This window comes from Opisthocomus hoazin, chromosome 5, assembly GCF_030867145.1.
Source record: "Opisthocomus hoazin isolate bOpiHoa1 chromosome 5, bOpiHoa1.hap1, whole genome shotgun sequence".
Taxonomy (NCBI): Eukaryota; Metazoa; Chordata; class Aves; order Opisthocomiformes; family Opisthocomidae; genus Opisthocomus; species Opisthocomus hoazin.
This window is the reverse complement of record NC_134418.1, coordinates 48,899,911-49,044,089: the sequence shown is the minus strand read 5'-3', so window position 1 is coordinate 49,044,089 and position 144,179 is coordinate 48,899,911. Positions and strand designations below refer to the sequence as shown.

The window sequence follows — 144,179 nt, the reverse complement described above, 5'->3', positions numbered from 1 at the left end:
TACCCTAAAGACTAACCCTAACCCTAAACCGAACCCTAACCCTAACTCTAACCCTAACCCTAACCCTAACCCTAACCCAAACACTAACCCTAACCCTAACCCTAACCCTAAACCTAGCCCCTAACCCTAACCCTAACCCTAACCCTAAACCTAACCAATACCCCTAACCCTAACTCAAAACCTAACCCTAACCCTAACCCCTAACCCTAACCCTAATGATCCCAACCCTTACCCTAATCCTAACCCTAACCCCTAACCCTAACACCTACACCTAACACTAACCCTAACACTAACACTAAACCTAACCCGAACCCTAACCCTAACCCCTAACCCTAACCGTAATGACGCTAAACCTAAATCTAACCCTAACCCTAACCTTAACCCTAACCCTAACCCTAACCCTAATGACCCTAACCCTAAACCTAAGCCTAACCCTAACCCTAATGACCGTAATTGTAGCCCCTAACCCTAACTCTAAAGGCGCTAACCCTGAATCTAACCCTAATGACCCTAACCCTAACGCTAACCCTAAACCTATCCAATCCTAACCTTAAACTTGACCCTAACCGTAACCCTAACCCTAACCCTAAACCTATTCACACCTAACCCTTACGCCTAACCCTAATCCTAACCCAAACACCTAAGCCTAACCCTAACCCTAACCCTAACCCTAAGACCTAACCCTGACCCTAATCCATACAGCAAACCAACCCTAAGCCTAATGACCCTAACCTCAACCCTAACCCTAACCCTAACCCTAACCCTAACTGTAAACCCTAAGCCTAACCCTAAGGTTAACCCTAACCCTAACCCCTAACCCTGACCCTAACCCTAACCCTAACCCTAACTCTAACCCCTAACCCTAACCCTGACTCTAACCCTAACACTAAACCCTAAGCCTAAGCCTAAGCCTAACACTAACCTAACCCTAACACCTAACCTCTAAATATAAACCTAACCCTAATCCTAACCCTAATGACCCTAACCCTAACCTTAACCCTAACCCTTATGACCCTATCCCTAACCCTAACCCTAACACTAATGACCCTAGCCCTAATACTAACCCTAACCCTAACCCTAACCCCTAACCCAATCCTAAGGCTGACCATAACCCTAACCCTAACCCTAACCCTAACCCTAACCCTAACCCTAACCCTAACCCTAACCCTAACCTACCCTAAAGACTAACCCTAACCCTAAACCGAACCCTAACCCTAACTCTAACCCTAACCCTAACCCTAATCCTAACCCTAACCCTAACCCTAACCCTAAACCTAACCAATACCCCTAACCCTAACTCAAAACCTAACCCTAACACTAACCCTAACCCCTAACCCTAACCCTAATGATCCTAACCCTAACCCTAATCCTAACCCTAACCCCTAACCCTAACACCTACACCTAACACTAAGCCTAACACTAACACTAAACCTAACCCGAACCCTAACCCCTAACCCCTAACCCTAACCGTAATGACCCTAACCCTAAACCTAACCCTAAACCTAACCTTAAACCTACCCCTAACCCTAACCCTAATGACCCTAACCCTAAACCTAAGCCTAACCCTAACCCCTAACCCTAATTGTAGTCCCTAACCCTAACCCTAAAGGCGCTAACCCTGAATCTAACCCTAATGACCCTAACCCTAACGCTAACCCTAAACCTATCCAATCCTAACCTTAACCCTGACCCTAACCATAACCCTAACCAGAACCCTAACATTAACCCTAATGTCCATAACCAAACCCTACCCTAACCACTAACCCCTATCACAAACCCTAACCCTAACCCTAATCCTAAGGCTAACCATAACTATAACCCTAACCCTAACCCTAACCTACCCTAAAGACTAACCCTAACCCTAAACACTAACCCTAACCCTAACCCTAAACCTAACCTAAGCCTAATCGTACCCCTACCCTAACCCTAACCCTAACCTTAAACCTAACCCCTAGCCCTAACCAACCCTAAGCCTAATGACCCTCAACCTAACCTTATCCCTAACCCCTAATCCTTACCCTAATGACCCTAACACTAATCCTAAGGACACTAAAACAGACCCTAACCCCTAACCCTAACCCCAACAAATCCTAACCCTAATGACCCTAACCCTAAGCCTAACCCTAACCCTAATTCTAACCCTTACCTTAACCCCTAACTATAACCCTAAATCCTAACCCTAACCCTAATCCTTACCCCAAACCAATCCTAAGCCTAATGACCCTAACCCTAACCATAAACCTAACCCCTAATCCCAAACCCTAATGACCCTAACCCTAACCCAACACTAACCCGAACCCGAACCCTAACCCTAAACTAACCCCAACCCTAACCCTAACCCTAAACCTAAACCTAACCCTAACCCTAACCCCTAACACTAACCCTAAACCAAACCCCTAACCCTAACCAACCCTAAGCCTTATGATCCTAACCCTAACCTTATCCCTAACCCCTAACCCTTACCCTAATGACTTTAACCCTAACGCTAAGTACCCTAAAACAGACCCTATCCCCTAACACTAACCCCAGCCAACCCTAACCCTAATGACCCTAACATTAAAACAAACCCTAATGACCCTAACCCTAACCCTAACCCTAACTAACCCGAACTCTAATGACCCTAACCCTAACCCTAAACCCTAACCCTAACCCTAACTCTAACCCTAACCCTAACACTAAACCCTAAGCCTAAGCCTAAACCTAACCCTAACCCCTAACCTCTAAATATAAACCTAACCCTAATCCTAACCCTAATGACCCTAACCCTAACCCTAACCCTAACCCTAACCCTAACCCCTAACCCTAACCGTAATGACCCTAACCCTAACCCCTAACACTAACCCTAAACCAAACCCCTAACCCTAACCAACCCTAAGCCTTATGATGCTAACCCTAACCTTATCCCTAACCCCTAACCCTTACCCTAATGACTTTAACCCTAACGCTAAGTACCCTAAAACAGACCCTATCCCCTAACACTAACCCCAGCCAACCCTAACCCTAATGACACTAACACTAAAACAAACCCTAATGACCCTAACCCTAACCCTAACCCTAACTAACCCGAACTCTAATGACCCTAACCCTAACCCTAAACCTAAACCCTAACCCTAACCCTAAACCTATTCAAACCTAACCCTTACGCCTAACCCTAATCCTAACCCAAACACCTAAGCCTAACCCTAACCCTAACCTAAACCTAAATGTAACACTAACCCTATCCCTAACCGTAACCCTAACCCTAACCCTAACCCTAACCCCTAACCCTAACCCTAACCCTAACCCTAAACCTAAGACCTAACCCTAACCCTAACCCTAACCCTAACCCTAATCCATACCGCAAACCAACCCTAAGCCTAATGACCCTAACCTCAACCTCAACCCTAACCCTAACCCTAACCCTAACACTAAACCCTAAGCCTAAGCCTAACCCTAACCCTAACCCTAACCCTAACCCTAACCCTAACCCTAACCCCTAAACCTAACCCTAATGATCCTAACCCTAACCCTAACACTAAACCTAACCCGAACCCTAACCCCTAACCCTAACCGTAATGACCCTAACCCTAAACCTAAGCCTAACCCTAACCCCTAACTCTAATTGTAGTCCCTAACGCTAACCCTAAAGGCGCTAACCCTGAATATAACCCTAATGACCCTAACCCTAACGCTAACCCTAAACCTATCCAATCCTAACCTTAACCTTGACCATAACCGTAACCCTAACCAGAACCCTAACATTAACCCTAATGTCCATAACCAAACCCTACCCTAACCACTAACCCCTATCACAAACCCTAACCCTAACCCTAACCCATAACACTACCCCTAACCCTAACCCTTACCCTAAACCTAATGACACTAAACCTGACCCTAACCCTAACCCTAACCCTAACCCTAACCCTTACGACCCTATCCCTAACCCTAACCCTAACACTAAAGACCCTAGACCTAATACTAACCCTAACCCTAACCCCTAACCCCAATCCTAAGGCTAACCATAACCCTAAACCTAACCCTAACCCTAACCCTAACCCCAACCCTAACCCTAACCCTAACCCTAACCTACCCTAAAGACTAACCCTAACCCTAAACCGAACCCTAACCCTAACTCTAACCCTAACCCTAACCCTAACCCTAACCCAAACACTAACCCTAACCCTAACCCTAACCCTAAACCTAGCCCCTAACCCTAACCCTAACCCTAACCCTAAACCTAACCAATACCCCTAACCCTAACTCAAAACCTAACCCTAACCCTAACCCCTAACCCTAACCCTAATGATCCCAACCCTTACCCTAATCCTAACCCTAACCCCTAACCCTAACACCTACACCTAACACTAACCCTAACACTAACACTAAACCTAACCCGAACCCTAACCCTAACCCCTAACCCTAACCGTAATGACGCTAAACCTAAATCTAACCCTAACCCTAACCTTAACCCTAACCCTAACCCTAACCCTAATGACCCTAACCCTAAACCTAAGCCTAACCCTAACCCTAATGACCGTAATTGTAGCCCCTAACCCTAACTCTAAAGGCGCTAACCCTGAATCTAACCCTAATGACCCTAACCCTAACGCTAACCCTAAACCTATCCAATCCTAACCTTAAACTTGACCCTAACCGTAACCCTAACCCTAACCCTAAACCTATTCACACCTAACCCTTACGCCTAACCCTAATCCTAACCCAAACACCTAAGCCTAACCCTAACCCTAACCCTAACCCTAAGACCTAACCCTGACCCTAATCCATACAGCAAACCAACCCTAAGCCTAATGACCCTAACCTCAACCCTAACCCTAACCCTAACCCTAACCCTAACTGTAAACCCTAAGCCTAACCCTAAGGTTAACCCTAACCCTAACCCCTAACCCTGACCCTAACCCTAACCCTAACCCTAACTCTAACCCCTAACCCTAACCCTGACTCTAACCCTAACACTAAACCCTAAGCCTAAGCCTAAGCCTAACACTAACCTAACCCTAACACCTAACCTCTAAATATAAACCTAACCCTAATCCTAACCCTAATGACCCTAACCCTAACCTTAACCCTAACCCTTATGACCCTATCCCTAACCCTAACCCTAACACTAATGACCCTAGCCCTAATACTAACCCTAACCCTAACCCTAACCCCTAACCCAATCCTAAGGCTGACCATAACCCTAACCCTAACCCTAACCCTAACCCTAACCCTAACCCTAACCCTAACCTACCCTAAAGACTAACCCTAACCCTAAACCGAACCCTAACCCTAACTCTAACCCTAACCCTAACCCTAACCCTAAACACTAACCCTAACCCTAACCCTAAACCTAACCAATACCCCTAACCCTAACTCAAAACCTAACCCTAACACTAACCCCTAACCCTAACCCTAATGATCCTAACCCTAACCCTAATCCTAACCCTAACCCCTAACCCTAAGACCTACACCTAACACTAACCCTAACACTAACACTAAACCTAACCCGAACCCTAACCCCTAACCACTAACCCTAACCGTAATGACCCTAACCCTAAACCTAACCCTAAACCTAACCTTAAACCTACCCCTAACCCTAACCCTAATGACCCTAACCCTAAACCTAAGCCTAACCCTAACCCCTAACCCTAATTGTAGTCCCTAACCCTAACCCTAAAGGCGCTAACCCTGAATCTAACCCTAATGACCCTAACCCTAACGCTAACCCTAAACCTATCCAATCCTAACCTTAACCCTGACCCTAACCATAACCCTAACCAGAACCCTAACATTAACCCTAATGTCCATAACCAAACCCTACCCTAACCACTAACCCCTATCACAAACCCTAACCCTAACCCTAATCCTAAGGCTAACCATAACTATAACCCTAACCCTAACCCTAACCTACCCTAAAGACTAACCCTAACCCTAAACACTAACCCTAACCCTAACCCTAAACCTAACCTAAGCCTAATCGTACCCCTACCCTAACCCTAACCCTAACCTTAACCTTAAACCTAACCCCTAGCCCTAACCAACCCTAAGCCTAATGACCCTCAACCTAACCTTATCCCTAACCCCTAATCCTTACCCTAATGACCCTAACACTAATCCTAAGGACACTAAAACAGACCCTAACCCCTAACCCTAACCCCAACAAATCCTAACCCTAATGACCCTAACCCTAAGACTAACCCTAACCCTAATTCTAACCCTTACCTTAACCCCTAACTATAACCCTAAATCCTAACCCTAACCCTAATCCTTACCCCAAACCAATCCTAAGCCTAATGACCCTAACCCTAACCATAAACCTAACCCCTAATCCCAAACCCTAATGACCCTAACCCTAACCCAACACTAACCCGAACCCGAACCCTAACCCTAAACTAACCCCAACCCTAACCCTAACCCTAAACCTAAACCTAACCCTAACCCTAACCCCTAACACTAACCCTAAACCAAACCCCTAACCCTAACCAACCCTAAGCCTTATGATCCTAACCCTAACCTTATCCCTAACCCCTAACCCTTACCCTAATGACTTTAACCCTAACGCTAAGTACCCTAAAACAGACCCTATCCCCTAACACTAACCCCAGCCAACCCTAACCCTAATGACCCTAACATTAAAACAAACCCTAATGACCCTAACCCTAACCCTAACCCTAACTAACCCGAACTCTAATGACCCTAACCCTAACCCTAAACCCTAACCCTAACCCTAACTCTAACCCTAACCCTAACACTAAACCCTAAGCCTAAGCCTAAGCCTAACCCTAACCCCTAACCTCTAAATATAAACCTAACCCTAATCCTAACCCTAATGACCCTAACCCTAACCCTAACCCTAACCCTAACCCTAACCGTAATGACCCTAACCCTAACCCCTAACACTAACCCTAAACCAAACCCCTAACCCTAACCAACCCTGAGCCTTATGATGCTAACCCTAACCTTATCCCTAATCCCTAACCCTTACCCTAATGACTTTAACCCTAACGCTAAGTACCCTAAAACAGACCCTATCCCCTAACACTAACCCCAGCCAACCCTAACCCTAATGACCCTAACACTAAAACAAACCCTAATGACCCTAACCCTAACCCTAACCCTAACTAACCCGAACTCTAATGACCCTAACCCTAACCCTAAACCTAAACCCTAACCCTAACCCTAAACCTATTCAAACCTAACCCTTACGCCTAACCCTAATCCTAACCCAAACACCTAAGCCTAACCCTAACCCTAACCTAAACCTAAATGTAACACTAACCCTATCCCTAACCGTAACCCTAACCCTAACCCTAACCCTAACCCTAACCCCTAACCCTAACCCTAACCCTAACCCTAAACCTAAGACCTAACCCTAACCCTAATCCATACCGCAAACCAACCCTAAGCCTAATGACCCTAACCTCAACCTCAACCCTAACCCTAACCCTAACCCTAACACTAAACCCTAAGCCTAAGCCTAAGCCTAAGCCTAACCCTAACCCTAACCCTAACCCTAACCCTAACCCCTAAACCTAACCCTAATGATCCTAACCCTAACCCTAACACTAAACCTAACCCGAACCCTAACCCCTAACCCTAACCGTAATGACCCTAACCCTAAACCTAAGCCTAACCCTAACCCCTAACTCTAATTGTAGTCCCTAACGCTAACCCTAAAGGCGCTAACCCTGAATATAACCCTAATGACCCTAACCCTAACGCTAACCCTAAACCTATCCAATCCTAACCTTAACCTTGACCATAACCGTAACCCTAACCAGAACCCTAACATTAACCCTAATGTCCATAACCAAACCCTACCCTAACCACTAACCCCTATCACAAACCCTAACCCTAACCCTAACCCATAACACTACCCCTAACCCTAACCCTTACCCTAAACCTAATGACACTAAACCTGACCCTAACCCTAACCCTAACCCTAACCCTAACCCTTACGACCCTATCCCTAACCCTAACCCTAACACTAAAGACCCTAGACCTAATACTAACCCTAACCCTAACCCTAACCCCTAACCCCAATCCTAAGGCTAACCATAACCCTAAACCTAACCCTAACCCTAACCCCAACCCTAACCCTAACCCTAACCCTAACCTACCCTAAAGACTAACCCTAACCCTAAACCGAACCCTAACCCTAACTCTAACCCTAACCCTAACCCTAACCCTAACCCAAACACTAACCCTAACCCTAACCCTAACCCTAAACCTAGCCCCTAACCCTAACCCTAAACCTAACCCTAAACCTAACCAATACCCCTAACCCTAACTCAAAACCTAACCCTAACACTAACCCCTAACCCTAACCCTAATGATCCCAACCCTTACCCTAATCCTAACCCTAACCCCTAACCCTAACACCTACACCTAACACTAACCCTAACACTAACACTAAACCTACCCCGAACCCTAACCCTAACCCCTAACCCTAACCGTAATGACGCTAAACCTAAATCTAACCCTAACCCTAACCTTAACCCTAACCCTAACCCTAACCCTAATGACCCTAACCCTAAACCTAAGCCTAACCCTAACCCTAATGACCGTAATTGTAGTCCCTAACCCTAACTCTAAAGGCGCTAACCCTGAATCTAACCCTAATGACCCTAACCATAACGCTAACCCTAAACCTATCCAATCCTAACCTTAACCCTGACCCTAACCGTAACCCTAACCCTAACCCTAAACCTATTCAAACCTAACCCTTACGCCTAACCCTAATCCTAACCCAAACACCTAAGCCTAACCCTAACCCTAACCCTAACCCTAAGACCTAACCCTGACCCTAATCCATACAGCAAACCAACCCTAAGCCTAATGACCCTAACCTCAACCCTAACCCTAACCCTAACCCTAACCCTAACTGTAAACCCTAAGCCTAACCCTAAGGTTAACCCTAACCCTAACCCCTAACCCTGACCCTAACCCTAACCCTAACCCTAACTCTAACCCCTAACCCTAACCCTGACTCTAACCCTAACACTAAACCCTAAGCCTAAGCCTAAGCCTAACACTAACCTAACCCTAACACCTAACCTCTAAATATAAACCTAACCCTAATCCTAACCCTAATGACCCTAACCCTAACCTTAACCCTAACCCTTATGACCCTATCCCTAACCCTAACCCTAACACTAATGACCCTAGCCCTAATACTAACCCTAACCCTAACCCTAACCCCTAACCCAATCCTAAGGCTGACCATAACCCTAACCCTAACCCTGACCCTAACCCTAACCCTAACCCTAAACCTAACCTACCCTAAAGACTAACCCTAACCCTAAACCGAACCCTAACCCTAACTCTAACCCTAACCCTAACCCTAACCCTAAACACTAACCCTAACCCTAACCCTAAACCTAACCAATACCCCCAACCCTAACTCAAAACCTAACCCTAACACTAACCCCTAACCCTAACCCTAATGATTCTAACCCTAACCCTAATCCTAACCCTAACCCCTAACCCTAAGACCTACACCTAACACTAACCCTAACACTAACACTAAACCTAACCCGAACCCTAAACCTAACCCCTAACCCTAACCGTAATGACCCTAACCCTAAACCTAACCCTAAACCTAACCTTAAACCTACCCCTAACCCTAACCCTAATGACCCTAACCCTAAACCTAAGCCTAACCCTAACCCCTAACCCTAATTGTAGTCCCTAACCCTAACCCTAAAGGCGCTAACCCTGAATCTAACCCTAATGACCCTAACCCTAACGCTAACCCTAAACCTATCCAATCCTAACCTTAACCCTGACCCTAACCATAACCCTAACCAGAACCCTAACATTAACCCTAATGTCCATAACCAAACCCTACCCTAACCACTAACCCCTATCACAAACCCTAACCCTAACCCTAACCCTAATCCTAAGGCTAACCATAACTATAACCCTAACCCTAACCCTAACCTACCCTAAAGACTAACCCTAACCCTAAACACTAACCCTAACCCTAACCCTAAACCTAACCTAAGCCTAATCGTACCCCTACCCTAACCCTAACCCTAACCTTAAACCTAACCCCTAGCCCTAACCAACCCTAAGCCTAATGACCCTCAACCTAACCTTATCCCTAACCCCTAATCCTTACCCTAATGACCCTAACACTAATCCTAAAGACACTAAAACAGACCCTAACCCCTAACCCTAACCCCAACAAATCCTAACCCTAATGACCCTAACCCTAAGCCTAACCCTAACCCTAATTCTAACCCTTACCTTAACCCCTAAATATAACCCTAAATCCTAACCCTAACCCTAATCCTTACCCCAAACCAATCCTAAGCCTAATGACCCTAACCCTAACCATAAACCTAACCCCTAATCCCAAACCCTAATGACCCTAACCCTAACCCAACACTAACCCTAACCCGAACCCTAACCCTAAACTAACCCCAACCCTAACCCTAACCCTAAACCTAAACCTAACCCTAACCCTAACCCCTAACACTAACCCTAAACCAAACCCCTAACCCTAACCAACCCTAAGCCTTATGATCCTAACCCTAACCTTATCCCTAACCCCTAACCCTTACCCTAATGACTTTAACCCTAACGCTAAGTACCCTAAAACAGACCCTATCCCCTAAAACTAACCCCAGCCAACCCTAACCCTAATGACCCTAACATGAAAACAAACCCTAATGACCCTAACCCTAACCCTAACCCTAACTAACCCGAACTCTAATGACCCTAACCCTAACCCTAACCCCTAACCCTAACCCTAACTCTAACCCTAACCCTAAAACTAAACCCTAAGCCTAAGCCTAAGCCTAACCCTAACCCCTAACCTCTAAATATAAACCTAACCCTAATCCTAACCCTAATGACCCTAACCCTAACCCTAACCCTAACCCTAACCCTAACACTAACCCTAACCCGAACCCTAACCCTAACCCTAACGCTAACCCCTAACCCTAACCGTAATGACCCTAACCCTAACCCCTAACACTAACCCTAAACCAAACCCCTAACCCTAACCAACCCTAAGCCTTATGATCCTAACCCTAAACTTATCCCTAACCCCTAACCCTTACCCTAATGACTTTAACCCTAACGCTAAGTACCCTAAAACAGACCCTATCCCCTAACACTAACCCCAGCCAACCCTAACCCTAATGACACTAACACTAAAACAAACCCTAATGACCCTAACCCTAACCCTAACTAACCCGAACTCTAATGACCCTAACCCTAACCCTAAACCTAAACCCTAACCCTAACCCTAAACCTATTCAAACCTAACCCTTACGCCTAACCCTAATCCTAACCCAAACACCTAAGCCTAACCCTAACCCTAACCTAAACCTAAACGTAACACTAACCCTATCCCTAACCCTAACCCTAACCCTAACCCTAACCCTAACCCTAACCCTAACCCCTAACCCTAACCCTAACCCTAACCCTAACCCTAAGACCTAACCCTAACCCTAATCCATACCGCAAACCAACCCTAAGCCTAATGACCCTAACCTCAACCTCAAACCTAACCCTAACCCTAACCCTAACACTAAACCCTAAGCCTAAGCCTAACCCTAACCCTAACCCTAACCCCTAAACCTAACCCTAATGATCCTAACCGTAACCCTAACCCTAAACCCTAACCCTAACCCCTACACCTAACACTAACCCTAACCCTAACACTAAACCTAACCCGAACCCTAACCCCTAACCCTAACCGTAATGACCCTAACCCTAAAACTAACCCTAACCCTAACCTTAACCCTAACCCTAACCCTAATGACCCTAACCCTAAACCTAAGCCTAACCCTAACCCCTAACTCTAATTGTAGTCCCTAACGCTAACCCTAAAGGCGCTAACCCTGAATATAACCCTAATGACCCTAACCCTAACGCTAACCCTAAACCTATCCAATCCCAACCTTAACCTTGACCATAACCGTAACCCTAACCAGAACCCTAACATTAACCCTAATGTCCATAACCAAACCCTACCCTAACAACTAACCCCTATCACAAACCCTAACCCTAACCCTAACCCATAACACTACCCCTAACCCTAACCCTTACCCTAAACCTAATGACACTAAACCTGACCCTAACCCTAACCCTAATCCTAACCCTAACCCTTACGACCGTATCCCTAACCCTAACCCTAACACTAAAGACCCTAGACCTAATACTAACCCTAACCCTAACCCTAACCCCTAACCCCAATCCTAAGGCTAACCATAACCCTAAACCTAACCCTAACCCTAACCCTAACCCTAACCCTAACCCTAACCCTAACCCTAACCCTAACCCTAACCTACCCTAAAGACTAACCCTAACCCTAAACCGAACCCTAACCCTAACTCTAACCCTAACCCTAACCCTAACCCTAACCCAAACACTAACCCTAACCCTAACCCTAACCCTAAACCTAGCCCCTAACCCTAACCCTAAACCTAACCCTAAACCTAACCAATACCCCTAACCCTAACTCAAAACCTAACCCTAACACTAACCCCTAACCCTAACCCTAATGATCCCAACCCTTACCCTAATCCTAACCCTAACCCCTAACCCTAACACCTACACCTAACACTAACCCTAACACTAACACTAAACCTACCCCGAACCCTAACCCTAACCCCTAACCCTAACCGTAATGACGCTAAACCTAAATCTAACCCTAACCCTAACCTTAACCCTAACCCTAACCCTAACCCTAATGACCCTAACCCTAAACCTAAGCCTAACCCTAACCCTAATGACCGTAATTGTAGTCCCTAACCCTAACTCTAAAGGCGCTAACCCTGAATCTAACCCTAATGACCCTAACCCTAACGCTAACCCTAAACCTATCCAATCCTAACCTTAACCCTGACCCTAACCGTAACCCTAACCAGAACCCTAAACCTATTCAAACCTAACCCTTACGCCTAACCCTAATCCTAACCCAAACACCTAAGCCTTACCCTAACCCTAACCCTAACCCTAAACCTAAGACCTAACCCTGACCCTAATCCATACAGCAAAGCAACCCTAAGCCTAATGACCCTAACCTCAACCCTAACCCTAACCCTAACTCTAACCCTAACTGTAAACCCTAAGCCTAACCCTAAGGTTAACCCTAACCCTAACCCCTAACCCTGACCCTAACCCTAACCCTAACCCTAACTCTAACCCCTAACCCTAACCCTGACTCTTACCCTAACACTAAACCCTAAGCCTAAGCCTAAGCCTAACACTAACCTAACCCTAACACCTAACCTCTAAATATAAACCTAACCCTAATCCTAACCCTAATGACCCTAACCCTAACCTTAACCCTAACCCTTATGACCCTATCCCTAACCCTAACCCTAACACTAATGACCCTAGCCCTAATACTAACCCTAACCCTAACCCTAACCCCTAACCCAATCCTAAGGCTGACCCTAACCCTAACCCTAACCCTAACCCTAACCCTAACCCTAACCTACCCTAAAGACTAACCCTAACCCTAAACCGAACCCTAACCCTAACTCTAACCCTAACCCTAACCCTAACCCTAAACACTAACCCTAACCCTAACCCTAAACCTAACCAATACCCCTAACCCTAACTCAAAACCTAACCCTAACCCTAACCCCTAACCCTAACCCTAATGATCCTAACCCTTACCCTAATCCTAACCCTAACCCCTAACCCTAACACCTACACCTAACACTAACCCTAACACTAACACTAAACCTAACCCAAACCCTAACCCTAACCCCTAACCCTAACCGTAATGACCCTAACCCTAAACCTAACCCTAAACCTAACCTTAAACCTACCCCTAACCCTAACCCTAATGACCCTAACCCTAAACCTAAGCCTAACCCTAACCCCTAACTCTAATTGTAGTCGATAACCCTAAAGGCGCTAACCCTGAATCTAACCCTAATGACCCTAACCCTAACGCTAACCCTAAACCTATCCAATCCTAACCTTAACCCTGACCCTAACCATAACCCTAACCAGAACCCTAACATTAACCCTAATGTCCATAACCAAACCCTACCCTAACCACTAACCCCTATCACAAACCCTAACCCTAACCCTAACCCTAATCCTAAGGCTAACCATAACTATAACCCTAACCCTAACCCTAACCCTAACCTACCCTAAAGACTAACCCTAACCCTAAACACTAACCCTAACCCTAACCCTAAACCTAACCTAAGCCTAATCGTACCCCTACCCTAACCCTAACCCTAAACCTAACCTAAGCCTAATCGTACCCCTACCCTAACCCCAACCCTAACCTTAAACCTAACCCCTAGCCCTAACCAACCCTAAGCCTAATGACCCTCAACCTAACCTTATCCCTAACCCCTAATCCTTACCCTAATGACCCTAACACTAATCCTAAGGACACTAAAACAGACCCTAACCCCTAACCCTAACCCCAACAAATCCTAACCCTAATGACCCTAACCCTAAGCCTAACCCTAACCCTAATTCTAACCCTTACCTTAACCCCTAAATATAACCCTAAATCCTAACCCTAACCCTAATCCTTACCCCAAACCAATCCTAAGCCTAATGACCCTAAGCCTAACCATAAACCTAACCCCTAATCCCAAACCCTAATGACCCTAACCCTAACCCAACACTAACCCTAACCCGAACCCTAACCCTAAACTAACCCCAACCCTAACCCTAACCCTAAACCTAAACCTAACCCTAACCCTAACCCCTAACACTAACCCTAAACCAAACCCCTAACCCTAACCAACCCTAAGCCTTATGATCCTAACCCTAACCTTATCCCTAACCCCTAACCCTTACCCTAATGACTTTAACCCTAACGCTAAGTACCCTAAAACAGACCCTATCCCCTAAAACTAACCCCAGCCAACCCTAACCCTAATGACCCTAACATGAAAACAAACCCTAATGACCCTAACCCTAACCCTAACCCTAACTAACCCGAACTCTAATGACCCTAACCCTAACCCTAACCCCTAACCCTAACCCTAACTCTAACCCTAACCCTAAAACTAAACCCTAAGCCTAAGCCTAAGCCTAACCCTAACCCCTAACCTCTAAATATAAACCTAACCCTAATCCTAACCCTAATGACCCTAACCCTAACCCTAACCCTAACCCTAACCCTAACACTAACCCTAACCCGAACCCTAACCCTAACCCTAACGCTAACCCCTAACCCTAACCGTAATGACCCTAACCCTAACCCCTAACACTAACCCTAAACCAAACCCCTAACCCTAACCAACCCTAAGCCTTATGATCCTAACCCTAAACTTATCCCTAACCCCTAACCCTTACCCTAATGACTTTAACCCTAAAGCTAAGTACCCTAAAACAGACCCTATCCCCTAACACTAACCCCAGCCAACCCTAACCCTAATGACACTAACACTAAAACAAACCCTAATGACCCTAACCCTAACCCTAACTAACCCGAACTCTAATGACCCTAACCCTAACCCTAAACCTAAACCCTAACCCTAACCCTAAACCTATTCAAACCTAACCCTTACGCCTAACCCTAATCCTAACCCAAACACCTAAGCCTAACCCTAACCCTAACCTAAACCTAAACGTAACACTAACCCTATCCCTAACCCTAACCCTAACCCTAACCCTAACCCTAACCCTAACCCTAACCCCTAACCCTAACCCTAACCCTAACCCTAACCCTAAGACCTAACCCTAACCCTAATCCATACCGCAAACCAACCCTAAGCCTAATGACCCTAACCTCAACCTCAAACCTAACCCTAACCCTAACCCTAACACTAAACCCTAAGCCTAAGCCTAACCCTAACCCTAACCCTAACCCCTAAACCTAACCCTAATGATCCTAACCGTAACCCTAACCCTAAACCCTAACCCTAACCCCTACACCTAACACTAACCCTAACCCTAACACTAAACCTAACCCGAACCCTAACACCTAACCCTAACCGTAATGACCCTAACCCTAAAACTAACCCTAACCCTAACCTTAACCCTAACCCTAACCCTAATGACCCTAACCCTAAACCTAAGCCTAACCCTAACCCCTAACTCTAATTGTAGTCCCTAACGCTAACCCTAAAGGCGCTAACCCTGAATATAACCCTAATGACCCTAACCCTAACGCTAACCCTAAACCTATCCAATCCCAACCTTAACCTTGACCATAACCGTAACCCTAACCAGAACCCTAACATTAACCCTAATGTCCATAACCAAACCCTACCCTAACAACTAACCCCTATCACAAACCCTAACCCTAACCCTAACCCATAACACTACCCCTAACCCTAACCCTTACCCTAAACCTAATGACACTAAACCTGACCCTAACCCTAACCCTAATCCTAACCCTAACCCTTACGACCGTATCCCTAACCCTAACCCTAACACTAAAGACCCTAGACCTAATACTAACCCTAACCCTAACCCTAACCCCTAACCCCAATCCTAAGGCTAACCATAACCCTAAACCTAACCCTAACCCTAACCCTAACCCTAACCCTAACCCTAACCCTAACCCTAACCCTAACCCTAACCTACCCTAAAGACTAACCCTAACCCTAAACCGAACCCTAACCCTAACTCTAACCCTAACCCTAACCCTAACCCTAACCCAAACACTAACCCTAACCCTAACCCTAACCCTAAACCTAGCCCCTAACCCTAACCCTAAACCTAACCCTAAACCTAACCAATACCCCTAACCCTAACTCAAAACCTAACCCTAACACTAACCCCTAACCCTAACCCTAATGATCCCAACCCTTACCCTAATCCTAACCCTAACCCCTAACCCTAACACCTACACCTAACACTAACCCTAACACTAACACTAAACCTACCCCGAACCCTAACCCTAACCCCTAACCCTAACCGTAATGACGCTAAACCTAAATCTAACCCTAACCCTAACCTTAACCCTAACCCTAACCCTAACCCTAATGACCCTAACCCTAAACCTAAGCCTAACCCTAACCCTAATGACCGTAATTGTAGTCCCTAACCCTAACTCTAAAGGCGCTAACCCTGAATCTAACCCTAATGACCCTAACCCTAACGCTAACCCTAAACCTATCCAATCCTAACCTTAACCCTGACCCTAACCGTAACCCTAACCAGAACCCTAAACCTATTCAAACCTAACCCTTACGCCTAACCCTAATCCTAACCCAAACACCTAAGCCTTACCCTAACCCTAACCCTAACCCTAAACCTAAGACCTAACCCTGACCCTAATCCATACAGCAAAGCAACCCTAAGCCTAATGACCCTAACCTCAACCCTAACCCTAACCCTAACTCTAACCCTAACTGTAAACCCTAAGCCTAACCCTAAGGTTAACCCTAACCCTAACCCCTAACCCTGACCCTAACCCTAACCCTAACCCTAACTCTAACCCCTAACCCTAACCCTGACTCTTACCCTAACACTAAACCCTAAGCCTAAGCCTAAGCCTAACACTAACCTAACCCTAACACCTAACCTCTAAATATAAACCTAACCCTAATCCTAACCCTAATGACCCTAACCCTAACCTTAACCCTAACCCTTATGACCCTATCCCTAACCCTAACCCTAACACTAATGACCCTAGCCCTAATACTAACCCTAACCCTAACCCTAACCCCTAACCCAATCCTAAGGCTGACCCTAACCCTAACCCTAACCCTAACCCTAACCCTAACCCTAACCTACCCTAAAGACTAACCCTAACCCTAAACCGAACCCTAACCCTAACTCTAACCCTAACCCTAACCCTAACCCTAAACACTAACCCTAACCCTAACCCTAAACCTAACCAATACCCCTAACCCTAACTCAAAACCTAACCCTAACCCTAACCCCTAACCCTAACCCTAATGATCCTAACCCTTACCCTAATCCTAACCCTAACCCCTAACCCTAACACCTACACCTAACACTAACCCTAACACTAACACTAAACCTAACCCAAACCCTAACCCTAACCCCTAACCCTAACCGTAATGACCCTAACCCTAAACCTAACCCTAAACCTAACCTTAAACCTACCCCTAACCCTAACCCTAATGACCCTAACCCTAAACCTAAGCCTAACCCTAACCCCTAACTCTAATTGTAGTCGATAACCCTAAAGGCGCTAACCCTGAATCTAACCCTAATGACCCTAACCCTAACGCTAACCCTAAACCTATCCAATCCTAACCTTAACCCTGACCCTAACCATAACCCTAACCAGAACCCTAACATTAACCCTAATGTCCATAACCAAACCCTACCCTAACCACTAACCCCTATCACAAACCCTAACCCTAACCCTAATCCTAAGGCTAACCATAACTATAACCCTAACCCTAACCCTAACCTACCCTAAAGACTAACCCTAACCCTAAACACTAACCCTAACCCTAACCCTAAACCTAACCTAAGCCTAATCGTACCCCTACCCTAACCCTAACCCTAACCTTAACCTTAAACCTAACCCCTAGCCCTAACCAACCCTAAGCCTAATGACCCTCAACCTAACCTTATCCCTAACCCCTAATCCTTACCCTAATGACCCTAACACTAATCCTAAGGACACTAAAACAGACCCTAACCCCTAACCCTAACCCCAACAAATCCTAACCCTAATGACCCTAACCCTAAGCCTAACCCTAACCCTAATTCTAACCCTTACCTTAACCCCTAACTATAACCCTAAATCCTAACCCTAACCCTAATCCTTACCCCAAACCAATCCTAAGCCTAATGACCCTAACCCTAACCATAAACCTAACCCCTAATCCCAAACCCTAATGACCCTAACCCTAACCCAACACTAACCCGAACCCGAACCCTAACCCTAAACTAACCCCAACCCTAACCCTAACCCTAAACCTAAACCTAACCCTAACCCTAACCCCTAACACTAACCCTAAACCAAACCCCTAACCCTAACCAACCCTAAGCCTTATGATCCTAACCCTAACCTTATCCCTAACCCCTAACCCTTACCCTAATGACTTTAACCCTAACGCTAAGTACCCTAAAACAGACCCTATCCCCTAACACTAACCCCAGCCAACCCTAACCCTAATGACCCTAACATTAAAACAAACCCTAATGACCCTAACCCTAACCCTAACCCTAACTAACCCGAACTCTAATGACCCTAACCCTAACCCTAAACCCTAACCCTAACCCTAACTCTAACCCTAACCCTAACACTAAACCCTAAGCCTAAGCCTAAGCCTAACCCTAACCCCTAACCTCTAAATATAAACCTAACCCTAATCCTAACCCTAATGACCCTAACCCTAACCCTAACCCTAACCCTAACCCTAACCCCTAACCCTAACCGTAATGACCCTAACCCTAACCCCTAACACTAACCCTAAACCAAACCCCTAACCCTAACCAACCCTAAGCCTTATGATGCTAACCCTAACCTTATCCCTAATCCCTAACCCTTACCCTAATGACTTTAACCCTAACGCTAAGTACCCTAAAACAGACCCTATCCCCTAACACTAACCCCAGCCAACCCTAACCCTAATGACCCTAACACTAAAACAAACCCTAATGACCCTAACCCTAACCCTAACCCTAACTAACCCGAACTCTAATGACCCTAACCCTAACCCTAAACCTAAACCCTAACCCTAACCCTAAACCTATTCAAACCTAACCCTTACGCCTAACCCTAATCCTAACCCAAACACCTAAGCCTAACCCTAACCCTAACCTAAACCTAAATGTAACACTAACCCTATCCCTAACCGTAACCCTAACCCTAACCCTAACCCTAACCCTAACCCCTAACCCTAACCCTAACCCTAACCCTAAACCTAAGACCTAACCCTAACCCTAATCCATACCGCAAACCAACCCTAAGCCTAATGACCCTAACCTCAACCTCAACCCTAACCCTAACCCTAACCCTAACACTAAACCCTAAGCCTAAGCCTAAGCCTAACCCTAACCCTAACCCTAACCCTAACCCTAACCCTAACCCCTAAACCTAACCCTAATGATCCTAACCCTAACCCTAACACTAAACCTAACCCGAACCCTAACCCCTAACCCTAACCGTAATGACCCTAACCCTAAACCTAAGCCTAACCCTAACCCCTAACTCTAATTGTAGTCCCTAACGCTAACCCTAAAGGCGCTAACCCTGAATATAACCCTAATGACCCTAACCCTAACGCTAACCCTAAACCTATCCAATCCTAACCTTAACCTTGACCATAACCGTAACCCTAACCAGAACCCTAACATTAACCCTAATGTCCATAACCAAACCCTACCCTAACCACTAACCCCTATCACAAACCCTAACCCTAACCCTAACCCATAACACTACCCCTAACCCTAACCCTTACCCTAAACCTAATGACACTAAACCTGACCCTAACCCTAACCCTAACCCTAACCCTAACCCTTACGACCCTATCCCTAACCCTAACCCTAACACTAAAGACCCTAGACCTAATACTAACCCTAACCCTAACCCTAACCCCTAACCCCAATCCTAAGGCTAACCATAACCCTAAACCTAACCCTAACCCTAACCCCAACCCTAACCCTAACCCTAACCCTAACCTACCCTAAAGACTAACCCTAACCCTAAACCGAACCCTAACCCTAACTCTAACCCTAACCCTAACCCTAACCCTAACCCAAACACTAACCCTAACCCTAACCCTAACCCTAAACCTAGCCCCTAACCCTAACCCTAAACCTAACCCTAAACCTAACCAATACCCCTAACCCTAACTCAAAACCTAACCCTAACACTAACCCCTAACCCTAACCCTAATGATCCCAACCCTTACCCTAATCCTAACCCTAACCCCTAACCCTAACACCTACACCTAACACTAACCCTAACACTAACACTAAACCTACCCCGAACCCTAACCCTAACCCCTAACCCTAACCGTAATGACGCTAAACCTAAATCTAACCCTAACCCTAACCTTAACCCTAACCCTAACCCTAACCCTAATGACCCTAACCCTAAACCTAAGCCTAACCCTAACCCTAATGACCGTAATTGTAGTCCCTAACCCTAACTCTAAAGGCGCTAACCCTGAATCTAACCCTAATGACCCTAACCCTAACGCTAACCCTAAACCTATCCAATCCTAACCTTAACCCTGACCCTAACCGTAACCCTAACCAGAACCCTAAACCTATTCAAACCTAACCCTTACGCCTAACCCTAATCCTAACCCAAACACCTAAGCCTAACCCTAACCCTAACCCTAACCCTAAGACCTAACCCTGACCCTAATCCATACAGCAAACCAACCCTAAGCCTAATGACCCTAACCTCAACCCTAACCCTAACCCTAACCCTAACCCTAACTGTAAACCCTAAGCCTAACCCTAAGGTTAACCCTAACCCTAACCCCTAACCCTGACCCTAACCCTAACCCTAACCCTAACTCTAACCCCTAACCCTAACCCTGACTCTAACCCTAACACTAAACCCTAAGCCTAAGCCTAAGCCTAACACTAACCTAACCCTAACACCTAACCTCTAAATATAAACCTAACCCTAATCCTAACCCTAATGACCCTAACCCTAACCTTAACCCTAACCCTTATGACCCTATCCCTAACCCTAACCCTAACACTAATGACCCTAGCCCTAATACTAACCCTAACCCTAACCCTAACCCCTAACCCAATCCTAAGGCTGACCATAACCCTAACCCTAACCCTGACCCTAACCCTAACCCTAACCCTAAACCTAACCTACCCTAAAGACTAACCCTAACCCTAAACCGAACCCTAACCCTAACTCTAACCCTAACCCTAACCCTAACCCTAAACACTAACCCTAACCCTAACCCTAAACCTAACCAATACCCCCAACCCTAACTCAAAACCTAACCCTAACACTAACCCCTAACCCTAACCCTAATGATTCTAACCCTAACCCTAATCCTAACCCTAACCCCTAACCCTAAGACCTACACCTAACACTAACCCTAACACTAACACTAAACCTAACCCGAACCCTAAACCTAACCCCTAACCCTAACCGTAATGACCCTAACCCTAAACCTAACCCTAAACCTAACCTTAAACCTACCCCTAACCCTAACCCTAATGACCCTAACCCTAAACCTAAGCCTAACCCTAACCCCTAACCCTAATTGTAGTCCCTAACCCTAACCCTAAAGGCGCTAACCCTGAATCTAACCCTAATGACCCTAACCCTAACGCTAACCCTAAACCTATCCAATCCTAACCTTAACCCTGACCCTAACCATAACCCTAACCAGAACCCTAACATTAACCCTAATGTCCATAACCAAACCCTACCCTAACCACTAACCCCTATCACAAACCCTAACCCTAACCCTAACCCTAATCCTAAGGCTAACCATAACTATAACCCTAACCCTAACCCTAACCTACCCTAAAGACTAACCCTAACCCTAAACACTAACCCTAACCCTAACCCTAAACCTAACCTAAGCCTAATCGTACCCCTACCCTAACCCTAACCCTAACCTTAAACCTAACCCCTAGCCCTAACCAACCCTAAGCCTAATGACCCTCAACCTAACCTTATCCCTAACCCCTAATCCTTACCCTAATGACCCTAACACTAATCCTAAAGACACTAAAACAGACCCTAACCCCTAACCCTAACCCCAACAAATCCTAACCCTAATGACCCTAACCCTAAGCCTAACCCTAACCCTAATTCTAACCCTTACCTTAACCCCTAAATATAACCCTAAATCCTAACCCTAACCCTAATCCTTACCCCAAACCAATCCTAAGCCTAATGACCCTAACCCTAACCATAAACCTAACCCCTAATCCCAAACCCTAATGACCCTAACCCTAACCCAACACTAACCCTAACCCGAACCCTAACCCTAAACTAACCCCAACCCTAACCCTAACCCTAAACCTAAACCTAACCCTAACCCTAACCCCTAACACTAACCCTAAACCAAACCCCTAACCCTAACCAACCCTAAGCCTTATGATCCTAACCCTAACCTTATCCCTAACCCCTAACCCTTACCCTAATGACTTTAACCCTAACGCTAAGTACCCTAAAACAGACCCTATCCCCTAAAACTAACCCCAGCCAACCCTAACCCTAATGACCCTAACATGAAAACAAACCCTAATGACCCTAACCCTAACCCTAACCCTAACTAACCCGAACTCTAATGACCCTAACCCTAACCCTAACCCCTAACCCTAACCCTAACTCTAACCCTAACCCTAACACTAAACCCTAAGCCTAAGCCTAAGCCTAACCCTAACCCCTAACCTCTAAATATAAACCTAACCCTAATCCTAACCCTAATGACCCTAACCCTAACCCTAACCCTAACCCTAACCCTAACACTAACCCTAACCCGAACCCTAACCCTAACACTAACGCTAACCCCTAACCCTAACCGTAATGACCCTAACCCTAACCCCTAACACTAACCCTAAACCAAACCCCTAACCCTAACCAACCCTAAGCCTTATGATCCTAACCCTAAACTTATCCCTAACCCCTAACCCTTACCCTAATGACTTTAACCCTAACGCTAAGTACCCTAAAACAGACCCTATCCCCTAACACTAACCCCAGCCAACCCTAACCCTAATGACACTAACACTAAAACAAACCCTAATGACCCTAACCCTAACCCTAACTAACCCGAACTCTAATGACCCTAACCCTAACCCTAAACCTAAACCCTAACCCTAACCCTAAACCTATTCAAACCTAACCCTTACGCCTAACCCTAATCCTAACCCAAACACCTAAGCCTAACCCTAACCCTAACCTAAACCTAAACGTAACACTAACCCTATCCCTAACCCTAACCCTAACCCTAACCCTAACCCTAACCCTAACCCTAACCCCTAACCCTAACCCTAACCCTAACCCTAACCCTAAGACCTAACCCTAACCCTAATCCATACCGCAAACCAACCCTAAGCCTAATGACCCTAACCTCAACCTCAAACCTAACCCTAACCCTAACCCTAACACTAAACCCTAAGCCTAAGCCTAACCCTAACCCTAACCCTAACCCCTAAACCTAACCCTAATGATCCTAACCGTAACCCTAACCCTAAACCCTAACCCTAACCCCTACACCTAACACTAACCCTAACCCTAACACTAAACCTAACCCGAACCCTAACCCCTAACCCTAACCGTAATGACCCTAACCCTAAAACTAACCCTAACCCTAACCTTAACCCTAACCCTAACCCTAATGACCCTAACCCTAAACCTAAGCCTAACCCTAACCCCTAACTCTAATTGTAGTCCCTAACGCTAACCCTAAAGGCGCTAACCCTGAATATAACCCTAATGACCCTAACCCTAACGCTAACCCTAAACCTATCCAATCCCAACCTTAACCTTGACCATAACCGTAACCCTAACCAGAACCCTAACATTAACCCTAATGTCCATAACCAAACCCTACCCTAACCACTAACCCCTATCACAAACCCTAACCCTAACCCTAACCCATAACACTACCCCTAACCCTAACCCTTACCCTAAACCTAATGACACTAAACCTGACCCTAACCCTAACCCTAATCCTAACCCTAACCCTTACGACCGTATCCCTAACCCTAACCCTAACACTAAAGACCCTAGACCTAATACTAACCCTAACCCTAACCCTAACCCCTAACCCCAATCCTAAGGCTAACCATAACCCTAAACCTAACCCTAACCCTAACCCTAACCCTAACCCTAACCCTAACCCTAACCCTAACCCTAACCTACCCTAAAGACTAACCCTAACCCTAAACCGAACCCTAACCCTAACTCTAACCCTAACCCTAACCCTAACCCTAACCCAAACACTAACCCTAACCCTAACCCTAACCCTAAACCTAGCCCCTAACCCTAACCCTAAACCTAACCCTAAACCTAACCAATACCCCTAACCCTAACTCAAAACCTAACCCTAACACTAACCCCTAACCCTAACCCTAATGATCCCAACCCTTACCCTAATCCTAACCCTAACCCCTAACCCTAACACCTACACCTAACACTAACCCTAACACTAACACTAAACCTACCCCGAACCCTAACCCTAACCCCTAACCCTAACCGTAATGACGCTAAACCTAAATCTAACCCTAACCCTAACCTTAACCCTAACCCTAACCCTAACCCTAATGACCCTAACCCTAAACCTAAGCCTAACCCTAACCCTAATGACCGTAATTGTAGTCCCTAACCCTAACTCTAAAGGCGCTAACCCTGAATCTAACCCTAATGACCCTAACCCTAACGCTAACCCTAAACCTATCCAATCCTAACCTTAACCCTGACCCTAACCGTAACCCTAACCAGAACCCTAAACCTATTCAAACCTAACCCTTACGCCTAACCCTAATCCTAACCCAAACACCTAAGCCTTACCCTAACCCTAACCCTAACCCTAAACCTAAGACCTAACCCTGACCCTAATCCATACAGCAAAGCAACCCTAAGCCTAATGACCCTAACCTCAACCCTAACCCTAACCCTAACTCTAACCCTAACTGTAAACCCTAAGCCTAACCCTAAGGTTAACCCTAACCCTAACCCCTAACCCTGACCCTAACCCTAACCCTAACCCTAACTCTAACCCCTAACCCTAACCCTGACTCTTACCCTAACACTAAACCCTAAGCCTAAGCCTAAGCCTAACACTAACCTAACCCTAACACCTAACCTCTAAATATAAACCTAACCCTAATCCTAACCCTAATGACCCTAACCCTAACCTTAACCCTAACCCTTATGACCCTATCCCTAACCCTAACCCTAACACTAATGACCCTAGCCCTAATACTAACCCTAACCCTAACCCTAACCCCTAACCCAATCCTAAGGCTGACCCTAACCCTAACCCTAACCCTAACCCTAACCCTAACCCTAACCCTAACCTACCCTAAAGACTAACCCTAACCCTAAACCGAACCCTAACCCTAACTCTAACCCTAACCCTAACCCTAACCCTAAACACTAACCCTAACCCTAACCCTAAACCTAACCAATACCCCTAACCCTAACTCAAAACCTAACCCTAACCCTAACCCCTAACCCTAACCCTAATGATCCTAACCCTTACCCTAATCCTAACCCTAACCCCTAACCCTAACACCTACACCTAACACTAACCCTAACACTAACACTAAACCTAACCCAAACCCTAACCCTAACCCCTAACCCTAACCGTAATGACCCTAACCCTAAACCTAACCCTAAACCTAACCTTAAACCTACCCCTAACCCTAACCCTAATGACCCTAACCCTAAACCTAAGCCTAACCCTAACCCCTAACTCTAATTGTAGTCGATAACCCTAAAGGCGCTAACCCTGAATCTAACCCTAATGACCCTAACCCTAACGCTAACCCTAAACCTATCCAATCCTAACCTTAACCCTGACCCTAACCATAACCCTAACCAGAACCCTAACATTAACCCTAATGTCCATAACCAAACCCTACCCTAACCACTAACCCCTATCACAAACCCTAACCCTAACCCTAACCCTAATCCTAAGGCTAACCATAACTATAACCCTAACCCTAACCCTAACCCTAACCTACCCTAAAGACTAACCCTAACCCTAAACACTAACCCTAACCCTAACCCTAAACCTAACCTAAGCCTAATCGTACCCCTACCCTAACCCTAACCCTAAACCTAACCTAAGCCTAATCGTACCCCTACCCTAACCCCAACCCTAACCTTAAACCTAACCCCTAGCCCTAACCAACCCTAAGCCTAATGACCCTCAACCTAACCTTATCCCTAACCCCTAATCCTTACCCTAATGACCCTAACACTAATCCTAAGGACACTAAAACAGACCCTAACCCCTAACCCTAACCCCAACAAATCCTAACCCTAATGACCCTAACCCTAAGACTAACCCTAACCCTAATTCTAACCCTTACCTTAACCCCTAAATATAACCCTAAATCCTAACCCTAACCCTAATCCTTACCCCAAACCAATCCTAAGCCTAATGACCCTAACCCTAACCATAAACCTAACCCCTAATCCCAAACCCTAATGACCCTAACCCTAACCCAACACTAACCCGAACCCGAACCCTAACCCTAAACTAACCCCAACCCTAACCCTAACCCTAAACCTAAACCTAACCCTAACCCTAACCCCTAACACTAACCCTAAACCAAACCCCTAACCCTAACCAACCCTAAGCCTTATGATCCTAACCCTAACCTTATCCCTAACCCCTAACCCTTACCCTAATGACTTTAACCCTAACGCTAAGTACCCTAAAACAGACCCTATCCCCTAACACTAACCCCAGCCAACCCTAACCCTAATGACCCTAACATTAAAACAAACCCTAATGACCCTAACCCTAACCCTAACCCTAACTAACCCGAACTCTAATGACCCTAACCCTAACCCTAACCCCTAACCCTAACCCTAACTCTAACCCTAACCCTAACACTAAACCCTAAGCCTAAGCCTAAGCCTAACCCTAACCCCTAACCTCTAAATATAAACCTAACCCTAATCCTAACCCTAATGACCCTAACCCTAACCCTAACCCTAACCCTAACCCTAACCCCTAACCCTAACCGTAATGACCCTAACCCTAACCCCTAACACTAACCCTAAACCAAACCCCTAACCCTAACCAACCCTAAGCCTTATGATGCTAACCCTAACCTTATCCCTAACCCCTAACCCTTACCCTAATGACTTTAACCCTAACGCTAAGTACCCTAAAACAGACCCTATCCCCTAACACTAACCCCAGCCAACCCTAACCCTAATGACCCTAACACTAAAACAAATCCTAATGACCCCAACCCTAACCCTAACCCTAACTAACCCGAACTCTAATGACCCTAACCCTAACCCTAAACCTAAACCCTAACCCTAACCCTAAACCTATTCAAACCTAACCCTTACGCCTAACCCTAATCCTAACCCAAACACCTAAGCCTAACCCTAACCCTAACCTAAACCTAAACGTAACACTAACCCTATCCCTAACCCTAACCCTAACCCTAACCCTAACCCTAACCCTAACCCTAACCCCAACCCCTAACCCTAACCCTAACCCTAAACCTATTGAAACCTAACCCTTACGCCTAACCCTAATCCTAACCCAAACACCTAAGCCTAACCCTAACCCTAACCTAAACCTAAACGTAAAACTAATCCTATCCCTAACCCTAACCCTAACCCTAACCCTAACCCTAACCCTAACCCCAAACCCTAACCCTAACCCTAACCCTAACCCTAAACCTAAGACCTAACCCTAACCCTAATCCATACCGCAAACCAACCCTAAGCCTAATGACCCTAACCTCAACCTCAACCCTAACCCTAACCCTAACCCTAACACTAAACCCTAAGCCTAAGCCTAAGCCTAACCCTAACGCTAACCCTAACCCTAACCGTAACCCTAACCCCTAAACCTAACCCTAATGATCCTAACCGTAACCCTAACCCTAACCCTAACCCCTAACCCTAACCCCTACACCTAACACTAACCCTAACACTAACAGTAAACCTAACCCGAACCCTAACCCCTAACCCTAACCGTAATGACCCTAACCCTAAACCTAACCCTAACCCTAACCTTAACCCTAACCCTAACCCTAATGACCCTAACCCTAAACCTAAGCCTAACCCTAACGCCTAACTCTAATTGTAGTCCCTAACGCTAACCCTAAAGGCGCTAACCCTGAATATAACCCTAATGACCCTAACCCTAACGCTAACCCTAAACCTATCCAATCCTAACCTTAACCTTGACCATAACCGTAACCCTAACCAGAACCCTAACATTAACCCTAATGTCCATAACCAAACCCTACCCTAACCACTAACCCCTATCACAAACCCTAACCCTAACCCTAACCCATAACACTACCCCTAACCCTAACCCTTACCCTAAACCTAATGACACTAAACCTGACCCTAACCCTAACCCTAACCCTAACCCTAACCCTAACCCTTACGACCCTATCCCTAACCCTAACCCTAACACTAAAGACCCTAGACCTAATACTAACCCTAACCCTAAACCTAACCCCTAACCCCAATCCTAAGGCTAACCATAACCCTAAACCTAACCCTAACCCTAACCCTAACCCTAACCCTAACCCTAACCTACCCTAAAGACTAACCCTAACCCTAAACCGAACCCTAACCCTAACTCTAACCCGAAACCCTAACCCTAACACTAAACACTAACCCTAACCCTAACCCTAACCCTAACCCTAAACCTAGCCCCTAACCCTAACCCTAACCCTAACCCTAAACCTAACCAATACCCCTAACCCTAACTCAAAACCTAACCCTAACCCTAACCCTAACCCTAACCCTAATGATCCCAACCCTTACCCTAATCCTAACCCTAACCCCTAACCCTAACACCTACACCTAACACTAACCCTAACACTAACACTAAACCTACCCCGAACCCTAACCCTAACCCCTAACCCTAACCGTAATGACGCTAAACCTAAATCTAACCCTAACCCTAACCTTAACCCTAACCCTAACCCTAACCCTAATGACCCTAACCCTAAACCTAAGCCTAACCCTAACCCTAATGACCGTAATTGTAGTCCCTAACCCTAACTCTAAAGGCGCTAACCCTGAATCTAACCCTAATGACCCTAACCCTAACGCTAACCCTAAACCTGTCCAATCCTAACCTTAACCCTGACCCTAACCGTAACCCTAACCCTAACCCTAAACCTATTCAAACCTAACCCTTACGCCTAACCCTAATCCTAACCCAAACACCTAAGCCTAACCCTAACCCTAACCCTAACCCTAAACCTAAGACCTAACCCTGACCCTAATCCATACAGCAAACCAACCCTAAGCCTAATGACCCTAACCTCAACCCTAACCCTAACCCTAACCCTAACCCTAACAGTAAACCCTAAGCCTAACCCTAATGTTAACCCTAACCCTAACCCCTAACCCTGACCCTAACCCTAACCCTAACCCTAACTCTAACCCCTAACCCTAACCCTAACTCTAACCCTAACACTAAACCCTAAGCCTAAGCCTAAGCCTAACACTAACCTAACCCTAACACCTAACCTCTAAATATAAACCTAACCCTAATCCTAACCCTAATGACCCTAACCCTAACCTTAACCCTAACCCTTATGACCCTATCAATAACCCTAACCCTAACACTAATGACCCTAGCCCTAATACTAACCCTAACCCTAACCCTAACCCCTAACCCAATCCTAAGGCTGACCCTAACCCTAACCCTAACCCTAACCCTAACCCTAACCTACCCTAAAGACTAACCCTAACCCTAAACCGAACCCTAACCCTAACTCTAACCCTAACCCTAACCCTAACCCTAACCCTAAACACTAACCCTAACCCTAACCCTAACCCTAAACCTAACCAATACCCCTAACCCTAACTCAAAACCTAACCCTAACACTAACCCCTAACCCTAACCCTAATGATCCTAACCCTAACCCTAATCCTAACCCTAACCCCTAACACCTACACCTAACACTAACCCTAACACTAACACTAAACCTAACCCGAACCCTAACCCTAACCCCTAACCCTAACCGTAATGACCCTAACCCTAAAACTAACCCTAAACCTAACCTTAAACCTACCCCTAACCCTAACCCTATATGACCCTAACCCTAAACCTAAGCCTAACCCTAACCCTAACCCCTAACCCTAATTGTAGTCCCTAACCCTAACCCTAAAGGCGCTAACCCTGAATCTAACCCTAATGACCCTAACCCTAACGCTAACCCTAAACCTATCCAATCCTAACCTTAACCCTGACCCTAACCGTAACCCTAACCAGAACCCTAACATTAACCCTAATGTCCATAACCAAACCCTACCCTAACCACTAACCCCTATCACAAACCCTAACCATAACCCTAACCCTAATCCTAAGGCTAACCATAACTATAACCCTAACCCTAACCCTAACCTACCCTAAAGACTAACCCTAACCCTAAACACTAACCCTAACCCTAACCCTAAACCTAACCTAAGCCTAATCGTACCCCTACCCTAACCCTAACCCTAAACCTAACCTAAGCCTAATCGTACCCCTACCCTAACCCTAACCCTAACCTTAAACCTAACCCCTAGCCCTAACCAACCCTAAGCCTAATGACCCTCAACCTAACCTTATCCCTAACCCCTAATCCTTACCCTAATGACCCTAACACTAATCCTAAGGACACTAAAACAGACCCTAACCCCTAACCCTAACCCCAACAAATCCTAACCCTAATGACCCTAACCCTAAGCCTAACCCTAACCCTAATTCTAACCCTTACCTTAACCCCTAAATATAACCCTAAATCCTAACCCTAAACCTAATCCTTACCCCAAACCAATCCTAAGCCTAATGACCCTAACCCTAACCATAAACCTAACCCCTAATCCCAAACCCTAATGACCCTAACCCTAACCCAACACTAACCCTAACCCGAACCCTAACCCTAAACTAACCCCAACCCTAACCCTAACCCTAAACCTAAACCTAACCCTAACCCTAACCCTAAACCAAACCCCTAACCCTAACCAACCCTAAGCCTTATGATCCTAACCCTAACCTTATCCCTAACCCCTAACCCTTACCCTAATGACTTTAACCCTAACGCTAAGTACCCTAAAACAGACCCTATCCCCTAACACTAACCCCAGCCAACCCTAACCCTAATGACCCTAACATTAAAACAAACCCTAATGACCCTAACCCTAACCCTAACCCTAACTAACCCGAACTCTAATGACCCTAACCCTAACCCTAACCCCTAACCCTAACCCTAACTCTAACCCTAACCCTAACACTAAACCCTAAGTCTAACCCTAACCCTAAACCTAATCCTAACCCTAACTCTAACCCCGAACCCTAACCCTAACTCTAACCCTAACCCTAACACTAACCCCTAACCCTAATTGTAGTCCCTAACCCTAACCCTAAAGGCGCTAACCCTGAATCTAACCCTAATGACCCTAACCCTAACGCTAACCCTAAACCTATCCAATCCTAACCTTAACCCTGACCCTAACCATAACCCTAACCAGAACCCTAACATTAACCCTAATGTCCATAACCAAACCCTACCCTAACCACTAACCCCTATCACAAACCCTAACCCTAACCCTAACCCTAATCCTAAGGCTAACCATAACTATAACCCTAACCCTAACCCTAACCCTAACCTACCCTAAATACTAACCCTAACCCTAAACACTAACCCTAACCCTAACCCTAACCCTAAACCTAAACCTAACCCCTAACACTAACCCTAAACCAAACCCCTAACCCTAACCAACCCTAAGCCTTATGATCCTAACCCTAACCTTATCCCTAACCCCTAACCCTTACCCTAATGACTTTAACCCTAACGCTAAGTACCCTAAAACAGACCCTATCCCCTAACACTAACCCCAGCCAACCCTAACCCTAATGACCCTAACACTAAAACAAACCCTAATGACCCTAACCCTAACCCTAACCCTAACTAACCCGAACTCTAATGACCCTAACCCTAACCCTAACCCCTAACCCTAACCCTAACTCTAACCCTAACCCTAACACTAAACCCTAAGCCTAAGCCTAAGCCTAACCCTAACCCCTAACCTCTAAATATAAACCTAACCCTAATCCTAACCCTAATGACCCTAACCCTAACCCTAACCCTAACCCTAACCCTAACCCCTAACCCTAACCGTAATGACCCTAACCCTAACCCCTAACACTAACCCTAAACCAAACCCCTAACCCTAACCAACCCTAAGCCTTATGATGCTAACCCTAACCTTATCCCTAACCCCTAACCCTTACCCTAATGACTTTAACCCTAACGCTAAGTACCCTAAAACAGACCCTATCCCCTAACACTAACCCCAGCCAACCCTAACCCTAATGACCCTAACACTAAAACAAACCCTAATGACCCTAACCCTAACCCTAACCCTAACTAACCCGAACTCTAATGACCCTAACCCTAACCCTAAACCTAAACCCTAACCCTAACCCTAACCCTAAACCTAAACCCTAACCCTAACCCTAAACCTATTCAAACCTAACCCTTACGCCTAACCCTAATCCTAACCCAAACACCTAAGCCTAACCCTAACCCTAACCTAAACCTAAACGTAACACTAACCCTATCCCTAACCCTAACCCTAACCCTAACCCTAACCCTAAACACTAACCCTAACCCTAACCCTAAACCTAGCCCCTAACCCTAACCCTAACCCTAGCCCTAACCCTAAACCTAACCAATACCCCTAACCCTAACTCAAAACCTAACCCTAACCCTAACCCTAACCCCTAACCCTAACCCTAACCATAATGATCCTAACCCTAACCCTAATCCTAACTCTAACCCTAACCCCTACACCTAACACTAACCCTAACACTAACACTAAACCTGACCCGAACCCTAACCCTAACCCCTAACCCTAACCGTAATGACCCTAACCCTAAACCTAAGCCTAACCCTAACCCCTGACCCTAATTGTAGTCCCTAACCCTAAAGGCGCTAACCCTGAATCTAACCCTAATGACCCTAACCCTAACGCTAACCCTAAACCTATCCAATCCTAACCTTAACCCTGACCCTAACCGTAACCCTAACCAGAACCCTAACATTAACCCTAATGTCCATAACCAAACCCTACCCTAACCATTAACCCCTACCACAAACCCTAACCCTAACCCTAACCCATAACACTACCCCTAACCCTAACCCTTACCCTAAACCTAACAACACTAAGCCTGACCCTAACCCTAACCCTAAGCCTAACCCTAACCCTAACCCTAACCCTAAATTTAAACCTAACCCTAACCCCTAACCCTAGCCCTGACCCTGACCCTAACCACTAACCCTAAGCCGAACTAACCCTAACCCTAATGACCCTAACCCTAACCCTAACACTGTCCCTTACCCTAACCCTAACACTAATGACCCTAACCCTAACCCCTAACCCTAACCCTAACCGTGACCCTAACTACTAACCCTAGGCCGAACTCTAACCCTAACCCTAATGACCCTAACCCTAACCCCTAACCCGAACCCTAACCCTGAACCTAACCACTACCCCTAACCCCACCCCTAACCCTAACACTAACCCTAACCTCTAAATCTAACCCCTAACCATAACCCTAATCCTAATGACCCTAACCCCAAACTCTAATGACCCTAACCATAAACCTAACCCCTAACCCCTAACCCTAGGCCTAAACCTAATCCTAACCCTAACCCTAACCCTAACTAACACTAACCCTAACCCTAGCACTAACCCCTAACCCTAAACATAATCCTAACACTCACATTAGCCCTGTAATCGATGGCCTTGCTGGACTTGTCGAATGCAAGACAAAAGACAAACGGACTGAGGCATCAAGAGCCGAAGAGCTAACAAAGGAAGTAAATAACTGCTGCTTATCTTATCAGACAAAAGTAAGGGGGGATAGCCCATCACTGTAAACTCAGTGATCTGTGGGGCGCCGCTGAGGCTGCGCAGCCAGAGATTGCTTCAGAGATTGCTTTGGACAAAGCACAGATGGCCCCCGAATACACATACCAAGATGCCCGCTCCGAAGGCGTGTCACACTGCTGAGTCCCGCTTCTGACGACACGACATTCCATGCCAAGAGCCAATCGATACACAATAATTGACTTAGTCCCACCTCGCAAAAAGATTTCCAAACATATAAAAATTGGCACTTGAAAACTCTCTTTGGGAGGAGGAGCCAAGCGAGAACTTCACCTGATGGACGGGTCGACGGGCCTGAACCTCTCTTCCCCCCCCAAGAAGGGACGCCTTTTTGGTAAGAGTTGCGCCTCTGACTTTGTCAGACGTATCCCCGGGAACACATTGTTAACTAAAGCGCTAAACTGTTACTTTGAGCTCAACTTTTGTAGACAGTGAATTTATCAACGGCAATTCCGAATCTGTGATAACTGTCGCTTGAACAAATTACCTATTGTTTCAACTTTGCGAAACTGTTTCAGTGAAAGTCCTTGGAAGGGCTCTGGCAGGCTAGTTGAATATCCGACTCCCCTTACCCCCCCCCTTTAACGCGACAAGCCCCTAACCCTAACTCTAACCCTAGCCCTAACCCATAAACCTAATGGCCGTCCCTAACCCTAACCCTAATGACCCCAACACTAACACAAACCCTAATGACCCTAACCCTAACACTAACCCTAAACCTAACCAGCCGTAAGCTAAACCTGATCCTCACACTAATCATTACGCCTAACACTAAACCTAAGCTGAAAACATAACCATAAGTCTAACCTTAACCCTAATGACCCTAACCCAAAACCAAACCCTAACCCCAAACCCCTAAACCTAACCCTAACCCTAACCCGTAACCCTAACCCCTAACCCTAACCCTAAACTTTAACCCTAACCAACCCTAACCCTAATGAACCTAACGCTGACCCCAACCTTAACACTAACCCCTAACCCTAACCCTAATGACCCTAACCCTAACCGTAATCGTAACTCTAACCCGAACCCCTAACCCTAACCCTAACCCTGATTACCCTAAACCTAACCGTAAACCTAACCCCTAACCCTAACCCTAACCCCTAACACTAACCCGAAACCTAACCCCAGCCCTAACCCGAACCCTAACCCTAACCCTGATTACCCTAAACCTAACCCCTAACCCTAACCCTAACCCCTAAAACTAACCCGAAACCTAACCCCAGCCCTAACCCGAACCCTAACCCTAACCCTGATTACCCTAAACCTAACCCCTAACCCTAACCCTAACCCCTAACACTAACCCGAACCCTAACCCCAGCCCTAACCCCTAACCCTAACCCTAACCCTAACGACCCTAAATCTAACCCTAAACCTAACCGCTAACCTTAACCCTAACCCCTAACACTAACCCTATCCCGAACCCTAGTGACCCTAACCCTAACCCTAACTCTAACTCTAACCCCTAACACTAACCCTAACTCTAATGACCCTAACCCTAACCCCAACCCCTAATCCTAACCCTAACACTAACCCTAACCCCTAACCTTAACCCCACCCCTAACCCTAAGACTAACCCTAACCCCTAAAGCTAACCCCTAACCCTAACCCTAACCCTAACCGTAATGACCCTAACCCTAACCTTAAACCTAACCCCTAACCCTAAACCTAATCCTAACCCTAACCCTAACCAACACTAACCCTAACCCTAACCCTTACCCGTAACCCTAAACCTAACCCTAACCCTAACCCTAACCCTAACCCTAACCCTAACCCTAATGGCCCTAAGCCTAACCTTAACCCTAACCCTAACCCTAACGCTAACCCTAACCCCTAACCCTAACCCTAACCCTAATGATCCTAACCCTAACCCTAACCCTAACCCCTAACACTAACCCTAAACCAAACCCCTAACCCTAACCAACCCTAAGCCTTATGATCCTAACCCTAACCTTATCCCTAACCCCTAACCCTTACCCTAATGACTTTAACCCTAACGCTAAGTACCCTAAAACAGACTCTATCCCCTAACACTAACCCCAGCCAACCCTAACCCTAATGACCCTAACACTAAAACAAACCCTAATGACCCTAACCCTAACCCTAACCCTAACTAACCCGAACTCTAATGACCCTAACCCTAACCCTAAACCTAAACCCTAACCCTAACCCTAAACCTATTCAAACCTAACCCTTACGCCTAACCCTAATCCTAACCCAAACACCTAAGCCTAACCCTAACCCTAACCTAAACCTAAACGTAACACTAACCCTATCCCTAACCCTAACCCTAACCCTAACCCTAACCCTAACCCTAACCCCTAACCCTAACCCTAACCCTAACCCTAACCCTAAATCTAAGACCTAACCCTAACCCTAATCCATACCGCAAACCAACCCTAAGCCTAATGACCCTAACCTCAACCTCAACCCTAACCCTAACCCTAACCCTAACACTAAACCCTAAGCCTAAGCCTAACCCTAACCCTAACCCTAACCCTAACCCTAACCCCTAACCCTAACCCCTACACCTAACACTAACCCTAACACTAACACTAAACCTAACCCGAACCCTAACCCCTAACCCTAACCGTAATGACCCTAACCCTAAACATAACCCTAACCCTAACCTTAACCCTAACCCTAACCCTAATGACCCTAACCCTAAACCTAAGCCTAACTCTAACCCCTAGCTCTAATTGTAGTCCCTAACTCTAACCCTAAAGGCGCTAACCCTGAATATAACCCTAATGACCCTAACCCTAACGCTAACCCTAAACCTATCCAATCCTAACCTTAACCTTGACCATAACCGTAACCCTAACCAGAACCCTAACATTAACCCTAATGTCCATAACCAAACCCTACCCTAACCACTAACCCCTATCACAAACCCTAACCCTAACCCTAACCCATAACACTACCCCTAACCCTAACCCTTACCCTAAACCTAATGACACTAAACCTGACCCTAACCCTAACCCTAACCCTAACCCTAACCCTTACGACCCTATCCCTAACCCTAACCCTAACACTAAAGACCCTAGACCTAATAATAACCCTAACCCTAAACCTAACCCCTAACCCCAATCCTAAGGCTAACCATAACCCTAAACCTAACCCTAACCCTAACCCTAACCCTAACCCTAACCCTAACCCTAACCCTAAAACTAACCTACCCTAAAGACTAACCCTAACCCTAAACCGAACCCTAACCCTAACTCTAACCCTAACCCTAACCCTAACCATAAACACTAACCCTAACCCTAACCCTAACCCTAAACCTAGCCCCTAACCCTAACGCTAACCCTAACCCTAAACCTAACCAATACCCCTAACCCTAACTCAAAACCTAACCCTAACCCCTAACCCTAACCCTAATGATCCCAACCCTTACCCTAATCCTAACCCTAACCCCTAACCCTAACACCTACACCTAACACTAACCCTAACACTAACACTAAACCTAACCCGAACCCTAAACCTAACCCCTAACCCTAACCGTAATGACGCTAAACCTAAATCTAACCCTAACCCTAACCTTAACCCTAACCCTAACCCTAACCCTAATGACCCTAACCCTAAACCTAAGCCTAACCCTAACCCTAATGACCGTAATTGTAGTCCCTAACCCTAACTCTAAAGGCGCTAACCCTGAATCTAACCCTAATGACCCTAACCCTAACGCTAACCCTAAACCTATCCAATCCTAACCTTAACCCTGACCCTAAACGTAACCCTAACCAGAACCCTAACATTAACCCTAATGTCCATAACCAAACCCTACCCTAACCACTAACCCCTATCACAAACCCTAACCCTAAACCTAACCCTAACCATAACTCTAACCCTAACCCTAACCCTAACCCTAACCCTAACCCTAACCCTAAACACTAACCCTAACCCTAACCCTAAACCTAGCCCCTAACCCTAACCCTAACCCTAGCCCTAACCCTAAACCTAACCAATACCCCTAACCCTAACTCAAAACCTAACCCTAACCCTAACCCTAACCCCTAACCCTAACCCTAACCCTAATGATCCTAACCCTAACCCTAATCCTAACCCTAACCCTAACCCCTACACCTAACACTAACCCTAACACTAACACTAAACCTGACCCGAACCCTAACCCTAACCCCTAACCCTAACCGTAATGACCATAACCCTAAACCTAAGCCTAACCCTAACCCCTGACCCTAATTGTAGTCCCTAACCCTAAAGGCGCTAACCCTGAATCTAACCCTAATGACCCTAACCCTAACGCTAACCCTAAACCTATCCAATCCTAACCTTAACCCTGACCCTAACCGTAACCCTAACCAGAACCCTAACATTAACCCTAATGTCCATAACCAAACCCTACCCTAACCATTAACCCCTACCACAAACCCTAACCCTAACCCTAACCCATAACACTACCCCTAACCCTAACCCTTACCCTAAACCTAACAACACTAAGCCTGACCCTAACCCTAACCCTAAGCCTAACCCTAACCCTAACCCTAACCCTAAATTTAAACCTAACCCTAACCCCTAACCCTAACCCTGACCCTGACCCTAACCACTAACCCTAAGCCGAACTAACCCTAACCCTAATGACCCTAACCCTAACCCTAACACTGTCCCTTACCCTAACCCTAACCCTAATGACCCTAACCCTAACCCCTAACCCGAACCCTAACCCTGAACCTAACCACTACCCCTAACCCCACCCCTAACCCTAACACTAACCCTAACCTCTAAATCTAACCCCTAACCATAACCCTAATCCTAATGACCCTAACCCCAAACTCTAATGACCCTAACCATAAACCTAACCCCTAACCCCTAACCCTAGGCCTAAACCTAATCCTAACCCTAACCCTAACCCTAACTAACACTAACCCTAACCCTAGCACTAACCCCTAACCCTAAACATAATCCTAACACTCACATTAGCCCTGTAATCGATGGCCTTGCTGGACTTGTCGAATGCAAGACAAAAGACAAACGGACTGAGGCATCAAGAGCCGAAGAGCTAACAAAGGAAGTAAATAACTGCTGCTTATCTTATCAGACAAAAGTAAGGGGGGATAGCCCATCACTGTAAACTCAGTGATCTGTGGGGCGCCGCTGAGGCTGCGCAGCCAGAGATTGCTTCAGAGATTGCTTTGGACAAAGCACAGATGGCCCCCGAATACACATACCAAGATGCCCGCTCCGAAGGCGTGTCACACTGCTGAGTCCCGCTTCTGACGACACGACATTCCATGCCAAGAGCCAATCGATACACAATAATTGACTTAGTCCCACCTCGCAAAAAGATTTCCAAACATATAAAAATTGGCACTTGAAAACTCTCTTTGGGAGGAGGAGCCAAGCGAGAACTTCACCTGATGGACGGGTCGACGGGCCTGAACCTCTCTTCCCCCCCCAAGAAGGGACGCCTTTTTGGTAAGAGTTGCGCCTCTGACTTTGTCAGACGTATCCCCGGGAACACATTGTTAACTAAAGCGCTAAACTGTTACTTTGAGCTCAACTTTTGTAGACAGTGAATTTATCAACGGCAATTCCGAATCTGTGATAACTGTCGCTTGAACAAATTACCTATTGTTTCAACTTTGCGAAACTGTTTCAGTGAAAGTCCTTGGAAGGGCTCTGGCAGGCTAGTTGAATATCCGACTCCCCTTACCCCCCCCCTTTAACGCGACAAGCCCCTAACCCTAACTCTAACCCTAGCCCTAACCCATAAACCTAATGGCCGTCCCTAACCCTAACCCTAATGACCCCAACACTAACACAAACCCTAATGACCCTAACCCTAACACTAACCCTAAACCTAACCAGCCGTAAGCTAAACCTGATCCTCACACTAATCATTACGCCTAACACTAAACCTAAGCTGAAAACATAACCATAAGTCTAACCTTAACCCTAATGACCCTAACCCAAAACCAAACCCTAACCCCAAACCCCTAAACCTAACCCTAACCCTAACCCGTAACCCTAACCCCTAACCCTAACCCTAAACTTTAACCCTAACCAACCCTAACCCTAATGAACCTAACGCTGACCCCAACCTTAACACTAACCCCTAACCCTAACCCTAATGACCCTAACCCTAACCGTAATCGTAACTCTAACCCGAACCCCTAACCCTAACCCTAACCCTGATTACCCTAAACCTAACCGTAAACCTAACCCCTAACCCTAACCCTAACCCCTAACACTAACCCGAAACCTAACCCCAGCCCTAACCCGAACCCTAACCCTAACCCTGATTACCCTAAACCTAACCCCTAACCCTAACCCTAACCCCTAACACTAACCCGAACCCTAACCCCAGCCCTAACCCCTAACCCTAACCCTAACCCTAACGACCCTAAATCTAACCCTAAACCTAACCGCTAACCTTAACCCTAACCCCTAACACTAACCCTATCCCGAACCCTAGTGACCCTAACCCTAACCCTAACTCTAACTCTAACCCCTAACACTAACCCTAACTCTAATGACCCTAACCCTAACCCCAACCCCTAATCCTAACCCTAACACTAACCCTAACCCCTAACCTTAACCCCACCCCTAACCCTAAGACTAACCCTAACCCCTAAAGCTAACCCCTAACCCTAACCCTAACCCTAACCGTAATGACCCTAACCCTAACCTTAAACCTAACCCCTAACCCTAAACCTAATCCTAACCCTAACCCTAACCAACACTAACCCTAACCCTAACCCTTACCCGTAACCCTAAACCTAACCCTAACCCTAACCCTAACCCTAACCCTAACCCTAACCCTAATGGCCCTAAGCCTAACCTTAACCCTAACCCTAACCCTAACGCTAACCCTAACCCCTAACCCTAACCCTAACCCTAATGATCCTAACCCTAACCCTAACCCTAACCCCTAACACTAACCCTAAACCAAACCCCTAACCCTAACCAACCCTAAGCCTTATGATCCTAACCCTAACCTTATCCCTAACCCCTAACCCTTACCCTAATGACTTTAACCCTAACGCTAAGTACCCTAAAACAGACTCTATCCCCTAACACTAACCCCAGCCAACCCTAACCCTAATGACCCTAACACTAAAACAAACCCTAATGACCCTAACCCTAACCCTAACCCTAACTAACCCGAACTCTAATGACCCTAACCCTAACCCTAAACCTAAACCCTAACCCTAACCCTAAACCTATTCAAACCTAACCCTTACGCCTAACCCTAATCCTAACCCAAACACCTAAGCCTAACCCTAACCCTAACCTAAACCTAAACGTAACACTAACCCTATCCCTAACCCTAACCCTAACCCTAACCCTAACCCTAACCCTAACCCCTAACCCTAACCCTAACCCTAACCCTAACCCTAAATCTAAGACCTAACCCTAACCCTAATCCATACCGCAAACCAACCCTAAGCCTAATGACCCTAACCTCAACCTCAACCCTAACCCTAACCCTAACCCTAACACTAAACCCTAAGCCTAAGCCTAACCCTAACCCTAACCCTAACCCTAACCCTAACCCCTAACCCTAACCCCTACACCTAACACTAACCCTAACACTAACACTAAACCTAACCCGAACCCTAACCCCTAACCTTAACCGTAATGACCCTAACCCTAAACATAACCCTAACCCTAACCTTAACCCTAACCCTAACCCTAATGACCCTAACCCTAAACCTAAGCCTAACTCTAACCCCTAGCTCTAATTGTAGTCCCTAACTCTAACCCTAAAGGCGCTAACCCTGAATATAACCCTAATGACCCTAACCCTAACGCTAACCCTAAACCTATCCAATCCTAACCTTAACCTTGACCATAACCGTAACCCTAACCAGAACCCTAACATTAACCCTAATGTCCATAACCAAACCCTACCCTAACCACTAACCCCTATCACAAACCCTAACCCTAACCCTAACCCATAACACTACCCCTAACCCTAACCCTTACCCTAAACCTAATGACACTAAACCTGACCCTAACCCTAACCCTAACCCTAACCCTAACCCTTACGACCCTATCCCTAACCCTAACCCTAACACTAAAGACCCTAGACCTAATACTAACCCTAACCCTAAACCTAACCCCTAACCCCAATCCTAAGGCTAACCATAACCCTAAACCTAACCCTAACCCTAACCCTAACCCTAACCCTAACCCTAACCCTAACCCTAACCCTAAAACTAACCTACCCTAAAGACTAACCCTAACCCTAAACCGAACCCTAACCCTAACTCTAACCCTAACCCTAACCCTAACCCTAAACACTAACCCTAACCCTAACCCTAACCCTAAACCTAGCCCCTAACCCTAACGCTAACCCTAACCCTAAACCTAACCAATACCCCTAACCCTAACTCAAAACCTAACCCTAACCCCTAACCCTAACCCTAATGATCCCAACCCTTACCCTAATCCTAACCCTAACCCCTAACCCTAACACCTACACCTAACACTAACCCTAACACTAACACTAAACCTAACCCGAACCCTAAACCTACCCCCTAACCCTAACCGTAATGACGCTAAACCTAAATCTAACCCTAACCCTAACCTTAACCCTAACCCTAACCCTAACCCTAATGACCCTAACCCTAAACCTAAGCCTAACCCTAACCCTAATGACCGTAATTGTAGTCCCTAACCCTAACTCTAAAGGCGCTAACCCTGAATCTAACCCTAATGACCCTAACCCTAACGCTAACCCTAAACCTATCCAATCCTAACCTTAACCCTGACCCTAAACGTAACCCTAACCAGAACCCTAACATTAACCCTAATGTCCATAACCAAACCCTACCCTAACCACTAACCCCTATCACAAACCCTAACCCTAAACCTAACCCTAACCATAACTCTAACCCTAACCCTAACCCTAACCCTAACCCTAACCCTAAACACTAACCCTAACCCTAACCCTAAACCTAGCCCCTAACCCTAACCCTAACCCTAGCCCTAACCCTAAACCTAACCAATACCCCTAACCCTAACTCAAAACCTAACCCTAACCCTAACCCTAACCCCTAACCCTAACCCTAACCCTAATGATCCTAACCCTAACCCTAATCCTAACCCTAACCCTAACCCCTACACCTAACACTAACCCTAACACTAACACTAAACCTGACCCGAACCCTAACCCTAACCCCTAACCCTAACCGTAATGACCAAAACCCTAAACCTAAGCCTAACCCTAACCCCTGACCCTAATTGTAGTCCCTAACCCTAAAGGCGCTAACCCTGAATCTAACCCTAATGACCCTAACCCTAACGCTAACCCTAAACCTATCCAATCCTAACCTTAACCCTGACCCTAACCGTAACCCTAACCAGAACCCTAACATTAACCCTAATGTCCATAACCAAACCCTACCCTAACCATTAACCCCTACCACAAACCCTAACCCTAACCCTAACCCATAACACTACCCCTAACCCTAACCCTTACCCTAAACCTAACAACACTAAGCCTGACCCTAACCCTAACCCTAAGCCTAACCCTAACCCTAACCCTAACCCTAAATTTAAACCTAACCCTAACCCCTAACCCTAGCCCTGACCCTGACCCTAACCACTAACCCTAAGCCGAACTAACCCTAACCCTAATGACCCTAACCCTAACCCTAACACTGTCCCTTACCCTAACCCTAACACTAATGACCCTAACCCTAACCCCTAACCCTAACCCTAACCGTGACCCTAACTACTAACCCTAGGCCGAACTCTAACCCTAACCCTAATGACCCTAACCCTAACCCCTAACCCGAACCCTAACCCTGAACCTAACCACTACCCCTAACCCCACCCCTAACCCTAACACTAACCCTAACCTCTAAATCTAACCCCTAACCATAACCCTAATCCTAATGACCCTAACCCCAAACTCTAATGACCCTAACCATAAACCTAACCCCTAACCCCTAACCCTAGGCCTAAACCTAATCCTAACCCTAACCCTAACCCTAACTAACACTAACCCTAACCCTAGCACTAACCCCTAACCCTAAACATAATCCTAACACTCACATTAGCCCTGTAATCGATGGCCTTGCTGGACTTGTCGAATGCAAGACAAAAGACAAACGGACTGAGGCATCAAGAGCCGAAGAGCTAACAAAGGAAGTAAATAACTGCTGCTTATCTTATCAGACAAAAGTAAGGGGGGATAGCCCATCACTGTAAACTCAGTGATCTGTGGGGCGCCGCTGAGGCTGCGCAGCCAGAGATTGCTTCAGAGATTGCTTTGGACAAAGCACAGATGGCCCCCGAATACACATACCAAGATGCCCGCTCCGAAGGCGTGTCACACTGCTGAGTCCCGCTTCTGACGACACGACATTCCATGCCAAGAGCCAATCGATACACAATAATTGACTTAGTCCCACCTCGCAAAAAGATTTCCAAACATATAAAAATTGGCACTTGAAAACTCTCTTTGGGAGGAGGAGCCAAGCGAGAACTTCACCTGATGGACGGGTCGACGGGCCTGAACCTCTCTTCCCCCCCCAAGAAGGGACGCCTTTTTGGTAAGAGTTGCGCCTCTGACTTTGTCAGACGTATCCCCGGGAACACATTGTTAACTAAAGCGCTAAACTGTTACTTTGAGCTCAACTTTTGTAGACAGTGAATTTATCAACGGCAATTCCGAATCTGTGATAACTGTCGCTTGAACAAATTACCTATTGTTTCAACTTTGCGAAACTGTTTCAGTGAAAGTCCTTGGAAGGGCTCTGGCAGGCTAGTTGAATATCCGACTCCCCTTACCCCCCCCCTTTAACGCGACAAGCCCCTAACCCTAACTCTAACCCTAGCCCTAACCCATAAACCTAATGGCCGTCCCTAACCCTAACCCTAATGACCCCAACACTAACACAAACCCTAATGACCCTAACCCTAACACTAACCCTAAACCTAACCAGCCGTAAGCTAAACCTGATCCTCACACTAATCATTACGCCTAACACTAAACCTAAGCTGAAAACATAACCATAAGTCTAACCTTAACCCTAATGACCCTAACCCAAAACCAAACCCTAACCCCAAACCCCTAAACCTAACCCTAACCCTAACCCTAACCCTAAACACTAACCCTAACCCTAACCCTAACCCTAAACCTAGCCCCTAACCCTAACGCTAACCCTAACCCTAAACCTAACCAATACCCCTAACCCTAACTCAAAACCTAACCCTAACCCCTAACCCTAACCCTAATGATCCCAACCCTTACCCTAATCCTAACCCTAACCCCTAACCCTAACACCTACACCTAACACTAACCCTAACACTAACACTAAACCTAACCCGAACCCTAAACCTAACCCCTAACCCTAACCGTAATGACGCTAAACCTAAATCTAACCCTAACCCTAACCTTAACCCTAACCCTAACCCTAACCCTAATGACCCTAACCCTAAACCTAAGCCTAACCCTAACCCTAATGACCGTAATTGTAGTCCCTAACCCTAACTCTAAAGGCGCTAACCCTGAATCTAACCCTAATGACCCTAACCCTAACGCTAACCCTAAACCTATCCAATCCTAACCTTAACCCTGACCCTAAACGTAACCCTAACCAGAACCCTAACATTAACCCTAATGTCCATAACCAAACCCTACCCTAACCACTAACCCCTATCACAAACCCTAACCCTAAACCTAACCCTAACCATAACTCTAACCCTAACCCTAACCCTAACCCTAACCCTAACCCTAAACACTAACCCTAACCCTAACCCTAAACCTAGCCCCTAACCCTAACCCTAACCCTAGCCCTAACCCTAAACCTAACCAATACCCCTAACCCTAACTCAAAACCTAACCCTAACCCTAACCCTAACCCCTAACCCTAACCCTAACCCTAATGATCCTAACCCTAACCCTAATCCTAACCCTAACCCTAACCCCTACACCTAACACTAACCCTAACACTAACACTAAACCTGACCCGAACCCTAACCCTAACCCCTAACCCTAACCGTAATGACCATAACCCTAAACCTAAGCCTAACCCTAACCCCTGACCCTAATTGTAGTCCCTAACCCTAAAGGCGCTAACCCTGAATCTAACCCTAATGACCCTAACCCTAACGCTAACCCTAAACCTATCCAATCCTAACCTTAACCCTGACCCTAACCGTAACCCTAACCAGAACCCTAACATTAACCCTAATGTCCATAACCAAACCCTACCCTAACCATTAACCCCTACCACAAACCCTAACCCTAACCCTAACCCATAACACTACCCCTAACCCTAACCCTTACCCTAAACCTAACAACACTAAGCCTGACCCTAACCCTAACCCTAAGCCTAACCCTAACCCTAACCCTAACCCTAAATTTAAACCTAACCCTAACCCCTAACCCTAGCCCTGACCCTGACCCTAACCACTAACCCTAAGCCGAACTAACCCTAACCCTAATGACCCTAACCCTAACCCTAACACTGTCCCTTACCCTAACCCTAACACTAATGACCCTAACCCTAACCCCTAACCCTAACCCTAACCGTGACCCTAACTACTAACCCTAGGCCGAACTCTAACCCTAACCCTAATGACCCTAACCCTAACCCCTAACCCGAACCCTAACCCTGAACCTAACCACTACCCCTAACCCCACCCCTAACCCTAACACTAACCCTAACCTCTAAATCTAACCCCTAACCATAACCCTAATCCTAATGACCCTAACCCCAAACTCTAATGACCCTAACCATAAACCTAACCCCTAACCCCTAACCCTAGGCCTAAACCTAATCCTAACCCTAACCCTAACCCTAACTAACACTAACCCTAACCCTAGCACTAACCCCTAACCCTAAACATAATCCTAACACTCACATTAGCCCTGTAATCGATGGCCTTGCTGGACTTGTCGAATGCAAGACAAAAGACAAACGGACTGAGGCATCAAGAGCCGAAGAGCTAACAAAGGAAGTAAATAACTGCTGCTTATCTTATCAGACAAAAGTAAGGGGGGATAGCCCATCACTGTAAACTCAGTGATCTGTGGGGCGCCGCTGAGGCTGCGCAGCCAGAGATTGCTTCAGAGATTGCTTTGGACAAAGCACAGATGGCCCCCGAATACACATACCAAGATGCCCGCTCCGAAGGCGTGTCACACTGCTGAGTCCCGCTTCTGACGACACGACATTCCATGCCAAGAGCCAATCGATACACAATAATTGACTTAGTCCCACCTCGCAAAAAGATTTCCAAACATATAAAAATTGGCACTTGAAAACTCTCTTTGGGAGGAGGAGCCAAGCGAGAACTTCACCTGATGGACGGGTCGACGGGCCTGAACCTCTCTTCCCCCCCCAAGAAGGGACGCCTTTTTGGTAAGAGTTGCGCCTCTGACTTTGTCAGACGTATCCCCGGGAACACATTGTTAACTAAAGCGCTAAACTGTTACTTTGAGCTCAACTTTTGTAGACAGTGAATTTATCAACGGCAATTCCGAATCTGTGATAACTGTCGCTTGAACAAATTACCTATTGTTTCAACTTTGCGAAACTGTTTCAGTGAAAGTCCTTGGAAGGGCTCTGGCAGGCTAGTTGAATATCCGACTCCCCTTACCCCCCCCCCTTTAACGCGACAAGCCCCTAACCCTAACTCTAACCCTAGCCCTAACCCATAAACCTAATGGCCGTCCCTAACCCTAACCCTAATGACCCCAACACTAACACAAACCCTAATGACCCTAACCCTAACACTAACCCTAAACCTAACCAGCCGTAAGCTAAACCTGATCCTCACACTAATCATTACGCCTAACACTAAACCTAAGCTGAAAACATAACCATAAGTCTAACCTTAACCCTAATGACCCTAACCCAAAACCAAACCCTAACCCCAAACCCCTAAACCTAACCCTAACCCTAACCCGTAACCCTAACCCCTAACCCTAACCCTAAACTTTAACCCTAACCAACCCTAACCCTAATGAACCTAACGCTGACCCCAACCTTAACACTAACCCCTAACCCTAACCCTAATGACCCTAACCCTAACCGTAATCGTAACTCTAACCCGAACCCCTAATCCTAACCCTAACCCTGATTACCCTAAACCTAACCGTAAACCTAACCCCTAACCCTAACCCTAACCCCTAACACTAACCCGAAACCTAACCCCAGCCCTAACCCGAACCCTAACCCTAACCCTGATTACCCTAAACCTAACCCCTAACCCTAACCCTAACCCCTAACACTAACCCGAACCCTAACCCCAGCCCTAACCCCTAACCCTAACCCTAACCCTAACGACCCTAAATCTAACCCTAAACCTAACCGCTAACCTTAACCCTAACCCCTAACACTAACCCTATCCCGAACCCTAGTGACCCTAACCCTAACCCTAACTCTAACTCTAACCCCTAACACTAACCCTAACTCTAATGACCCTAACCCTAACCCCAACCCCTAATCCTAACCCTAACACTAACCCTAACCCCTAACCTTAACCCCACCCCTAACCCTAAGACTAACCCTAACCCCTAAACCTAACCCCTAACCCTAACCCTAACCCTAACCGTAATGACCCTAACCCTAACCTTAAACCTAACCCCTAACCCTAAACCTAATCCTAACCCTAACCCTAACCAACACTAACCCTAACCCTAACCCTTACCCGTAACCCTAAACCTAACCCTAACCCTAACCCTAACCCTAACCCTAACCCTAACCCTAATGGCCCTAAGCCTAACCTTAACCCTAACCCTAACCCTAACGCTAACCCTAACCCCTAACCCTAACCCTAACCCTAATGATCCTAACCCTAACCCTAACCCTAAACCCTAAACCTAACCCCTACACCTAACACTAACCCTAACACTAACACTAAACCTAACCCGAACCCTAACCCCTAACCCTAACCGTAATGACCCTAACCCTAAACATAACCCTAACCCTAACCTTAACCCTAACCCTAACCCTAATGACCCTAACCCTAAACCTAAGCCTAACCCTAACCCCTAACTCTAATTGTAGTCCCTAACGCTAACCCTAAAGGCGCTAACCCTGAATATAACCCTAATGACCCTAACCCTAACGCTAACCCTAAACCTATCCAATCCTAACCTTAACCTTGACCATAACCGTAACCCTAACCAGAACCCTAACATTAACCCTAATGTCCATAAACAAACCCTACCCTAACCACTAACCCCTATCACAAACCCTAACCCTAACCCTAACCCTAACCCTAACCCTAACCCTAACCCCTAACCCTAACCGTAATGACCCTAACCCTAACCCTAACCCTAACCCCTAACACTAACCCTACACCAAACCCCTAACCCTAACCAACCCTAAGCCTTATGATCCTAACCCTAACATTATCCCTAACCCCTAACCTTTACCCTAATGACTTTAACCCTAACGCTAAGTACCCTAAAACAGACCCTATCCCCTAACACTAACCCCAGCCAACCCTAACCCTAATGACCCTAACACTAAAACAAACCCTAATGACCCTAACCCTAACCCTAACCCTAAACCCTCAGCCTAAGTCTAAGCCTAACCCTAACCCTAAACCGAACCCTAACCCTAACTCTAACCCTAACCCTAACCCTAAACCTAAACACTAACCCTAACCCTAACCCTAACCCTAAACCTAGCCCCTAACCCTAACCCTAACCCTAACCCTAACCCTAACCCTAAACCTAACCAATACCCCTAAACCTAACTCAAAACCTAACCCTAACCCTAACCCTAACCCCTAACCCTAACCCTAATGATCCTAACCGTAACCCTAACCCTAACCCTAACCCCTAACCCTAACCCCTACACCTAACACTAACCCTAACACTAACACTAAACCTAACCCGAACCCTAACCCTAACCCCTAACCCTAACCGTAATGACCCTAACCCTAAACCTAACCCTAACCTTAACCCTAACCCTAATGACCCTAACCCTAAACCTAAGCCTAACCCTAACCCCTAACTCTAATTGTAGTCGATAACCCTAAAGGCGCTAACCCTGAATCTAACCCTAATGACCCTAACCCTAACGCTAACCCTAAACCTATCCAATCCTAACCTTAACCTTGACCATAACCGTATCCCTAACCAGAACCCTAACATTAACCCTAATGTCCATAACCAAACCCTACCCTAACCACTAACCCCTATCACAAACCCTAACCCTAACCCTAACCCATAACACTACCCCTAACCCTAACCCTTACCCTAAACCTAATGACGCTAAACCTGACCCTAACCCTAACCCTAAGCCTAACCCTAAACCTAACCCTAACCCTAACCCTAACCCTAACCCCTAACCCTAACCGTAATGACCCTAACCCTAACCCTAACCCTAACCCCTAACACTAACCCTACACCAAACCCCTAACCCTAACCAACCCTAAGCCTTATGATCCTAACCCTAACCTTATCCCTAACCCCTAACCCTTACCCTAATGACTTTAACCCTAACGCTAAGTACCCTAAAACAGACCCTATCCCCTAACACTAACCCCAGCCAACCCTAACCCTAATGACCCTAACACTAAAACAAACCCTAATGACCCTAACCATAACCCTAACCCTAACTAACCCGAACTCTAATGACCCTAACCCTAACCCTAAACCTAAACCCTAACCCTAACCCTAACCCTAAACCTAAACCCTAACCCTAACCCTAAACCTATTCAAACCTAACCCTTACGCCTAACCCTAATCCTAACCCAAACACCTAAGCCTAACCCTAACCCTAACCTAAACCTAAACGTAACACTAACCCTATCCCTAACCCTAACCCTAACCCTAACCCTAACCCTAAACACTAACCCTAACCCTAACCCTAAACCTAGCCCCTAACCCTAACCCTAACCCTAGCCCTAACCCTAAACCTAACCAATACCCCTAACCCTAACTCAAAACCTAACCCTAACCCTAACCCTAACCCCTAACCCTAACCCTAACCATAATGATCCTAACCCTAACCCTAATCCTAACTCTAACCCTAACCCCTACACCTAACACTAACCCTAACACTAACACTAAACCTGACCCGAACCCTAACCCTAACCCCTAACCCTAACCGTAATGACCCTAACCCTAAACCTAAGCCTAACCCTAACCCCTGACCCTAATTGTAGTCCCTAACCCTAAAGGCGCTAACCCTGAATCTAACCCTAATGACCCTAACCCTAACGCTAACCCTAAACCTATCCAATCCTAACCTTAACCCTGACCCTAACCGTAACCCTAACCAGAACCCTAACATTAACCCTAATGTCCATAACCAAACCCTACCCTAACCATTAACCCCTACCACAAACCCTAACCCTAACCCTAACCCATAACACTACCCCTAACCCTAACCCTTACCCTAAACCTAACAACACTAAGCCTGACCCTAACCCTAACCCTAAGCCTAACCCTAACCCTAACCCTAACCCTAAATTTAAACCTAACCCTAACCCCTAACCCTAGCCCTGACCCTGACCCTAACCACTAACCCTAAGCCGAACTAACCCTAACCCTAATGACCCTAACCCTAACCCTAACACTGTCCCTTACCCTAACCCTAACACTAATGACCCTAACCCTAACCCCTAACCCTAACCCTAACCGTGACCCTAACTACTAACCCTAGGCCGAACTCTAACCCTAACCCTAATGACCCTAACCCTAACCCCTAACCCGAACCCTAACCCTGAACCTAACCACTACCCCTAACCCCACCCCTAACCCTAACACTAACCCTAACCTCTAAATCTAACCCCTAACCATAACCCTAATCCTAATGACCCTAACCCCAAACTCTAATGACCCTAACCATAAACCTAACCCCTAACCCCTAACCCTAGGCCTAAACCTAATCCTAACCCTAACCCTAACCCTAACTAACACTAACCCTAACCCTAGCACTAACCCCTAACCCTAAACATAATCCTAACACTCACATTAGCCCTGTAATCGATGGCCTTGCTGGACTTGTCGAATGCAAGACAAAAGACAAACGGACTGAGGCATCAAGAGCCGAAGAGCTAACAAAGGAAGTAAATAACTGCTGCTTATCTTATCAGACAAAAGTAAGGGGGGATAGCCCATCACTGTAAACTCAGTGATCTGTGGGGCGCCGCTGAGGCTGCGCAGCCAGAGATTGCTTCAGAGATTGCTTTGGACAAAGCACAGATGGCCCCCGAATACACATACCAAGATGCCCGCTCCGAAGGCGTGTCACACTGCTGAGTCCCGCTTCTGACGACACGACATTCCATGCCAAGAGCCAATCGATACACAATAATTGACTTAGTCCCACCTCGCAAAAAGATTTCCAAACATATAAAAATTGGCACTTGAAAACTCTCTTTGGGAGGAGGAGCCAAGCGAGAACTTCACCTGATGGACGGGTCGACGGGCCTGAACCTCTCTTCCCCCCCCAAGAAGGGACGCCTTTTTGGTAAGAGTTGCGCCTCTGACTTTGTCAGACGTATCCCCGGGAACACATTGTTAACTAAAGCGCTAAACTGTTACTTTGAGCTCAACTTTTGTAGACAGTGAATTTATCAACGGCAATTCCGAATCTGTGATAACTGTCGCTTGAACAAATTACCTATTGTTTCAACTTTGCGAAACTGTTTCAGTGAAAGTCCTTGGAAGGGCTCTGGCAGGCTAGTTGAATATCCGACTCCCCTTACCCCCCCCCTTTAACGCGACAAGCCCCTAACCCTAACTCTAACCCTAGCCCTAACCCATAAACCTAATGGCCGTCCCTAACCCTAACCCTAATGACCCCAACACTAACACAAACCCTAATGACCCTAACCCTAACACTAACCCTAAACCTAACCAGCCGTAAGCTAAACCTGATCCTCACACTAATCATTACGCCTAACACTAAACCTAAGCTGAAAACATAACCATAAGTCTAACCTTAACCCTAATGACCCTAACCCAAAACCAAACCCTAACCCCAAACCCCTAAACCTAACCCTAACCCTAACCCGTAACCCTAACCCCTAACCCTAACCCTAAACTTTAACCCTAACCAACCCTAACCCTAATGAACCTAACGCTGACCCCAACCTTAACACTAACCCCTAACCCTAACCCTAATGACCCTAACCCTAACCGTAATCGTAACTCTAACCCGAACCCCTAACCCTAACCCTAACCCTGATTACCCTAAACCTAACCGTAAACCTAACCCCTAACCCTAACCCTAACCCCTAACACTAACCCGAAACCTAACCCCAGCCCTAACCCGAACCCTAACCCTAACCCTGATTACCCTAAACCTAACCCCTAACCCTAACCCTAACCCCTAAAACTAACCCGAAACCTAACCCCAGCCCTAACCCGAACCCTAACCCTAACCCTGATTACCCTAAACCTAACCCCTAACCCTAACCCTAACCCCTAACACTAACCCGAACCCTAACCCCAGCCCTAACCCCTAACCCTAACCCTAACCCTAACGACCCTAAATCTAACCCTAAACCTAACCGCTAACCTTAACCCTAACCCCTAACACTAACCCTATCCCGAACCCTAGTGACCCTAACCCTAACCCTAACTCTAACTCTAACCCCTAACACTAACCCTAACTCTAATGACCCTAACCCTAACCCCAACCCCTAATCCTAACCCTAACACTAACCCTAACCCCTAACCTTAACCCCACCCCTAACCCTAAGACTAACCCTAACCCCTAAAGCTAACCCCTAACCCTAACCCTAACCCTAACCGTAATGACCCTAACCCTAACCTTAAACCTAACCCCTAACCCTAAACCTAATCCTAACCCTAACCCTAACCAACACTAACCCTAACCCTAACCCTTACCCGTAACCCTAAACCTAACCCTAACCCTAACCCTAACCCTAACCCTAACCCTAACCCTAATGGCCCTAAGCCTAACCTTAACCCTAACCCTAACCCTAACGCTAACCCTAACCCCTAACCCTAACCCTAACCCTAATGATCCTAACCCTAACCCTAACCCTAACCCCTAACACTAACCCTAAACCAAACCCCTAACCCTAACCAACCCTAAGCCTTATGATCCTAACCCTAACCTTATCCCTAACCCCTAACCCTTACCCTAATGACTTTAACCCTAACGCTAAGTACCCTAAAACAGACTCTATCCCCTAACACTAACCCCAGCCAACCCTAACCCTAATGACCCTAACACTAAAACAAACCCTAATGACCCTAACCCTAACCCTAACCCTAACTAACCCGAACTCTAATGACCCTAACCCTAACCCTAAACCTAAACCCTAACCCTAACCCTAAACCTATTCAAACCTAACCCTTACGCCTAACCCTAATCCTAACCCAAACACCTAAGCCTAACCCTAACCCTAACCTAAACCTAAACGTAACACTAACCCTATCCCTAACCCTAACCCTAACCCTAACCCTAACCCTAACCCTAACCCCTAACCCTAACCCTAACCCTAACCCTAACCCTAAATCTAAGACCTAACCCTAACCCTAATCCATACCGCAAACCAACCCTAAGCCTAATGACCCTAACCTCAACCTCAACCCTAACCCTAACCCTAACCCTAACACTAAACCCTAAGCCTAAGCCTAACCCTAACCCTAACCCTAACCCTAACCCTAACCCCTAACCCTAACCCCTACACCTAACACTAACCCTAACACTAACACTAAACCTAACCCGAACCCTAACCCCTAACCCTAACCGTAATGACCCTAACCCTAAACATAACCCTAACCCTAACCTTAACCCTAACCCTAACCCTAATGACCCTAACCCTAAACCTAAGCCTAACTCTAACCCCTAGCTCTAATTGTAGTCCCTAACTCTAACCCTAAAGGCGCTAACCCTGAATATAACCCTAATGACCCTAACCCTAACGCTAACCCTAAACCTATCCAATCCTAACCTTAACCTTGACCATAACCGTAACCCTAACCAGAACCCTAACATTAACCCTAATGTCCATAACCAAACCCTACCCTAACCACTAACCCCTATCACAAACCCTAACCCTAACCCTAACCCATAACACTACCCCTAACCCTAACCCTTACCCTAAACCTAATGACACTAAACCTGACCCTAACCCTAACCCTAACCCTAACCCTAACCCTTACGACCCTATCCCTAACCCTAACCCTAACACTAAAGACCCTAGACCTAATAATAACCCTAACCCTAAACCTAACCCCTAACCCCAATCCTAAGGCTAACCATAACCCTAAACCTAACCCTAACCCTAACCCTAACCCTAACCCTAACCCTAACCCTAACCCTAAAACTAACCTACCCTAAAGACTAACCCTAACCCTAAACCGAACCCTAACCCTAACTCTAACCCTAACCCTAACCCTAACCATAAACACTAACCCTAACCCTAACCCTAACCCTAAACCTAGCCCCTAACCCTAACGCTAACCCTAACCCTAAACCTAACCAATACCCCTAACCCTAACTCAAAACCTAACCCTAACCCCTAACCCTAACCCTAATGATCCCAACCCTTACCCTAATCCTAACCCTAACCCCTAACCCTAACACCTACACCTAACACTAACCCTAACACTAACACTAAACCTAACCCGAACCCTAAACCTAACCCCTAACCCTAACCGTAATGACGCTAAACCTAAATCTAACCCTAACCCTAACCTTAACCCTAACCCTAACCCTAACCCTAATGACCCTAACCCTAAACCTAAGCCTAACCCTAACCCTAATGACCGTAATTGTAGTCCCTAACCCTAACTCTAAAGGCGCTAACCCTGAATCTAACCCTAATGACCCTAACCCTAACGCTAACCCTAAACCTATCCAATCCTAACCTTAACCCTGACCCTAAACGTAACCCTAACCAGAACCCTAACATTAACCCTAATGTCCATAACCAAACCCTACCCTAACCACTAACCCCTATCACAAACCCTAACCCTAAACCTAACCCTAACCATAACTCTAACCCTAACCCTAACCCTAACCCTAACCCTAACCCTAACCCTAAACACTAACCCTAACCCTAACCCTAAACCTAGCCCCTAACCCTAACCCTAACCCTAGCCCTAACCCTAAACCTAACCAATACCCCTAACCCTAACTCAAAACCTAACCCTAACCCTAACCCTAACCCCTAACCCTAACCCTAACCCTAATGATCCTAACCCTAACCCTAATCCTAACCCTAACCCTAACCCCTACACCTAACACTAACCCTAACACTAACACTAAACCTGACCCGAACCCTAACCCTAACCCCTAACCCTAACCGTAATGACCATAACCCTAAACCTAAGCCTAACCCTAACCCCTGACCCTAATTGTAGTCCCTAACCCTAAAGGCGCTAACCCTGAATCTAACCCTAATGACCCTAACCCTAACGCTAACCCTAAACCTATCCAATCCTAACCTTAACCCTGACCCTAACCGTAACCCTAACCAGAACCCTAACATTAACCCTAATGTCCATAACCAAACCCTACCCTAACCATTAACCCCTACCACAAACCCTAACCCTAACCCTAACCCATAACACTACCCCTAACCCTAACCCTTACCCTAAACCTAACAACACTAAGCCTGACCCTAACCCTAACCCTAAGCCTAACCCTAACCCTAACCCTAACCCTAAATTTAAACCTAACCCTAACCCCTAACCCTAACCCTGACCCTGACCCTAACCACTAACCCTAAGCCGAACTAACCCTAACCCTAATGACCCTAACCCTAACCCTAACACTGTCCCTTACCCTAACCCTAACCCTAATGACCCTAACCCTAACCCCTAACCCGAACCCTAACCCTGAACCTAACCACTACCCCTAACCCCACCCCTAACCCTAACACTAACCCTAACCTCTAAATCTAACCCCTAACCATAACCCTAATCCTAATGACCCTAACCCCAAACTCTAATGACCCTAACCATAAACCTAACCCCTAACCCCTAACCCTAGGCCTAAACCTAATCCTAACCCTAACCCTAACCCTAACTAACACTAACCCTAACCCTAGCACTAACCCCTAACCCTAAACATAATCCTAACACTCACATTAGCCCTGTAATCGATGGCCTTGCTGGACTTGTCGAATGCAAGACAAAAGACAAACGGACTGAGGCATCAAGAGCCGAAGAGCTAACAAAGGAAGTAAATAACTGCTGCTTATCTTATCAGACAAAAGTAAGGGGGGATAGCCCATCACTGTAAACTCAGTGATCTGTGGGGCGCCGCTGAGGCTGCGCAGCCAGAGATTGCTTCAGAGATTGCTTTGGACAAAGCACAGATGGCCCCCGAATACACATACCAAGATGCCCGCTCCGAAGGCGTGTCACACTGCTGAGTCCCGCTTCTGACGACACGACATTCCATGCCAAGAGCCAATCGATACACAATAATTGACTTAGTCCCACCTCGCAAAAAGATTTCCAAACATATAAAAATTGGCACTTGAAAACTCTCTTTGGGAGGAGGAGCCAAGCGAGAACTTCACCTGATGGACGGGTCGACGGGCCTGAACCTCTCTTCCCCCCCCAAGAAGGGACGCCTTTTTGGTAAGAGTTGCGCCTCTGACTTTGTCAGACGTATCCCCGGGAACACATTGTTAACTAAAGCGCTAAACTGTTACTTTGAGCTCAACTTTTGTAGACAGTGAATTTATCAACGGCAATTCCGAATCTGTGATAACTGTCGCTTGAACAAATTACCTATTGTTTCAACTTTGCGAAACTGTTTCAGTGAAAGTCCTTGGAAGGGCTCTGGCAGGCTAGTTGAATATCCGACTCCCCTTACCCCCCCCCTTTAACGCGACAAGCCCCTAACCCTAACTCTAACCCTAGCCCTAACCCATAAACCTAATGGCCGTCCCTAACCCTAACCCTAATGACCCCAACACTAACACAAACCCTAATGACCCTAACCCTAACACTAACCCTAAACCTAACCAGCCGTAAGCTAAACCTGATCCTCACACTAATCATTACGCCTAACACTAAACCTAAGCTGAAAACATAACCATAAGTCTAACCTTAACCCTAATGACCCTAACCCAAAACCAAACCCTAACCCCAAACCCCTAAACCTAACCCTAACCCTAACCCGTAACCCTAACCCCTAACCCTAACCCTAAACTTTAACCCTAACCAACCCTAACCCTAATGAACCTAACGCTGACCCCAACCTTAACACTAACCCCTAACCCTAACCCTAATGACCCTAACCCTAACCGTAATCGTAACTCTAACCCGAACCCCTAACCCTAACCCTAACCCTGATTACCCTAAACCTAACCGTAAACCTAACCCCTAACCCTAACCCTAACCCCTAACACTAACCCGAAACCTAACCCCAGCCCTAACCCGAACCCTAACCCTAACCCTGATTACCCTAAACCTAACCGTAAACCTAACCCCTAACCCTAACCCTAACCCCTAACACTAACCCGAACCCTAACCCCAGCCCTAACCCCTAACCCTAACCCTAACCCTAACGACCCTAAATCTAACCCTAAACCTAACCGCTAACCTTAACCCTAACCCCTAACACTAACCCTATCCCGAACCCTAGTGACCCTAACCCTAACCCTAACTCTAACTCTAACCCCTAACACTAACCCTAACTCTAATGACCCTAACCCTAACCCCAACCCCTAATCCTAACCCTAACACTAACCCTAACCCCTAACCTTAACCCCACCCCTAACCCTAAGACTAACCCTAACCCCTAAACCTAACCCCTAACCCTAACCCTAACCCTAACCGTAATGACCCTAACCCTAACCTTAAACCTAACCCCTAACCCTAAACCTAATCCTAACCCTAACCCTAACCAACACTAACCCTAACCCTAACCCTTACCCGTAACCCTAAACCTAACCCTAACCCTAACCCTAACCCTAACCCTAACCCTAACCCTAATGGCCCTAAGCCTAACCTTAACCCTAACCCTAACCCTAACGCTAACCCTAACCCCTAACCCTAACCTTAACCCTAATGATCCTAACCCTTACCCTAATCCTAAACCCTAACCCTAACCCCTACACCTAACACTAACCCTAACACTAACACTAAACCTAACCCGAACCCTAACCCCTAACCCTAACCGTAATGACCCTAACCCTAAACATAACCCTAACCCTAACCTTAACCCTAACCCTAACCCTAATGACCCTAACCCTAAACCTAAGCCTAACCCTAACCCCTAACTCTAATTGTAGTCCCTAACGCTAACCCTAAAGGCGCTAACCCTGAATATAACCCTAATGACCCTAAACCTAACGCTAACCCTAAACCTATCCAATCCTAACCTTAACCCTGACCCTAACCGTAACCCTAACCAGAACCGTAACATTAACCCTAACGTCCATAAACAAACCCTACCCTAACCACTAACCCCTATCACAAACCCTAACCCTAACCCTAACCCTAACCCTAACCCTAACCCTAACCCCTAACCCTAACCGTAATGACCCTAACCCTAACCCTAACCCTAACCCCTAACACTAACCCTAAACCAAACCCCTAACCCTAACCAACCCTAAGCCTTATGATCCTAACCCTAACCTTATCCCTAACCCCTAACCCTTAACCTAATGACTTTAACCCTAACGCTAAGTACCCTAAAACAGACCCTATCCCCTAACACTAACCCCAGCCAACCCTAACCCTAATGACCCTAACACTAAAACAAACCCTAATGACCCTAACCCTAACCCTAACCCTAAACCCTCAGCCTAAGTCTAAGCCTAACCCTAACCCTAAACCGAACCCTAACCCTAACTCTAACCCTAACCCTAACCCTAAACCTAAACACTAACCCTAACCCTAACCCTAACCCTAAACCTAGCCCCTAACCCTAACCCTAACCCTAACCCTAACCCTAACCCTAACCCTAAACCTAACCAATACCCCTAAACCTAACTCAAAACCTAACCCTAACCCTAACCCTAACCCCTAACCCTAACCCTAATGATCCTAACCGTAACCCTAACCCTAACCCTAACCCCTAACCCTAACCCCTACACCTAACACTAACCCTAACACTAACACTAAACCTAACCCGAACCCTAACCCTAACCCCTAACCCTAACCGTAATGACCCTAACCCTAAACCTAACCCTAACCTTAACCCTAACCCTAATGACCCTAACCCTAAACCTAAGCCTAACCCTAACCCCTAACTCTAATTGTAGTCGATAACCCTAAAGGCGCTAACCCTGAATCTAACCCTAATGACCCTAACCCTAACGCTAACCCTAAACCTATCCAATCCTAACCTTAACCTTGACCATAACCGTAACCCTAACCAGAACCCTAACATTAACCCTAATGTCCATAACCATACCCTACCATAACCACTAACCCCTATCACAAACCCTAACCCTAACCCTAACCTATAACACTACCCCTAAACCTAACCCTTACCCTAAACCTAATGACGCTAAACCTGACCCTAACCCTAACCCTAAGCCTAACCCTAAACCTAACCCTAACCCTAACCTTAACCCTAACCCTAACCCCTAACCCTAACCGTAATGACCCTAACCCTAACCCTAACCCTAATCCCTAACACTAACCCTAAACCAAACCCCTAACCCTAACCAACCCTAAGCCTTATGATCCTAACCCTAACCTTATCCCTAACCCCTAACCCTTACCCTAATGACTTTAACCCTAACGCTAAGTACCCTAAAACAGACCCTATCCCCTAACACTAACCCCAGCCAACCCTAACCCTAATGACCCTAACACTAAAACAAACCCTAATGACCCTAACCATAACCCTAACCCTAACTAACCCGAACTCTAATGACCCTAACCCTAACCCTAAACCTAAACCCTAACCCTAACCCTAAACCTATTCAAACCTAACCCTTACGCCTAACCCTAATCCTAACCCAAACACCTAAGCCTAACCCTAACCCTAACCTAACCCTAAACGTAACCCTAACCCTATCCCTAACCCTAACCCTAACACTAACCCTAACCCTAACCCTAACCCCTAACCCTAACCCTAACCCTAACCCTAACCCTAAACCTAAGACCTAACCCTAACCCTAATCCATACCGCAAACCAACCCTAAGCCTAATGACCCTAACCTCAACCTCAACCCTAACCCTAACCCTAACCCTAACACTAAACCCTAAGTCTAAGCCTAAGCCTAACCCTAACCCTAACGACTAACCCTAACTCTAACACTAAACCCTAAGTCTAACCCTAACCCTAATCCTAACCCTAACTCTAACCCCTAACCTTAACCCTAACTCTAACCCTAACCCTAACACTAAACCCTAACCCTAATCCTAACCCTAATGACCCTAACCCTAACCCTAACCCCTAACCCTTACGACCCTATCTCTAACCCTAACACTAATGACCCTAGCCCTAATACTAACCCTAACCCTAACCCTAACCCCTAAAACCAATTCTAAGGCTAACCATAACCCTAACCCTAAACCTAGCCCCTAACCCTAACCCTAACCCTAACCCTAAACCTAGCCCCTAACCCTAACCCTAACCCTAACCCTAACCCTAACCCTAACCCTAAACCTAACCAATACCCCTAACCCTAACTCAAAACCTAACCCTAACCCTAACCCTAACCCCTAACCGTAACCCTAATGATCCTAACCCTAACCCTAACCCTAACCCCTAACCCTAACCCCTACACCTAACACTAACCCTAACACTAACACTAAACCTAACCCGAACCCTAACCCCTAACCCTAACCGTAATGACCCTAATCCTAAACCTAACCCTAACCCTAACCTTAACCCTAACCCTAACCCTAATGACCCTAACCCTAAACCTAAGCCTAACCCTAACCCCTAACTCTAATTGTAGTCGCTAACCGTAAAGGCGCTAACCCTGAATATAACCCTAATGACCCTAACCCTAACGCTAACCCTAAACCTATCCAATTCTAACCTTAACCCGGATCCTAACCGTAACCCTAACCAGAACCCTAACATTAACCCTAATGTCCATAACGAAACCCTACCCTAACCACTAACCCCTATCACAAACCCTAACCCTAACCCTAACCATAATCCTAAGGCTAACCATAACTATAACCCTAACCCTAACCCTAACCTACCCTAAAGACTAACCCTAACCCTAAACACTAACCCTAACCCTAACCCTAACCCTAACCCTAACCCTAACCCTAACCCTAACCACTAACCCTAACCCTAACCCTAAACCTAGCCCCTAACCCTAACCCTAACCCTAGCCCTAACCCTAAACCTAACCAATACCCCTAACCCTAACTCAAAACCTAACCCTAACCCTAACCCTAACCCCTAACCCTAACCCTAACCCTAATGATCCTAACCCTAACCCTAATCCTAACCCTAACCCTAACCCCTACACCTAACACTAACCCTAACACTAACACTAAACCTGACCCGAACCCTAACCCTAACCCCTAACCCTAACCGTAATGACCATAACCCTCAACCTAAGCCTAACCCTAACCCCTAACCCTAATTGTAGTCCCTAACCCTAAAGACGCTAACCCTGAATCTAACCCTAATGACCCTAACCCTAACGCTAACCCTAAACCTATCCAATCCTAACCTTAACCCTGACCCTAACCGTAACCCTAACCAGAACCCTAACATTAACCCTAATGTCCATAACCAAACCCTACCCTAACCACTAACCCCTACCACAAACCCTAACCCTAACCCTAACCCATAACACTACCCCTAACCCTAACCCTTACCCTAAACCTAACGACACTAAACCTGACCCTAACCCTAACCCTAAGCCTAACCCTAACCCTAACCCTAACCCTAAATTGAAACCTAACCCTAACCCCTAACCCTAGCCCTGACCCTGACCCTAACCACTAACCCTAAGCCGAACTAACCCTAACCCTAATGACCCTAACCCTAACCCTAACCCTATCCCTTACCCTAACCCTAACACTAATGACCCTAACCCTAACCCCTAACCCTAACCCTAACCGTGACCCTAACTACTAACCCTAAGCCGAACTCTAACCCTAACCCTAATGACCCTAACCCTAACCCCTAACCCGAACCCTAACCCTGAACCTAACCAATACCCCTAACCCCACCCCTAACCCTAACACTAACCCTAACCTCTAAATCTAACCCCTAACCATAACCCTAATCCTAATGACCCTAACCCCAAAGTCTAATGACCCTAACCATAAACCTAACCCCTAACCCCTAACCCTAGGCCTAAACCTAATCCTAACCCTAACCCTAACCCTAACTAACACTAACCCTAACCCTAGCACTAACCCCTAACCCTAAACATAATCCTAACACTCACATTAGCCCTGTAATCGATGGCCTTGCTGGACTTGTCGAATGCAAGACAAAAGACAAACGGACTGAGGCATCAAGAGCCGAAGAGCTAACAAAGGAAGTAAATAACTGCTGCTTATCTTATCAGACAAAAGTAAGGGGGGATAGCCCATCACTGTAAACTCAGTGATCTGTGGGGCGCCGCTGAGGCTGCGCAGCCAGAGATTGCTTCAGAGATTGCTTTGGACAAAGCACAGATGGCCCCCGAATACACATACCAAGATGCCCGCTCCGAAGGCGTGTCACACTGCTGAGTCCCGCTTCTGACGACACGACATTCCATGCCAAGAGCCAATCGATACACAATAATTGACTTAGTCCCACCTCGCAAAAAGATTTCCAAACATATAAAAATTGGCACTTGAAAACTCTCTTTGGGAGGAGGAGCCAAGCGAGAACTTCACCTGATGGACGGGTCGACGGGCCTGAACCTCTCTTCCCCCCCCAAGAAGGGATGCCTTTTTGGTAAGAGTTGCGCCTCTGACTTTGTCAGACGTATCCCCGGGAACACATTGTTAACTAAAGCGCTAAACTGTTACTTTGAGCTCAACTTTTGTAGACAGTGAATTTATCAACGGCAATTCCGAATCTGTGATAACTGTCGCTTGAACAAATTACCTATTGTTTCAACTTTGCGAAACTGTTTCAGTGAAAGTCCTTGGAAGGGCTCTGGCAGGCTAGTTGAATATCCGACTCCCCTTACCCCCCCCCTTTAACGCGACAAGCCCCTAACCCTAACTCTAACCCTAACCCTAACCCATAAACCTAATGGCCGTCCCTAACCCTAACCCTAATGACCCCAACACTAACACAAACCCTAATGACCCTAACCCTAACACTAACCCTAAACCTAACCAGCCGTAAGCTAAACCTGATCCTCACACTAATCATTACGCCTAACACTAACCCTAAGCTGAAAACATAACCATAAGTCTAACCTTAACCCTAATGACCCTAACCCAAAACCAAACCCTAACCCCAAACCCCTAAACCTAACCCTAACCCTAACCCTAACCCTAATGGCCCTAAGCCTAACCTTAACCCTAACCCTAACCCTAACCCTAACCCTAACCCTAACCCTAACCCTAACCCTAACGACCCCAACCCTAACACTAACCCTAAAGACCCTAACCCTAACCCTAACCCTAAACCTAACCAGCCGTAACCTAACCCTGATCCTAACACTAACCCTTACGCCTAACACTAACACTAACCCTAAAACCTAACCATAACTCTAACCTTAACCCTAATGACCCTAACCCAAAACAAAACCCTAACCCCAAACCCCTAAACCTAACCCTAACCCTAACCCGTAACCCTAACCCCTAACGCTAACCATAAACTTTAACCCTAACCAACCCTAACCCTAATGACCCTAACGCTGACCCCAACCTTAACACTAACCCCTAACCCTAACCATAACCCTGACGACCCTAACCCTAACCCTAAACCTAACCCCTAAGCCTAACCCTAACCCCTAACACTAACCCTAACCCCTAACCCTAATGCTTTCCCTAACCCTAACCCTACCCCTAACTCTAACCCTAACCCCAATGACCCTAACCCTAACCCTAACTCTAACCCTAAACCGTAATGACCCTAACCCTATCCCTAAACCTAACTCCTAACCCTAACCCTAACTCTTAACACTAACCCTAACCCTAACCCTAACCCTAATTACCTTAACCTTAACCCTAACCCTAACCCCTAACCCTAACCCTAATGACCCTAACCCTAACCCTAACCCTCACCCTAAACCCTAACCCTAACCCTAACCCTAACCCCTAACCCCTAACCCTAGGATTTACAGTCTGTCTGTAATTTGGGATGTGCATCCTCCAAAAACCCACAACACCCAGGAAGGCCTGTGCTTTCTTTTTGCTGGTTGGTGGAGACATAGCTGCTATTTTGTTGATGACATCCATTGGGATTTGATGGCACCCATGCTGCCATTTTATTCCCCAAAACTGGATCTCTTGCGCAGGTCCCTTGACTTTACTTCGCTTAATGGCGAAACCGGCTTTCAGAAGGATCTGAACTATTTTCTCCCCTTTCTCAAAAACTTCCACTGCTGTGTCACCCCATACAATGATGTCACCGATGTACTGCAGATGTTCTGGAGCTTCACCCTTTTCCAGTGCAGTCTGGATTAGTCCATGGCAAATGGTGGGACTGTGTTTCCACCCCTGGGGCAGTCGATTCCAGGTGTATTGGACACCCCTCCAGGTGAAAGCAAACTGTGGCCTGCACTCTGCTGCCAAAGGGATGGAGAAGAATGCATTAGCGATGTCAATTGTAGCATATCACTTGGCTGCCTTTGACTCCAGCTGATATTGAAGTTCTAGCATGTCTGGCACGGCAGCACTCAGCGGTGGTGTGACTTCATTCAGGCCACGGTAGTCTATTGTCAGTCTCCACTCTCCCGTAGATTTTCTCACTGGCCATATGGGACTAATAAAGGGTGAGCGAGTTTTGCTGATCACTCCTTGACTCTCCAGCTGGCGGATCAGCTGATGAATGGGGAGAAGGGAGTCTCGGTTGGTACGATATTGTCGCCGGTGCACCGTTGTGGTTGCAATGGGTACCTGTTGTTCTTCAACCCTCAGCAACCCCACAACGGAAGGATCCTCCGAGAGACCAGGCAAAATGGACAGCTGTTTAATTTCTTCTGTCTCCAAAGCAGCTATGCCAAAAGCCCACCGATACCCCTTTGGGTCCTTGAAATACCCTCTCCTAAGATAGTCTATCCCAAGGATGCACGGAGCCTCGGGGCCAGTTACAATGGGGTGCTTCTGCCAGTCCTGCCCAGTGAGGCTCACTTCAGCCTCCAATACACTCAGCTCTTGGGACCCCCTGTCACTCCAGAAATACAAATGGACTCTGACCCTTTGAACTCTGATGGCATTAAAGTACACTGTGCACCAGTGTCCACTAGAGCTTTACACTCTTGTGGATCTGACGTGCCAGGCCACCGAATCCACACCGTCCAATAAACGCGGTTGTCCCTTTCTTCCTCCTGGCTGGAGGCAGGGCCCCTCTAATCCTGGTCAGAGAATTTGCTGCTCACCTGCTGTAAAAATGACTTGGCAGTCCCTTCCAGAGGATCGGAATCAAGATCAAACTGTCTAACTTCTCTGGAGAGCTGACCGCTGGAAACTGGAGCGGCATTTCTCCTAGCACAATTCCCTTTTGTGATTGTTTTACCTCGCAACTCACGCACTCGTGCCTCTAGGGCTGAGATAGGTTTTCCATCCCACTTCCTCATGTCCTCTCTGTGTTCAAGCAGGTAAAACCACAGGGTGCCCCGTGGTGTATAGCCTCTGTACCCTCTCTCCTGAGCAGAGGAACGCTTGCCCCTAATGGCTGAGATGCTGGCCTGTACAGGTGGGGAGTAGGACATATTCTCTTTGATTTGCTGGACCTTCTGGAACAATTTCTCCACGGCTGAGATGGGGGAGGAAGAGAGACTTTCCTCATATTGCCGGAGTCTGACAGCCACCTCGTCCACTGTTGTTACCTCTTCTCCTCTCCAGTCTGCTACTGCCAGTGAGTTGGCATATGAGGATGGGGCGCTCCGTACAAACTTCCTCCACATAGATCGTGTGCACTGGACTTCATCTGGGTCTGTGGGTACCTGCTCATCGTCTGTGTCACAGTAAACCAGCTCCCGCACAGCTAATTCCCTCAAGTACTGAATACCCCTTTCCATATTCGTCCACTTGCCAGGATAGCATACAAAATCGTCACTGAAGGGGTACCTCTCCCTCACGCCTGACAGAGGTGTGCTCCAGAGGCTGAGGACTTGTTCCTTTTTCCCAATGGCCTTGTCAATGCCCCCATCCCTGGCCAGGGATCCCAGCTGCTTGGCTTCCTTGCCCTCTAATTCCAAGCTGCTGGCCCCATTATCCCAGCACCGCAGCAGCCAGGTGACAATGTGTTCGCCAGGGTGGCAGCTGAAATCTTTCCGCATGTCTCACAGCTCGCTCAGCAATAGGGACTGGGTGATGTCCTCTGTCTCTGTCTCCTGCGATGACCCTGGCTCACCGTCATCCCTCCCAGAGCGATCTGACTGCTACCGGTACAGGTTGGTTTTTGGGCTCAGCTGTGATGCCTGCTGCCGGAGCTGGAGCTGCTGCTGTGCCCGGCGGGGAAGCTGGGGCAGTGCCAGTGGTTGCAGCAGCAGCAGCGGTGGTGCCGGCTGGGGGCGGCTATGACTGCCTGCTGGGCTGCAGCAGCTGCAGGGCCGGCTGGGGGGGCAGCACCAGTCACAGTGCCTGCCACTTTCATTTCCCCCCCCTTCCCCTTTAGGGCACTGAACAGTGTTGAACAGGGCAGTTCAGTAGGCATGGGCCAGACCCCAGCACGTTGCTGTGATTTGTGTCTCTGGAGTTCCCAGGCTGGCAGCACACTTTCTGCAGATATTTTACTAGTTTGTCAGGATTCTGCACTTGTTCAAGGGTGAGTTTCAAAAACACCAGGGGTGCCCACTGCCCTAGGTACTTGCCCATGCTGTCCCACACACCCAGCCACTCAGAGCTATCCAGCCCCGGGGCAGGTCTCTGCACGATGTTGTTAACCACTTGTTTAATTGTAAACAAGACCCGAAACCCGTTCAGGAGGCATAGCAATAGGAGCGTGCTGGCCTAAGCATCCCACGGGTACTCAAAATTCTCAAAAGCTGTTAGGACTAGCCTGAAGGAGACAGGAGGGGTGAAAGAGAGGGGGAAGGTATCCCCTCCAGTTTTCCCCATAGAGTGGGTTTGATTATTAATAAATTCAGAGAGAATAACACCTGAGCACAGTGATGTTATCATGTCATAAGTCCATATCATACAGTACAGCAAAATCATAATCCTGATCCTTTTCCCAGCGATGACGAACAGCACCACAGGGAACACATACAGCAGGTATGGGTTTACATACCACAGCCATCTGATCAAAGACTGAAACATTTTTACCGGCGACTGTTTAACACTGTAAATGTGTATAACAAAATCTTAGAGAATAGTTTTAATGCACTCTTCTTAGCCCTGCCGTTATCCCCGCCTCATGCTTGGGTGCCAAATTTAATGTTATAGTTTGGTCGTCGCCGGCAACAAAAGGGCCACGCGGCCGCTCTGCTGCCCCTCCCCCCGCTGAGGTGCAGAGGAGAATGGAAAGAAACAGGCAGAAACTGGTGGGTCGGCACAAGGGCAATTTAACAGAACAGCAAACCAAAGGAACAGTAACAACAATGATACCGATAAGGAGAATACAGAAAACAAAACAGCAGAACGCAGAGAGTCGCTCTCACCACCCGCCACCATGCACGCTTCCGAGCTGCAACTGCCTTCCCGCCGCCCAGCTCCACCCAGCCAGAGCCCAGGATGACGACACATGGTATGGAATACCCTGCTCTGTTTGGCCAGGTTGGGTCAGCTCAGTCAGCTGTGCTCCCTCCTGGCTTCTGATGAAAAATTAACCCTGTCCTGGCTGAACCCAGGACACTTTAGTACAATTGCTTTTAAAATTATTTTCTACTTCTCTGTTTTAGTTCAAAGTTGCTGGTTTTTTTCCATATTTTCTTGATGCTATTTGCTGCTAAAATTTTCTATTTTTATTCCATTCACTGTCTTTAATTTTTATTTATTTTTTTCTTAGTGATGCTATTTAGATTTTCTTCCTACTTCTCCATTTTAGTTTACTGTCCCTATTTTTATTTCTTTTTCTTTCCCTTAAAACTGATTTAAAAAATCTTCTTTCTATGCCCAATTTCCTTTGCTGTTTTCTTAAGTTTTTTTCCTTAGAGCTGATGGTTTTTAACTTTGTTTCTATGACTTTTAGTTTTCCATCTCTACTTTTAAATTTTTGCCATGCTTTGTTAATCCCCATTGCTTTTAAAATTTTCTGTTTGCTTTTATCCTGTTCAGTGTCCTTACTTTTAACTGTTTCTTCTCTTTCCATAGTGCCCTTACATTTTTACCTTCTCTTTCTACAGCTCTGTTTCAGTTCTCTGTCCTTATTTTTTTAAAATTTTCCCTTTCTTTCCCCAGTCTCTGTGGTTTTTTAAATTTTCTACTCTCTCTTGTTTTCTGTCTTTATTTTTAAATTACTTTTTCTAGTTTTTCTTTATTGCCGTCGCTTTTTACATCATAGTTCACTTTCTCTATTTAGCTGTTAGTTGTTCCAAAAGAAATCCGCAAACCGTCTCTGTGGGGATCCAGGACACCGTCTCTACGGTGCTGAACCTGTCTCTATGGTCCGGAAGTCTTCCGAGTGTCAGGAACATCGTCTCTATAGTGCCAAACCCCATCTCTATGGTTGCGAAGTCCTCCTGGGATCCAGAACACCGTCTCTATAGTTTCACAGGTCTTCAAAACTATTCTCATAAAGCCTAGGAAAGCATAAAGGAAATCTGGTTCAGATACCTTTAAAAACCCTAACTAGAGATAAGAAGTGATCATAAGAAATGTGAAACTATAACAAAGAAGCTTTAATATTTTCTAGATGTTAGTAGTTTTTATTATTACAGTTTATATTCTGCATAGTGATCTAATGATGTAACTATTATACTAATCCCTGTTTCTACTAAGGAATGTAGTGGATGAATGTAGATACAAGTTATCACTTTAAGTTGTTAGATAAAATAATTGAAACAAAAGCAGTCTTGGTTCTCGTCGAATAACTGGGATAACTAGGTTAAGAGAGACTCCTCAATAATTCTACTCCAGAGAGCTCGGCCTTGGGAGAGCAGATGCACAGGACCATGAAGATAGGGAGGCTACAAAGTGGCCATAAGACTGCAACAAAGCAACCTTGAAGAACATGGTACATGTGATCTTAAAACTGAGTTTGCGCAGAAAGTGATGAAGAGTACAAGCCTTCATCTGACGACCTCTGACAACCACATGGGGATGCTAACAGACGTGCATGAAAGATGAAACATATACCAAGCATTTCTCAGAAATATAATGAATATGCATATTGTGATTGTATTTAGCCTGAAATGAAAGGGTGTTTAGCGTGCACGTTTAGAGGAAAGGTCCCCCATGTGTCCACCACCATAATAAAGAATACCTGCTTAACAGTATACATTGTTCTGTTAGTTTATTACTGGATCTTCGAATCACTAGTGTCACTGACACATGCTCACCAAGTCTCAGAACTTGATGTGACTTCTCAGAATCAGTTTTTCAAGCCTTTGTCTTTATAAGTGTTCACTAATTTAAGCAAGAAACTTTAAAAGCATTTTAAAAAATGTAAACCTCCTGTTTGGAAGTGTCACGTTAATTTGGCAGAAAATAAACCCTCTTGCTTTCTAACGCTCTTCACCGGAGTGAGAGGCTAGGTGCGGCTAGGTTTAAATTCTGACTGATGTCCAATTTGCCACTACCAGTCCAGTCGCGTTTAATATGTATATTAAACTACCACGATTCTGGATACACTCATAGCAGTCTGCACCTTCAGTCCAGTTGTGCTCATGAAGTAGCATGGCCGCATTCGGTCGTGTTCAGTGAGAAACTGTGACAACTGGCTACTTAAACAGTGCAGTTTTATTTGTGCAATAGGTATAGAGGTTTTTTGAATTGCCAGTGATAGTGATTGTCTGCAAGAAAGCACGTGCAAATATAAAACGCGTGAAAAGATTATAAATAATACAGCCTGGCTATAAACATTAGGGAGTAACTATTCCCGAGAAAAGCACTTAGTTGAAGTCTCACCCAAGGCATCCCAAGGGGAGGTGAAGCAAGGCTCAGCCCGTCGGCCAGTCCCGGTTGTCGGAGGCAGTCTGAGGCGGAGTTTCCCTTGACTTGCTCACGGTGTTATCTTCTTTTCCTCCAAAGATCTTCTTCTCCGAAAATCTACGGTGTTATCTTCTCCGAAAATCCACCCTTTCCCTGGCTATTTTTATATCCTTTCTATCTTTAAGGTGGAGTTTGAGTGACTGTAGTCATACATACCTTTTATCATGATTGATGTAAAATTCTCTCGCTTCACGTTTAAAGGTATAGTTTACGAAAAATGGAGAGCGCAGACTCGAAGAGGGATGGTCGCACCTCAGAGGCGGGTAGGTGTGTTTTGGTATTAAAATGATATTAAAACGAGCAAAGTTCACGAGAGGATAGCACTTTGGCAAGGTTTCGAAAACCTGTTGGCTCAGGGGGCCAGATGAGCTGCTTATCAGTTCTAGAGAACCATTTCTTCCCGCTTTATCATCATGGAGCAGGGCCACGGAGTCTCCACTCCGTTCTGTCCTCTATGGTACATTGCAGGGAGTTGTTGTGTTAGTGGATTCCTCGCATGCCTGTTGCAGCTGTGTCCCCTCCTCAGAGCTCCTTTTGATTTCATGCTTTTCCTCAAAGGGTGAGCACTGCTACGTTTTTCATATAAATCTTAATTTTCAGACGTAAAACCTTAATTTTACTACTAATTCCACAGGAAGACTGCTATAAAAACATCCTGAAAGAATTCTCTCTTGGGGAATTGCCAGACACTGAATATGAATTTGACATTCACATCTTTTAACGAGGCTTAAATTAGGCGTAAACATAATTTACAATTTCTTACACAACTCTGGGACAACTTCTTTGTTATGAACTGCAACTATTTCTCTCCTTCCATTAGCTACACCTAGAGCACAGGGAATCCTGCAGGTAGGAATTTTGGAGTAGTTCACTCAATCACAAGTGTCCTAAAGAGAATATCTAATGTAAGGGCATTATTTAACTCAACTATGAACCTAAGCACTAGGCAGAAGTACACACCAGCCAGTCAGTCCAGTCCCCAAAGCACTCCTACGGCTATGTCTAAAAACAGGAATGAATTAAGATCACATCTTTCGATCCTAGTCTGTTGCTCAAGAGGTTCATTGTTGCGGTGCGGGCTCTAGGACTCGACCAATATGATCCATAACAGTCAACTTTATTAGCAGAGAATCTGGATTATATAGACAGCACTCAGTTATGATTAGTCACTATACAAAAACACTCGGTACAACACTCAGCTATGATTGGTCACTATACATAAAACATCTATCAATAAAACACCCAGGTTACATAAGCAGTACTCAAACTATGATTGGTCATTATTCATAGAATGACTGTTTACCCGCAGCTGGTCTGAGAATGACTGCTTTCCCACAGCCGGCCTGAGAAACGTCTGTTTTACCGCAGCCGGCCTGAGAGCGGCCTTGAGGCCTGTGCTGCTTGAAGCCTGTGCTGCTACAAACCGATCAAGTCCATAACAGAGTGTCTGGGTTGCTCACAATATGTCCCTGTTCTTCCAGAAATCCCACAGTTCATAGTCAAAACCTTCATTTCCAAGAAACATTCTGAACTCAGAACTCAAAATCAAGGTATACAAAATACATTCAATATTTATTATAATTACAGGAGCTTTACACAGGAAAGTTAAAAATTTTAAAATATCCCAATTTTTGGATTCATTATTTTTGTTTATGACAGTTGGTCAGTAGGTCTCCGGGATATCTGTAGGCACCTTTAAGAGTTCTTCAACTTCTTCTTGTAAAGCCTCAGTTTTTTCACTCAGCAACATCTATAATGAAAAACCAAAACAAAACAGAACTAACACAAGCATTAGCTATAACTGTTACACAGGTTAACAATGTTTCTTTCCAAACTTGCATCCTCTCTGTAAAAAACCTTTGCTGCTGCTCACAGGACCACAGTACCTTTGCCTCAAAGGACCAATATTTTTGACTGTTTAGTCTATACACCTCTCAAAAAACACTAATACAAAAATTCATACAGTACACAGCTGGATTTCTCAGTTCTGTCATGACATAATACAAAAAATTTAACAGAACATAAACAGTTTTTACTAGAACTGCTAACAAGCATTTTTAACCTTAGACACTTATATTCCATGTTGGAATAAACATTCCTAAATTGAGCCTGCCAAGCTGCCAATTTCTTGCTTTATACAAAATCTCTTACTACAGCATTTTACATCAGACATACAGGACCCCTGATGTTAGCAACTGTTTTATCTACTGCCCTGAACTGTTTGTTGCTGGCAGTCGCAGCATAACAGTCCCCTACCCACATGTGTAGCCTAACACATGCAAGCACTCTTCTAACCTCCCAGTTAGAGGAAATTCCACCAGCTTAATATCTGAGTACGAGAGTAAGCTGCTGTCGCAGTCCATATCTTAAGACAATTGTCTCAAAGCTTGTTTGCAAAGCTTGCTGCAGGACCTCCTGGCAGGCCAGCTAAATACAAACCAGACAAGAACTAAACAACCACCTGAAACCAGCCTCACAGAGAATTAGAGGACCAGTATGTCCTTGTGGAGAATGTGTCTAGACACCGAACGCCTCCCTGACCTGCTGGAGCCAGGACTGAGAAAAAATGGGACTTGGGGAAGGCGGGGTACGTGCCATTGCCTAGGGAACAATCTCCCCAAATACTTAATAAAAAGCTGTGTGACCAAACAACAGGGGGACCCCCACCACCGATGCACACGGGAACTACGGACCAATGGGACACCACTGGATCCATGGTGGTGACTACCTCTTGCAACTCTATCCTGACTGCTTGTGAGGTTTCTTTGTTTCCTGTCTTTCTCTCTTTCCTGTTGCTGTTTCCTCATGCCTTCATTGGAATAAGCAATCAATAAATGTTTGATTGGCAGCATTTGACCTTGTTTGTGTCTTAATCTCACTCTGGGAATAATAAGTCTCTACAGCTCAGGTCTTCCTGGACCGTAACAGCTGTATTTGGCACTGATACAGATGAAGAATCTGCACATATCCCTTTCTTTTTAGTCACACAGCATCAAAAAAAGCAGTAAGCAGCCTGCAACAACATTAAACAGCCATGATCTTTTAGGTGCATAAACCCCAAAGTTAGTACTTTTACTCCATGAGAATATACAAAACAAGACTTTGTTATTGACTGTATCATTTTTATACCAACCACCCATTTGTTTATTCTAGGCATCTCCTTAGTTTACCAGAAGCTTGCTATTTCAGCAGAATCAAACATGAAGCCAATGCAACAGCAGGTGATTAACAGCGATGGAGGAGAGAAAACACTATCACCTGATAAATAAAATACTTCCTGTATTTTTTGTTTAGGCACAACTCAATGTTTGTTACAGTTTAGATTATTTACACGTGCCTTTGAGGCAGATATTAAGTGAAGACCCTTTTCACAATGCATATGCAAAATGGAAAACAATTAGAAAGGAAAGAATAGCAGGGCATGACAAAAGCAACCCAAACAGGTGAGGTTAACCCAGTATCTTGTTGGTTTCCATTTCTACAGTCCTGAAAATCCTGTTCTTTTATCACAACTACCACTAGAATTTCTGTAAGGCAAGTCCTGAGGGATTGCAGAATCAAGCCTTTTCAGTTATGACTCAGGATGGAGATCAAGGTAGTAACTCCTGCATTTCATCAGCACAAGCTGTCAAACATTTTTGCCCTTTGGTTCCCCTCTGAAAAAGAGCACAACTTTCCATTATCCTGTATATAATAAACTGTTGTAAGAAAACTTTAAGTTTGCCTGTCATTCAGGAGCATGAAGGTCTGCAATTGCTCAATTCCTTACTCTTAACCATCTTGGATAAACAATATGGTCAAGAAAATATTTCAATGTATTCTTAATACAGAGCAGATTTTGGATCACAAATATCCACTAATGCCTTTACTAGTATACTGAATCCTTCACTTCCAAATGTAATTCAAACATCCACTTCTGACATACTGATGTTCCAAAGCAGGTTTTTATAACTTGTTTCTACCTTACCTTTGCAGATGAAACAATTTGTTTGGCTTGATGTCGTGACAAGTGCTCAATCATCTTGACCAGAGTTTCTGGATTTGCATTAGCCAAGTGTGCTGAAGTTTTGTACCCTGCATTATAAAGCTGTTTTGCTCGTGCCTGAAAAACCAAAATTGTATTAGATTACTATAACAGGCAATAAGAATTATCATTAAGTGCCAGTCTCTGCACCAACCTCAAACATTTCAGCTTTGCATATCAATCCAATTCTCTTTGATTTGTCTTTCTAAGAATATGAGTACTCACCAAGAATCTTTACTCGCCCAAAATACAGCTTTACTCCCAAGATTTAACTCCCCATACAATCTTACCCAACTCTTAGGAACCCATTTGTCATCATTTGCTCTGAGGCTAGATGATACCGACTCTGCCATCCTCTTCTGTTATGTTTTCTGCACTCTCTGTCACTGACAGGAATGTCTGTCTCACAATTCTTTGGAGGTGTCTAAGTGAAAGGAGGGCCTATTTTATCTGTGTGGGTTTCCCCCCCCCACAAATTTTCACAGAAGAAAGCTTTCACAAAATTCCAGAATAAGACTATACTTCCCTGTTTCAAGCTTATAAATATTTTTTTGAGTATCTTTTATATTTTTCTAGTTTTGTGCGAAGTCATAGCTGTGAGCTCACATATCCAGGAGACACACACATCACAGGAGAGATTCCCTGGAATGTGATTATCACCAACGTGAGGGGGTCTGCACTATTGGCTGCTCTTAACGTGGTTTGATCCTGTGGCTATATGAGGTAGCCAAGGAGTATCTGCTTAACAGAGTGTCTCTGGGCAAAGATTTCTTTTGCAAAACAAATACTGCTAGAACTTGACAAAGTTTAAATTAAAATGCATTTCTACACTAGTAGTGGAGGGTAATCTAGTATACCCAAGGCTGTAGTATCCTGACTTATGAAATAATACCCGTTTGATGAACAAGCTTTACAGCTCCAAACATTTGGTCGATTACCTTTTGTGTCATGTGTGTCCCGCCCCCCCCGCCTCTTTTAAAGACAACAAGGAATAGAAAGACATTTATTTGATGGCATATGTGGGATTTTTTTAGCATCCCACAGGTAACGGCTTACAAATATCTTACCTTCCTCCATGGTAACTGAGGACTATGCATGTTCATTAATATGACACAGGTGTCATTAATTTCACCAAAAATAGCCACTAATTGTCAGCAAATAATATCTGTGCTCTATTTGGCTGTTACATGCACAGTATGACCGATGATGCCAGAATTTTTCCCCACTAATAAGTCTCATGTTTTAAATGCGTCTTTTAAAACTGCAAATAAGGGTGCAGAAAAGAATTTTCTCCTTCACTACAGTAACCTAAAGATTGATTGTTATCATTTCCCTCACAGAAATCTAAGCAAACCACATCTGTTCAATATGACAGTATCTGCTACTGTCAGTATATACCAGCTGTATAGACCAGTGTAGTCTGAACTCCAGTGCAGAAGTACCTTGGTGATAGCAATCATTTTGAAGAGCCATCTTTAAAATGCAACTTCAGCAGAATCATGCTGTCCAGGCTGGTTTTGCCCTTATGCAGAAATGCTCCCATATGGAGTAAGCCACGAAAAAAAGACTATGTACCTTTTGCACCCAGTTCAGAAAATTTGAGCCCATTAGGCTCTAAGTCTTCACCACTGTTTAGCTTCTCGGAATAAAACCTTACTGCCACTAAATTCAATGGTTTGCTGACAAACTGATTCTACAACAGGTTGGACAGGCAAGTTAGATCATTTTGCAAAGAGGCCCAGTGATCACTTATAATCTTGCACTGAAGCCCAAGAAGATTTTCTGCTTTAATGGGAGTCTTTGACTGAGAGACTGAAGTTGTCAGTAGGACTTCACATATTTTTAAGGATCTTCTATTTTAACTAAATATGCAAATTCTTACTCCTTTTTACTCCCATGAACTGAATAATCCTTACCACAGAAGAAACCTGGACTCTGTTTTCCAACTGAGTATACAGCTAAATTATTGTCCAAATACAGCATTTTCACTATTGCTGTGGTAGCAGCCAGAACAACAACATTACTGGCTCCAGCTCACATTTCGTCAACAGACTACTTTCCACAGCCTCCAGGACTGTTGTGGGATATCTGCACTACGCCAAATTCTCCACAAAAAAACTAGCTTGTTCTTCCAGATATACTTCAAAGGCACAGAAACATTTAGCATACAAGTTTACATTGAAAAATCTCACAAAGCCAGGTTTACTAACCTCTAGAACCCCTGCTACCTCCATCAGAGGGATGAGTTCTGTCTTAACACAATATGTCAACCGCTTAGTAAGTTCTGTCAGTAAGGCTTTATAAACCCAGAATTCTTCCAATTCCTGCAGAGACAAAGATCACTAAAAACCAGATCCTAAGTTCCATATTCGTGGGGTATGGCTGATTGCTACAGCAACAAGCATATATTTGGCTTTCAGACACAGCAAGCACTATTATTTCTAGTTATCATTACAGCCAATTGCAGAGTTGTATTCAGCACTCTTCAGCTGAACATCCCAAAGTTGGGGCAGTTCTGAAGGATAAGCAATGCATTATTTCAACAGAGGAAAAAAACAAGAGAACAAGCCAAGTCAGCTGTTTCCCCGAGACACATTCCACAACCAGACGGCCTTATTTCAATGAGAAAGGTAAAACTGTCAGTTATTTCACCAGCAGCGCTGACACTAATAAATGCTCTGTACAGTTTGTATATTTTCACATTCGCAGTGCATAAAGCTTCCTTTCAATGTAAGAAATACCACTGTACAAGCATGCTTTTCTGAACAGGAAAAAAAATAATTTTGAACAGGAAAGGTGAAAAAAAATGCAGTTTTGCACAGGAAAGGTGAAATATACCACCTGTGTTCAGTTCTAACATCAGAACAAAACTCCAGATTTTGCAAAACTAGTCCAAAAGAATTAATTGGAATGCATTCAACACACTACCTCACAGAAATGTAGAACACATGAGGTGAATGAGGCAGCAGAATTAAGGAGATTTTGCACATATCCTCGGGACATATTAAATTTCTCTGAAACACTCCATATATTGGTCTCTTTCAGTAGGTTATAAAGGACAAGCGACAGGTAGAGCCTGTTCACCACAGCACTGTCCACATTCTAGGAAGAAAGCAAGTTAGAATTCAGAGCCAATATCACATTCAAGATATTCTGTTAGTGCTACAAGGAAATTCTTTTCCTCTCTACTCCTTCATATCTCTAAAACATGTCTATATTACATCCAAAGACATCAAACAACATTAAGAAGACCAATCAATGAGGTTAAAAGAACCTTAATAAGTAGAACAGTAAAAAAACACTATCAGAAAAATAATATAGAATTTGTAAATAATCTAATGCAATGACTTAGCTGTCACCTTCGGTATAAGAAATCTCCAGCCTACCTTTCTGATGGCTTGACCAGAAGCCTTTTTTGTAATAAAGCTTTCAGGTACTCCCACAATATCCGCTACTTTTTGCTCTGCTGTACTTAGCTGGTTGAACTAAAATAAGATTGACTACAGTTAAGATGATTTATTAACAACTCATTAAAACTTACAAGTGTTACAAATCAAAAGAGCTGTAGACAATGTGAATATGCTCTATTTAACTGTAAAAAAATAATTCACGTCAGATTTGTATAATAACGACACCACGTGCAGACAGACAATTTGCTGTTCCTTTTCCTCTGTGAATGACAAGCTTTCATTCTTTTTCACCTTGGACTTCACTGCTTTGGAAATACATTTACTTGTGTTCTGCTGATAAACTTATGGTTTGCATACACATGAAGTTTTTATAAATGTATAGCCTACTCTAGTATCAAGGTGCACACAGCTCCATGCTTCTCACATCATCCCTTGGTAAAAACGTCTACTTGTATATCTAAGATTCAAGATGAACAGGTTAAAAACCCTGGAGAACTATGTCACTTCTAAGTGCTCAAATACTTTTTCCAAGAAATGTCATGAACTTTAAAGGATCTCCTGGATTTAATGTCTTCTCCAAATAATGATCAAAAGAACATATTCTCTAAGCTTAACAATAGCTCTGCAGACTACAGGAGAGATCTTTATAAAGAATTTTCAGATCTTTAGTTCTCTTAATATTATAGAACACAGAAGTCTGTCACTCAAAATGAAACAATGCTTTTCCATATCCCTATATAGCACTCGGTCACTAGCCGCAGTCATATCTGCAGCTTCTTTGCCTAATTGTTTGAATGACCTGTAACTAACTCCATCTCTGAATTCCACATTTTAACAAAATTAAATAGATTTTAGTGCTACCCCTAGTATACAACACATTACAGAAGAGGGAATAGTTGAATTATGGGTGGATCTTACAGAGTATGCAAGACTGCATAAGGGCTGTGCTGCTAAGGCTGACATAAGAATGTAGGAAGGTATTGGTCACAGTCTAATAGTTGTAATCATGGCTGGAGTTAGGCATTAGACTCAGCTATCAAACAAAGATTAAGACTTAACATTCTCTAGCATCAGAACATAAAATTGATTAATTTAATTGTGGTTTTCTTGCAGGACTACAATGACATGGTTACATATAAGCAGCTTATAGGAAAGTCTTATTTAAGACTAACTATACTCTGGTGATAGCAAGGCTAGCACCAAGTTTAGAGTCAGTATTAGATGAATTGGTAACTCAAGGGATGTGTTTCATGCTTATGTTTCAACTTACGTTTTTATGCAAAACAGGACAACACTTCTGCCCTGTGACTGAAAATGAAATAGTGTACCTTAACTTCTCATCAAACTGTTACCCCACTATCTACACCACATTCCTATGTGTATAAACTTCTTTAAAGTTTAATAAGCAGGATTATTATATGCCCCAATGCATGTTTACTAGTAAATTCTCACCTGTCGCAGGTATATCATCCAATCTGGGCTACAGTTAGAAGTCACATCATATGGAGTTACCAAATACAGAAGATGAAGATTGCTCTCAAGAATCAGCCCTTCCAAACCTTTTTTCAATTCTCTGTAAAGAAGATTGCAGTACGCCAAGTCTATAGACCCTATAATAAGCACACACGGTATTGCGATTTTTAAAAGGCATACAGAGTTAAGTATAACAGATTTTTACACATCATTGATATTTCCTTTATCTTCCACAAAAACTTGTTATGCCATCTAAATTCAAGAGAATAACTAACTTGAATAATTGCTCTAACCTAACACAAGCAGTGAAACAGAATTGAGGAAAGGCAGCCACCTATTGCCATGTATGGCCATTCTGTGCTTGGTTTTGGAGTGTCTGTGAATTGCCTTGGCTTTAGTGAAATCCTGGAACAATCTTGTAGATTGAAAGAATCTTTCAGAGAGTCATCCTGTTCCAATTGCCTTCCATGGCCCGTATCTTTACACTATGACAGGAAAAGAGAACTTCCTGATACACTCTCTTCTCTATTACAATTGGTCTAACATGCTTCCTTTCCCTCTTAAGCTTCCCTTTAGGTCAAGAAATGCCCCCGTTCACAATACCTGTTCATAACAATCAATTATAAAATGAGGTGTAAGCCATTTTGATTACAATCACTAAATCAAATCTTTAAATAATTGGGGGGGGGGGGGCTGGTGTACAGTTGTGGTTTTACTCCCATTGTGACCAACGTTATTACACTTCATTCCCATTATGTTCAGTCATGCACTACTTGCTCATCCCCATTTTCAGTCCATCACATCATTTAGTAACCAAAACTGTGTCTCTACAACTTATTTTTCATTACAGTTTCAGACTGAAGATGGGAAAACCTATCAAACTGAGTTAAGGCTGAGATTAAAAGGCTTGTTGAAATAAAGACTGTAATAAAAATAAAAAAAAAAAGTCTTACCTTTATATGTAGCTTTACCCAACGGTGTGATCATTAGCATACATATGGAATTGTGGTCCTTCTCAGATAGTCTTACTTTTAGAAGTCCTTTTTCTATAAGATTTTCTAGCCCATCTTTAATTATCTCTGAGACGCTCTTCTCTTTAGACAGGTGCTGCTGCTGAACACCCAGCAATGTACTGCACATAAAATCGTTGACTTCTTCATGTGTAACAGCTATCTGCATCAGATTTGCAAGTGATTAGCATATTTGAAGGTGTCATTTCACATAACACATATCATAAACTATATGAAAATATTTACTGAATAGAGAAGCACTTTGATATCCTGTTAATGCGTTTCTGTAGAAATACAGGACAATGAATAGAATGATAAGACAGCTTGTGATGGATCTGATGGGATTGCTCTCCATCTGTTCTGTGATTCTAGCTATTACATCATGTTAATTTGTTTCCACTGTTTCTATCTGTATTTGGAATCAAGTATCAGAAATGGAAGTTACTAATACAGTACCGTATCATAAAGTAGATCTAATTTTGACTTCTACACATAAGGAAGTTGTCATGTTACATATTACTTGATAAGTGAGTTAAATAGACTAATCAAATCTTTGTACTTCTTATCTGATTAGAAGGTGTCCTGAACTTGTAGCAAATCCATCTAAGAAGTCCGTTTTTTCTGTACAATCAACTGATAAGATTTTCTTTGCATATCCAAACACTTCAGTTATTCACAGAGAAGAGTTAACTGATACCTTCAGTCCAACCAAAGATAACAACAGGCTCTGCATTCCCTTGGTCAACTGCACCAAAAGATTGCTGTAACAGTTCTCCAAAGGACTCTTAACTAAATCCTGAACCTAAAAGGAGCAAGAAATATATTAGTTCAGGGAAAGTATTTATTTCGAAAAGTGTAAAACTAATGCATACCGAGAACACATGATGCAGTTTAGAAAGAAAATAAGTGTAGACATCGAAAGTTTACAGTTCACATATGAAAACAAACCACAAAGGTAGATTACAGGTATTACTACGCAAATCAAATACTTGCAACATTAACAAGTGAACAAAAGTTAAGCTAGGCAGCTCAGCTACTCCTGTTCAGCCAACAGCATAATCCAACAACTTAAATTACTAACAGCTTTGTTAAAATTACCAAATGCTTGTCTTTTTCTTGCACTATGAGAATACTTTCCCCAGCACTGTCAAAACCAGCTCGACCAGCTCTGCCAATCATTTGTTTATACTGGTTCTTCTTCAGGAAGTCATTACCAACATAAGGAGCTCTTAGAATAACCCTGTAAAGAAGTCTTCAGTAAATTATGCTTTATATTAAAATTACTAAAGCAGCAATAAAAATTTACAAATGCATTCTTTATATATGCCCCTTGTTTAGTAACTAATAAAAATCAAATGCACCTGTTTGAACAGATGTTTAAATCAACTAGGAAAGCATTTAACAATTTAAGATTTACTGAATGATAAGCTATGTTTATTATGTTTTGCAGAACCTCTGCAACTAGTCTCTATGTCTACTCAAAGGCCTGAGTTTAAGGGTGAAAAATCACTGAGCCATAAAGTAAGCAGACATAAGCAATATGGACCATATATCAGTTATGCTAGAAAGACAACACTCGTCTCTAAATTTTTTTTCTCCCCTCAGAGGCATTATTCCAACATACATGCACACAAAACTGGATTCTGAGCAAACAGTCTTTGGTCATAGAGAGTACGGCAGCCATATTATCAGCATTTGTACATGAAAATATAAACACATTTTTGTGTTAAAACATATTCAAACTATATCTCCTTAGAAAGCATTTATTTTACAATTTATACACTGTTCTTAGGACAGTATCTAAAGAAATCACCATGACTTCCTTATTCTACAGGATAACATTACTAAAACAATGAAGCATTTCCTCAATTTATCAAAACTTTCTTAATCCATTTAGACTAGTGCTCTTCAGCTATGCATTCTGAGGGACTTGCTGCTGATTCACATTTCCCACATAAAAACTTTGTAGTCATGACCCAAGTTGAATGCAAAATTCTTTATGCTTCCCATTTGCTAGTGAAAGCAGAAACATACTTGAAATAGCACCAATATTTTCAACTTCTCAAAGCAAAGTTTTTACAAACCAAAAATCAATGCAGCAATGAAATATGTTTCAGTTACCAACCTTCTAGCTGGCAGGTTGACTCCAGCAGCTAAAGTAGCCGTGCAAGCAAGTAGGCACAGGACACCTGCAGAATATGCTTCCTCTATACTTTTTCTTTCATCATTTGTAAGGCCACTATGATGATAGGCAATACCAAAAGGGATTGTTTCCTTCAGAACAGGACAGACACTTCCATTTCCAATATTCTTTAGATTCTTGATGAGATCTTGTTTCTCTTTCTCCCTGTGAGCTCTAAATTCTCTTGGAGGAGGAAAAGCATCGCTTTAGACTTTGACTAATCACTAATTACTTGAAAAAAAAGAGAATCAAGAGACATGCTTACTGTCTATTTCTATTCATTATGCTTCCTCTAATATCTAGGTTGGAAAAACAGTTTTTTCCAGTAACTTTAAAATAATAATACACAGAAGACTGATTAAGTTGCAATAGAACTCTCTTCTTGTTTGTAAGCAGAGGCATACAAGGGATCAAATACTGACTGGGTGTGGCTAGAGTGCACTGAAGAAAGGAAATAGGGCCAGGATCAGCTCATAGTGAAGATTATAGGTACATCAAAAATGGCTTCAATTTTGATAGTAAGGGAGCATTTTTGCTTAATGTAATTTCTTCCCACTTAAACTTTGCTAGACCATTATCAGTTTATCAAATCACATTTAAATGAAAACCAATGTCTGTCTTTCTTTCCTTTATTAACAAAACTTGGTTTAGATTCTACAGCTTACATTCACAAAGTAGGTATGGAACAGAGATACTCCACTGACTAGTAACATACATGACCAAATACCGTGCTAGAGAGAAAATGCTTGTTTTCTAAGCTCGCAGAAACCAGTGCCAAAGGGACACAAGGTTAGATTAATTTAGTACGCTTTTCCTTTTTTCTTTATTACTTGACCTCCGATAACCATTTTCTCAACTAGTTAGTTTAAAAAATATGATTTTTTTTTGATAAAACATTTGTTTTATGAGCCTTGAGCAGTTTGCTATGCGGCCAACAACTTTACATGATTCCATACTGAAAGTATTTGCTTCTGATCACCAGGAAAAGCCCCTTGCCAACTAGTGAAGATGAATCCTAAGTTCTGACCAATTATTCCATACATCATTAAAAAATCACAACAGAAACTTACTTCTTGAGGTACCTGCACACCATAGAAGCCACATTTTCACAGTTCTTTTTAGTAGGACAAAAGACAAGGCAGGAATATTGAGGAATAACTTCAGTAACCAGTGCAATGACGTGGTCAGGATCTGCTTTCTCCAGATTACTAGAATACTATCAGAAACGCAGAATAACAAACATTTAAAATTACAAATTAAGTCATAAACTAAGTATTCAAGATCTGTTCTCAACATTTGCTAGAACACTCCCATTTGCTTTAATGAAACATAATTGCAAGAAGATGTAGGATAAGCTTTTCTCCCAGTCCCTCATTGAAACAGTTTTATTAACACATCTAGCTTGAACTGAGGGATACATGGATACAAGAATCAAATGCTTTGCTTTTTTCCCTTAATACTTCCATTTTCTTTAGTGACACCATAATGATGTTACTTGTGCTGGCAGTACACCATAACACACATTTTTCTTCTTAAAAGGTTGAAATGAATCCCTAGAAGGCAGTAATAAGCTGACAAAAAAAACACCAAAAAGATGTCTTTTTTAGTATCACCTAAGAGTGATCGACTGTTGAGGAAAATCTACCTCAAAACATAAAGCGTTGGGTATCTGGAACACTCAAACCCACTGCCATTCACATGTCAAAATACAGAAGAAACCTCTACCTTCAAGAGAGGTAAAGGAGTGAAAATCAAGCTAAACGTTCAGTATTTTAAAGGACTTTTTCCTCCCCAAAGCTTACCATTTCTTTTGCATAGGTATTACAAATGAACCATCGTGCTTAAGAAATTTCTTTGGTAAAAGCTCTGTAAACAAATCAGTGTAAAATAATACACTTCATAGCTATAGTTCAAAGAAAGTATAAGCACTTCGGTTTTACCTTGAAATTGAGGAGACGTGAAAAAGTAAAGTCATTTTCTGTTTTGCCGTCAACTGCATAAATGGTGTCTCGTATCTTTACGTATTCCTTTAATTCTACCTAGGGAGATATAGGCCATAAACAGAAACTTTGGTTAAATTACCAAGACTTCTTTAAAGAGTAAGCTATTACTGACGTACAGCTAATTTTTTTTAAGCATCACATTCCATATACATACTTGCATGCACACAAGCACACATTCCAACTCAAGAATCTTTTAAGAAATTGTTTTAATTGTTTGCCTTGAGAGTGTCTAATTATAATAAAGAATACAGCAAATGTTGTATCCCATGAAATATTCATGAACCGTTGTCATGATAGAATTAATGCACAGGTAGTCCAGATTCCAATTATATCAAATGAACTGTAATCAATAATCATTGTAGTTGTAATTTAGAAATTGGTTTAGTTAAAATGACAGAAATGGCTTAACACAACCATATAAAGTACTGGCATCTGTACGTTTACAAGTGCACAGTGCTATTTATTGCATTGGTATAACTGCAAACAGTAGCAGGCATTCTAATACATTACATCGTGAAATGAAGCACAAAAGCTGCAGTATGCCACTAAACAGATATGCTATGATCTTAAAGCCAAATATCCTCTTTACTAGTTTATGGTATCTTGTACACAGACCGGTCTAAAATCACTGGTATAGTACTCTGCTCGCAGGAACTTCTGCAGGTCTCCAACATTATTTAAAGTTGCACTCATTCCAATGATTTGTGTATTTTCTGTAAAACAGAAGTTGAGATGAATTTATTGCCATATTCACACTTTAAGACTTTTGCTCAGTATTTAATTCATAAGCCTGCTTCTTCATTGTTAGTCTTTTTAAATGCCAAAGTAGCAGATTTGAAGGGGGATATAGCTAAGAAACATTGCCGAAGACAAACGTAAAAAAAGCATCCTTCTCTATAGAAGCATTTAATTGCAATGGCTAAGGGACTCCTACGAAGAAATGGAAGACATACTCAGGATTTCTCAGAGAAGTAGTATCAAAAAGAGCTTCAAAACCCACCCAGCTCATCACTACAGGGTCAACTAACACTTAAATGAGTAAAGACTTTCAATGTATGGAGTCACACCACGTTTTCCAAAAGCAGCCAGAACACCACAAATCCAGAAAGCAAAGAGTATGACTTCTCTCTAGAGATGCTACCACTACAATATTTTAATAACATTAACTGCAACCATGACTTACTACTAGTGTAAAGAATTTTTGCAAGAGTAATTTCCAGTGTTGCTCCACGACTTCCCTCACCAACCATATGCAACTGTGCACAGAAGGGAAAAAGAAAATGCAAGAATATTACTCATGTAAGACTATTTCTAAAAAAAAAAAAAAAAAAAAAAAAAAATTATGTAGTCCTAAACACATGTTACCAAATTTCTTTGTTACACCTCCTCATGATAGCCCTCTGGTAAATTTTGACTGCTAAGCTCCTTCCAGAAGTACAGCCTCACTGAAACAACGTTTAAGAATGACAGAAAAACAGACCCAAGAGCAAACACAGACAACAAGATTCACTTTCCATTTAACTAGACAATAACTGACACTGTTAAGTCCTGACAACAAACAGTCAGTGAGAGATCTTTGTATTCACCTGCCTAAAGCAACTGTGTTTTAAGCAACACTTACAGCGGAAGTTAATACAAAAAATTTTCTAGCAGCCAGCTACTATCAGAAAAAGTAGAAGTGAATTCTTGGGCTGGCTTCTGTTTAGAAGCTACTGTGTTAAAACAAGCTCAGTCAGACTGAGGCATTCCATGAATTAAAACATCCCTGTTAGATGTTACACATGTGATTCAACCCCATAATCAACCCTTAGTAGCACAACTCAGCCACCCCACTAAAGAGCAGAATAAGAGGCAATTCTCACAGTCAAATATTACTTAACACTTATTTTATGTTTCATTTAGTCATTATTAACAACAGACACAGTCTCATGGTTCCACATTTAGGAGTTCAGTTCTGGAACTCATAAAATATATTCCATATGATTCAAATTATTTCTGTTTTTCTAATCCAGTAGAGGTGTCTAACTGACAAGTAGTTACTAAGTAATTCACCACCAACCACTAACACAGTGGATCTCTCAGTATAGAATCTGTTGTCCTGATATAGCAACAAATGCAGTTAAAGAAAAATAACTTCCAATATTACAGAGTTGTGTACCAGTGTGGGAAAAAAACCTACTTAAGTAGCAGTAATTTCACAATAAACACTGAAAGCAAAACCAAGTAATAAAAAACCTGCTCTTTGCTAATAATTGCATATTATAAATATTTAAAAATTGCAGGTTATAAATCTGAGTAAATTTTGTAGCATACCTCATCTACTACAACCAGACCGAGGTCACCAATTCTTTCTGTTTCAATTAAGCTGTTCACTAGAGCATGCCCTTTTTCTATAGTAGCAATATAAAGGGACTTTTTTATTCTCCTTTTGATTGGTGGAAATCTTCCTTTACTTCCTGCGTATTCTTCAACCAGGAAACCCAATTCTATTCCAAAACTCGATAAACCCCTAACCTGTAGGAGGGGAAAAAAAGAGAGGAGAAAGAGAGCAGAACGGGGGGGGGGGGGGGATATAAAAAAAGAAAAAAAAAAAAATCAATCGGAGAATGGGGGGGGGAACAATCGAACAAACTCCTGCTCGCTTTATATTTCAGAGCTGCCTCAAGAACTCAACATGCATATCACCAACTCACACCATAATCAATTGTTCGAATTAGTGAAAACATATTAGCTGACTACCTTTTCCAACTGCAAAGCGGATGTGTTGGCAAACATTATCGAGCTTAGGTTAGGTTACATCTGTTCTCTAAAATTAACTTTTCCATGATACCAAAAAAATATGGTCTTGAAATAAAAACTAATTTCTTTAGCAAGTTGGGCAGTACAGATCTAAGACTGCAGAACTATACATAACATTACAAAAACCTATTATTCCAAAAATTTAGCACACTTTACAACTCAGCATCTTCACTGCATAACTTAAGTCTGTTTTATTATGAAGTTACTGACACTCAGAGCGGCATTTAGGAGAGAAATCATTTACTTCCCACCACATATTTATGAAAATCATGGATTTTGCTAAAATTAGTGTTAAAACCAGCCAAGTAACAAGGCGTGTCACAAAAGGTAAGTAGTATCAGAAACACTGTATCCAGACCTTTTCTTGGACAATGGCAACGTATGGCAGTATCATCAAAACATCTTTCTGCCTGCAGAGTAGTTCTTGGAGAATTATTATTTCAGCTACAAGTGTTTTTCCACCACTGGTTGGTAATGAGTATATTAAATTCTTTCTTTGCTGCAGAGATTCTAACATTAAGCAATCATGCTGCCATTCTGCAAAATTAAAAAAGAATTATTAGCAACCCCCAGGGGCCTGTTAATCAGTATCAAAATGCCTACATTTCATATAACATACTTTAAGCCTAGTGTTTGAGAGTTTTTCTTCAATAAACCACTAAAAGCTTTCAGTGAGCAAACCTTCCAAAGTATAAGTGGTACCAACCTTTCTCACTCATCTAAAAACCTAAAATAACCACTTAAGTAAACAAAACAACTGCTTTCCAATTTGGTTTAGATTAAGTATTACCTTAAGTTAAATATCTTTACAGTGTAGTGGGTAAAATGGGCAACACTTCACTAGGAATTTTTTTTTTCCAACAAACCATTAATTACATTACCATAAAGCATTTCAATCCCTCGAAATTGTCTCAATAGATCTTGAACTTTGCTAGGTAATCCATAAAAAGGGCCTATATCAACAGAAGAAGATTTAATAGTTTTCCTAGCAAAACAAATCTCTTCAGATAAAACAGCTTCTTTAAGCTGCTTGGTCTTAGAGACCTGCAGAGTCTGGGCTTTGGCATTTCCAGTCATAGCACTTTTTATATGATCCTTAAGGCTCTCAGTTTTAAATAAGTCATATTTAGAGTCAGAGTCAATAGGTTTGTTTCCATGTTCAGCATCAGGACAAAAAGATGATGGACTCCTGATTTTGTCTGAGGAAGAACTCACACATTTATTCCTCCTTTCTGAGACTGGAGATATTCTAGAACCAGAAGAAAGTTCATCCATTTTCTCAAAATACAAAAGCTGTGATGATGGCAAGTCATCTAAAATAGATTCAGTCGATTCTTGGTTGCTATCCACCGAGTCAGTTTCATTCATCTGGAAAGCATACTCTTTGACAGCTTTAAGAACCACCATGTTTTCTGAAGAAGAAAAATTATCTTGTTTTTTCTGGTGAAATCCTGACTGAAGACTCCCACATATGATGTCTCCAGGTGCTTTAGTATCCATATTTTTATCCTGCAGATGTTTGTGCTCTATACCAACTTGAGCTAGCAAAGAATCGTTTCCATAAAATCCATCATAGTTGCCAAATATCTTTTCTTCACTATCATTACTACGCTGTAAAAACATAATGAGTATTAATGCTCCAAAGTAACACCAAGGCCGCCAGCACAACCTGTACAGCATACACATCATGTGCAAGTCATTTACGTCTCCCCCAACTTAACAAGAAAGCTAAGTGCTTTTCTGATGTTGTTTGTGAGGACAACCCAACTTGACTGCTAAAGGAACACGTGCTTTACCTCAGTAAAACTTCACTAGCATCACGCAGGCTCGGGCCGGGCCAAGCCACCCTCCCAGACCGAGTCCTCCGCGCCTCTGTGCCCGGTCCTAGCAACCTGCCCGCCCGCGTCCCACCAGCCCCGTACCGGGGGCTCCTGGCCAGCAGAGCTCGGTCTCTTGCGAGCCACCGGCGAGCAGACGGCGCCAGGCCGCACCAGTGCCCGGCTCCGCTTGCCGACAGAGCCGGGGCGGCTCTTCCTCCGCACCGTGAGGGCCATCGCCGCCTTCTCGGACACCTGGGGGTGGGATCAGCCTCAAGACTCCGCCTGCGAGGAAGCGGTACTGAGACGGCCACGGCAAGCCACAGCAAGGGCCGGCTAAACGTCCGGTTGGTGAGAGCAGTGCTCTACGAACGTCACTTCCACCAACGAACTACGGAATTAAAGGAGCCATAACTAGGCAGCAGCCAATCGCCTGCCGCTGCCTCAAGTACCGCGGGCCGCGACCCCACTGGCCAGCGAATCGCATCGGTACAGGCGGTAGCGTCACGGGGCCAGCGGCAGTCGAAAGGCAATGACGTTCTGGGCGGATGTGGCGGTGCTTGTGGGTACTGCGCTGTAGAGGGCAATATGGCGGCGCGGAGGCCCTGGTGGAGGCTGGTGCCTGGTGTGTTCTTCCTGCTTTCTCGTTTCCGCCCCCCTTTCGAGCGAGGTGGCTGCGCCCGAGTGGCGGCGGTTGTGGGGGTGCGTGGGGTGCTCGCGCGCGCCGGTCTCTGCCGCTGTGCCGCCGCTAACCCTGTCGCTCTTCCCCTTGCAGCGGCGCTGTGGAGGCAGCCGCGCCGCCTGCAGCACGAGCGGCAGCCGGGCCGGCCCGATCAGGTGAGGCTCCGCCGAACGGGCCCGCGGTGAGCGCCGTGTCTTGTCTGCGCTCAGGCCGCTGCCGCTCTCACCAGGAGGGGCCCCGGTCAGGCAGAAGGGGTGTCTGGAAAACCTTTGGCCTTCGCGTAGCTCGGGCTCCTAGAACAACCTGAATTCGGTTACTCGGCGTGTTACAGAGCAGGAACCCCGTGGTGAGGAAGTCGCTAGGTGTTGCAGTTAAGGCCCCGTTGATCTATAGTCCGGTATCTTAACGGCCGTTCCTTAAACCATCTGTCTCGGTAACTCGGAACATCGAGCAAAACCTTTGGCAGCGCCACCCGATTTCCTGTTTAAGAGAATGCACTAGGTGTGGTTCTTATGTTATAAACACGTGTTGTCTGGTACCAGCAAAAGCTTTTAAAAATATTCTCTCTCTGCCCAAATTCTACCTACATCTGCAAAAACGAAATTTCTCCTTTCACTCGTATCTTGCAAGGGCTTGGTGCTGGGTGTGTTCTGAAGCTTGAGGAGTCTTTCGGGGCTTGGGAGATACATGGGAATCTCTGTTACAGTCTGTGAGCAGACAGGAGCTGCCTCTGGTGACGTGCTTCGAAATTGCTTTCAAAAAAGTCTGTAACTTGTGAAGACAGTCACAAGACTCTGAAGACTACTTACCAGCTTCTGTAAATACTGCCTTCTAAGTAAGGGGTATAACCACTATCTTATTGATTGCTTTAATTGACTTGTCATTATTACTAAGATATAAAAGGCTGTGTGGCCGTGAGAAGTCTTCTAGACTGCTAGGTACCAAGCAGTGTGTTAAAGAAAGAGGTAAGAAAGTTACTGAAAAACTTCAGTGATGCACTAAATACCCCTTTTGGTTTCAAGGCATATTTTGCCCAAACGATAAAAACAAGAAGACATTCCTTATTTTCTTGCAAAGTTTACAGATGTTAATAATTCTGTTTTCAGCCCATACCAATGGAGAACCCCTATAAAGGCCCTCCTAAAAAATGTGTCTTATGTGGAATAAATGTGGACTACAAAAATGTGCAGGTGAGTTTGAAAATTGCAGTTCTTAGAGGAAGGTAACTGGTTTGCTGCTTTTCAGTGTGTATGTAGGAAGTCCACAAGGATTAAAAAAATGAAAAAATCATGTGTAGGGGTTTAAAACTTAGGAACATGCATATGAGTGTCAAATACTGTAGTTCTGATAAGGTGTTCAATCTGCTAGTCCTATGTGCAGGTGTTACAACTCTGTTATTTACCACATAGAGTCCTCAGTTCTAATTCCACTGTCATATAGCTTAAATGTTGTGGCATATAAAATACTGTCTAACTCAAGCTATACTTTTTTTTGTCTCCAGGTAGAAATTAGTTTTGTAAAAACAATACAATCAAAAAAAGAAAAATAGAATGCAAGTAATAAAATAAACTAAAGCTCTCAAGAATTTCTTAAACTGACTTTGGAATTCTTAATTTTGAATAGCTTCTTTCCCAGTTTGTTTCTCCGCATACTGGCTGCATTTACGGCAGACATATAACAGGTATGTCCAGTATTAAATCAAATTATTTACTGGTTAATATTAATGTTCTTGTGACTCCATGTAACTGTATTTCAGCTATCTTTCCAAAGTAACTACGCCAACTCTATACCTTTTGTAATAGTGTTCCTCTCACTAGTCTTCATCACGGAGTGAAAATGTCCCTCAATTACATGGGTGTTTTTTGTATTTAACAGCATAAGCACACAAGCATTTTTCTAAGAAGACTTAGACAAAGCTAGAGGGATTGTTAGTAATATCATTTTCACCATTTAAACTTTGGTTAACCAAACAGTATGGTTACTGTTGTTTTAAGAGACTGAAAATTATTTCTCTCTTTAGGCTTGTGCAACAAGAAGCAGAAGGAAATTACAAAGGCCATTAAAAGAGCTCATGTATTTGGTAAGCATGATTATGCTTTTGAGTTTTGTAAGTCAAGCCTACTTTCCTGTTAAAAAAACCCGTCCATCTTATCTTCTGACAGGATTTATGCCAGTTATGTTTAAGAACCCATCATTTCTCACAGACCCCAAGATATGTAATATCAAGTATCCAGAGTAATATATGATAAAGAAATAAACAATAAAACTACTTTTCATGTTTCTGTACTTGTTTACTGGAAATGTGGTTGGCTAGCGTAATGCATCGCTGACTGAAGGGTGGATGTGCCTTGATTTTTTATTTTTATTTTTTTTTAATGAAGTGTCAAGTCTCTAAGAAGGAATTATGGAATATGAAAGCAATAGTAGAAATCAGCAACTGTATGGACGATTTCCTCTGCTCACAGGTCTTTCTAAAGTTCAGGAGTCTGCTTTTCACTTGCTGGATTGGAAGGGGGAAAAAATAAGCAAGTAGTGGATAGCTAAGGATAAATTAAAGTATTTAAATTACGGCAATTTATGCAGACAGCTAATTCTGTTAAGCATGTTTCCTGTGTTCATTTGATGCTCCCTGACTGCTTCTTCAACAGCAGCTTGAAGTTCTGTTACTCCGAGGCAGTATATGACTGTTATCCTGCTAGCATAGTGTTTAAACCCTGAGAGATCAAATACGGATTTAACTCTGGAAGGCAAAATGAGGGAACATCATCTGGACTTGTCTCTATGCTAAACAGGATCCATGCATTGAGGGAAAAAAAAACCAAACCCTCTATGTCTTGCAAAAATGCACCGTTTTTTATCCTTGCAGTGCTATAAATTGGTATGTTGGCACTTGATTATGCTGGCAGTAGCTTGTGGTGCAGTGTCATCTGGACAAACCATTAACGGATCAGAAAGTAGGAGAATGTGGGGATTCATTTGTGTCTCCGATTTTTTTTAATGCATCCTCATCTGTTTCAGTGCTGCTCAGTGTAAGATTCCTTTCTTGGTAACTGTTGTCTTGGTCTTGAAGTAATTTTTGGTGAAGCTGCAGCGATCGGGATTTCTTGAATGATTTTGATCCTGTTGTGGTCCCTCTGACTTTACGCTTGGTTAGGTGTCTTGCTTCAGTGAAGTCTCTTTCCTCTACCATGAGAGTCAGTTTGTCCATGACATTAATATTATGGTCAATGTTACAGCAGTTCTTAGGTATCTGTCGGCCTTTGAAGGAAATAATACATGTCTGAAGTCCAGAATTGGGGAAAAATGTTTGCAGTGCCTGACAAAGGAGAACATTCTCCTTTGGCTCTCCTAGGTAGTCTCTGTCTTCTCCTGGAGGGGGAAAAAAAAAATAATCCAACCTAGAGCTGCAGTCACTCTTGCACACTTTTACCACTACTGTTTTAGCTGCCTCAAGTTCAGAGGTGTTTTGTGCTTCTGCCAATTGAATCAACTTTGGAAGTCTTACTAAGACTAGCATTGCATTTATTTAACTTACTTGAACGAGTTTGTTGCTTTTTCCTCTTTATTTCTTCTTTTAATTGGCTCACCTCTGCTAAGAGTTTCTCTACAGATCGTTCACTGGCTTCTACTGTACAGCATATTTTCTGTAAGGAAATGAGCATTTAAATTTAACAGTATTCACAGAAGCTGACTTTAACCTCATTGTAAAATCCTTAAAGGTACTCATGTTTAAAAGTTGGACAAAAAGTATTAAAAACTTAAGTAATGAGCTTGAGGTGGTTTTTAGAGATGGTAACTTAAACCTTGTCTTGAATGAGGTGCAAGATGTTTTACTTGTTCCCATCTAAGCACAGGAGCTCTGACAAACTACAGATAGATCTCCTTCAAAATAATCCTCTTGTGAGAACTTATCAGTGGACTTTTGACCAAATGGAAACTTAAATCTTCAAGAACTTCACGTACAGCTACTAGCAGCAAATGGAACTCCCTGATCTTTCAATATGTGCTTCCAAGACACAACTTTGTTTCTCATTTAGTGGAAGACTGTGTACCCTTTGTTTGATTTGATTTTGTAGCACTGGTGAAAGTAACTGTATTAGCAGGTATGCCTGACCTACCTTCAGTTCCTCCTGCAAGGTGGCATACATCTCATTTATCTTACGAACCTCTTGTAAAGATCCATCTTCGTAAAAGAATTCTGACCTGTGGACCAAGAATATAATTGTATAATTGCAAATTAACTATCCCAGTGCTTGCTTACTTAGTAGGAGCAATAATGAATGAAGAAGCATTTTGAGCTTCAACACTAGGTGCCTATGTTGAGAGAGACAGCTGCTTTCATGGGAAAGTATGTGACAACTAATTTCCAAGTACCTTGGAAAGGTAAATAACTGCACGAAACAGGTCAACAAGTGAGGAGCATATGGCTGTAGCATTTGCCAAAGCACTTAAAAATACTTGTATAGAAAGATAACTGTATGTATCTTAACTGAAAGCTACAGCTACCAGTAAATATGGCATATATTGTACCTGTGTTGTCTTACTGCTCTCACAAAACCAGAAGATATGCAGGAACCAGACACTGTTCTGTAACCTTGCTGTTCTGCCATACCCAAGTTAGTAACCACCAAAGGAACTTTCTGGAAAAGACTTAAAAAGCAGAAGTATGATTTATTAACATCAAAATGCCTCTCTTTGGTAGTTAAAGGCTCTTGACCATTAAGCATCTCAGATGGAGGTTTACAGTGTAGTTAGTTCTTGCTAAATGTATCACATCACACACAGATGACTACTTATGGCTAAAGGCAAACTGCAAGAGTAACAAGGCTCTGAGCAATGCCTCTAATTTTTTCCCCTTTCTGGCTAAGAGTCACACAATAATGCAATGCTAGTTTGTTAAGCCTAGCCTATGGGCAGCATGTCTTCAAAGATAGCTGAAAATGCCACCAATTTAAATATTTCAATTGTATGTGAAGATAAACACCATGCATAGTTGAAGTGCTATACACAAAACCAAACTGATCAAGAACAGCTTACGTGCAAAACTGAACTGACACTGACTGCCTTTTGACACTGGCACTACAGATAGTTAAAGGCAAATCCCTGAACAGAACTTCAGCGTAAGATTTTAAATGGGCTCTAGCAATACCAAGAATAATCTTATTTAATGTGTAAGTTTCAAGGGCAAAATAAACAGTGTTAATAACTCAGTTGCAACAAAGAAAAAAATCAAACTGTTCCAAGATATAGCACATGCTGTGCTATTGCTTTATTAAAACTAGAGAAGAAACCAATTACCCCTCTTGTAGCCGATGTAAGGCATGTTCCAGTCTGTAAGTAGAACAACTTTCTGTCATCACACTAGAGGTTAATAAAAGGAATACAAGACCCTGATTTGATAGGTGTGACTGTAAATTCTTATGAAGAAGTCTTTCCCGGAATGTCATGGTCTGGTCTGTGTTACGTCTGAATTTGTACCATCCTATTACACTCTGCAGACAGAAGAAAATTCATTATTACTGTTGAACCATGCTGTCCCTGTGTGTCATATTGAAGCAAGTCAGAGCATTCAGTACCAAGTCATGAATCTGAATTGTTTGGTAAGGTGTACATATTCAAGCAGTTAATTAACTTGAAACCCTTAAAACATCTAAACCTAATTCCTGTATGACAACTTCTTTCCGTGAAAAACATCTGTTGAACTGGCCTGTTTTCTGAGCTTGTGCTCAAGTTGAAACTCTTCAAACTTGGTTCTGCTATTTTGCTGTTTGTCTCTTTCTAGCGTTTACTTTGTCCTCGTGAAACTTTCTTCTGTGGAGAAGACTGTAAATTTTTTTGGTCAAGTGGTGCTTAACTTGAGCAAGCTGACCTCAACTAATCTTAAGACAGAAATCAGCAGAATTCCTTTGGGATATTTGAACTGTTCACTTGAGAAATTGGTAAGAAAAAATAAAGATGTGACATATATGTAGGCAAACCCTAGTTAAAAACAATCTGAACTGTTCTTTCAGTGGGAAAAGATGATGCAGCTGCCTTGACCAGCAGCGTGAGGGACTAGATACAAGATTTAAAAAAAAAAAAAAAAAAAAGGAGATAAGAAAAAGCTTGATACAAGAGGTATCTAAAACAGCTCCCAAAATCTGAGCAAGCTCTTGGTATGCTTTAGGTTTGAAAGTAAAATACCTTTTTACCGCCTGACAGTATTTTCTTCAGAGGGACTTCATTCAGTTCTCCTGCAGAATTATAAAAGCTAGAAGAAAATTAGGACAATTAGGGGGGGTGGGGAAAGCTATTATAGAAATAGTTATTCCCTAGCAGTATGGTAGTCATCTCACTTTAATAGCTTTTTTTCCCCTGGTAAGCATAAAGATATGCTGACACAGCTTCTCTGCTACAACAGTGCAGTTAATTTCATTACTCAGATAGCTATGTGGGTGGTCTTGTACAGCCCAGATGCTGTTCTGGCATCAGTGCTACTGGGACACAAGTTAAAGATAGCATGTATGTTTTCTGAACTACAAAATAGTAAGATGTCTTCAATTTCATATGAAATGCCTTTCTAATAACTTCTGGGTTTCTTAATTTTCAGAAAGATTTGAAATTGTGTTGTGATTTTCCCCTTGTAGGCATGCAAACATGCACAGCTGTGTTCCCATTATGATGGAATTCTAAATACTAGTCCTTAAAGCAGCCATGGGGCTAACAAGTGTTTCTTTTTCTGACCCACTTAAAAGGCTATGGCTGATGCTAACATTTTATTTCCTTTTTTGTTGTTGTTTTGACAGTGAGGGGTTGGGATGTATGCTTTTAGAAAAGCAATGTTGTTTTTTCTCAGTATGTTGACATTATTCTGTACTATAGATGGTATCATAGCTTACCAGAAGGTGCAGTATGCCATATCTCCATTTCTAGATGCATAGACAAACACCAAAAAAGGACATGGGAGAACCAAAATAGGAATAACATAAGGCATCTGTAATTCCAAGGGGTTGATATGGCTACTGTAGTTACAGCTGGGTGATTTTCTCAGTAATGTAATATAAGTTTAAATCTTGAACAAGTTGAAGTTAGGGTTAATTTTAGCTTTTCACATCTATTTACTGAAGATTGTTACCTGAACAACTGGTAGCATGGAATGTGCTTCTGTATATCTGGAAAGAGAAGGTAATATTACTCTGGGTTCTTCAGTTCAAGAGAACATATTCTTCTATATGTTATGATCAGAATTAAACTCTTAGAACAGCCACGAATGAATTCTATACAATGTAATTACTTAAAATCAAATGTATTAACATCTAATTAAATAAGGTTAAGGAAGGATATATTTTTAGAAACTATTCTAAGTCATTTTTCAAATGTAAAGGAAACCAACTAATTATACGAATGTGTTTTTTAATACATTGTTCTGTTTTGTCAAGTGAAAAATCAGATCAGGCACTTTATTGTTCCCTCCCTTCTGCCGAGTACAGGAGTAGTATGTAATGTGGAAGATTTCACTTGGGTTACTCTGCAGCAAGGCATGGATGCTGTTGGTAAGAAAGATGAGGCTGGAGGACAGAAATGTATTTGGTACATGGTGAGAACCAGAAGACTAACTACCAGGAAAAAAAAAACAAAAGAAGGTGATGTAACAGCATTCTAAATTCTTTCCTTTTCCTAAATTCTCCACTACTGTCATTTTCATGAATTAGCTAAAAAAAAAACCAAAAAAACCCCCACCCAAACTTTGGAGCAATTAACTCTGACTATGAGAATGTGATGACGAGACTCTGGAAACACACCACAAAAATTATACCACCACAAAAAATTCCCCACATTTTTGGTTCAGCTGTGAGACTCAGTGGAGGAAAGTGTTACACCTTAATTGTACCCTAGAGTAAAACTAAAAAATGGGATGTAATTTCTCTCTACCGTATTTTCAGGAAGATTGGAAAGAAGGCACGTACTGTGTTACCTTGTTCTTTTCCTTTTTGTGCAACTGCATTTTAAAGGAATGGAGTTAAATGTGTGTGTATGCCCATATACGTAATTTTTTTGTTAAGGGTTTTTTGTTATTGTGTCAAATGCACATCTACTCCAGTCCCATGAAGGCTATAAAGAAAAATACACCTGGCATCTGCTCAATGAAATATATAGATAGTTTGCAGACTTTACACACAGTATTTTATAAGTTCCAAATTAGGCAATAGATGCTAACACATTACAGTTCACATCACTCAAATAGGCCAAGTTTTTCCAGAGCAACTGTAGTCCAGGAGAGTTTGTGATGTAGCCAAGACAACGAAGGAGCCTAAACCCTAAATTACCTTTCATGTGATATTTGGCATAGGAGCTATTCAAGGAACTAAGAAGGAACTAGTATTTCTGTTAAATTATTATATTTTCTACAGTAAAATTGTAATTTTTAGCAATTAATGTTACGCAATAAGCCTTCCATGTGTTTTTTTTACATCATCGTGGACCCCAGGATCTAGCAGCTTTGATCTTGCTGCAAGGTGTTGACTGCCGTCATTCAAAACTGTAAGCAGTCATATATTGCCTGATACTGAGCACAGTATTAAAAATGTGGACTGACTAACCGATTGTATAAACAACTTCAACATCATCCATTTGTGAGTCAGTAATGCTGTTCTTGGCTTCACCTTTCACCTCTCCAAGGAGAAAACCTTCCTTTATAGGAGAGAAAAAAAAAGTTAACATCAGCCATAACATTGAACAGGACTTTCTGTTTAGTATTAACAGTGTAAACGCTGTCTTCAGGAGGAATAATGCTGTCAAAATGAACTGCTGTTTAAACAGAGTAGTTTATCACTAATTTTTCAATAACTGCCCATATTTAAGAAAAAAAAAAAAAAGTCGGAATGTGTACTTAGCTGTTCTCCATTCCTCATGTGTTCATTCACAAGTGAACAGTTTGTGGCTGTACAGGTAATGCCCACCTCCAAGGCTTAGGCCAGAAGGCCTGGCCAGCATTTCGGTCTGTCCTTGGCAGACAAGGCTCTGGTGCCGCTGCCACAGCAGGCGTTCGTTGGCCCACGCCTCCTCGTTTTAAAAGAAAAAACCCAACAATTTCCCGGCGTTAGTCAGCACGGAAAGCAACCTCCATTGCAGCAGGGTGCAGCGAGGAGGGAATACGCGGCAAAACCGTGTTCCAGCACAGCACGCAGTGAGGCCCTGGGTGTCTGGGGGGCTCTGCGCGGCAGCGGGGTCCTGGTGGGCCTGCGGCGGGAGGCAGCGCGCCCTGCGGTCGGGGACAGGGGAGGCCCGGCGGCAGGCTCCACCATGGCGGCAGCGGGCTGCCTGCGCGACCGACGGCGGCTGTCCCCGCCCGCTGGCCAGCACGCGATGTTCCCCCCGCCCTGGCCCCTTCCGCCCCTCCCACGGCACCCACCGTGTCCGAGTCGGTGCTGAGGTGCTGGAAGGTGAGGGCGCCGAGGACGAAGCCCGAAAGCAGCGCCGACGTGCTCTCGCCCTCCATGCCCTCGACAATGGCGGGCCGCGCCGCGGCGGCGGGAGCCCCCAGTGGCCGCCGGCAGCAGGGCAGGGCAGGGCAGGGCCCGGTCGGGCACATCCCGTGCCTTGAGGGAGCAGTGGTTGAGGGAGGGGGAGGCGTGCGGGGCCCGCGCAGCGCCCTGTCCCGGGCCGCTCTGGCGGCGGGGCGTGTGCTCTCCGCAGCCGCCTGCCTTCCTCGCGCTGCGTCAGCACTCATCTCCTCCGCGCCCGCTCCAATCCCTCCTCGCTCTCCCGGCCTCTTGCCGCCTCCTGCCCGGCGGCGGTCGCTGCAAAACCAGACCTTTCGGTTCGCCCTAAATGGTGTAATCTGTAAGTCTAACCTTCTGTTTAGTTTTTACCCTTTAGGTGAAACAATGTTCCGATTCAGTAAGGCTGTTGAGTCCCCCTGCGTATCACAAGTGGCTTCTGGAGCGAAGGGCTGCAGGTGCAGCAGCAAATGCTTGTTCCCGAGGGTGAGGTGTCCCGGCCTCAGCGATGTCTGGCAGTCACCTGCTTGCAAGCTCCGGGATCCGGCATAGCTCCAGGCCGAAAGTTGGAATCTGCATAAAGCATCAAAACCAGCGTTCAAACCGAGCTGCCTGGCCCACATCATCCAGTTTGGAGTGTGGGTGGATTGAGCTGTATTTGTGTCTTTGGAGTGCGAGGATCGTGTTATGGTGCTTCCTGAGCTCCTTTCTGGTTGTACCTTTTGAAACAGGACATGCAGCTGTGAGTATGTCTGGAGGTGCACTGTACTGTTTAGGGTCGTCATGAGAATCTTCTGAGTTAATAACCTAATGAATTGTGATAAGGAAGTGATAAAATGATAATGCTAAACAATGCTCTAAGCAGTAAATTGTACCACTTCTTCCTAAGATACAGATTGAGCTTGCAGAATGTGTTTTGTCTTTTTTCAGTAGTCACATTTTACTTATTTTTAATATTTGTAGTAACATATTTTTTTCAAATTCTAGCTGGTGTTCCTGACCATATCAGCCAGAAGAAAGCTCTAGAAAAAAATTCAGGAAGGGAGAGTTAGAAGTGACAGCGTTCTTTGAAACGTGATCAAAGGTCTGTTCTAAAGGCTACATGAGTTTTTCCACTTCACTTCAGGAGAGCAAATGTTTGATTTCATCCCTTGCCAGGACTATAGATAAGCATATGCTTAGCCTTAGACATTTGTTTCCTGACTCTTGAAATAGGATGAATGCTCCTGTGGTTTTTCAAGATGTGTTTCCATGATTTTGGGGTCTCATACATGAATTTTTAAGTCACATAAAACTAACCCTTTTAGTGAATTTCTTTACTTTAAAACTTGTTGGCAAGATTTAGAAGGAGAATGGTTAGTTCTTGCATATTGACAATTAAATAAAATTCCTCAGGTATTATTTAAAATATATGTGAATGGTGCCAATATTTAGAACAGGGAAATTGTTGTGATTCTTACCCGTTGTCACAGTGGAGCAAGGGACCATTTAAGACTTTTATTTCTCAACACACTCATAAATGGTCTAGATCTCTGAATGAGGGGGTGATGAGTCTCCAGATGATACAGAATGATTGACAAGATTAATGGGAAAGAGCTAGTATGCATTTCTTGCCGTGCAGGCCACGTCGTATTAAATGAATGGGTAATAAGTAGAACAACTGAAGTGATACATTGCAACAAATGACTCCATTATGGACTATGTTGCCACAGTGAAGGCAACAAGAACAGGTGGGTATGACCAGCTTCCATAGCTGTTTGTGGAGAAAATTATGAAAGTGGACACGAATGCTGACATCTTTCAGAAATTGCCTCAAAGGACCCTATGCTGTGATTGCAGTCACCTCTAAGCCAGAGCTGTGAGAGGACTTTATGTATTTAATCAATGCAATAAATGTTGGGCATTGACAAATTATTCTACTGAATTCAGCATTGATGGTGAGCAAACCATACACAAGATTTATACTGACAATATATGAGATATGTATGGACAGTCATGTAATGCGTACGTATCTGATGGGTGCCTAAACATTGCTGAGGCAAACAAATGTAGTCAGAACATGTAGTGGACTTCCTGCTTTTGTGATACAAAGATGCAAGCCTTTTGTAAACTACAGGATATGATAAATAAGGTTCTGTAATTGTTGCATTTATCTTGTGTGGAAACAATAATGCTTGTCTTACAGTCATCCTAATGAGTGATACAATACTTAAACATAGTTCTTTAGTGTTTTCATAATTCAACTGGTGATGGCCAAAGATAAACCATAAATAGCACAATCTTACCGCGGTCAGATATAAACACAGATCTGCTTAGTGGCGTAGATGGGATCCATGCAGACCTAAAGAGCATCAGACATAAATCAGACTATGAATGCAGAAGAGTGGATATTTGCACTTTAGTGTGTGAAGGCAGTGTGGTTTCCATAAATAAATATTGCGTCTGACATTGCTTACCATGCAATAGGTGATCTGTAAAGTTATTCTGGCCTTTTGCAGGATTTGTCATAAGTGAAGCATGAATCTCAGTCTTGATAAAAATTGAAACAAAACTACCAGAGATTATTTCACCCTTGAGCAGCAATCAGGTGAGGAGTTGCTAAATGTGAGGTTGAAACATTGAAAAGATATAAGCAAAACCTAAAAGGGCCTCTTTTTTTTTTTTTTTTTTTGTTACAGCTGGTAAAAGTTTAACCAAAAAAGAGGTATTCTTAGTAGTTTTTGCACGTGGGTACACATCATAATTACTGGAGTGCGGAATGCTCTGTTCAGTTCTGTTTGAAAGACTTTCTTATCCTGCAAAACATAATCCTGGTACCCCTGGATGTTAAGAGATGCTGGGAAATCAGTCCAGATTTGCTCTCTTGACTTTGTGTCATTGACCTCCAGGGCTTGTCTAGAGTAAATCAGTCTTATTTGCTGTCTTTGTAGCATGGCAAATCTTGCATAGAAATACCAGGGAGCCCTACAAATGCAGTCGGAGGAACAGTTTTAGCAACAGTAACACCTTCATGTGCCTAATGACAATGCTAGGGTGTACTTCTAGATGTAAGCGGCTTTTGATCATGGTGCAGCTCAAAACAGGTAGAACATATACCTTGTGTATTTACTGTAAGAAAGAAGATCGACTGACAGAAGATTGACCATGACTGATAGTCATGGAGCCTATTGTCATTTGCCTCAGGTAGAAATATCTGTTAACCTGTAAGGAATGTATTACTTCAACATCTGAAGCACTACCTGGCTGAAGTTGATGTGTCAGTGCTCTTTTGGAACAGTATATGCTAGGGACATGTGATGTTCTGGTCATCTGATAAGAAAGGTGTTACAAGAAAGGCAGGCTGGTATCGGCTGCAAACTCTTCTCTGTGACATCCCTCCAGGAATCTTTTGGAGCCACTGGAATAGTTAGTATTGGACAGGAAGGAGGCATACCTGGAAAGAGCGGTTCCCAAAATTTTTGTGACTGTGTGATTCCTTCTCTTTAGAGGCCACGCAGGGTATTCTTTCTAGTCTGTGTCTACAGGAGGTAATGCATCAGAGGCAAGGCAAAACCACAGTGGTGCTTCTTGAAAGCTGTTATGTCCCAGTGCAGTTTTTATCTGTTCACAGTGTATATGCACCTGTTTGAATGATGACTGCTATTCAGGAAAAGGCTGTTTATACCCAATTTAACCCTTCCATATAAGGCACTACAGATAAGCAGAGGTCAGTACTGTGTTTCCTTCTCCTTGCCGTGAAAAAATAAATAGGTCATAATTCTGGCTGCCTCAGACAATTGCAAAACAGTGCATAATAATAATAAATTAGTAGAATGACCTCAAGGATTGAGAATCAAGAGTAGGCAGCTGACACACACTCCATCTGTTTCTCATTTTCCTAGGAGACCAGAAATATCTTCATTATTTCAAGCGAGTTTCTTGTGCTTGCAAGTCTCAATTTGAGATTCGTTATATTAAAGGGAGCTTTGCTCTTGAATTCCTCCTGTGTCACCAGCACCCCTTCCTTCCAAGTTGGATTTCATTCTTCCAAATGAACATCGAGTTTTGAACATTAAGTGTCTTGTGACTTTTCTTGACATACAGGGTACTTCATAATAAAGAAGTGCTTGTAGTTCTTTGGTATAAATTCATCAGCTGTTATTTACTGGACCTTACAAATGAGTGAAACTGCATTCTGTTGCTGCATGTTTATTTGAATTATTTGCAATAATGTCACACTTCTGGATAAAGTATCTCTTCCAGCTTCAGAATGGACATGATTGCAGCAGGCTGGCTACTGGCAAGAGCGATGAATGCAAGAAGGGCAGAGGTATGACATGCAGAAGCTCTGTTTAGTCAGTGGATGGCAGTGGATTCTTAAAGAAATTACTGTGCTGAGGAATTTTGTGTGGCCCCATCACAAACTGTAGTTATTCAGCTCATAGGATACCTGGCTATTAATAATGGAATTTGATAAACATGTACATTTCAGTGATTCTTTTTGAAAAAAAATCAATGATTGTGATAGGAGTGTAATAAGCTATGCCAACTTTCTGACCGAAAAATAGGAAGCTGTGTTACAAACTGCCAGGAGAAATAAAGAACTTCCTTTCTTCACATCATGATCAAGTGCATCACCTTCATACAGAGCTGAGATACAGTTCAAATCCAGATTTATTTCTGTAGCAATCCCAATTGCTTTGGACTGCTTTGGCTATTGTGTCTCAGTTATTTCTGTGCTCATGATCCCAAGAGCAGAAAGACACTTTAGAACCCTTTCCAGCCACTTTTGGCAGAAAATTAGCCAAGACTGAACTTTTAGGTCGTGATTGGACCAATTCCAGTACTCAAGCTTTTTTTTTTTTTTAGTGCTTTTAGGGACAATTTTCCATTGCGTTAGAATTTTTGTTCCATACTGTTAACAGGTAGATGTAGAGGCTCTTTTTGATTTTGGTGTCATTCCCAGTTTGGGTGTTTTTGGTGTTTGGATTTTGTGCATTTTTTTACCCTCCAAACCATGTGACATTAAAGGTTTGCAATAGAACAGTGAGAACACTGAAACATTTTGCATGATTTCAGGTGGTACAAAGCGGATAAAGCAAAGAATAAATAAGAGACCTGGCCATATGGATCTTGTAGAACCTTTGGGATAGATAGCTTGACCACCTCAGTAGAGTGGCTACTAGCAACCCTTCATCTTCTTTCACTTTACGTGGGAATGCCATCCCTATGGCCTTCTCTTTCACAGCCTTGCAAGGGGCTGGGACTCCCAGGCTGGCCCATGAATTCAATGTGATGCTTTCACTGCAGTGAGTTGCTACAGTGCTGCGGGTCCAGGAGCAAACTGAGTGGAATCAGCATAATAATTGTCTTTTGCTGTATGGCAAATGTGACAGGTTGGGTGAAAAGTTATAGACTACCAAAGCCTTTCTGTTTTATTTGTTCCCTCTCCAAACCTATTCTGCTTTTTTTTTGATATGCCTGTGATACCTGTCTTGGCAGCCCCCAGAAAGGCTCGTATATCTTGGCCTGAGTGGTTTGCCAGGGAAAATTATAGCTGACAAAGGGCTGCAGTCCCATTGTTCAGAATGATGGAGGGGTGAGCATGGGAGGGGTTTGCTTGCTTTCTGTTTTTTTAAAAGGTGGCAGGGAAGAATTACAGTGTCTGCCTGCATGTGCTGTATGACGGCACAGACTCCACTTGTGGTGCAAGTGAGACAAAGTTTATTTTGCAGGCAGTGTTTTATCCATCTTTACCCAGACGCTAGTCCCCCTGGGAACTTTTCCATCCCAATAAGACAGTTGCTTGCACGAGTTTTCCCACCAAGCTTCTAAACAATCTGTGAATACATTACGCGCTAGCAAGCTAATGTAATTGCTGATTATTTGTTATTCACGGACTTGCAGTTTCTAGCAATAGAATGCTCCTTTCTTCTCTTGTTTACTTCAGCGCTCTGCTCTTGCTTTTCTGCTTATTGCTGCAACTTGCTCTTGTCCCTGTCCTCTACATTTCCCCCGTTTTTGTTTAATAAGTCCAAAGTAAGCTTTACATTGACATGCGTAAGCAGAACTGTTTGTCCTGTGTTCGATCATCCATTGTACAGAAGTTAAAATACATTTAATACAGGTATAGATTAAAAAGATGATAAACAATCTTAACAAGCACAAAACAACAAATCTTTTAAGCTATGGTCTAAGGGTTTCAAACTATGAAAGAAACTTGAACAGATCCCCATCTGATTGTAAGTTTAATTGCTGAGTTAATTATTTCAGTTTATCAATACGTGCTTGAATCGACTTTGAGTGATCATTAAGGTTCATGCAACACGTCTTCAAAATCCTGATATCCATGACCTTGAGTTAAAAGTAAAAAATTGATTGTTGTTCTGTTTTGCAATGTAGCATGTGTGATTGAGTTTACATCTATTAATAAGCTTTGCAAAGTGGCACTCGTTGCATTGCTTTTTTTAGTAAGTTAACATCCTAACTTGTTAAGGGCAGTTAATGCTTGTTCTGTGCCTATGGGTGTAAGCAAAGAAGTAAGAACTCTTTTGTCTGCACTCCAAAATTGAACATTGGAATTAGAGTATTCCGGGAACGATGTTGCAGTTCGTTTCATGCGATGACTGAGTTGATGTGTTAATTTATGTGATGTAATACTAGGATGAAACAACATTAGTCGGTTAAAAGCATGTGGTTCACCCATACCTCTTTCAGGAATACCTTTCCATGGTTTGTCTCCACAGATCAAGAAAATGCCATCAGGGAGGCTGAAGGCATTGATTCTAGTAATAATTTGGTTTGATGAATTGGTGTTGCACCAAGTTTAGTTCCTAAATACCGTCCTGCCTGGTGTAACATCAAATCTAGAAGTATTAAAATACCATGCAGCTGTAAAATTCAAGGTAAAACAAAGGTAGCTTTGTAATGTGCCCATAATGTTTAGTTCTTGTGGCTGAACTGGTAAAGGCGGGAAAGCGTCTACATGGAATATGCATAGTGGTGTGGTGAGATCAATTTTGTTTCCCTTGTACCATCTTCAGGGTTGCCTGGCGGTTTTTCGCCACATCTCTTGGCACCATCAGAGAGCTTCAAGGATATTTGGCTTCTTGCATGGGCTTTGCACTGTGATATTATAGAGGATATCTAATTCTTGACTTGTTAATGGTACAGCTACCAAACGTGTGTTATGGTTTGGCTGCGGCCAGCAGCAAAAGCGCCACGCAGCAGCCCCTCCCCCCACCGGGGTGCGTAGGAGAATGGAAAGAAACAGGCAACAACAGGTGGGTTGGGATAAGGGCAGTTTAACAGAACAAAGGGAACAGTAACAACAACGATACAGATATACAGATAAGGGGAATACACAAAACAAAACAGACCGCAGAGAGAAGCTCTCACCGTCTGCCGCTGCCTTGAGCTCCCGAGCTGCGAGTGAGTTCCTGCCACCCAGCTCCCACCCCCACCGGAACCCAGCATATGGAATACGCTGCTCTGTTTGGCCAGGTGGGGTCAGCCCGCCGGCTGTGTCCCTTCCTGGATTGCAGTGAAAATTAACCCTGTCCTGGCCAAACCCAGGACATTATCCACCCCTTATTCCATACCATCTACGTCATGCCCAGGTCCCCCATTGTCCAGTTGATCACCACTTCTCCTGTCTCCAGATATCATTCCCTTAGTCTATGGATCATCACTCTGAAGTGTCCGTTGAGTTCATTTAATCCATGACTTTGGGCTCCATCTGTCATAATGGTCTTCCGTGGCAGGAGAAGTGATGTGTGGTGATGGGCGGTCACTTGCTGCATCCGGAGCTCACGGCTGATGTATCTGGTGCAGCCCGTGCCCACAGTCTGCAGGCTGGAGATGTTGATCTCAATGAAGTTGCTGGGTGCCAGTAGTTGAAAAACAGGTCCAGTCCCATCATTGCTGTGCTCTGCTAGATTTTCCTCAAAAAACGTCCATCCTCCTTTAATCTGGACAATTCTTACTACGATACTACTGGTATAACATATAACAATTATAACAATGATAACAGACAGTGACAGGGTTATTTAACAATTAACTTTATACAATTTATTTATGGACTATTCTCACCCAAAATCAAAACCCCATGAGGTACACATTGGACTTCCCCATTCTTCCGCATTACCCACCAGGTACACCCAGGTCCTTGAGCAAAAGCAATCCCGTGGACGGGCTTGCCTTTGCCCGAGGCAGGGCTAACCCAGACTGTCTTCCCTAACATGTTCCGCATGTGCACTACAGGGACTTTATCCCCTTCTACAGGGCGCTGAGATTTTGACTGGGCAGGACCAGCCCGGTTGTAGATCCTCTGGTGTTAACCAACCAGGTGGCCTTTGCTAAATGAGTATCCCAATTTTTGAGAGTCCCACCCCCCATTGCTCTCAGAGTGGTTTTTAGCAGCCCATTGTACCATTCGATCTTTCCAGAGGCTGGTGCATGGTAGGGGATGTGATACACCCACTCAATACCGTGTTCTTTGGCCCAGGTGTCTATGAGACTGTTACGAAAGTGAGTCCCGTTGTCCGACTCAATTCTTTCAGGAGTGCCATGTCGCCACAGGATTTGTTTTTCCAGGCCCAGGATGGTATTCCGGGCGGTGGCATGGGGCACAGGGTAGGTTTCCAGCCATCCGGTGGTGGCCTCCACCATTGTGAGCACATAGCGCTTGCCCTGGCGGGTTTGTGGCAGTGTGATGTAGTCAATCTGCCAAGCCTCCCCATATTTATATTTTAGCCATCATCCTCCATACCACTGAGGCTTTACCCGCTTGGCTTGCTTGATTGCAGCTCATGTTTCACATTGATGGATGACCTGTGCGATGGTGTCCATGGTCAAGTCCACCCCTCGGTCACGAGCCCATCTGTATGTCGCATCTCTTCCTTGGTGGCCCGAGGTGTCATGGGCCCACCGAGCTATAAAGAGTTCACCCTTATGTTGCCAGTCCAGATCCACCTGAGCCACTTCAATCTTGGCAGCCTGATCTACCTGGTGGTTGTTTTGATGTTCCTCAGTGGCCCGACTCTTAGGGACGTGGGCGTCCACATGACGGACTTTTACAACCGAGTGCTCCAGACAGGCAGCAATATCTTGCCACAATGGGGCAGCCCGGATAGGTGTGCCTCTGCGCTGCCAGTTGTTCTTTTTCCATTGCTGCAGCCACCCCCACAAGGCATTGGCCACCATCCAAGAGTCGGTGTAAAGATAGAGCACTGGCCACTTCTCTTGACTGGCAATGTCTAAAGCCAGCTGGATGGCTTTCACCTCTGCAAACTGGCTTGACTCACCTTCTTCCTCGGCAGTTTCCGCGACTTGTCGTGTAGGGCTCCATACAGCAGCCTTCCACCTCCGCTGCTTCCCCACAATGCGACAGGACCCATCCGTGAACAGGGCATACTGTTTCTCATCTTCTGGCAGCTGGTTATACAGTGGGGCCTCTTCAGCACGTGTCACCTCCTCCTCTGGCGATGCTCCAAAATCTTTGCCTTCTGGCCAGTCCATGATTACCTCCAAAATTCCTGGGCGACTGGGGTTTCCCATTCGGGCGCGCTGGGTGATCAGCGTGACCCACTTACTCCACGTAGCATCAGTGGCATGATGCGTAGAGGAGACCCTCTCTTTGAACATCCAAGCCCAGGACCGGCATTCATGGAGCTAGGAGGAGCTGTGCTTCAGTGCCGACCACTTCTGAAGCGGCTCGAATGCCTTCATATGCTGCCAGAATCTCTTTTTCAGTGGGAGTATAGCGGGCCTCGGATCCTTTGTATCCCCGGCTCCAAAACCCCAGGGGTCGACCTCGAGTCTCCCCTGGTGCTTTCTGCCAGAGACTCCAGGTTGGGCCATTCTCCCCGGCTGCGGTGTAGAGCACGTTTTTAACATCTTGCCCTGACCGGACTGGACCAAGGGCTACAGCATGAATCATCTTCTAGTCTATTACAATTATTAACAAATTCTAAGACATAAGATCTGAGTTATGGAAATGACCGCAGTGCCGCATGCAAATACAAGCCTAATTTCATGCACAGTGATGTTATCATGTCATAAGTCGATATCATACAGTAGAGCAAAATCATCATCCTGATCCTTTTCACAGTGATTATGAACAGCATGGCAGTGAACACATACTGCAAATAAGAATTCAAATACCGCAGCCATCTGATCAAAGTCAGCAACATTTTTACCGGCGAATATTTAACTAACACAGTAAATGCGTATAACAAAAATCAACAAAATCTAAGAAAGCTGTTTTAACACACACTGCTCAGCCCTGCCATTATCCCCGCCTCATGCTTGGGCGCCAAATTTAATGTTATAATTTGACCGACGGAATGTAGTATCAACAACGGTTTGACAGATTGTTGGATATTCTTTGTGGCAAACCTATCTAATGGTATCGTTGCAGGGGTGTTTGTTGGTTTAGTGATGGAACAGAAAAGGTAAAACGTGGTGTATCTTTAGGGTGTAAAAAGATAGTAAAAAACAGTATTTTAAATTATTCTTTCTTAAATGTCAATTAGCTGATAGGATCGATGGTGAGGGGAGTCTTGGCTGAAGTGCTCCCACAGGTTCAATGACAGCATTAACTGCTTTAAGGTCATCTAACAAGCTCCATCTACTGTTCTTTTTCTGGGATACAAAAAACAGGAGTGTTTTAAGGACTCATGGCAGGTACGATGTGGTTGGCACCTAATTGTTCCTCTACTAGTTTATGGAGTTGTTCTAGTTGTTCTCGGTGTAGAGGCTATTGATTGACCCATACAGGTTGTTGTGTCAACTAAGTAAGTTTCAAGATTGGCTATTGTTGGGTCTGGAATGGCTGTTTAATGGCTCCCATGTAGAATGTCGTTGTTTTGGTTTTGCTATGTGAACTGTAGTTTCGAATTGTCCAAGTACATTCCGGTTCCATAGGGTACACGGGACTGGGGCAATAAAAGGAGTAGTCCAGGTTATTTGTCCATTTGGCCCGACGATTACTTGGAGATGTGCGTTCTGTTTCAGTTGCTGCATTCCTCTCACCCCCGCAATTGTGGAGGTAGGGTTTGTTGTGAGTCATTCTGGTGGCCATGTAGAGTTCTGAATTATAAAGACATCCGTGTCAGTATCTACAAGTTTTGTAAAAGAATGTCTGTCAACAATGTATGTTATCATTGGTTGTGTGGCTTTGATAGATTTTGTCCATCATACTTGTGGTGTTCCTGTGTTATTAAACCCTTTTTCACCTTTATGTCCAATTCTTTTGGAAGCTTCCCCTTAGGAAAGGTATGAGTTGTGCAATACGCTGTCCTTGCAGGACAAAACAGGGAGGTACTGGTGTCTATGCCATGATTTGAATTTCTCCACTGTAACCGAGTTAATGATTTCAGGTAAAATAAACAGTCCCAGTTTTGTAGTTGATGACTTGCCAATCAGCAATGCATGCATCCTTTTTCCGACTGGCCCCCAAACCTTTGTTCAGATAAGAATTACATCGGTCGTTGTTATTGTGAGTGGGTGGGCAGCGGCCAGGTCCAGTCTTGTATTTCCTGCTGTGGCTGGGGTGAGGTCGCGGACCACACAGCAGTAAATGACATGTGTGATATTGATTTTTTTTCTTTGTATTTGTAAAATTTCATCTGTTGTAGGGGTGAGAGTTGCCATAACCTTCACCAGAGTTAGTGGTGGGTATAAATCAGGTTCATCCTTGGTGTTTATTTCCCCGGGATCAAAAGGATTGTCAGGTTTTGGCAGATTTACATTTCACATTTGTCGTGTTGGGTTAGGAATTTTATTGTACACAGGGTTCAATATTTCAAAAGACTGCGGTTCAGTTTGTTCTTGCTTTTGAGATAATGGAGGAGGGGCAGCAGCTGCTTGTAAGTTAGTTTCTGCAGGTGTTAGAGTATTTAAAGCTGTATGCACTGTTTTCCAAGTAATAATGATATTCTTAGGGATTTTAAGTTGTAAATCCTTTTCTGTTTGCAATTTCTCCCCCACCTGTGTTTCCAACGAGTTATCATGAATTTGAGGAAGGGTATCATGGGCAGTAGTCTCTTATCTAAACTAACAATTTAACCAATTTTATAAATGATACTGCAAAACCTTGTTTTTTCAAAATTTTTTGTAAAATCTTTTGATGGAGCTTTTGCTCCTTTGTAGCTGACTATCCAATATAATTTCCACAGCTGCTCACCTTAATCATTTAAGTGAAGGTTGATGACCCCTCGTGTGTGTGCACGCGTGCATCAGCCACCACCCTGGGGTTGGGGGGCAGCGCGGCACCGCTGCGGTGTTGAAAGTAGTTTTTTAGTAGTAGTGTTGTCCCCTCCTTCAGCAAGCCAGGAGGGACAGATCCGGTTCTTGCTCAGGGTTTATGACACCTGGATCAAAAGGGTCACCTTTTGGAGCAGTGTCATTGTCATTAACCACCGTATTGAGGAAAGCATTGTTAGATGGAGCCCTGGAGGGAGGGCAATTTTTGGATTGTGTAGGTCGGAGGTTTGATAATGGAAGCATTGAAGCCTCAACAAGAGCAGGAGTAGTATCAGTGGTAAAGCTTTGTCGAGCTGTTTTTATTGTTGTCATAATTTGTCCCCAGGTGGCTAAATGCTGTCAGGTTTGTGCATCTGCTGCTTTGGCAGCATTTTGCAAAAGGTCTCCCACCCTTTTCCAGGTATCAAGTTTAAAATTTCCACTATCGGGAAACTGCGGGTTGTTTTTATGAATCCATTTTAATAAACTCACATGTTGTGTAGTAGTAGCATTCCTATTCTGTTTCTTTAAAAGATCTCGCAACAATAAAAAATCACGCTTCTGCATAGCAGACATTTGTCCCCACATGGTTCCTAGCAGCTTACCAGTTCGCAGGTGATTGGAGCTCCGATGCCTTGGTCTGTTTTCTGCAGCCCTGCCAGGCTGTCTTAGTTCTGCTGGGCTATGCCACCAGTTAGGCTCCAATCCGGCCTTTTCTTTTCAAACCCCATGTCCCTGTTTGGGCGCCATTTGTGGCATATGACGGCACAGACTCCACTTGTGGTGCAAGTGAGACAAAGTTTATTTTGCAGGCAGTGTTTTATCCATCTTTACCCAGACGCTAGTCCCCCTGGGAACTTTTCCATCCCAATAAGACAGTTGCTTGCACGAGTTTTCTCACCAAGCTTCTAAACAATCTGTGAATACATTACGCGCTAGCAAGCTAATGTAATTGCTGATTATTTGTTATTCACGGACTTGCAGTTTCTAGCAATAGAATGCTCCTTTCTTCTCTTGTTTAATTCAGCGCTCTGCTCTTGCTTTTCTGCTTATTGCTGCAACTTGCTCTTTTCCCTGTCCTCCACACCTGTGCTCCTGGTGTAGCGGGGAATATGACTTTGTAAGAGATCGACAGGCAGTGCAAATGATAAAGCTTGCATGATGGAAAACAATTCTCCCTCGTTCAGGAGAGGAAATTTCTTCTTCTCTCCCCAGGGTAGGGAGGTCTGTCTTTCCCTCTCGCCTTTTAAGAAATTAACCCTCTTTTTTGTGCCTAAGCTTATTGCTGAGGCAACCTATTAAGAGAGTCATCACACCTTCCTGTTACTTCCTGTTGTGCTGTCAGCACTTCATTTCGCCCGCCTTTCCTGCCTCAAATCAGGTCCCAGAGACTACCTCCACCCTCCTGCCCACAAAATTTTTAGCACCCAGACAATATGCATACAGATCCCCTGTGCCAAGGTTGAAGGTAGCTACGCAGAGATGTGCTGCGTTGTACCAGAGGATCAATGCCCACTCATTCAGCTCTCCATCGTATGCCACCCTAGGGACTGTGTGTTACCAGGGCAAGCCACTTCAGGAAGATACCAGATATCAGAACGTAAGGAATGGTAGCTAAACAGAAATGGGTAAGCAAAGCTATTTTAGCAATAATGAAACGTTGTTCCTAGAGAAGCCTAGAACTAGAGCCTTTTGGTGAGGAGGTGAGAAATAGTGGGTAATGGTGTGCCTGGCAGCAGTAGTGTGATGGGATAGTGAGGGGTTTGAGGTTGCCACTAAGAGAAAGAGCAATGGTAAGGCAGAAACCTGCCTGGGGATGGATGAGGAGCCAACTGAGAGGTTACGGGTCAGGATTAAAGGCATGGCATTGACTGCAGAGATTGTAGTGGTGGTCTGCTACAGGCCACTCGACCAGGAAGACTGAGCGGACAAGGCCCTCTATAGGCAGATAGGAGCAGCCTCCCATTCACAAGCCCTGGTCCTCAGGGGAAGTTTCACCCACCCTGATATGTGTTGGAGGGACAACACACCAGGGCGTAAGCAATCCAGGAGACTCCTGGACTGTGTTGATGAGAACTTCCTTCTCCAAGAGACAGAGGAGCCCACGAGGAGACATGCTATGCTGAACCTTGTTCTCACCAACAAGGAAGGGCTGGTGGGGAATGTGAAGCTCAAGGGCAGCCTTGCCTGAAGTGACTATGAAATGGTGGAGTTCAAGATCCTTAGGGCAGTGAGGAGGATGCACAGCAAGCTCACTACCCCAGACTTCAGGAGAGCAGACTTTGGCCTCTTCAGGGACCTGCTCTGTAGAGTAGCATGATGTGGCAGCATGCCACAATAAATTACAGCAGTCACAAAGCAAGCAAAAGCAAACAGAAGCAGAAGCAGTTTATTGGTTAATCATAGCATTTTTATATCCCCTTTTCCCCCACCCCCAGAGTCTCATTGGTGAGGGTCTTTTGGCATGCAGCTCCTTTGTTCTTCTGATTGGTCATCATGCGTCTGTTCACATGACCTTTATGCTTATCAAAGAGTTGAATTTTCCCATGCTGTTTCTTCATTCCTTTCCTCCTGTTTTTCAACCACAGGTGCACAAAATAATTAGCCCAATGATCATCAAGGCTGCCCGCGGCCCAGCCGATTCCCACACCATGGGATAAAGCCCTGGAAGGAAGAGGGGCCTAAGAAAGCTGGTTCATATTTGAAGATCACCTCCTCCAAGCTCAGGAACAATGCATCCCAACAAAGAAGAAGTTGGGCAAAAATAGCAGGAGGTCTGCATGGATGAACAGGGAGGTCCTGGACAAAGTCAAGCACAAAAAGGTAGCCTACAGAGGGTGGAAACAAGGACAGGTAGCCTGGGAGGAATACAGAAAAATTGTCTGAGCAGCCGGGGATCAGGTTAGGAAAGCTAAAGTCCTGATAGAATTAAATCTGGCCAGGGACATCAGGGCAACGAAAAAAGCTTCTGTAGGTACACTGGTGTAAAAGGAAGGCTAGGGAATATGTGGGCCCTCTCTGGAAGGAAATGGAAGACCTGGTTGCCCAGGATATGAAGAAGGCTGAGGTACTCAATGACTTTTTTGCCTCGGTCTTCAAGGGCACGTGTTCTAGTCACACTGCCCAAGTTGCAGGAGGCACAGACAGGGACTGAGAGAATGAAGAACACCCCACTGTATGAGATCAGGTTCAAGGCCATCTAAGGAACCTGAAGGTGCACAAGTCCATGGGACCTGATGAGGTGCAGCCGCAGGTCCTGAGGGAACTAACAGGCGAAGTTGCTAAGCCACTATCCATCATATTTGAGAAGTCATGGCAGTCTGGTGAAGTTCCCAGTGATTGGAAAAGGGGAAATATACCCCCCATTTTTAAAAAGGGTAAAAAGGAAGACCTGGCCAGTCAGTCTCACCTCTGTGCCCAGCAACATCATGGAGCAGAAACCTCTGGAGACTATGCTCAGGCACGTGGAAAATAAGGAGGTGACTGGTGACAGCCAACATGGCTTTGCTAAGGGCAAATGGTGCCTGACAAATTTGGTGGCCTTCTATGATGGGGTTACTGCATTGCTGGATAAGGGAAGAGCAACTGATATCATCTACCTGGATTTGTGCAAAGCATTTGACACTGTCCCACATGACATCTTTGTCTCTAAATTGGAGAGACATAGATCTGATGGATGGACCACTTGGTGGATAAGGAATTGGCTGGATGGCTGCACTCAAAGTGTTGCGGTCAACAACTTGATGTCCAAGTGGAAACCAATGACAAGTGGCATTCCTCAGAGGTTGGTATTGGGACCGGCACTGTTTAGCATCTTTGTTGGAAACATGGACAGTGGGATTGAATGCACCCTCAACATGTTTGCTGATGACACCAAGTTGTGTGGTGCAGTTGACATGCTGGAGGGAGGGGATGCCATCCAGAGGGACCTTGAGAGGCTTGAGAGGTGGGCGTGTGCGAACCTCATGAAGTTCAACAAGGCCAAGTGCAAGGTCCTGCACATGGGTTGGGGCAATCCTAATCACAAATACAGGCTGGGCAGAGAATGGATTGAGAGCAGCCCTGTGGAGAAGGACTTGGGGGTACTGGTTGACGAGAAGCTCAACATGACTCAGCAGTGTGCGCTCACAGCCCAGTAGACCAGCCATATCCTGGGCTGCATCAAAAGAAGCGTGGCCAGCAGGCTGAGGGAGGTGATTCTGCCCCTCTCCTCTGCTCTGGTGAGACCGCTTCTGGAGTCCTGTGTCCAGCTCTGGAGCCCTCAGCACAGGAAAGACATGCAGCTGTTGGAGTGGGTCCAAAGGAGGATGACAAAAATGATCAGAGGGCTAGAATACCTCCTCTATGAGGAAAAGTCTGAGAGAGTTGGGGTTGTTCAGCTTGGAGACAAGAAGGCTCCAGAGAGACATTATTGTGGCCTTCCAGTACCTGAAGGGGGCCTACAAGAAAGCTGGAGAGGGACTTTTTACAAGGGCATGTAGTGACAGGACAAGGGGTAATGGCTTTAAACTAAAAGAGAGTAGATTTAGATTAGATATAAGGAAGAAATTCTTTACTATGATGGTGGTGAGATGCTGGAACAGGTTGCCCAGAGAAGTTGTGGATGCCCCCTCCCTGGAAGCGTTCAAAGCCAGGCTGGATGGGGCTTTGAGCAACCTGGTCTAGTGGAACGTGTTCCTGCCCCCATGGCAGGGGGGTTGGAACTGGACGATCTATGAGGTCCTTTCCAACCCAAATCACTCTATGATTCTATGAAACAATTAAAAAACAAATCAGCAAGGTTTTGTAGAAGATACAGAAGGCTCAGAAAGAGGTCACCAAGGGTACAGAAGGTAATGTAGGTAAATTATGAAAAGAAAATGCAAAAGAAAAGTTAGATTGCTGAAGAAGATGCAGTGTAATTACAAAGACCTGAGGGATGGCATTCAGCAGCAAATCTGAAGATAGAAAAGCTAGTTGACTCATTATGTGGCACAAGAAGCATGTCATGGTATCACGAGAGCTTGTGACATGTCAAGAGCCTTCTTGTTGCTGCCTGGATGCATAGTATAAACTAGAGGACTTAGTGGTGATGCAGCCCGCTGTCATATCCATGCTTCTGTTACTGACTGGAGAGTATTGGGTGCACTTTCTACAGATGATCTTTGGGTCTGCCTTCACTTTTAAGGAATCTAGTTTCCATGTACCGAGGCTGCTCCACAACACAAACCAAGCAACAGTACCTGGAGGTGGGGATATTTTAAAGCAACAGCCCCAGCTTTAGACAAACATGCTAATATAAGCGAGTGCAAAGGAAAGTTCATTTGTGAACCAGCATGTCACTATCTTGGAAGTTATGCCCTAAGTGCTCATTCCACCAAGGTTCATTTATTCTGTGATAAAGTTATAAATGAGCAGCTGGTGGGCTTCTCTTGGGTTCTAGAGATACAGTTATTCACCTGTGTTTCTTCTGTGATGCATCCTAAAAGGCAGGAGAGTGGTTGATGTAAGGGACTGGACTGGGTCTTTCCTAAAAAATACTGAATTAAGTTATTGATATTTGATAGGATAGAAGGAGAAACCTGCTTATCTACTGTATTTAAATAGTGTAGTCAAATAGATGCAAAGGTGGGTGACAGTGTTTCACCACAGTGCACTTTGTAACTCTGTAATACAACTTAACTAATTTCTTGTTGGGCAGTGGAGGGAGCAGGTTTTATGGTAACGTCAATTCCTGCCTGCTGAAATTTGCATCTCCATTTCACAGGTGTTATTAAAAAATAAAATAAAAATTCTGACTTGTACCTCAGCCTTCAGTTTGGTTCCTTTGGTCAAATACCAAAACAAGCAGTCATTTCACCATGAAGTGGAAAATCTGACTAAACAAGTCGCTAGTTTGAACAAATGTTAGTTAGAGAAGTGCTTCATGTGTATTAAATGTTTTAGAAGAAAAGATTTTAGGCAGTCTGAAAACCACACCTACTTGGTTCTGTATTGTAATTTATTGGTGGCACACCTTGTGAAAACTAGTTAACACATTGACAAGTTTCATTATTGGCAGTATCTTATTACCTAACATATATTATTACTAATCATGTTTTTTCTTTCTTCTCCTCTGTATTATATCTGGTGAGTAAATGCTTATCAATTAAAAGGAAGTGGGTGGCGTTAGGGCGGGACAAGGGACAGAAATTACATTATCATTGAAAGCATCTGTGGTGTCAGGCTTCAGAGCGTAGCAGCCTTTTTCTAGAGATAGCTTTGCCTGCCAGAACATGTATTTTTTATTTGGCTCTGTCTCTTGAAGCTTGCTGGATTCTCTACTACAGATGGGTGTATGATCTCAGAAAGACATCAGGTTTCCATTTTGAAGAAGTAAGCATGGAAGAAAATAGAGAGGGCTATGGCCTTGCAGAGGGCAAGATTTTGTCTATCTGGATGATTTTGTTTGTGGTGTTAGTTTTGTTGCCTTCAATGTTTAGAGTGTCATTGGGGATATCTCATTTCTATGTGAAAACTGTAATTAAAATGTTAGAGGTAAGTTGAGAATTGGGTTGAACAGGTATGTGTTTACTACAGGACATGTTTAATGTAAAAAAAAATCTGTACATTTGATATAGATGCCATAAAAGTCAGCAGAAGGAATTCCATTTACTTGTATGTGTTGTTTGCAGCTTTAACTTACAGGATAGTTCTTTTGAATGGTGTCTTTAATGATATCTAGTTATGTGCTGGGTTATAATTTGGTACTAGTTTGAGGTTTTCTTGTGTTAAAGTAGAGATTATATGATATATTGATTCTAGTTCAAGCTGGTCAGAATACTTCATGCTGTACTCATGAAAAGTCAAATATAAATACAAAGATTTATTAGTTTATGGGAGTTGGTAAGTAACAAGAACATGTATTTTAAATGTACATAAGTTTCAATGTTTTCATTTGGATTATTTTAATTACATGGTATTAATGACTACTGTTCTAGGTAAGAATACCGACTGTGTGTTTGCTTCTTCAAGTTATAAATCTGGGGGATCCAGCATTCCCAAGTTCTGTTGTATAAGACTTGAGCAATCCATGCAACCTTCTAAAAGTGTGGTTTTTTTCTAGAGATGAACAGATCATGTCTAAGATCCCAGTTCTGCTGATGGTATGGGTTTTCTGGGCCTGTTAATAATCCAGAACTGCATTTAGTTTTTAAAATCTGACTTTTCATATCTATTAGTGGTCAAAAGTAGGTGCTGTGAATTCATCATACTGAACAGTGAGGCATTTCCATTTTCCAGTAGATTAACTTTGTCTTTCTGGCATAAACCTGCTTTTCGTGAATATACTTTCTACTGGTGGCAGAAAGTTTGTTACTAGTATTGTTTCTATTATGAAGTTGTTGGAGCCACCTAATTGTGCAGTAGAACATGTCTGTAACAATGTGATACAGTTAATATCATGACCTTGCCAATTGTGTCTTAAATTATTTGTCTTATAATTTTTTGTTGTTGTTGTTTAATACTGATTAAGGGCTCTTGGGCGGGACTGTCTTCAGCTGTATGAATGTTGTTTAGCATAGTGCACATGACTGCAAACTTTCGGAGTTACTTATTTTTATCAGATACTGATGTCAATGGGATATGACTGCCTGGAGTAGTTATATGTAATACTGGCTTTTATATGTGATACTTTTTTTTTTTTAATCAGCTAGTGGTATGCTAATTAAATTCTTATCGGTACCCTGAGCTTGTGGCACTTGGTACCCTGAGCTTGTGGCACTTGGAATTGATTTAATCAGGTGCTCATATCAAACACAAACCTGAGGAGGTCTTTGGACAGCTTTGCTGCTGCAGTTGGCAGACATTAAAATAATTTCTGTATTTCTTTTCACATGAGCATTTCCCAACTTTGAAGGACACTTGACCCACTCAGTGGGTGTTTTGTATAGGAAGGCACTTCTCTTTGGAAAAGCACGTTGAATGTTTTTCTTTCCGCAGTTTTTGTAATGGGTTATAAGCATGACAGTTTTGTGCTCACAATGTGGAGGATTAATTTATCAAAAAAGAAGTAATCAAGTTAATTGTTATATGATCAGGTACAGCCTTTTATGTCTAGTTCCCCACTGTTGCAGCAGCTATTAACAGGAAGAGCACAGCTCAATATACTGGAGTTCAGGCTGGCTTGTTTTGTTCTCTAGTTGAAAGATGTTCCCTAACTGTCCTGTAGGCAAAAAAGGAGTTTCCTCAATTTTCATCTTATGATTAAATTCAGCTGTTTTCTTTGAAGCATTGTTCGTATGCTTCTCATTGTGCCAAAAGAGTAACTAAGAGCTATCTTGGTGGGAAATGGGAGGGAGAGAGGATGGAAGGAATGTTAGGTCCTCTTTGCTTGTGCTGTGGCCAACTTGGCTGTTCGGAAGTAAGGGCAGGGCTGGGAAATGCTGGGTTAAATCTTTTGCATGCAATTGCTGGGCCAGTTCTTGGGAGTCCTGGGGCTCATTCACCAGAATGTGGCTGAAATGGCTGCTTGGGATACAGTTAGATTTAAAGCAGGCTTATATGCGCTCTTTGTTCAAGACATGTACAACTTGACATTGACAGCCTAATGAAGTGTCCCTTGTTTCTAGCTGTGACATTATCTGCCCAAGATGTTGCTAATGGAGTAATGCACAAAGACCTTGGTTCCTGTTGTTAGCCTGAATGGTGAAATAGGATGCCTATGCTGAAAATGCTAAGAGCAGATGCTTAGTCATGTGTTAGCGTGCTACTGACTATATTGCAGGAATATCTGTGCTCTAGGAAGTACCAAACAACTGGTTGATGTTTCACCAAAAATCCAACCTCGAGCACTTTGACTCGATTCTCCATTGTGTTGCATTTGATTTAGTCTGTTATGTAGACCAGCAAAATTAATAGAGAACTTCTTACTGAGAACACTTTATATTCACTTCTTGTAGCTGTTAATGACTATGCAAATTGGGAGGCAGAGGGAAAAGATGGTTTATTTTTCTCCTGTTTGGTCAATTTAAGAAAAATAAAAGGGACTGAAATCAAGGACTTTAAAGTCAAAAGGTATTTTTTTTTCTAAGTTGTGGGTTCCAGGAAAGCATATCTGTAGCCCTTAGTGAATTTGCTGGGAGCTCTAGGTGTTTTAGGATAAAGCCAAAGTTTGCAGATCTATTACTAAGCAATGAGAAATGGTGACATATGGTGAGATAAGTCATTTTGATGTCCTGACTTCACTGAAGTGTTTTAGCAGTGAACAGTGACTAGAACAAATGGGCAAAGAGTGATCTAGGTATGGAAAGAATTCATACCCTTTGCTGCTTCTCCATCGAGGAATCTAAATACTTTTTTTTTAGAAACAAAACAAACCTCATTACAAAATCAAGATTCAAGCTTTGAAAATTTGGTTGGGTTTTTTTGTTGTTGTTGTTGTTGGGGGCTTTTTTGTTTGTTTTGTTTGGCATTTTTTTTGGAGGACATACAGATAGTATAATATTAAAAGATCTCCAAGGCAGTACTTTCTCAGTTGCATAACTGTGAGGCCATAATTACTATTACTACCATTCATTTATCCTTAAAATACTTCTGGAAATAATACATATGAATTTGGTTTGGTTTCTGATAGGGTTATTCTTTCCTATATGCTTGTAAGCTTTTATTTATGAAATAACATGTTTTCTCTAATCTTTGTATTTGCTTGTCTGGTAATGAAGATACTAGCAATCCTGTGCTAGGGACATTATTCCAGCCCTTTAGTGTTGCAGCAGCAGAAGAAAATGCATTTGCTAGAATGAAATCTACACCATGCTCTCCCATTCCTGTTGTCACCGAAATCAGGAGTAAAACTTCTTAATGCCAGGGTAGATTAAAAAGCAGGCATTCTTTATTACAGCGCCGGATGCACGGGGGATCGCTCCACCTAACGTGCATGTTGTATGTTGTCTCACTCCAAGTTTATATCACCCTGTTACATACATGTGCATTGTCTCCTGGAATGTTCATACATATTTATTCTATTTCCTGGAACTAATTATCATATTAGCATAGTCATTACGCGTGCAGCCTGTATCTCTGTGGGGCTTCCATGGGGTCCTCAATGGTCTCTGGTGGTCCCTGGTGGTTGTAGAAGAGGTGTCTGTTAGTGTCCTTTCCATGAATTCTGTGTCTTTCCTTCCACATATGGTCATGAGTTGGCTTGTTAAGCAGTTTGTGGATTTCTCAGTTTCCTTATCTTCGTGTCTGCTGGTTTATTTGCACTGGTTTAGGGTGTGCTAGTGATATGTCCTTGGGTGTATTCTTGCCTGAGGCCTCTGATAGTCAGTCCTTTGCTTCTGCTTAATCTTTCTGAAGTTCCTTCTCATTCTTATACATCACATGATGTAGAGGGGGGCTACATCATGCACCCTATTTTACGACACTGTGGAGAGTCAAATAAACATGTTAAACAGATTTGCTAAGAATCTTCAGCAATTTTGAGATCTGAGCTTCTGTGTGAAATTGGAGTATTGTTGTTTCTTGAGAAATACTCATGTGTAGGAAAGACAGCAGCTAGCTAGTAATTGTGGATCTTCTTTGAATTGACAGCTCGCTTGTACATGAAGGTAGCTAATGTGCTGTAAACTCACACTCGAGCATAGGCAGATGCTGCAGACACTTAAGCTAGTGGAAGAAGCTCTCTGCTATGCTTTCAAGTACATGGTTGCCCTGAGCTAGCCACTGTGTCAAAAAACAAAGAAGTTGTACTTGTGTTTTTATTCCAAAAAAATGTTTGGGACCCTTCTCAACCTATTTCATCTGCCCTCACTAGACAGCCAGGAGATTTTTGAGTGCTTTTCATTGTCCTATTGTGGACAGCCACTTCTTGTGCATCCTCTCACCCTGCTGTGTAACATGCAGATCATTTAATCTGGGATCTTGTTTGGGACATGAAAGAGAAATGAGACTGGCCAGAAAGGACTGTTGGATGGAAAGGTGTCCTGGGTTCTGCTGGGACAGGGTTAATTTTCACAAGAAGCCAGGAGGGGACACAGCCTGGACGGCTGACTCAAACTGGCCAAACAAACGGGGTAGTCAATACCATGTGACAGTCAATACCATGTGACGTCATGCTGGGTGCTGAGCTGGGGAGGTGAATCAGGGCTCCGGAGAGCCCCGGGCATCAGGCGGTGGGAGAGAGTTGCCCTGTGTATTCCCTTGGTTTTGGATATTCTTCTTATCAGTATTATTTTTGTTACTGTCTGCTTCCTTTGCCATTCTGTTAAACTGTCCTTATCCTGACCCAGGGGTTTTGTCTTTTTCTTCCCATTCTCCTCCACACCCGAGTGGGGGGAGGGGCAATAGGGCGTCTGCCTGGTCCTTTGCTGCCAGCCGGGGGCCAAACCATGACAAAAGGCCGTAAGTGCTTGATCTTAGATGGTGATTTTAGCTTGCACTAAAAACCTACTGACCTTTTCGTTGTAATTATATCGGAAGACTTTAAATGGAGTAATTGCCCCAAGGCCTTTGTCACACATGGGAACAAAGCTGAGAAGGGGATTGAAAAAAGCCAGTGTAATGAATGATTAGAAAAAGCTTTTGTGAGACCATGGGAGAAGAGATAGTAAAATGTGGGAGCACAGAGGAAGAGAGGCCAGAACGAATTATTATACAGTAGTGAAAAATGGAGCACTGAACAATGCACCAAACTATACTTAAAGGGAGGAAAAACCGTAAGAAGTTAATTTAAAAAAAATTAACATTCCGTAGTATGTAGCTTTTCATGTCATGTATTATGAAGAAAGTAAGTAATATAATGAAGTATTAGGCACCCTTATTATGTTCAGAATGTAATTATAGGAAGCCTCAAACAAATGGGCTGTTGGAGTTAAGCTGTCAAGTCTTCAGTATTCCAGGTGCCATCACCCACTGGATGTTTGGACTCCTTGTGTCCTTATCACTTCAGAAATGGGAGGAAGGAAAGCACAGCACCTCAGTTCTCATTTGGTCAGCAAACTTAGGAATGAAGTTGCTCCATTTAACACTTAAATTCGGTGTTAGTTGCAACATCTGTGTTTTTGTAATGTATTTAAAACATCCTTTCATTACTGTTTTGCAATAAAGACCAGCTTGACAGCTCTGTCTCAGTATTGTGCAAAACAAAGGCAATCACAAAGCCTTATTTCATATTTTAAAAACAAATTAAATATACAGATGTCACTGAATGCAGAACAACCTAGAAACTACTCTGCTGGGTCCCATGCTGATTCATGCGTTAGGAGAGTTTTGTGCCCCATGATGATTTTCATCCGTGTTTTTATGTAACTGCTCCCATTTCATATGATCTCTGGCAACATGTCCTGGACAAAACTCAACAACTTAACTGTGTTGTGGAAATACATTACCTTTTTCTTGCTCGTACACTTGCCCAACACTTTCATATGATGCTCCCCAGTTCTTGTATTGGAAAACTAATAACTATTCATTATGCACCTGCTCTGTGCTAGTCCAGACTTTCTAGACCTCTGTCATACACCATCTCAACCAGCCCTTTTCCAAGCTAACAAGCCCTGTGTTCACCTATCGAAAGCACTTCCTCATCTGCCTTGTCCTCTGTGTTTGTAGCCTTGACTGACTATTTAATTACAGGCTGCTACTTTTGTCCCACTGTTTCTCCGTGCTGTGAGGCAGGACTTTATACTTTACTAGTAAACTTTATAAATTTTTGTTATTTTGACTTGTCTTGCTGATTTGAATTAGTTAACATTTTGGGGAGTCAGCTTGGTCAGTGATTATCACCCTTTTTCTACCTGGGATTCAAAAGCCAGCTTCCCTGAGGTATTCCAGATCCTTCAGGACAGTATGAGCAAGCTCATTTCTGTCAGTGCTTACCAACTGGCAGGTGCCTGTTCATGTAGGAGGACCACGATAGGCAAGATAATGGTGGTAGACAGGAGACAGGAAAGCAGACAGTAAGGCAAAGGGCTTTATTTGCTAAGCTAGGTGATATTTTTACTCTTTTCCTCCCTCATACCATACAACTATCCTAAAGAATATTGGGGAAGGGGTGAGGACCAGCAGTACATTCTAACTAGGTCAAGCTTTCCACATGTCTGCCTTCACTTTCTTTTGCAACATTCTTGTTTCTGTGCTGTATATTCTTTCATTTCTCAGTGTGTGGGATGCTGTTTTCAGGACATCCCCTGGCCCCCCAATTCTGGATGACTCTCCATGTGTTGCAAAAGATTGAGACAGATGATTTATCAGTTTACCTTTCCTAAGGACTAATTGGAAAATATAGACAAGGTGACATGTGGGGGGAAGGAGGTAGTTATGGTGTTATAACAGATGGTTTGCATGGCATTTAAAATATTACATCACTGCCTATTCTGCTTTCTCTCTTTTCTTTTAAGATGACTGGTAAAAAAAGTCAACTAAGGAGAACTAAAATATCCTAATTACTCTGTGATAAAGTGTCCCTTTTTTGTTATTAACTTAAACTTCAATAGCTACAGAAGGAGCTGGTAGAGAGCACACAAAACTTAAAGATGGCAAAAAACTAGTCAATGTTGTTGGCACACACAATATGTTTTATCATGGTGAAGACTATTTGAGATCAAGCTTTATGGTGACTTAAATAGCTGCGCATGTCAGTAAGAGGGAAATAAACGGTTTAGCAAGAGTTTATCCTGAAGCAGAAGGATGTATCCTTATCTGCTGTAGGTGGGAAACCTTAATAGCAGATGAGGACATAAGTTGATTGGGTCATTGTTTCCTTAATAATGAGCAGAGCCTACACACAAGCATCCTATGGCCTTTGCTAGGGCAGATATCTTGGCATAAATATGAGAAGATCTGGTACTCATGAGAACTAATATTTATATGTCTGTATATGTATGATGAAAACATAGGTCCAGCACAGGAAAGACATGCAGCTGTTGGAGTGGGTCCAAAGGAGGATGACAAAAATGATCAGAGGGCTAGAATACCTCCTCTATGAGGAAAAGTCTGAGAGAGTTGGGGTTGTTCAGCTTGGAGACAAGAAGGCTCCAGAGAGACATTATTGTGGCCTTCCAGTACCTGAAGGGGGCCTACAAGAAAGCTGGAGAGGGACTTTTTACAAGGGCATGTAGTGACAGGACAAGGGGTAATGGCTTTAAACTAAAAGAGGGTAGATTTAGATTAGATATAAGGAAGAAATTCTTTACTATGATGGTGGTGAGATGCTGGAACAGGTTGCCCAGAGAAGTTGTGGATGCCCCCTCCCTGGAAGCGTTCAAAGCCAGGCTGGATGGGGCTTTGAGCAACCTGGTCTGGTGGAACGTGTCCCTGCCCCCATGGCAGGGGGGTTGGAACTGGACGATCTATGAGGTCCCTTCCAACCCAAAACATCCTATGAAAACATTCAAAACTATGAAAACTTCAAAAATTAGGCATATTGGTATATTTCATTTTGCTAAGGGAGGAGTGTTATGCTGCTCTGCACAGGGAGGAGAAACTTCGTGTGGCTCAAAAAAGGTAAAGAGAGGGAAGGGTTGAAAGCTTATTACCAAAACTACTTCAGAAATGCTATGGATACAAAATGGTCCCTTCTCTGTTTTCAGTTAACAGAAACTGCATGAATGCCCTAAAATTGAGGTACTCTCTTTTATTCTTTGACATTAAGTTTTAGATCTATTTTTCCAGCATGTCTCTAATGTCAGTAATAGTGTTTTGCGTTATTCTACTGCCTGAAGCTAACTGGGGAAGAGAGAGATTTGGACCCATGGACCTCATAGAGTCTCCTAGGTAGCTCAGTAATTTGTGGAGCCCCAGGGTAAAAATCAACTGCCTGTGTCCTGAAAAGAAGTTAGAGCCAAACAATTTTTCTTGAAAATGGCAAAAGGTAATCTGTGTAACAAATGAAACAGGTGGTATGCAGGACAACCTTCAGGCTGAATTTGAAAAATTAAAATCTAAAACCTGACTTCAATAAAAGAGGCTCAAACAATTCACCTGAGGTAATTACAGAATGCCTGGAAATGATGAAATCAAAACCATCAACGTCTACTTTTCTTGTTTTGGGAACAGTGGGCCACCCTGCAGATTGAGGAGGGAGTGAAAAAGCGGAAGGCGCTGGCACTTGAAAATTTAATTTCGACTGGTAAGATCTCTGAATGAAGGTGACACAGCACTATTTGTTTTGTAAAAAGGCCGCTATTTTAATCTTGCCTAGAAAAGAGTAAACAGAAACATAAATTGCATCTGATCTTATGTAAGAAAACTGGAATGCGAAAATGGAATTGTTTGGGCAAACAACTGCTAAAGTTACAAACCTACAAAAGAGACCTAAAGTACATTATAAGCAAGGTAATCTGTGAATGATTGAGTCTTCTGAATAGAAGGTGTTAGAGACTAGTATGGGTATAGAAAGACATTGCTGATAAGCATTTGGGAAGCTGTCCCTGTTTTCATGAGTATTTTGTACTTTCTGACTCCATCAGCTCTCTCCTCGTGAGATCAGGAGGAATGAGTATTCTTTGCCCTTGACATTGATCTGTATGGATTCTCTCTTGCTTCTTGCAACTCCTAGTGTACAAAGACCCAGGGTTTCTCAAGTAAAGAAGCTACACCATCCCATGGATCACAGCTACTACAGTTTGCACTAGGCATGGGGATAAAATCTGAGAGGGTAATTTTTTTTTTTTTGACTGCTTGGTTTGTCAGCTGATGAATATCAGGTCTGATGATTTCCCAGATGTTTAAGGTTTGACTGAAGTGCAGCTGGAAGAAAGTTCTGTGATTCTGATCAGGGGGTAGTATGTTGATTAAGATCAATTAAATGTATTTTAAATAAGACATATTTAATGTCATCCAATACTGTCCCCCACCCCCAACAACCCCAAACCTGCAAACAAAAAAGCCAAGTGTTAGCTGGTATGAATCAATAGAATTTTAGTCACTGTGACCAGCCAGATAAGAATCTGGTCTCAGAGTGACCTCAGCAGACATCACTGAGACTTACTGTGTGGCCATCCTGTGAGGTGCAATTTTACAGATACGGAGCATGAATACGTTATTCTTCCTGCACAATGCTTCTGTGTTACACTGGGTGTATCTCAGGGTAAAAATCTAGACGCTTGTAAGAGTCACTTCACTACCAAGAAACTTCAAGGGGAAGGGATAGGGGAAGAGAAGGCTCTGGGGAAAAAATATTAGAAGAAGGTGTTTGTTAAAGCTGCAAAAAAGTAAAATTAATCAACAGCAGCAAGAACAACTATACAAACACTGCCTGAATTTGAGACAAGGCACCAAGAGGGGTCTGCAATCTTGGCAGTGCACTGTTGATGTTTCTAGGTGTGTGTGTACGCTGTTTGTAAATGACAATGAAGTAGGCATTGTGCTCAAGGCTTTATTTGCACCTTGCTCTGAATGCTTTTCTGCTTTCTTCAACAATTTAGTGGTGTTATATGGTATAAGATTGGAGAAGTAACTTGTGGAACTAAATGCCGGTATGTAAATACGGCATAACAATGCAATCATGGTGCTTGGAGTAGAAGGAGAGCTATTTCTAAAAAGCACATGCATATTACTCTTTTTGGAATCCATATTGTACATTCCACTGTGCAGAATGAAGACTTATTTCTTTGTGCAGGGATCATCCAGAGAGAGGAAACATCCATGGAAGAGGAGATTGCTGGCCAGTGGCATGGATGCTTCAACCTTGCTGATGTTATGTACTTCTCCAAGAAGGGCTGTGAGGCAGTTGCAGAAGACGAAGTCACCCGACGGTTCTCCTCTGAGGAGCTGGTGTCCTGGAATCTCCTCAGCAGAACCAATGCCAACTTGCACCATGTCAGCTGGCAGCTGACAGTTGTGTGGGTCACTGGGATCCTAATTCGGTATTGTCTCCTGATGCCTTTTCGGTAAGCCAGATGTAATTTGCTGGGATCTTTTTTTCGTATTACTTTTTATGAAAGATGTCTAATAATATTCTATTGACTAGTGCAGAAAGGAGAACCTGGCATGACTTTTCCAAGATGCCACTGAAACTCAAATATCCCTAAAAGAAAAAAAGATGCTAAAGATACACCTTTCTCATGTTCCATATGTTATATTACTAATAAAAGTCTGCTCTATGTGAACCTGCAGGGAGGGTTGGACTAGATGATCTACAGAGGTCCCTTCTAACCCCTAGCATTCAGTGATTCTGTAATTAATTTGTTTTTAAAATCCACCAAAACTTTATAGAAATGATCTGGAGATTTTTTTGTTACATAAAGTAACAGCTGTTCCAACTGAAAGGATCAGGCTCTACCCATCTAAGAGACAGGGAGACTGTATGCTGAATACTTGGGATTTGAAGCAAAGACAATGTTCAGGGAGCACAGGGCTGGACTGAAAAAGAGACATCCGCTTGGATTGTATTAAATTTTCAGACTTATGAAATTTTATTTTAATCAAAACTAGCCTTTATCATATTGACCAAACTAACAAATATTCATGCATTCTTGTAAAGAGCAGGAGCTTTTAAAATTTCTTATTCCTTTGGTGGGAGGACAGCATATTTAAAACATAGCTGCAATGCATAGAGAGATTTCATATCAGTCAATAGCATAGCAGAGCTCATACGCCTGTGTGTAAACTTACATATGCAGCTTAAGAAGAACACATTTATGTAGCAATGGCTTCAATATTGGTTTTGCTCAGCCATTAGTAACGAATGACATTTAATTTTCATGATTATGTAGTAGCTTACTGCTTGGGGTGGAAATATGTACTGAAATTTCTGGATATATTTTTAAAAATGAAATTGTGAGTCTCTTTTGGCACTGAGAAATTTCACCTACATTAAAGAACACTAGCCACTACTTGCCATCCTCTTTGAACACGATGGCTTCCTTACCACATGACAGCTTCATATCAGGGCATGGTGTTTTTTGGAAGACAGGCTCCAGGCAGCACAATATTTGTAGTCAGTGCAGAATTAATTGAGTGAAAATGTGCTCATACTATCCTGTTGGCCTTAACTGGTTTCTGTTACTAGTTAGATGCTATTAGTGGTGGAGGGAGGAATTGTGAAATGGATTAATGGGTTAAAAAAATATTTTCTTGCTTGTTCGTCCAATTGGGCTGCTTAGCATTTAATGAAGTTTATTTTACTTTGTAGCGTCTGCTTGGCTGTTTTCAACATCCTCTTGCTGGTCTTCACCACTACAGTAGTAGGACAGTTTCCAAATGGCAGGTAGGTGTTTGCTGAAGCCTCTTTCCATTTCTTTTTTATTTCCTTAAGGATCTAAATTAATGTGTTTGGGATATAAATCTGCTTGAGTCCAGAGGATTAATGTGGGATACTGTGGGGTGACTTTTTCTCTACTGTAAGCTCATAAAGCACTATGAGAGAGAATATGGCAATGGCATCTGAAAGTGGACATGCAATGTAATCCCGATAGATACTGCTGGAAGTGTGTCTTAGAGTGGAAGATGAGTGTGCCGCACTTCAGTCAGAATAGGGCAAATAAAATCATCTGTCCTGAGCAATTCCATATTAATACTGTGAGATTGTTATGTCCTGTCAGTGCAAAAAAAAATTAAACATGCTTCACTAGACAAATATTTTTATATTAAATTAATGTTAATGAGTCAATAGCAGTTGCTTCCAGAAACAAATCTATAAAACAAACCCCTGACTGTTATCTTCTCTGGTTTGAATCTGGAGGATTTAGAATAGATTACAGTAGAAGAATGAAACAATATATCTTTCATACCTGATAAGCTCTTCCTGCATAGCATTGTTAGTGCAATGCATCAGCTTTTTATGGTGTCCTGGTTTCAGCTGGGATAGAGTTAATTTCCATCCCAGTAGCTGCTGTGGCTTGGCTTTAGAACAAGAAGAATGTTGATAATATTGAAGGTTTTTAGTTGTTGCTAAGAAATCAAGGACTTTTTCTCTTGTCCCATATTCAGCGAATGAGCAGATGTGCAGGAGCTGGGAGGGAGCATAGACAGCTAGCCCAAGCTGGCAATGGAAATATTCCATACCGTAGATGTCATGCTGAGTTTATAAATAGGGGTTGGCCAGGGGGAGGAATCTTTCTCTTTTCCATGAGTTCGAATCCTCTCTTTTCTGGGAGTTTGGTCTTTTTTGGGTTTTGCAAAATTTGTGAGTGCTGGGTTCTGCAATCCTTGCTCGGGGCAAGGCTGCAAATCAGTCATTGGGTGGCGAGAAAATTGTATTTGGTATAACTTGTTTTGCGTATTCATCATTATAATTAGTAGTAGTAGTGTTTCTTTTGTCTTATTGAACGGTCTTTATCTCAAGCCATGAGTTTGCCCTTTTGTCCGTTTCTCCTCCTCATCTTGCTTGGGGGTGAAGGGGAGAGGTGAGGAAGTGGCTGTCTAGTGCTTAGTTGCTGGCTGCTGGGTTAAACCATGACATAGGGTCTTTGTGATAGCAGCTATTGAAAATAATTTGGGGAGTTTACGTTATATTGTTCTATGAGTGACTACGTAGAACTGGAAACATATGTATGGCTTCATTTCTTTTAGAGTTAAATGCTGGCTGAGCAACCAGGTTCAGATGATATGCGCCACATTAGGTGTCCGATGTCTGGGTGGTCTTGTTCATTTCCATAACAGGTGAGTGGTTCCACCCTGCTTTCATTAGCTTGATTTTGATTTCTTACAGTACTCAATTTCTCAAGTTTCGGAGTAGGATTCTTAGTCCATTACTGCACAGACACTATGACGGTGCAATGTGATCCGAGAGGCTATTTGGATCATCTAGACTCTGTCAAGGTGTTTGCATGTCCTACTGAGTTTTCTGTTGTGTATTGGCAGGGTAAGCGAAGATGAAGTATTACTGTGTTCTTAGTAAAATATATACTTGGACATTTTTTCCATGTTTGCCATGCATGTGTTATAATCACGTGCAAGGACATTGCCATAAAGTCTTCAGCTGTTCTATTAGCTAATTTGTTTGGTAACTAACTCTTCACACTGTCTTCTAAAGTAAGTTATGGATGGTATTTCAGTAAGTTTCTGTAATATCTTGCTTGCTTAGTGGTGGAGCTTTATGTAATGGAGGCTTCTGAAATATTTTATCTTTGTGCTTTAGAAAACAAGCAAAATCGTGCTCTAGTGTTTGCTTTTAGAGTCTTAGTGTCCAAATATTTTTTGATATATACGTACATGAATGGTAATGTATACAGCTAAAATACCTACTCCAATTAAGTCTTATTCTCAGCTGAAAAGAAACTGGTTTTGGTGAAAAACTACTGAAGTGTGAAGGGACTCTTGGAAGTATGAGCGAAGATGACTTATCTGCTGTAATGTACTGTGAGAAGTTTTAACATATATCATAGTAATATTAGTACTTCAAAATTATTTTTGTTCTTCCACTTCCTATGGATCTGCAGATAAGTTGTGTCTGAAATGCTTTTGTCACTGAGAGTCTTAATTGTGGATGTAAGTTCACTGGATGGGTCACCTGATGGGGCTGTAGTCTGGAGAATAAACACTAGATAATTAGTTTTACCATTGTCATTGCAGGGAAAACAGACCGCAGGAAGGAGGCATCTGTGTAGCCAACCACACATCTCCATTAGATGTTCTAATCCTGGCCAGTGATGGATGCTATTCCTTGGTATGAACAAGAGAGTTAGTAAATATTGGTAGTGTTGAGATGCCCACGGATGAAGTGTTGGGTAAGATGATAAACTTACTGGTAGAAAGAGTGGGATTTGGTAGCATTCAAACTCACATTCAGGACTGCAAAATAATAGATGCAGGCAGGTGTGTGCACACTTTTGACCAAAAGGACTGGTATCATTTGTCAATGAGCTTAGAAACTGATGCATCTGTATTCAGAATTCTGTCATTTAAATGTGAGTTTTTCCATAGTAACCAGTTTATTTTGGGCTTGCAGGTTGGCCAGGCGCATGGAGGGCTTCTGGGGCTTATTCAAAAATCTTGCATGCAAACCAGTCGGCATGTTTTGTTTGAGCGCTCAGAAATGAAAGACCGTCATCTGGTGAGGAAAAAGTAAGGCAGTGAGGTGTTTGCTGAATTGTCACATCATTTCTAGTAATTGTGAAGGTCCAAGCGTGAGCTGAGACTGTGTTCTCACCCTGCATCTCTCTTTGATGGGCAGTTGTAGCTTGTCATCAGTGTAAGATTTGGAACTGCTCCATCAATGAAGGTGCAGAGTATAGCAATCATCTACTGAATTTTTGATTGTTTGCCCCGTAACCTCTGAGAATTTCCGTGTTGCCACAGGCAGAAGCCTGTTTATTCAGTTTCGAGGCTGATGGTTCAGGATGTCAGGACAGAAATCAGAGTTCTGTTAGCACATTTGTTTCCCAGATCATGCCTTGCCCTAGTACATTTTTCATCAGCTCTGAACTCTTAACGAGATATGGAGAATTATTAGATAAATAGAAAACTAATGTTATGAACCTACAAGGCATGAAAACTTGAAATATGGAATATACTTCAGTCAAAAGAAATGTTCAACTGTGTTCACAGCTGGAACCTGTCAAAGACAAATGGGAAGCGATTTTTACATGCTTCAAGTAGCACTGTTCTCTCAGCTTCATGTTAATTGGGTTAAAATGGTGAAATAAAACTGCATACAGTTTTGCAGAAAACCTATTTTTGCAATTAGCAAGAGAGAACCTCTAAGATAAAGGCCTGAAACTAGTGCACATCCTGACTGAGGTTAGTGACTGGCAAAGGGCAATTGGGCAAGTGCTTTTCTTGTCCTGCGTAAAAGTAATGGATACTTAGATTCTTGGCCAAATACAAATGTGAAGTACACACTGAAATTCTATTTTCTCTCCACAGAATTAGAGAACACATTGCAGATAAGGCCAAATTACCCATTTTAATTTTCCCAGAAGGTAGGAAACAACTATATTGATTTTATTGCTCTTCTCGCTTCTTACCACTGAGTACAGTTTATTATATTCAATCTTTACAGGTGAGGTGTTTGGTTTTAGTCTGTAGAATTAATTAGCTCTTGTGAGATATTAAAATAAGTCAGATTCTAGTATTTTACAACAGTTTTATGACAGTCTGTTTGTGTTAGTGTGTAGCACAATGGAAGAGAGTAGGCTCTGGGGTTATGTTTCAGAACTAAAGCTTACTTTCTCCTTTAGCAACTTCAGTCTCCTTAAGACAGTTTAGGATTCATTTGCTGATACTTTTCTTAGAGTGGATTAAACTCTTCATCTGTTTTAATTCTGGCCAGGTACCTGCATAAACAACACAACAGTAATGATGTTTAAGAAGGGAAGCTTTGAGGTAGGAGGGACCATCCATCCGGTAGCAATCAAGGTAATGTATCTGCAGTTTTCCAAGCATGGAAGGATTATTTGCAGAAGTTTCTCATGTCAGAAAACCTGTTCATGTGTAAACCTTAAAAAGGGTTTTGTTCTGTGTGAATAAGGTACTGAATAAAACCTGAGAAAATGGAATCTTTTCATGGTGCGCAATATCTTGCAGTTCAGTGTGGTATGGGAAATGAGTATCTTTACAACAGGTTAGAAGCAACCTGAAAAGCACAGTTGCAATTGCTGTGCTGCGTGTTCACTTCTGTGTGCTCTTTCTGTCATAGGGCTCCTGGCTCTTGTGTGCTCTGGGGATAAAGGCGCTTTTCTTGGGACTTCCAAGGCTTTCTGAGTAGCTTTAGGCAAGTTGCCCTAGCTCCAGATATGTTAGTTACTTTTTCTGAAAGTATAATGTTGCCAAATCATATGGAAATTGTTAAAGCTGGTGTAAGCCTTTTCAAGTAAACCTTTGTAGTCAGCGTGTCTGTAGATGACAAGTCCTTTTGAGCAGATCGATCTTGTTACAGCTGAGATGTGTTTCAATGGGTCTGTCACAGTTTGGGGTCTTGTGTTGCTTGTAAAGGTTAACAGTTACAAACTTGTAATAAATACTGAAATGTGGAGATTTACTCTGATTTTACTGCTGCTTTTAGGAGGTGTGATTAGATTTGCTCCTGATTTAATAAGTTGAACTGTGACTTCGTGGCCAAAAACAAGCAGCTTATGTGATTTAGAATAAGGTAGCAGATCATGCCCTTGCACTTATTCTTCTTGTCTTCCAGTATGACCCCCGCTTTGGAGATGCATTCTGGAACAGCACAAAGTATTCCATGATGACCTATATTTTTAATATGATGACCAGCTGGGCTATTGTCTGTAATGTGTGGTACCTGCCACCAATGGTCAAAGAGGTACGTACGCTTCCCTGTGTTTTTAAAATGCTCATAAAATCTTGTCTGGGAGGAAGTCTGCATTACTACACATGGTGTGTTGGCATTATGTTTCTGAATCTTTATTGACAACTTCATGGACAGGCCAGAAAGCAACACTGTAGTCTTAAAATTAAGCGAGCATGGTTTTATGTGGGTTAGTTATCTTCAAGTAAAAACTGCTCTTGCAGATATTTAGACATTTCTGCGCCATGCTCCCTATTGCTCCCAAACAGATTCTTTACTTGGATGCAGCTGTCCTGCTTTCCTCTGCTCCTGCAGACTAGAAGAGATGTTAAAACATGGTTTTATGCTGCAGGAGTCCTGCCCCTCAGCCTGGTACAGACCTCCCTTTTTTACTCCAGAAGGGATAGATAGATTTAGACCTCTTCTTCACTCCATGCTGGGGTGCTTCTGCCTTCTGTGTTGCCCTCTACCTCCATCTGCATAGCTTCCTCCCACCTTGTTTCTCAGCCCTGCAGAATATCCAGCTAATCCTTTGTTCAGCAGCTTTACTCCACAGCTTCGCACAGCCTCTCAGTCCACTGCCCCTGGATGTCAACTTGATGCTGACAAAGTGATCCAGGCCTTTGCTCCAGCAATGCCCCAGTTTCTTACTGTCTACTCTTTGCTCAGCCCTAGTCTTGGCAGGAAAGCTGCTGTAATGCATGTGTCTTCAGTCCTCTGTGGTTCAGGCAAACAGACTCCTGTGAACTTGCAATAATTCACTGATCATGAATGCACTAGGCCCCAATCCTGTTCAAGGCACCCCATCTCCTCTAAGGGTGATCCTGTGGGTGTATTCCCGGCTTCAGACTGATACTGAAGTACTGGGAGCAGATGCATCCCCTGCTCTGGCCAGACCTGTGACCTCACACTGTGTATTGTTTCAGATTTGCTTCAGAAACTACAGAACCTCACACTTAGTTCTTTTAGGCACGGAATAGTGTCAAACCAGGCAGTGTTCCCCAGGACAGGCTGGAACTGCTCTGCGGGTCACATTTGGCTTGTGGGCCTGCTATCTGAAAATATCTCTCTAAGTGAGAGATGGAGAAAATGTTTAAGTTGTAAAGCAAAACATTCATTTGTTGTGGGGTGGGTTTTGTTTTGTTTTGTTTTTTTCAGGAACAAGAAGACGCTGTTCATTTTGCCAACAGAGTCAAGGCTGTGATTGCTGCTCAGGGAGGAATGTCTGTCCTTCCTTGGTAAGAAGCAACACCTTTGAGGCTGCGTTTAAAGCATATTTAGGTGTTCTGTATTCTGAAAGGTTAGATTGGAATCTTTTAAAACTTCTTCCAGGTCTGCTTTCCTTGCGCTGTAGTCCATCATCCTTACTGACTCCGAATCAGAAAATATTACTTTATTCCTTGAGCAGTTCCACTAGAATAAATATAATAATATAGTATAAAAAGAGAAACAGAGCTTGACAGGTGGACCTAGCCAGCAGCTAGTATTTGGTGAAAATAAATTATTTGCCTGTTAAATGCTGGGTTAAAGGAAAGGCATTGTTTGTGTAGTGTGGTAAGTCTTGGCAGTACAGATCATGTAGCATTGTATTGCAAAAGACAACATTTAGGGTGAAAACTGCTTTGATTATGTGGTGTAAATATTGTAAAGTTTTTCTGCCTTGACCCTGAAGTGAGCTGAAGGCTGTTTCTTTTCTGTATCTTTCAGGGATGGGGGACTGAAAAGGAAGAAGATCAAAGAGTCTTTCAAGGAAGAGCAACAGAAAAAGTATTGCCAAATAGTAATACAAAATGAATCTGTGGGAGATTAAAATGTTTGTTAAATGGTATTTATTTTATCTCATTTTTTTCATGACTTATCTCCATTAGAAAATGGGCTGGTTTTATATTAAAAACTGACATGTTTTCCTTCTGTCCTGCTAAGATATTTTACATATGACACAGCAGGGAAACCATAAAGAGATAGTATTTTGTATTAAGTAAGGATATCATTTGATAAATAGGAAGATTTACAGTATACTAGTAAAACTCTCTTAGATGTTGAGTGAGAAGAATCTGCAATAAAATTACTTAGGTTCATTAAACCACTATTTTTTAAAATCTTTGTGTTACCCTGAAGACTTAAATGGTAACTTCTTAACTTGTAATAGAACACCTCTGTACTCCTAGCCTCTCTCATTGACTTGGACTAGCAGTTTTCCTGTGAGCCACGGTCACTGTGTTGCTGTAGAGACAGATCACCTGATGTCAGAAAACATTAAGCAGTTCACCAAAATATGTTTTCTGAATTGCAAGTTGGAGATGAATTTTTAGATGTCAGAGGGAAAGAGGAAGTTGCTGACATTCCCCTCCATGTCACAAAACCAGGGATGGCAATATAGGAATTTTTCCAGGGTCCCACTGACAAACAGCAGAACAGTGTCCAGGGCAGTGTGTCCCTGATGCCTGGGTGTGTGATGCTGGGATAGATTAGTCACAGCTAAGGACAATGTCGTAGAAAAATGTATCATATTTTTAAATTACATTGTGTCATCTGATTTTGCTGTATCCCTTTCTGTGTCTGTTTTTATGCATTACACAAATTAAAGAAAACCCATGATTGGACCTCCGTTATCCTCTGTAATTATTTCTGGATAGCCACCTGCTTGTGTTACCGCTCTTGATGCGAAGGCTACTGATTGTTCTCTGACAAGCCCACCCTCCAGAAATAAATAGAGCAAGTGCACTTAATGAATCTGAGGTGTAAATATTTGTCACCTGTAGTATTTCTTTGTAGAAAATGTTTGCTCTTCTGTTAAGTAGCTCCCATGAGGAAAAATCTGGCTGCCTTAATGCTCTGAACATCACTAATGAAGCATATGCAAATAGGAGTTACTTTCCCAAAGTTGCCTTAAGACAGATGAGTTGGCAAGGACAGTTAAGTTTTACATGACAGCAGCCTGTTGACTGAGGTCTCAGCAGAGATGGAGGACCTGTAGTGGTGAGCACAAATACACCCTGTAGAAAGACATAGATATAACATTGCCCAGCCCTGGAGAGTCTAGAAAACTAATATTCAGGAGAGGGGATGTGGGAAACCATATAATTTGAGATAGAACAGCACTGTCTCATGACCCTGAAGGATCAGCGCGTCCTGCGCCTCCCTTCTCTGTTCTCAGGAGATAAGCTGTTTTCACACGTCCAGCTGCAAAAGATCCTGGAAAACAGCAACTGTGAACTAGCATTCGCAAAGCCACGAATCCAAAGCTGATTGGGTCTAGTAACTATTGTATTAGTATATAAGGTATTCACTTGAGCAATAAAAGGATTCTGATCAAGCACAAGATTGGGGTCCGTGAAGTCATTCACTACAGATGGTGCCCGAACGTGGGTTTTCGAACATGAAGATATTCAGACATAAAGATATTTGGATATAAAGATATTTGGACATGAACATATTCAGACTTGGAGATCGTTACCAGTGGTGAACCGCAGCTGGGACCAAGAGGAGAGACATATGCATGCGTGCGCACACACAAGGGGAGACATCATCCTTCGCTGGAACGACTGAGGTGAGCCGCTGCGGATTTATAAGATGGGACAGTCAGCTACAAAGGAGCAAAAGCTCCTTCAAGAGATTTTACAGAGAATTTTCAGAGAACAAGGGTTTGTGGTATCAGTTACAAAGCTGGTTAAATTGTTAGTTTGGATAAGAGACTATTGCTCGTGGTACTCTTCCTCAGGTTCATATGATAGCTCGTTGTGGGCAAAGGTGGGGGAGGAATTGCAGACAAAAAAGGACTTGCATCTTGAAGTCCCTGATGAAATCATTATTACTTGGAAAACAGCGTATACAGCTTTAAATGCTCTAAAACCCGCAGAAACTATCTTACAAGCGTCCGCCACCCCCTCCTTCGTTCTTGCAAAAGCAGGAACAGACTGAGCTGCAGCCTTCTGAAACATTTAGTCCTACGAACGATGAAACCCTTAACTCAACACAGGGCATGCGGGGGGTAGATCTGCCAGAATCTGATGACCATTTTGATCCCAGAGAAACAGACACCGAGGATGGACCTGATTTATACCCGCCACTAACTGGTGAAGGTTACGGCAGCCCCCGCCCCCACCGCAGATGAAATTTTACAGGCACAACGACAAAAATCAATATCGCGTATGTCACTTATCAACCCCCCCCCCTTTTTGCTCCTAAAACGCTCTCTTCTGCTCCTACAACCCCCCCTTTGGCTCCTACAAGCCTCTGACTCGTACAGGACCACTGAATGCTGTCGGACAGTCGAACGTATTGTTAGATAAATGTAGGATTGATGCACTCTGCAAAGGAGATGTTTCTATCCTTAAAGCTATGCCTGTAGTATATAAGCCTAACCAAGCCCCAGAGTATGCTTATTTTCCATACGAGGCTATTAAGGAGGTTTGTAAATCCATACAAGAATATGGTCTCCAGGCTTCATTTACTATGAACCTCATACAGGCTATAGGAGAATCTTATGTCATGACCCCTTCTGATTGGCGATCAGTACTTAGAATGCTACTATCATCTGCACAATATACCATCTGGGCATCAGAATATAAGGAACTTGTAATTGTGCAAGTTATGGAGAATATTTCTGCTGGATTAACTATTGGAGAAAACGAGTTGCTGGGTCAAGAAAATTATGCCACAGGTGTAGCACAAGCGACACTGCCAAGACTGGTATTTTTGCAAGCCGTGGATTTAACTCTCAAGGCCTTGCGAAAGGTGCCAGATCTTGGCCGGCAAGAAATGTCTTTCGTGTCAATTCGACAGGGATCTCGGGAACCCTATGTTCAGTTTTTAGATCAGCTACACACTGCTATTATGAGGCAAGTTGAACAGGAGGAAGTCGCTGACGTTTTGCTGTTTTAGCTTGCAATTGAAAATGCAAATGTAGACTGTAAAAGAGCAATTGATCCTGTACGTGATTCAGCAAAAACGATTGCTGACCTTGTAAGGGCCTGTCAAAATGTCAGATCGGAACAACATAAAGCAGAAATGCTCGCCACTGCCCTAGCTCAGCAGATGGTAGTGGCACGGGCCACATTTAAATGCTTTCAGTGCGACCAAGAGGGGCATGTAAAGTGGGATTGTCCCCAGAACAGTAAACAGAACCAAAATATGCGACGACCACCTACACAGCTGCGCCCAAAGTGCAAAAGGGGGTATCACTGGGAAATCAGTGTCACTCAAAATATGATAAGCAAGGAAATCTGATCCAGGGAAACGGGAAGTGGGGCGCGAGACCTGGTGCCCCGAAAAAGTACAACAGGGTCCCTCTACAACAGTCGGTGTATCTGACCTGGGATCAAAGCAGGGTGAATTCCAGCGTAAAACTTTGCAGTCCTTCCAACACAGCACAGCCCACAGTGCTGGGTTGGATCTAGCCACAGCAACAACAGTCACGATAACAGATGGATCAGTAAACCTTATATCTACTGGGGTATATGGCCCCCTACCTCACAACGTGTGTGGTCTATTAATTGGACATTCTTCAACCACCAAGTCGGGACTTTTCGTACTACCTGGAGTTATTGATTCTGATTTTAATGGGAAAATTAAAATAATGGTCTGGACTCCAAATCCTCCCTGTACTATCCCAAAGGGGGAGCGTATTGCACAGTTGATTCTATTACCGTACTATGCCATTGCAGCAGACAATAGACAAAGACAAGAAGGAGCATTTGGGAGTACAGGAGCACCAACTGTCTTTTGGACACAGAAGGTATTACCAGGGCAGCCCATGTTAACAATCTTGATTAATGGTAAACCTTTTACAGGACTGGTGGATACTGTCGCCGACGTTCCTATTCTTAATCAACATGAATGGCCAGTGACCTGGCCTTTAACACAAGTGTCTGCGGCAGCCACTGGGGTCGGAGGATTACAGATTCCACTACAAAGCGCGCAAACTTTGTTAGTGGAAGGCCCTGATAAAAAACAAGCTGTATTAAAACCATATGTTCTTCTGTGCCTTGCAATCTTTGGGGACGAGATTTATTATCATAATGGCATGTTACATTAACGACAAATTTTCACAAGGGGTCACTGATGTCCAGCCCCGACTCAAGCTCACCTGGCTAACAGATAAGCCAGATAAGCCTGTTTGGGTTGATCAGTGGCCGTTAAAGGGAGAACAGCTGGAATATGCACAAAAATTAGTTCAGGAACAGCTGGTATTAGGTCATATAGTACCATCTACTAGTCCATGAAACACCCCTATATTTGTCATTCCAAAAAAGTCTGGTAAATGGAGATTATTATAAGATCTGGGGGCTATAAATTTGTCAAACGTGTCCACAGGACCCTCAAAGCTATTCTAAATAAACAAAAAAGGGGGAATCCTATGGGAAGTGTTACCCCAGAGGAACAGTTAGACAAAGCATTATATGTACTTAATTTTTTAAATCGTTCTGATCATCAATTATTTACAACAGCAGCTGACCGTCACTTCGGGATGGTCCCTCCATTTGTGGCTCGACCAAAGGTATGGTATAAAGAATTTGGGGAATCGCAATGGACAGGTCCTGTAGAACTAATAACGTGGGGAAGAGGGTATGCGTGTGTTTTTCTTTCAACAGGCCCTCGATGGTTACCAGCAAAATATGTGAAACCATATCATGAGCTGAAAGAACTTAATGCAGAATCCGATGCCAGAGATGACCATGCTTACTCTCAGGGAGCAACCTCTGACGTGGAAGTAGAAGAGATCCACTCTGGGTGATCCTATTACACAGGGAAAACTGAAAAAATTACAGCAAACACAAGTACTCTGATGACTGCAGTGGGTGCACCACCCACACCAATTAATACATTCCTTGCATATTTGGCAATTATCTCCCACAACAGCTTTTGTATAACGAAGCAATCTTGGAGGACACGGTATACGTGATTTTAGAACTGAGTCTGCACAAGAGCAAAGGTCAACTAGCAGACACCATGAGGAAAAGTATGAACCTTCATCTGAGGACTCCTGACAACTGCCCAGAGGTGCCAATAGACATGTACAAAGGACATTAATATATATATATATATATATATAAAAAAAAGGGGGGGGGGGAGAGGAAATGATAAGCACTTCTCAGAAATGTAATGATTATGTATGTTAACATAGCATAAATATCTGGTAGTGGTGTCTTTTCGGTATGCACATTTGGGTAGAACTATCCCCTGTGTGTCCAGTACTGCAGTAAAGAATGCCTGCTTTCTAGAACTTCAAAATTAAGTTTTAGAGTTAATTATTTTGCCGCTTTCTGGTAACAGATTTTGGCACCCCAGATGGCACCCTGCTCCTGAACCTCAACGATCCGAGGGATCGCAGGACGTCCAGCCGGCACCAAGGGATTCTCGGGGAGAACCTCCGATCCCTGGACCGAGGTGTTCTGAGCAAGGACCATAAAAAAAGTGAAGGCATTCTTCTAGTATTATTTCTTGTTGCTTGCCTGTTAGTTGAAGTAAAAGCTTCACAGCATTGGGTTATATCGTTGGGAAGGAGGAAAAATACCCTTCCTAAAGCAAACTAAAAAGAGAGTAATCTTCCTGAAACTGAGGCTCGGGAATTTGTCTGTTAAATGTTGAATATTATTGTAAGTCTCTGTCTGTTTGTAATATTTAGATTTATGTTGAAAACTTGGTGTGCTTGTGCATGTGCGATCGCGACTATGATTGTGTGGTTTAATGTGTTTGTTGTCACAGTGTTTGTATTTCTGTCTTCTGATGGATTTATTTGGTTTCTGTGATCTAACGGATTTGTCTGGACTAAGTAACTGCCTTTGCGTCTTTGGTTTGGTGAGTTCTGCAGGTATTGTATATAGCTAATGAGTTATACCCTTAGATACATTGATTTTAGCCTAGGTGATTAATATGAATAGCCAATACTAACTGTTATGGATGTTTGTATGTGTGAAGAGTATACCTATAACCCAAGTGCAAATTTATTGAGCTTATATCATTGATCCACCATTATTTCGATTCCTGACATAGTGGGATGCATCCCCTCTGATTGGCAATAATGATACGTTGTGGTCAGGCAGTGCTTGGGTCCCACTATCCACACAGAAAGAAAATTGGATGCAAGTAAATCAATCTATACCCATATGTTAGGTAACAGATTTTCCATCAATATGTATCATTCTCAGGTTAATTTGATCTTTCTTTACACCCAGCAGGTTATGGTATGCACTTCACATCTCTATGTCTTCTATTAGCATTTGTGTTGTTATGTCTGTTTTTGGTACTGTAGCTTGTGTGGGCCTCTGAGAAAGTGGTAGCAAGATGAAGGCCGAATTATGTCAGCTTTTATCATCAACAGCATCTGGTTAAACAAAAAAGGGGGAGATGTGGGAAACCATATATTTTGAGATAGAAC

At 43.5% G+C, this 144,179-nt stretch overlaps 4 protein-coding genes across 17 annotated transcripts; 2 read left to right on the top strand and 2 right to left on the bottom strand.

Annotated features, from left to right (window-relative positions):
• Nucleotides 1-71,318: 71,318 nt before the first annotated feature.
• Nucleotides 71,319-90,652, bottom strand: LOC104333799 (helicase POLQ-like). 3 transcript variants are annotated; one of them, XM_075421139.1, is made up of 18 exons: nt 90,373-90,652; nt 89,332-90,061; nt 88,809-88,987; nt 87,965-88,165; nt 86,835-86,907; nt 86,267-86,364; nt 85,589-85,687; nt 84,719-84,864; nt 83,592-83,831; nt 82,565-82,706; nt 82,164-82,268; nt 81,410-81,629; nt 80,436-80,593; nt 78,960-79,058; nt 78,502-78,675; nt 77,784-77,897; nt 75,517-75,651; nt 71,319-73,299 (listed from the first exon to the last, which is right to left on the bottom strand). In XM_075421139.1, exons 1-18 carry the CDS (start codon nt 90,502-90,504, stop codon nt 73,213-73,215), a joined length of 3,132 nt encoding a protein of 1,043 aa, XP_075277254.1. In that variant the 5' UTR covers nt 90,505-90,652; the 3' UTR covers nt 71,319-73,212. The 3 variants fall into 3 exon arrangements, with proteins under 3 accessions (XP_075277254.1, XP_075277256.1, XP_075277255.1); XM_075421141.1 differs by lacking the exon at nt 89,332-90,061 and having other exon boundaries at nt 90,373-90,427; XM_075421140.1 differs by lacking the exon at nt 90,373-90,652 and having other exon boundaries at nt 89,666-89,737.
• A 117-nt stretch (nt 90,653-90,769) lies between these two features.
• Nucleotides 90,770-99,535, top strand: MRPS18C (mitochondrial ribosomal protein S18C). 2 transcript variants are annotated; one of them, XM_075421156.1, is made up of 6 exons: nt 90,770-90,892; nt 91,043-91,104; nt 92,056-92,139; nt 92,573-92,630; nt 92,970-93,029; nt 96,732-99,535. In XM_075421156.1, the coding sequence occupies exons 1-6, from the start codon at nt 90,856-90,858 to the stop codon at nt 96,749-96,751; spliced, it is 321 nt and encodes a 106-aa protein (XP_075277271.1). In that variant the 5' UTR covers nt 90,770-90,855; the 3' UTR covers nt 96,752-99,535. The 2 variants fall into 2 exon arrangements, with proteins under 2 accessions (XP_075277271.1, XP_075277270.1); XM_075421155.1 differs by lacking the exon at nt 96,732-99,535 and adding an exon at nt 93,112-93,219 and having other exon boundaries at nt 90,773-90,892.
• Nucleotides 93,220-100,593, bottom strand: ABRAXAS1 (abraxas 1, BRCA1 A complex subunit). The gene is made up of 9 exons (XM_075421142.1): nt 100,341-100,593; nt 99,529-99,619; nt 98,064-98,100; nt 97,133-97,199; nt 96,248-96,441; nt 95,480-95,599; nt 95,068-95,152; nt 94,485-94,593; nt 93,220-94,318 (listed from the first exon to the last, which is right to left on the bottom strand). Exons 1-9 carry the CDS (start codon nt 100,518-100,520, stop codon nt 93,897-93,899), a joined length of 1,305 nt encoding a protein of 434 aa, XP_075277257.1. The 5' UTR covers nt 100,521-100,593; the 3' UTR covers nt 93,220-93,896.
• LOC104333796 (glycerol-3-phosphate acyltransferase 3) lies at nt 99,703-138,402 on the top strand. 11 transcript variants are annotated; one of them, XM_075421146.1, is made up of 14 exons: nt 99,703-100,115; nt 100,794-101,170; nt 104,671-104,737; nt 127,666-127,738; nt 129,230-129,500; nt 130,745-130,819; nt 132,124-132,213; nt 133,126-133,219; nt 133,502-133,617; nt 134,419-134,474; nt 134,825-134,910; nt 135,686-135,814; nt 136,958-137,037; nt 137,507-138,402. In XM_075421146.1, exons 2-14 carry the CDS (start codon nt 101,163-101,165, stop codon nt 137,607-137,609), a joined length of 1,248 nt encoding a protein of 415 aa, XP_075277261.1. In that variant the 5' UTR covers nt 99,703-100,115; nt 100,794-101,162; the 3' UTR covers nt 137,610-138,402. The 11 variants fall into 11 exon arrangements, with proteins under 11 accessions (XP_075277261.1, XP_075277260.1, XP_075277264.1 ...); XM_075421145.1 differs by lacking the exon at nt 99,703-100,115 and having other exon boundaries at nt 100,680-101,170; XM_075421149.1 differs by lacking the exons at nt 99,703-100,115; nt 104,671-104,737 and adding an exon at nt 115,242-115,476 and having other exon boundaries at nt 100,680-101,512.
• The last annotated feature ends 5,777 nt before the right edge of the window (nt 138,403-144,179 follow it).

Excerpts from the sequence above, each read along its gene's own strand:
- MRPS18C (XM_075421155.1), top strand. The coding sequence starts at position 90,856 with ATGGCGGCGCGGAGGCCCTGGTGGAGGCTGGTGCCTG. Across the intron at positions 90,893-91,042 it reads CTGGTGGAGGCTGGTGCCTG|CGGCGCTGTGGAGGCAGCCG; the intron begins GTGTGTTCTTCC and ends TTCCCCTTGCAG. Across the intron at positions 92,140-92,572 it reads TGGACTACAAAAATGTGCAG|CTTCTTTCCCAGTTTGTTTC; the intron begins GTGAGTTTGAAA and ends AATTTTGAATAG.
- LOC104333799 (XM_075421139.1), bottom strand. The coding sequence starts at position 90,504 with ATGGCCCTCACGGTGCGGAGGAAGAGCCGCCCCGGCTCTGTCGGCAAG. Across the intron at positions 84,865-85,588 it reads CACGTCTCCTCAATTTCAAG|TATTCTAGTAATCTGGAGAA; the intron begins GTAAAACCGAAG and ends CGTTTCTGATAG. Across the intron at positions 79,059-80,435 it reads GGATGATATACCTGCGACAG|TTCAACCAGCTAAGTACAGC; the intron begins GTGAGAATTTAC and ends ATCTTATTTTAG.
- ABRAXAS1 (XM_075421142.1), bottom strand. The coding sequence starts at position 100,520 with ATGTGCCCGACCGGGCCCTGCCCTGCCCTGCCCTGCTGCCGGCGGCCA. Across the intron at positions 95,600-96,247 it reads TTACATCGGCTACAAGAGGG|TCTTTTCCAGAAAGTTCCTT; the intron begins GTAATTGGTTTC and ends CTGCTTTTTAAG. Across the intron at positions 94,594-95,067 it reads CCTTGCAGGAGGAACTGAAG|AAAATATGCTGTACAGTAGA; the intron begins GTAGGTCAGGCA and ends ATTTCCTTACAG.
- LOC104333796 (XM_075421144.1), top strand. The coding sequence starts at position 116,330 with ATGGACCACTTGGTGGATAAGGAATTGGCTGGATGGCTGCACTCAAAG. Across the intron at positions 132,214-133,125 it reads CTTGTTCATTTCCATAACAG|GGAAAACAGACCGCAGGAAG; the intron begins GTGAGTGGTTCC and ends TTGTCATTGCAG. Across the intron at positions 133,220-133,501 it reads GTGATGGATGCTATTCCTTG|GTTGGCCAGGCGCATGGAGG; the intron begins GTATGAACAAGA and ends TTGGGCTTGCAG.